The sequence below is a fragment of the Ranitomeya variabilis genome, chromosome 6, assembly GCF_051348905.1.
Source record: "Ranitomeya variabilis isolate aRanVar5 chromosome 6, aRanVar5.hap1, whole genome shotgun sequence".
In the NCBI taxonomy this organism is placed as follows: domain Eukaryota; kingdom Metazoa; phylum Chordata; class Amphibia; order Anura; family Dendrobatidae; genus Ranitomeya; species Ranitomeya variabilis.
Window position 1 is genome coordinate 52,880,374 of NC_135237.1, and position 144,179 is coordinate 53,024,552.

Sequence of the window (144,179 nt, forward strand, 5' to 3'; positions counted from 1 at the left end):
AGCAGAGATCTACGCACGCAGAACGCCCAGTAATACGATAGTTCTGGACATGGAGATCATTATTGGTATGGAGAATTATTGTCAGCATGAATTATCCGATTCCCTTCCAACTAAGAAGCATTTTGCGACTGTAGGGACTTGAGACGATGAGCACGAAAAACACAATCTACATTTTGAAGCCAACAAAAACACTGCGATTAAAAAATAAAAAAAATAATAATAATTATAATATATCTCTAATAAAATTGAATTCACACCATATTCCCAGTAACAAAATCTTCCAATTTCACTTTTATTTTACAAATTGGTTTACATTGTTAAATGTAATAGAAATACTTCAACTTCACAGGTCAATGATTTGTTCTTTAAAGTTCACACCAATTCATAAACGGGCACCTTGTCATTTTCTTACCAAACAGGCACAATGAAATATAGAAATTTCTTCCATGGTATCCGTTTTTTTTCTCTCTAAAATATACTGTACATATTAAATAACCCGTCGGCTTGAGCCTTTTAAATATTTCCAGTACCTATGCATAAAAGCTCTACCAGCAAATAAAACAGTTCCCATCTAAAAGTGCATATAGTTAGTGGTGGGAGGCAGAGGATTGATGGAGGAGGATGAGGAGGAGCGAAGCTGCCTGTATTGCATTAGAAAGGGGGGAAGAAGAAGCAGAAGGCGGCGAGACTATACAGCGGCCATTATATACAATGAGCCCCGGCCCCTATATACATCAGTGTACTGTAATAATACCCCAGAATGATCACTGGCCGCAGGATACAGCTGAAGTTGGCAGATTCCAGAGCATTTCCCACTAAAGTTATAACAATATACATCGGAGTCCACAAATTGACCTCTAAAATCCATCTGGTTCTGGGACAGCTGGGTGGATGGAAAAAAATGGAACTTGGGGAAGTCCAGGGATCGGATTCTGCCTTAGATATCTTCATAACCAGACGTATAAGCCAGTGAGGCTAGGACCCTAGGACAGCACAGAGCTGCAGAGAGGTAGGCCCAAGACTTAGAGTAACAGTGATTTGGGGTTTATTGGCACATGTGAAAAAGATCACAGGTTCAGAGATAAAAGGACACTGGTTACGCGGTTCCAATGTGACGTGTTTTCAGTCATAAAGCATATGAATTAGAAATGTGTTAGTGATGTTATTTTAGCGCTGGATTGGGGTTGAGTGAATAGCTTTGGATAAGTGCTTATCCCAATAGCTGCAGCGGGAACTCGGATCCCTGGAGCGCTCCCGATAATCAGGTGTACGGCGCAGCAGCTGCATGTATGTGTGACAATCCCAACAAACAGGCTCTGCATGCATGTGTTCTGACTGTCACACACCCACGACACATTCCGCTGCGGCGCCGGACACCTGATTATCGGGAGCTCCAGGGATCTGGGTTCCAGCTGCAGCTATTCAGTAAGCGCCATAGCTATTCGGATTTGGACTTATCTGAAGTTATTCGATCATCCCTACTCTGGATATATTTTAACAAGTGCAAATACAGCCAGAAATAATGAATCCGAGCGCTGAATGAATCTTTTTTTCTTCCATAGGACCACGTAACGAGCACAGGAGTAAATGGCGAGCTGGTTTCTACTCTCCTTTCTTAAATGAGTTGTCCACTACTCAGACAAGCCCTTCTGAATTGATTTCCCACCAGCAAAATAACGCCTATACTCCCCCCCCTCCAGTGCCGTGCCATTCCAGCAGTGATGCCACTGGCTCAACTGGTTTAGGATCATGCAATCCCCTAAACCGCTGGAACAGCGCCGGCACTGTAGGGGGGTATTGGTGTTATTTTATTGGAGGGCAAACAGATTGAGTTGTCCGATTAATGGACAACTCTTAGAAGCTGCCCATACACAAGAGCTGCCACAGAAACGTTTCCTCAGCAGACGGTTATCTCAGCTAACTCCACCGTACACGAGTGCTCGGCTGCGGAGGGTGCGCATGCGCTTTCAACATGGAGAGGGAAGATATAAGCTACTAAACACTTCTGGCTGCGACTTATCACCCCCGAAAAATAGAAAGCTCAGAGTTCCTATCCTCAGATATTTGTAGTCGTCTGCAACCACTGAAATGGAGGGGAGTGGGGGGTTTGGTCGTCTTTCCTCTTTTGTGTCTTTACAATAATAGTGCCCATACAGATAAGGGTTGGCTAGAAGCTTGTTTAGCAGACAGCCATTACTCATGACAGTCTTACATACATGGATGCTTAGCTTCAATGAGGAGGGTGACATCAGAAGCTAGTAGACACCCTTCAATGAGGAGGGGGACATCAGCAGCTTGTACACACCCTTCAATGAGGAGGGGGACATCAGCCACTAGTAGACACCCTTCAATGAGGAGGGGGACATCAGCCACTAGTAGATACCCTTCAATGAGGAGGGGGACATCAGCCACTAGTAGATACCCTTCAATGAGGAGGGGGACATCAGCCGCTAGTAGACACCACCTCTGGCCGCAGTTTATCTCCCAGAGAAACAAAAATGATCTGGCACTGTGAATAAACACCCCGATCCTTTACTCCTCCGACAATCTGTCAGTGAATAGTCGGGGGGCCCTTATACACATCAGATGGCAGTCTGTTCCTCCTGACTTTAGTCTCATGTGACTTGGGACCTAAAGACAGATATAACTAGGAAAAGTCCAAACCGAACCCAACTCGAGGACTAGATATCACAGATATAAACTTAGGGGCAAGTGCTCTTTAATACACTGTAATGTAATAGAATACCCAACTATTACACACAATCAGAAGTCAGTTCATGAGAATACGAGGATCCAGAATTCAGAGACTGGAGTAGGACACTATTAGTACTGTGCAGTTCTTCAAGGCCATAAATGTCAGTGGTAATACCAAGCTCCGATACAAAAACAGTGAGCAGGTAGCTGGAGCGGCAGCTTCTAGTGACCGGTATACGGCACGCCTGCACATAAGTCATTGTCGGCATCAAGAGACACGTACGAGATGCAATTTCACTACAAATGATTCACCACCAATCATTAGCTGCAAACACTTCAGCGCAAGCAACAGCGAAGAAAGGTTCGTCTCTACGGTGTGAGATTAGTAGTTTTATTTTCCAGTCGATCCAGTGTCTGTGTTAGACTTGCAGTTCTGTTAAGGGAAAAAAAAATGCAACTGAATGCGGGAAAAAAAAAAAATGATATAAAGAGTCACGAATGGATATGGTCAAGAGGAAGTGTCGCGAGTCCGACCGTCCAAACCTAGAGGGGTCTGGTCATCTTCGTACAAGTGCAAACATCAGCACAACACAGTTTGGTCCGCAATAAAATATCAGTAAATAATAATAATATAATATCGGAGTCCTTCAGGGCGAGATGGTCAGAGTGGTTGCTCCCATTGAGAGAAGTGACGTCAGCGGCCGAATATGGCGTTGTATTCCAGCAGGATGAGCTCCACGATCTGGTTCTGGTAGACCGTGTGAATGGCGATATTACCAGTCTCTTGTTCCGGTTTCAGTAACGTTGGACCAAAGACGATGGCTAAACTCTGGAAGGTCATTCTGTTCTTTTCTCCTGTTTCTACAACGCTGGGGGAAAAAAAGACGACATAAGAATTAGTCTTATGAGCCAACTAGGATCCCAGCCCTGCACAGATGGGGGGCAGGAAACGCAAATGGTGGGTGTGCGTCCCAGGTGCGGCCCAGATCTCAAGAGGTTTCAAGGCTCTATACTGACATTGGTTTAGAGGCTACTACCTGTAGGGGGCATATCACGTACTAGCGAAAAAAAGGAGTATAGATACTCAATATTCTAGAGAAATATCAAATTTTATTAGAAATACAACAAAATATTACATGTGGATAAAATACAATAGCATGACAGAATATATAACAAAAATTCCGACATGCGGACAGGAGAAGAAACAACCAGTACACTAAGAGATAGGGCACACTACCAAATATGACCTGGGTAAGTCTAAAATGGTATAACACAATGTGCCTGCCATAGAAAAAGAAGTCTCAGAGGGAACAACGCCCTCTACATATGCTGCATACTCATGGCTTTTTGTCACCTCCCCTTTGAAAAAGCCATCGTGCGAAACGCGCGTCAGGGGTAGTGGGAAGGCAACACACAGACCGTGACCGACTATGGGTAAGTTCTTATTGGTTACATGCTATTGGCTGTACTAAGATATGAGTATGCAGCATATGTAGAGGGCGTTGTTCCCTCTGAGACTTCTTTTTCTATGGCAGGCACATTGTGTTATACCATTTTAGACTTACCCAGGTCATATTTGGTAGTGTGCCCTATCTCTTAGTGTACTGGTTGTTTCTTCTCCTGTCCGCATGTCGGAATTTTTGTTATATATTCTGTCATGCTATTGTATTTTATCCACATGTAATATTTTGTTGTATTTCTAATAAAATTTGATATTTCTCTAGAATATTGAGTATCTATACTCCTTTTTTTCGCTAGTACGTGATATGTTTCCTTGGGAGTGATGCTCCTTTAGATTTATTTTGATATTGGGAGAGTTTTCTCTGACTATTTAACATGCTCTCGGCCACTTATAGATGCTTATTGATTATTGTGTGTACCTGTAGGGGGCACCAAAATCATTTTCTTCCTTTTAGATGAGCGCTCATTTGCATACTTTCCTCCAGGGAGCACAGCTGGATCTCCACCGGGAGAAGAGTCCGAGGACAGTGCCCGGCTGTGAAATGCACAACTGTAATCCGCGTGGGGGCGCAACTGGTCAGAGGGGAGGATGTGTCCTCCCCCCCCTTGTCCGGCTTTTCTGAACTCCGTTACTATGTTGAACACCATGGAGCCAGGATTGCAGAATTAGAGTTTTATCAGCAGGAGATTATCACTGCAGGACTGGGTGTCATGTGACTGGCAGTATGGCTAACCCGCCTCCACTACTGATCACATTACCTCCACTACTGATCACATTGTCAGCAAACTGCCAATCAGTGGTGTGGGCGGGGTTATACACAGCTCAGCATTCATAGCACTGCTACATCTACAGTGGAGAAAACGTATCAAAACTGCACTAAGTGATACATCACTGGAATCAGGGTCTCAAAACCTGAAAACGCTGCTCTGAGGCCTTTACTTTTGCAAGCAGCACGCTGTGATTGCACGCATACAACAGCACGGACCACACAGATATCCACTGTACCCAATGGAGCAGATCGCTGCCATATACCATAGAGGTGCCTGTAAGTTTACCTCCGTCACATACCCGACCTGTTCACCTCTATGTATTACATTTACACATCCACAAACATGCAGAGGACGGGCAGTGACAGCCCCTCTAAGCACCAATTATAGGCTTTTATGTGCAGCAATGCTTGGATTTCAGATTCCCGCGTAAGGAAACAACTGAGCTCAGCTAAAATGCCACTTACAAGAGAAAAAAAAAAAAAAATCAGACAATCCCAATGACAAATCTATCGTGTACTCAATGCTCCCCACTCACTGCTTGAGATGCTTGAAGAGTGCCTGCATTGTGTCTTGGTTCGGCTTTGGCAACTGTTTAATTAAATCTCTGACTGCCTGAACGCGGAGCTTGGGCTCTTGTTCTGAAAAGAGAAGGAGAGAAAAAAAAAGAAAGAAAAAAAAGTCACTTACAAATCATTATGAGCACTAACACTGCCATCCATAGAGACTGGTGGTACGTGGTACTCCACTGCCCCCTAGTGGCCCCAATTAGGAACTGCAGCAAAAAAATATATCACAATTTAATACAGGCGTGATTTTTATCTTCTTAGGTCTCATTCAGACGTCAGTTATTCTCATGTACGAGGAAAACAGATTATTTTGATAAGACTTTGGAGGGAAAAAAAATAAAGTTTCTACACCAATGTCCTATGTGACCAGGCAGTGAAAATTGGACTGCACTCACGTGGCATCTGAGTTGCCTGATTTCTTTTCACTGCAGATTTTGATCAGACACTCAGATCAAAATCAGACAGCTCAGCAAATTCCTTGGAATCGCCGGGTCCGCAAAAAAATCATGGACATGTGAATGGTCCCATAGACTATCACAGGTATGAGGGCTAACAGTGAAAACCACAGGTAGCACCCATATGAGAACGTCGGACGCGTGAAATGGTGCATTTGACCGGAGCGTAATTTGGGTGCAGGATCAATCACAAGTCATTAGAACAGGGCTGCACTTGCAGAAATGGCTGCATCACACGTCACACTGGCCAAAGTCTAATTTCACACATCCATATAAATGCTGAATAGTGCAGGCACCACTATGTATATAATATGGAGGTGGCGCACACATATTACAGCAGGATAGGAGGAGATAAATATAATCGCAGGACAAACAGGTTCACCGATTGAGGCTACAGCATTAATGATCATGAAATATACATATAATACATGGTGTATAATTGCACTAATCGACCAACAGCATCAGGTACTGCAGGAAAAAATTATATATTTATAATAAAGTGTATACCGGGCGTACAGCAAAGTTAGGGACAATAATTATTGGTAACAATAATACCCATCATATACCTGTCCAATCCCACTGGAATGGGGGTTTCAGCACAGGCCTTGGTCTTCATCACCCCCAGACGAAGGCTTATTGCGAAACTTATTATGCAGAGGTAATGATCAGATGGGAAAGTTTCTGGAATCTTTACCTTATTTAGCCCCTTTTTACTACCGTGATGTAGGAACTTCATACTGAACAGTGAAAGGGTTAAAAATGGCGAACTAATGAATGCATTCCTGACGACTGATTATCAGATTTGTACTTACTGATTGCATTCACAAAGTCGTTGAAATGGCTGTAGGTGAAGAGCGGCTCGGGCAGCTCCCTGAAGAACATCTTCAGTGCCCCGGTGATCACATGGATGTCTTCCCATTTGCTGTCGTTCAGGTCCAGTTTCTCATCTGCAATAAAGCGTGGCGTGTTATGGAGGGCACGGCGCTGCGTCTGTATTCCTGGTCAGTGCACCACTGTATGTGGTTATTCCCCTTATACTAGTGAGATGTGGCATGTTTGCCAAGCGTCTGCTCTTCATAGATACCAATAAATACCGCCGTCCCCAGCGCCCACCGTGCAGCACATGTAGTAGGGTCACAACCCAACCTTTGGTTTTCTGGACATGAGAGACTAAAAATCTAGTTTTCAGCCATAAAGAATAAACATGTCTGTGGAAGTATCCAGATCACAAAACAAAGAAACCAAAGTAGTAAGAGAAATCAAAGGGAAAACAAAGCTTTGGGACAAGGAATTCATTTTATTTTTTTTTAGAAAAAAGTGAATAATTGGCAAAAAGGTTGGCATCAGTAACCGAGCTATCGCTAACTATCGGGATGCCCAGATGCATCATAATACTAGGAAAATAGCATCAAACTTTATACAAAAGTCACAAGTTTCAATAAATCATCCAACTACACTGAGAGAAAACAAAGCCAATTCCAAGTTAGAACAAACAGCCTGGAGAAAAATAAAGGGGCTATATAGAATGGGAAAAATATGGATGATTTTTTCCCAAAAAACAGCGCCACCCCTGCGTACGGGTTGTGTGTGGTTTTTCAGCTCAGCACAACAGAGGTGAATGGGACAGTTGCAATACTGCACATAACCTGCTGACATGGGTGGCGCCATTTCTAGTCCCATGACAGGTCCTTAGCTATGAGTCCCATGGAGTCCTAATACCCACAGCCTCTGTGCGGCCAACAGCATCTATACACAGCAACTGGAGCAGGGTCCGAACCTTGTAAGGTAGCGGTGGCCATACACCTACAGAAAGGATCGTCAGGACTGTGCAGACCAGCACACTGACTAACGCTCGGCGCCGTGGGTGGACTCGGGCTGCACTCACGGCCACCATATTATGCTGACTACCACTGGTGTGAGATGATCTGCAGGAAAGATCTGAAAATCACCCGTTAGGATCTCGATCTACAGACCGCTCAGCAATAGACAAAGCAGCAAATAAAGATCTATGACAACGAATTTCCAATCAGACGAGGATGATGACTATGGGGATGTGTGTGTGGAAAACAGAACTCACCGTGTGTCACCGCAAATCTGAGCTTCTGTATCACCGCGAGGTTTCCACTGACTCTGTACAGGCCGTCAACGTCCAGTCCTAAAAGAAGAAGTAACATAATGGTGTCACTCCGTGATCACTTGCTTCACCACAATTCCGTTATTTGTGCAAATCCACATGTCCCGCAAACTCCACATGTGCACGAAAAGCAACATAAAATCGAATCACTGAAGAAACATCGGCCAGATTCTTGTTGGCGGATATGGTCAGCCCTCGTAATGCATGGAATAAGCCGTGGCAGATATAATATGTAAAGTGACAGTAATTTTATAGGGGCGTTCGCAATATCATAAATGGTTAAAATTGCAAAAGTGTTTGTAAAAATGAGCAACTTTGTAATTTAACACTTATTAAAAATACTCTCCTAGGCAAGGAACATGCGCTTACAAGCTCTTTGTTATAGAGCATGCAAGTGCTGCTGTGCAGTTGGCCTGGTCTAGGGGGATCCAGCCAGCCCTGTGCTCCTCCATTGCTGCAGAGGCAAAAATTGCCTATGATTGCAGTAACATAGACAACACAGCGTCACAAAGATGCTGCTGGTACGAACAGTCAATCATTCAGGAAAGCATAGCCCACGCCTACACTCCCCGCAGCGCCCCAACACTCCCTGCAGCGCCCCAACACTCCCCGCAGCGCCCCAACACTATCCGCAGCGCCCCAACACTATCCGCAGCGCCCCAACCCTATCCGCAGCGCCCCAACCCTATCCGCAGCGCCCCAACACTCCCCGAAGCGCCCCAACACTCCCCGAAGCGCCCTACACTGCCCCAGTGCCCCTACACTCCCGCAGCGCCCTAATGAGAATAAACCTTTAATACTTGTGATTGCTGTCAATCAATGAAACACTCTAGATTACATTTTGAGGCTGAAAACCTTCACTCGTCATGTCTGAGTGGTAAAGGTGCAGATTCATTACAATGGAGAAGCCAGACATTCTTTTGGATAGGTCTTCAATATCTGATCATGGAGGGTTTCGCCAATAAATGGGCACAGTGCTCTATCAATCGCTGCATCCTTCGAGCATTTGGGGGTGGCTGTGCCAGGCGCTGCAGCATAGCCCTACGCATTTTGTTAATGTGCACATAGTACATACCTTGCTGTTCGATATGGTCGATGCACATCTTAACAAATTTTGGCACTGTAGTGTTTTCTCTTTGACAAAGACTGGCCAGGCTGGAGCCGAATACAGGATCTGCAAACAGGAGCAGCACAGAAGGATGACCACTCGAATAATGTAACGTAATAAGTATTCAGCCGGCAGTAAACTACAGTACACCTGAGACATAAATGGTAACATACCCGTCCACATCTAATCTAGACTGTCAGTAGAAATAAAAGAATCACGAATCATAATTTTGGGTGCAGAAAGCCTCCTTTGTACTTTGTAATCCTCAAATTTTTGACAAAAAACCCCCACAAAATACTAATGCTAGTGCCTTGATATATTTATTGCCAAATTTGATAGGGCACATTAAGCTGGTAGACAAAGCCATGTCCTTCTATAGACAGTCATTGCGATCTATGGGCGAAACGCTAGATATTTGTGCTTCTGTGGAAACCTGAGCCTAGTGCGTCTTGCAATTATTTCAATCCACATTTCTTGGGAAAAGATGGCCCCTATCTGCCACGAGTTCTTATGCAGAGGAATATCATTAAAAAAAACAACAACTGTACACAACTAAATCACATTATACCTAGCTTCAGTAGGAAGATTGTCAAATACTCCTAACATGCGCCCCTGAAGAAGCCAAAAATGAGATGTGAACACAAAAACAACAGGACACTAGTGTCTCCTTGTTACCACTGCTTGCAGGATTAGATAGGCACAGTATTCACAAGCTGCACCCATAGTGTGGATTTTTTTTTTTACAACAAACTTGGAAAATTGTGGAAAAGAAACACTTCGGTTGCAATATGCGAACTCTCTCTCGATCCCTAAGGTGAATTCACTATTTTATGGCACCAACTTGCTCTGATTTCAGCAGAAATCCCGTATTTCCAAACAAATCACCTTTAATGTAGCCCTTCTCACGCACGGCTTGCATTGTTGGACGTCTTGTAAGAAACTTCTTTAATTTTGTTTTCGTCTTCTTTTGCTCCGAATTATCAACAGACGTTTGTTTTATGGCTAAAAATACAAATAATATGTGGAATATTTACATTTTTACTCATACAATAAAAAATGAATATGGTCATAGAGACCTAAATGAAGTGTATATAATTATGGAATGAAAGTGGCGGTGTGATTGGTTGGCATAGGCGAGTGCTTGGTTTTCCCTTCCCCGTGTGCGTTAATACTGGGACCACTACTAGAGTGACTTCAGCGGCTCTGATCACACCTACATCGAGTCTTTTTAGAATCGTGATCTTTCTCCTTCTCGTGCTTATCCTTCCCTTGTTTCTCTACCGGAGAGTCAGGCACGATATCCTCACTGGGCTCCTCAGACTCCATTATCTGAAAAAGAAAAGACAATCCCTTTAATAAATGTATTTTCCATGTAGATTTTGTTGACAGAATGGTCAGAATGGCATTAATTGAAAAATTAATAAGCGTTTGGCCGCCCCCAATAACTTGGTCTATTAGTGGCCCCAGAGGTGAGACATCACCGAGCGGTCACCTCATGTGTCAAGAATATCCAGAAATCAGAGATCGGTATAGGACCTTGGAAGAGCTGAGAATTAGTGGGGTGAATATTTTTCTTTTTTTAATGCCCTTCTGAACATTAAAAAAAAAAGTACAAAGTGGGCAATGCCTTTACGATGTTAAATAAAATGTGTTTTACTATACAGCCAAAAATATATGTAATCACAATACTTTACAGGCAGAGTCACCCATCACCTCCTCACCAATTTATGCTCCTTACATGTAGTGTTGGACTGGCTGGCAAAGACCCACCAGTAACATTTATTTTTTCGGCCCACAGTTCGGTTACATGCAAAAATAACCTGATCCTAGTAGACAAATGTACTTTTGCTTCTATGTAGTATTAAATTGGCTAACTTGTTTAGCGAATGATTAGATTATAGCTTTTTCTGCAAATTGCAAATCAAGTGTAGTAGCTCTGCTCATTAGGAAGCCTCCAAAAAAGGGGCCTACCGGAGGATTCTCCTGTTATCCAGTGGGCCAGTCCGAGCCGGTCTACATGCCACTTACACATAGTTCTTAAATTTTATAGATAATAATTCATGTAATTTACCATGTACTTATTCAAAGTAAAGGACCTAACAAGCATTAAAGTTGGCCACACCAGGGTGACCGGGGCCCTGCCACACCAGGGTGACCGGGGCCCTGCCACACCAGGGTGACCGGGGCCCGCCACACCAGGGTGACCGGGGCCCGCCACACCAGGGTGACCGGGGCCCGCCACACCAGGGTGACCGGGGCCCGCCACACCAGGGTGACCGGGGCCCGCCACACCAGGGTGACCGGGGCCCGCCACACCAGGGTGACCGGGGCCCGCCACACCAGGGTGACCGGGGCCCGCCACACCAGGGTGACCGGGGCCCGCCACACCAGGGTGACCGGGGCCCGCCACACCAGGGTGACCGGGGCCCGCCACACCAGGGTGACCAGGGCCCGCCACACCAGGGTGACCAGGGCCCGCCACACCAGGGTGACCGGGCCCCGCCACACCAGGTCCATGGTGGTCTCCTCATATTGGAATTCAATATCGTTTTTTTTTTCTTCTCGCAGGAAATAAGACTACTTCAGACATGCCAGGAAGCAGCTCACTCCCTTCTTTCCATTAAAACTGCATGCATGCTCAGATGAACAGAGAATACACGTGCGTGCATTCACTTCTGCTGCTTGCTGTAGGAAACAATAGAGTGAGCGATCGAGCTATTTGCAGACACGGAACATGCAAGAAATTCAGCTGTGAAGTGTGCAGAATTATAAATGCAGCTCTGGACTAACACATACTAGTGGTGAAACAGATACGGTGATGAGGACCCCAGTGACAACTTTGTAATATAAATGGTTGGGCATTTCTGAGATCTCTGCTTGCTGTCAGTGAATGGGAACATTCTTGTTTAGAGTCAGACTGAAGCCCTTTCGCGCCAATGCTTTTCACAGCTGAGATCTCGTTACACTTGTATCTATTCTAGGTGATCACAGTCCTCCATAAAATGCCCACAAATGAATCTCGCAGGAGCGTACCGGAATGCCCATGGTGTTGCAGAGTGCCGAGTACCATTCCTTGATCATATTGTCATTCTCCGTTTGTATCAGAAGGTCTGTTCCTGAGGGAGTTTTTAGCTAGAAGAAATTGGAAAAAAATAAATAAATAAATAAATAAGAAAGTAAGAGGAGACATGAGGATACGGATATGTGGTCTTGATTGGCTGTAATGATCAGTAGGAGGCCGGCCCCTCTCTGTCTGGTGGGGGGTTTACTGGCCAAACTGGACGGTGACATTACCAGATAAAACATTTATTCCATCTTTATTGTTTCACCTGCTTTAATAACTTTGCGATTTTGGTGGGTAAAATAAGTTGACCGACTATTTAAAAAGAATCTCAACGTTTAATGATACAAGTATTTTTTTTAACAACTTTTTCATAATGTTTTACATAACACCATCTACTTTATAACAAAAAAATAACAGAAATCTTACAATTCTGACACTGGTTAGGTCCCATCATGGCGGGGTACACCTTGTCGTGGTGGGATGGCTTTTATGTTTTTTTATCAATATAGTGTCGGCAGTGTACCCTATGGCATTTACACGTACTATCACTTTTTTTTTAGTTACTACAGGGCAATTGCTCATTTTGTTTTTACCCTTTATCCTTACTTTGTCTGTTAACTGGCCACAGTGTGAATGTGCACCTACACATAGCACGTACGCCAACATGTTCTCCAGGTCTTTTCTTTGGTTTTGCACTGGCCAAAAAAAGCCTAATGCTAAACTCACACTTTGTTCTGCACAGGAGACTTTTCAGCAGGCTCATTATCATCACAGACAGGATTAGAATATTAGGAAAATCCTCTATACAAAGTAGATATCACGAGATCTTGCGTGCCTGCTATACGCATCTGAACGGGATGGGAGCTCTCCTGTAATCCTGCACGTTATTAGTGGATTGCACCCCCTTGCAAACAGAGATATCAGGGAGCAGTGATCGGATTCAGGCGCAGTAAGTCCCTTGGATGGACCTATTGCGGACATATACAAATGCTGGGATACCCTGACAAGCATGCGAGCTGTGGTCATGAATAAGAGCTGGCAGCGCTGATCTTGAGCAATGCTTTTCTAGTCCATACTAACAGCTGCCAGCCATTACTGTGCCGTGCGGACTTCTAGGATAACAGAAGCGCGGCATCCAGATGCTAACAATTTACCTTATTGCAGAGGGAAGGAATGTGAATTGTTTCGCCTATTTTGGGTATACTACCTCTCCCATGAGTTGGATGAAGAACAGGACAAGCTTTTACCTCTATAACGTTCTTTTTGCTGGATTTCTCCTTCGTGGCCCATTCCACAGAGGCTCCTTTTAGATCCACCGTGAACTCTGGTTTTGATTGGTTTCCACCGAACTTCTAAACACAAGAAACGTCCTGTTAGGTCAGTAATGACGAGACCCTGGATTTGGTGGCATGTTTGGCTGGTATGCAATGCAAGGAACGAAGAGAGAATGGAGATCCGGCAGATCCCTCTCGTGTATGGGATGGGGGCGGCATGATCCATACCATGAAATGCCATCTAGCGGGACAGTAGGTGACAGACAAACGTCATGTTAGAGATCCCATTCCAACTCTGGCCACAGATCTCTTACAAAATGTCTAATGCACAAGAAATTACATTAAGGGAGAAAAGAACATCGGGAAAAAAAGAAAAGATAATGGAATTTAAAGGGGTTGTCCGGTCCAAAGATATTGCTGAACCTTCCTTATCCTTAGTGGTCATCCTAAATGTAGGGGCGTACTACTGTCCATGGCGGCCGCTATGGGGCCCATGATTCAGGGCCCCTGCCCGTCATTACAATTTCAGCCTACGGGCGTTCTTTCCTTTACAATTTTTCTAAGAGAAAGGTTTATACTTTTGTAATTCTGAATCATTATTACTCGGTCTTTATAGTGAGCGGATCTTTACTTTATAAACTTTACTTTATACATTACTGGTGAATTGTTTTCCATAGAGGGAAGCATAGTCGAATGCTCATCGTGCAAACAGCAAGCGCATGCAATGATGGAAGATACAGGACCGACATTTACATAGTTGACAAAATGCTGACGATGGAGGAAAGAGTTTTTCCAGGCAGAGAGGAGAGACAGGAGGAGCACAGAGACGGAACAACGGGTGCAGAAGGACTGGTGGAGGAAAGGGAAGAGGCAGTGTCCCGGAACAACAAGAGGAACAGGTTAGGAGAAGACATACAGAGCACCTGAACAACTACAACTTCACAGTCAGACCTCATGTAACAGTTTCCAAATAGTGGGGAGAAATAATCGGTATAATGCACAATGGTGGAGAGGTGGCGGTATACATTAACGGCATCTGTGACTATTAGATACACTATTTAAAATGTCCCTCATAGTAAAGTTTTGTGAATCTGCTGAGGCATATATAACCTCATACGTGTAAAACAGAAAAGCAAAAGAGACAAAAATAAGAACTTGATAAAAGGGACAAAATCAGACTAACCAGCAAACAATCAGAAACTAATACCCCCCCCCACACACACATAACTTTAATCAGGCTATGAAGAATGGATTTGATTAAAACGACAGCTTTATTCTCCATTCCTTGTTCACTATGGCAAAGACAAGAGAGCTGTCTAACCAGGCAAGAAATGCTAATACCACCAAGCACAAGCAGTCTAAATGGTAGAAGACCATCTCCAAGGCCATAATGTAACAGTTTCAACTGTAAAAATAATTATCAAGAGGTTTAAACTCATGATAGAAAAAGAAAAAAAATATATAATCGATGAGAGGACAGTACTTTATTCTGAAGATACTGGCTTTTTTTATTGTAATCAAGGGAACAAGTAATGCTGACCATATGTGAACATCATATGGTCTTACTGAACGTCAGCCCCCGGTCTCTAGTTTATAGGTTCAGTAGAAAAAGGAAAGCAATCTGCTGTTAGACCCCTTTCTAGCAGCATCTTATTTCCTACGGGAGACAAAGGATTGGGCATGCTGAAATTAAACATGCCCAATCAGGTGTCATGATAAAGTCTGGAGAACTCTGTACATACACTAGTTGCTCAGATGATCTCTCCAAAGTCAGTTAATCCTGTAGACAGGTGCATGGACCATGGTGTCCAATTTTTTTTTTTCATTTTTTTTTTCCTGGAGCCCTGCCTAACAAATAATCCTATTAACCTACACATGAGAACTTAATAGTGCACATAAAGAGTTTTCGGTATTCAGAACTGAAAAAAAAAAAAAAATGCGTCTGATGCGTTTTCCATGAACCCTCTTTTGTGTAACGTTATATGTAATGTTTAATATTTTATATAAGCAATAAAATTTAATTTGGAGTTATTTTTCAAGTGGTAATTAATTTTTTTTGTAGGTTTTTAAATAATCCCATTAAAACACCTAATCAGTACTACCCTAAACTCACATTTTGCAGCTGCCGTAAACTGGCTAGCAATTTTATAGCAGGTCATTGTTTCCAAGCTATCAAATGGTTAAAAAAAAAAAAATCCAATACATTAACTCTAAAGCATTCCATAAACAAAGTTCTCAAATTAAAAAAAAAAAAAAAAAAAAAAAAAAAAAAGAGGCCAATTAGTTTATAAAAAGGAAATGGAAATAAACGTATAATTTGGCGGACACAGTCCTGTTTGTGTAATTAAGAACAGGCAGCCCGGACACTGGGGGTCTCGACATGATAAAATGGTGTAGTTTCCAGCGTTTACTGCCATCGTCAGCAGACAAGGCGAGGATTTAATGCGGCCGTCCTTACCCAGCTGGCTCCGGTGCTCTGGAACAATATAGATGACCCCTGCAGAACAGCCCAAGACGACGTCCAGTTCTTTCTGAAACACCAGGAGAGATTATTTAATGTCATACCTGTGATTGTAACAGGCGCAGCATTGTACAGGACTGCTGAGCAGCGCGGCAGAGGTGCAAAATGTTCACAGGTGGGGCCGTAATTCCCCAGAAAATCGGGTGCAGAAAACCATATTTGCGCTGTCAGGAAGGGGTTAATGACGAATAGTCCGTCGGAACTCTTCCTCATGGATACAACAACGTGACGAGGTGTTAATACATCGCTGATCGTACTGACCTAACTTTTTTCCCATTTTCGGTGATTTTGGTGACATTTAGCACGCCATACTTTTCTTGATCCTGCAGGAGAAAATAAATCGATGAAAATTAGCCTCTATTCTGCAAGATGGGAAACAAAGAGAAATATTTATTTAAAAAAACTATTTGTAAGGTCCTGTTCACACTTAAATCAGGTGTGGCAAATCTGTTAAATATATATTTTTTTTTTTTATAAACTTTTACATTTATGGTTGTACATTTTTTTATTCCATTTTTTGGACATTATTTTTGGGGAGAGAGGTGGGTGATTATTTGGTTTGAGCAGCCACAGAGCGGATCTGACACCTGTCTAGAGCTGATTGTGAAGGGAGAGGGAGGAGGTGAGCTGTGACCATCGCCTGTTATAAATGATGTATCCGGTGTTATGTACTGGACCTATGTGCCGAGATGATGGCTGACAAGTCACCTCTGCAGAACAGGACTTCCATCAGGGTGTATTGGTCTATTATTATGGTCAGAGGGAAAAATTACAAGAATTTGGGAATTTATTTTTAATGCATAATGATACAGCAAAATACCAAAAAGATGACGCTGCTGTGAACAAAACCTAAGGTTTGGGTTGTATAGCGCAAATTAAAAGCATTGTGCATTTTATAGAAACTAAAAGTGGGTAATGGAGACCACTTATTATGGATATTAAAATATACTGCCGCGATTTTTTTTTTTATTAGGTTGGTGCAAAAGGAACCTTTGTAAAGTATCACACAGAATACTCATCCAATGTGTTTAACAAATAAATCAAATATCTCTGACCACCACCTAATGTGATGAGTGAAAGATTTATTTCACACCGTGTCTGAGCCTCCTGCCCATAGCGTAGCCCCCGACAGACTCAAGAAATAAGGTACAAAAAGTGTGCAAGTAGCCTTGTGTACATGCAGACTAACCAACATGGTTCTCAACCCAAAGCCTCGACTAGACCAAAATTAATGCTATACATCTATATATAATATAGATATTTATTTAAAGGAAATCTGTCAGCAGGCTTTTCCTATGTAATATGAGATATAGGGGCAGAGAGCCTGATTCCAGTGATGAGTCACTTACTAACCTGTGTTTTGCCGTTTCAATAAAATCAGTGTTTTAAAACTGCAGGACTAGGTGTCTAGTGCCGTCTAGTCCAACCACGCCTGCACTGCTGATTGCGGCAGCTTTCTGTGTACAATATATATTGATAAAACGTTGCGAGTCAGTGGTGTGGGTGAAGTTATACAGAGCTCAGCATTCAGAGCTCTGCTGTAGAGAAAACTGTGATTCTAAGAATGTAACAAGCGAACATTCTTTCCTTCTGCCACTTCTGAGAAATTCCCGTCATCCTTGAAGCTACAAGGGACAATGCCACCTGACATTACCCTGGAAATAGCGAAGAACTGACCGTAGACTGGTGCTTTGGAGAAGACGGCGATGTCTCGATATCAGGAAAATGTTGCTTTGACGGAGTGGTCGGTTCCTATAAAATGAAGGCATGTTTTACATTTTATTCTGATCACAACGCCTGTCTGGGAGTGAGAGACGGCCGGGTTTTCACTCTCAATTTAGAAAGAAAATGAAAAAAGAAGAAAACCCACAGCAAACCGTACACTACATCCAAAAAGCAAATCTGGACAAATGACACCCGACAGGCAGGCTGAAAATTACTTCATTGGCATCTAGGAATTATTAATATAATTATAAAAAATACTACATATATTTGTGGCCCAATGAAGTGCCCGTAAAGAAGCCCAAATTAAGAGTTTAAAGAATAGTTTGAAGATCATGGGTAAGATCCTGTAGACACTACAATACCAACTCACTACAGAAATGCCAGCGCCTACCCACAGGAGCCATCAGAGCGCTGCTTCTGGAAACTCGGATTGCTGCTGGCATAGGGGACATTTTTGGGGGGCAAAGTCAATTTTGATATAAGAGGCCCGTGTATGTGGAAATCTTTAGCTTAGTTTAAAAACCCTTTTTTTTGTGGTTCCAATGTGCTCATAATGGAAAAAAATCTATATTTTCTATAGCTCCTATGCAGATCTATGCATCTCCGAGGTAACAGACTACAAATCTTGCGTAGTCAGATCCTACAGTCAATACTTTTTTTTCCCATTGCCCCACCACTATTCTTGAATTGGAGACATTTTGTTAGAAAAGTAAGACAGAAGGATCACAATTGGATGATAAAGGGGCAGATTTATAAAATCTATTTAAAAGGACATAGGATCTTTTTTTGTCCACAGCAAACAGTCAGTGCAACTTTCATTTTACCCGAGCTGTTTAGGGGGGAAAAAAAGGGGGAACTCTGATTGCTACAGCAAGAAAGAGTTTGTTAACCGTGAAGACATGGGTCTATATAGCAGCTATAGAAAGAAATCATGGAAAAAGTATTTTTTGAAAATTTCCTACTTGCTTCTCTTTCCATATCAAATTTAGTTGCAAAGGAGAACAAGGACTTTAAATGGACTGTCAGCAGTTATTTTCCATGTAATGTGAGAGTAGCATGATGTAGGGTCTGAGCCCGATTCCAGCGATGTGTCACTTACTAGTCTGCATGCTGTCATTTTAATACAATCAGCTTTCTTTGCTGCAGAAATAGCAGAGCTCTGAAAGCAGAGCCCTGTGTAACACCCACACCACTGATTGCCATCTTTCTGTAAATATACAATGTACACAGAAAGCTGCCAATCAGTGGTTTGGGGGCGCAGTTGGACCAGAAGGCACGAGATAACTAGTCCTGTAGTGATAATCTGCTGGTGATAAAACATTGATTTTATTGAAACAACAGCATACAGCCTAGAAAATGACATCGCTGGAATCAGGGTCTCAGCCCCTACATCATGCTACCTTCAGATTACATAGCAAAAAACCTGCTGACAGATTCCCTGTAACCATGATCTGGAGAAAGCATTTCCACATACACGACTCATGATGCATTTCACCCTGGTGTAAAACTAAAGAAAAACTCCTAGCTTTTATGCCAAATGTATCTAGGGCTCCAGGACCCCAAGTGAAGCCAATATAATATCAATATGTGGTTGTCTGAATGGCATTTGTGAACTAATCAGAGGATCAGTGGTAATTATAATTAGTGGGGGTCAGACTGCTGAGAACCCCACTGTCCCTGTGTGAATGGGTCAGAAGTGTGCTTGTATGGACAAAGCTCCATTTACTGTTCATGGGAGCATTGATCAAAAAGTGTTACTGCAAGGAGTAAACGGAGCGATAACTACAGGACCCACATTTATAGGAACTATAATGGTACCAGTGGTCAGACCTCCACCAATCATACATTTATCGCTGATCCTATGGACTGATGATAGAGGCTGCTTGTGGGATAACCCACCCACCCCCATCTTCCTATATGGGTATTGTCGGAAAGTGCTTGTAAATGCAAGCAGTTTTGCAATTTTCGGCTTACTAAAATAGTCATCTGTCCGTGACATATGAACACTTTTTCCTTTTGCTTACAGCTGATTGAATGGAAACCGACCACCACTGCTAGACAGCAGAATATGTGCAGTGCTTACAAGCTCTTTTTTAAGGAGTTTGTAAGCACTGCTTTGAAGTTGACCAGGATCGCAGGAGGACGTTGTCATCTTCTAATCTCTCACCAGCTTCAGCGCAGTGCTTAATTTGACAAGCTAGACAGCAGCGGTGGTCGATCTCCTAGGCAACGGAATGTAAACAAAAGTGTTAATATCTCAATATTTCACTTGTGAAATTTTTTAACAAGCCGTAAATTGCAAAAGTACTTATTTTCCTGACAATATTCATCTATGAAAGTGGAAATAACCCCTTTATGTGCCCCCTTTCTCAACTGTGGATTTACAGTAAGTAAAGTATGCTAAGCATGCCTTCTTAAAGGGTCTCAAATAATGGTCGAATATTGCAGTGTATGGATCAAATGTGCCACAATCCTCAGCCGCAGTTACACGGGGTACTGCCAAGTGTGTTAGGATCAATGAAAAACAGGTTGCAGCTGAGATAGAAAATGACCGATGCGAAGGGCTCAAACACCACATTTCATTCAATTTGACCACGGTTGTGCCTTGACAAATTGAATGGCGATCTATTTATTTGGCCCAGGGGCGCAGAGGCAGGCTGGGCCGTGTGGTCAGATGGAGAGGGCTACAATATACCGTATCTGCACAGGCACGTTTACAGACATTATAATGACTGGGCAAAAAAGGTCCATATCTGACACATGGGACGGGGACACGTACACATCCAGATTGGATAAATACAATTACTGTTAGTAATGTTACCCGATATCAGCAACTAAAATAAGAAGAAAAAAAAAGCCCATCTGAGGCCATAATTACCAGAAGGAATTAATAACATGCGTATGCAGATACACAGGAATGATTCGGGCTGTTATTTCAGATTTTGGATTTGTTGTACTAGCTAATTTTATAAAAAATTGCAAAATGAAACAGAAAGAAAAGTATCGGAGCAAACACCCTGAGGACCAAGGTCAAATTTTGAGACTAACGAGAAGATTGTCAGGATCCCTTTAAATGAGGGTATGGGTATAGTAACCGGTCAAATCCGAACAAGAGGGCAGAAAATGCCGTTCCATTTAAAGGGAATGTATCATCAGAAAAAAAAAGGACACAAAATTGGAGAGGAGTCATTTGACATCAGTATCTGTTGTCACGATGACCACTAAAATCAGACACAATAGGCTGACAATTCCTGTCTGTCCCAGTTCACTTCTCAGCTTTGCTGTGTAGACTGGGGCAGAGTCAGCAGAGGATGGGGACTGAAGGGTATTTTGTATCTTGTAAATTTATAGCATATTTACTGAGTATACCATAAACGCATAGTAGATGCGGGTCCAATCAATGGTATCGGTATCTACCTAGGCCTAGGGAATAGGTGGTATACTGGTTTCACTGGAGATGTGGCCAGAGTTCTGATACAGATGAATGGTAATTCGGACATCCCTCCCACTGTCAGATACACATGTCAGAGCCCTGTTCTCCAGAGGGGTGTAGGTCCCACTGGTGGGATATACTGGTGGGATCCACATCTACTATACATAAGCATAGCTGTATTGTACCCAACACTATACGGAGGACTGTGAATTCATCCCTCATTCCTTGGATGTATGTCTACCGACTTATCTCTAACAATTAAATTGAATTCATTGAAGATGCCATAAAGAAAACACACCTTGAGGAATGGCCTATAGATTAATCAGGGGGCTGGTGATGCCTCCAATATGGCCTTATTTTGTATAAAAAAAATAAAAAAAAGCTACATAGTAAATTACCAAAAACGACTAGAACTAAGTAAACGATACATTCCCTTTAAAGGGTGGTAAAATGTTGTTCCTTCCCTGCGTCTTCTTTTCTCGTTCACTTAAACCTCCATTGGCTTTGCAGAATGACTATAGGGGGTCCACAAGGGGGATAATCTGACCACCATTACATTAAGATTGATCATGGATGCCAAAAGAAGTGTCCTGGAGAAGGATATCGGGGCCATACTCGTCCTGTTAAGATCAGAAGCACTTTTCTTTCCGCCATTACACAGCAGGCAGGCAAGCATATTCAGCATATTCACAGATCGGAAGAATTTTTGGAATGTGGACATGTGTTGGCAAGCAAGCACACACCGGAGACAGAATACTAACTTTCATAGAATAAGATGAGGTCAAAAAACCAGGGCTAGGTATGTAATACTCAGAGGAATTACGCTTTTGCTTGATATGCAACTGTAAAAAACAAAATGGACCTGTTAATGTCATTACTGGCTTCTGTCGGAGCTATAGGGTTACACATACGACTGCTGGTGATTGATGCCACCGCCATAGCCGGATATACAGAACAATGCCTGAGCGTCTGGGTCACTGCTGCGCTGACAGTATGTCACGGTGACCTGGTAAACGACGACTTCACATTACCTTGTCGTTGGCCTCCAGCAGATAGGTGCTGTGCCGCCACTTGGTTAAAACAATGGGTTCTTGAAACTTTCTATCAAGACTCCGGCTTTTAGTGATCTCTCTCTGATGAGGGGGTAATAAGGAATTATACTAAAAAAAAAAAATACAAAAAAAAAATATAACACCGTAGAACTTTGGAGATAAATGAAAAGCGATGGCAATACTGAGAAATATGGATGTAACGAGCTCCGCCACAAAGACTCCGTAGATCCCACCATAATTATAGAAGAGTCCGATTGAGGCTGGGGCTATAAAGATACGTTTCGTGCGACAGCGTGATGTAAAAATATCTGAGCTGTGATTTACTGTAAAAAATAAAAATAACGGCCAAATCGCCCAAAAGTCACGTGACTCGCAATAAAGTCTAAGGTAAGGTAGTTGTGCGCGCGACCATCGACACAAAATACAACACATTTGCATGTCTGTCGCAGTTCCAGATCGCAGTGCCCCACCGTAGGAAATCATAAGATGCTACATCACAAGGCGACATTACAATTTCAACGTAGTGTGACACGTCATCGTGTAGCCCTCGCCTAACATGGCAAGCTGAGATGGGCGGCGATGTGGTGTCCAGCTGTTTTGCCACTGATACTCATAAGACTGTAGTGAAACGCGCTGTGCAGTAGTCCTGCCTATAACGGGACTGTCATAGCCTGGCTCAATCTAGGTGTACCATTACGGGGAGACATTCGGGGCCAACTACAGGACACATTCCCATCACAATGATATCGGCAAGCACCGATTTATCAAATCACATAGCATTGAGATTATTATAACTTATTTGCCCCGCTACCATTAACTTTGCATTTTACATAGATGTTATGAGCACAATCTTATAGTCCTTGAAGGTGTTTTTTCAGCTTCTTTTGCAGTTTTTCGCCACCTTTCGGCTTCCACCTTGCCAGGGTGCGGGGCACTTCTGCTTCGATCCTGCAGAACGGTCACGCAGCTGACCACAACTAAGCTCTCTCCGATGCTGCCAATGTGGCTAGCCTTGCCTCTGCGGCACTGGAGAAACACGGAGGGGCTAAAGCTGACCGAATCCAGCTCGCTTCAGAGTAACGCTTCCAAGCTCTACAGGAAAGAGCATGTAAGCGACGTGCATGTTCGGACGCTGCTGATAGACTGCAGCGGTGCCCTAGAAAAGGCCCGGTAACCAATAAAACTGAAATCCCCATTTTTGAGAAGAGAGGACTTGGTAAACTGCAAAGTTGATGGTTTTACAAGCACTTTGCAATTGTAACTATTTCCGATGATGGGAATTATCCTTTAGATAAACAGGTAATCACTTACCTTTGGCAGCTCCCACTCCGAGCGCGATCCATCGGCGCTGTAGTAATACGGTCGGCCTTGATCGTCCACGTGCTTTATCCACTGTAATGAGATTTTAATATCAAAAATATGAAATAAATTACCGACAAGCTTACACTGGTGACAACCATTGTGCTCCTTCATGTCTCGGTCCTATAATAGTGCAAAACGAAGAGGTTACATTTTTAGATTAGGAGTAAGAAAAGTCTGGTGCCAGTTAGTGATGAGCGAATGTGCTGGGATAAGGTGTTATCTCAGCATGCTCGGGTGCCAAATGAGTATCTTTGGCGTGCTCGAAAAATATGTTTGAGACCCTGCGGCTCCAAGTCTCGCGGCTGTTCGACAGAACAAACAGGCATTCACTGAATGTGTTGCGGCTTTCGAGCAGTTGCAGGGACTCAGATATTTTTCGAGTCTGCCGAACACACACTTAGCACCAGAGCATGCTCAGATAACACCCTATCCCAGCACGTTCGCTCATCACTAGTACCAGTTGTTTCTCCCCATCTCTGGCATACAGACTAGACCACCCACCCACCAGTGCCCCCAAATCGCAAACTTTAACCATATAAAGTTACCTAAACTAGACTAGATCAGGCAAATTACAAGGAGATCATCAAAGACAGAAATGGGGAAGAAAACATGGAAATGATCACAGAAGTACCTTCTCATTGGTTTGGTCATTGACAAAGAAGGTATGGCCATGCTGATCCAGTTCTTCTGACCAACCCTTGGGAGGAGAACCATATAGACTATCTGACTGATTGTTGTCACAAGCGTTGTGAAAGTTTTCTTCGGCGGAAATTTGCTAGAAAGAGTTGGAAAAAAGTAAAGCTCAAGCACAAAGATGATCAGTGCAAGTAAGGAGAAAAAAAAAAAAAAAATCAATCAGCAAAAAAAGCGAAGATACGAATAGTGAAAAGTGTAATTTTTACTTAAAAGGGAATGAGTATCAGAAAATGACAGTAGATAAGTTAAATGTTTATTTTAAATATTTTTTTCCTGTTTTTTTTTTTTTTTATATCATGATCGGTATTTAACATAAATATAATAAAATCTTGCATGTTTCACAATGGTCACCAGACCCAATAATAGACTCCTGCTTCCTCTTCTTCACATGGACTTTTATACTGGCTCTGGACCCATTTTTGTATAGGAGTATAAACTGGGCATGCTCTAATCTGGGCAACTGAGAAGGATGAGGAGCCGAGATATCACCTTCTGTGAGCCTTGGGTTACCTACTGAGCATAGCAGCGTTACCTTTCATTGTAATCCTGTCTGTGGTGATAATGAGACTCCTGAAAAAACATCAGTACAGAACAGGAAGGGGGGAGTCTAATACAAGACTTCGTGGCCGGAGTGAAAATTGCAAGAATTGTGTCATAATACAACACATTAGATATAAATAAGGAAACATGAGAAATTTATTTAGCACACAAACCTGATTTAAAGAATAGGGGACTTTCTGATGACACATTCCCTTTAAGTAGCAATGTCATAAATTATGCATTACTTTGGTCTTGTCTTTATAAAAAAAAAAAAAAAAAATACTCTGTGTGGATATTGCTATTATAAACTTATTTTGACGCCAATAGGATTCTATTAATTTCTTCTCATTGCATCCACCGAATAAAAGCGGATCTACGAGATGGGACTGAGCTACCGGGCATGTGTGACCGCTGGTACCACACACATCAGGTGGATGTTCAGAGAAGGAAGACAAAGACCAGCAGAGGGCGCCATTACACATTTTATATTACTTTTATAGCGCCATCATTTTACAGATATAATGATTATTGTCCCCCATGGGGGATCACACTCTAGAATCCCCAGTATGTCTTTGGAGTGCGGGAGGAAACCCACATAAACACGGGGAGAACATACAAACTCCTTGCAGATGTTGTTCTTGGTGGGATTCCAATCCAGGACTCCAGCGCTGCAAGGCTATCCACTGAGCCACCGTGCTGCCCACATATAACATTTCAGCCTATATAATAGCAATATCTAGACAGGAGTATTTTAAATTATTCCAATTAAAGACTAACTTTTGCATTTTGAATGACTTAACAGAAAAATATTAAAGGGCATAGCCACTTTATTATTAACAAATGCGTTGGGTACATGATTAATGACACTTACTAATAATATATAAGTATTACAGATTCTCCTCCTTCCTCAAAGCTTCCGCAGCTCTACTGTCCACAAAGTGGCGGCTGAGAGGGGAACATGTGACCCGACCTGTCCAAAGTATCCACCAATTGAAAAACAGCTCTCGCGTGAAGTGATTTTTGATTGGAGAAAACTGGTCACATGACTGTCCATTGTGAGAACAGGAAACAGACTACCCAAACAAGTGCAGAAAAAAAAACCCCTGCAATTCCCTATACATTAGCAAGTGCCCCAAAATCAGGTCCACATTTATTACAATAAAGGTAATGCCTGAACCCCCTACATTATATCAGCAGAGAATGACGGTCTCTTAAGCCAAACGAGAAAAGCTTAAAAGAGAATCTATCAGTAGGATCAACCATCATAAGCCGTCTATGTGGGCATTTAGGTCATATGAAGATGAATTTGATGATACCTTGATATCTGATGTCTTATCCAGGGGAATCCAAGATTTTCTGATATGAGCTGTTAAGATCTATGAGCCAGGCATAGATCTCCCCGAGAATCTGCCTCCAGAGATCATTAGAAACAAAAGGGGAGAGTTACCAGTGTGAGAGACCAGTAATAACCGACAGCCTGGTCTTCTGATCTACATGTCACACACTGGTAACTCCTCCTTTCATTTACAACAAGATCCAAAGGTAGATTTCTCAGGTAGATGGTGGCTCAGTGGATAGCACTGCAGCGCTGGAGTCCTGGGTTCAAATCCCACCAAGGACAACATCAGCAATGAGTTTGTATGTTCTCTCCATGTTTGCGTGGGTTTCCTCCGGGTTCTCCGGTTTCCTCCCACATTCCGTACTGATAGGGATTCTAGATTGTGAGCCCCATAAGGGACAGTGATGATAATGTGTGCAAACTGTAAAGCGCTGCGGAATATGTTAGCGCTATATAAAAATAAAAGATTATTATGTCCCACCCATAGATCTTAACAGCTCATTTACAAATTAATAAAAATGTGAATTTCTCTGGAATAAGACATCAGATCACAAATATCAAGGTATAATAATAATCTTTATTTTTATATAGTGCTAACATATTCCGCAGCGCTTTACAGGTTGCACACATTATCATCACTGTCCCCATTGGGGCTCACAATCTAAATTCCCTATCAGTATTTGGAATGTGGGAGGAACCCAGAGGAAACCCACGCAAACACGGGGAGAACATACAAACTCCTTGCTGATGTTGTCATTTTATCTACGTTAACTTCCTATGACCTACGTGCTTATATAGACGGCTTAGGAAGGTTGATACTACTGATACAATACCATTCGAAACAGCTTTTTTAACCTTTTTTCAGAGATCAATAGAGAGCGTGAAAATAAGTAAATAAGTAACGTTGTAATATATATTTTTACAGAAATTACATTTTTTTCTCTTGAACTGATCCATAATATTCAAATTTATCCATTCACAGTTAAAAATGGTCTTCAGTAAACACAGATTTTCCCATTAGCGAGAAAGAAGATGACCATTGGTGCTCATTAAGTTCTATGGAGAACTGTAACCGTGGTTTCAGGACAACATGCAGTAGAATGTCTTGTCTCCACCTCTAGTTCCTCCCCCTCCATAGAATTTTAAAAACATCAACTGTTTTCTCCCATCTAAGTAATTGGAAAATGTGTCTTTCCCGAATACAGATTTCCTGGATTTTACATATGAATTGAGAGTAAATGATCAATCCAGGAGGTAAAAGCTGCAGATTTCTTAGATTAAGATATTACAAAATTGCTTATTTTGACAGCACTATTAATTTATGAACTGGAAAAAAGAAACAGTTACGCTTTAAAATGCATTAAAAGGAAAAAAACCAAGAAGCTTCTTTAAAGTTAGATCAGATCATAACTTCAGATGCTGTGAAGGCATAGTAATGTTTAATCTGTCACCTATAGCAGATTAAACAAGCACCAGAATGAAATGGACAGGCTACATATCCCACTACACAATCAGATAAAGCACAATACTTTACCGCAGGGGTGGGGAACCTCAGGCCCCAGGGCCATTTACGGCCCTCGATGACCTTTTATGAGGCCCCCGAGTAGATTCTCAGGGTCCGCATTCTTGGGCAGGCAGCAGTATTTTGATTACAACCAGCTCATTAATTTCTTCTTGCTCTGTTAGCACAGACACAGTGTTCACTACTGAACAGTGAAGGGCATGCAATGAAAGATTACGTCCTGACACCAGTGCCAGAGTCACGATGCACTTTGTGGGCGGTGTTTGTACCTCCCCCGAAGGATGGTGTAAATATCCAAATGGCCCTTGGCAGAAAAAAAAAAAAATATATCCCCCACCCCTGCTTTACCGCATGGCTGAAACCCAATGAGGTTTTAAATTATTCCCTGTCACTGTGAATGGGTTTGGGGATATGCAGACAATCATTTGAGAAACATCTGCCATGAATCTTTTTTAAAAATATTGAATGACAAAGTGGCATTGCTAAAGCCAAAAACAAAATGGGTAGGGGAATGGACAACAGGCAATAATAAAATGGGTAGAGGGGAGAAGGAGTGGAAAATGTAGAGGCATGCTAAAACAGCTAATAGGGGCATGGACAACAGACCATAATAAAATAGGTAGGGGCGTGGACAATAGGCAATAATAAAATGGGTAGGAGCATGGACAATAGGCAATAATAAAATGGGTAGGGGCAAGGACAACAGGCAATAATAAAATGGGAAGGGGCATGGACAACAGGCCATAATAAAATGGGTAGGGGCATGGACAACAGGCAATAATAAAATGGGAAGGAACATGGACAACAGGCAATAATAAAATGGGAAGGGGCATGGACAACAGGCAATAATAAAATGGGTAGGGGCATGGACAACAGGCAATAATAAAATGGGAAGGAGCATGGACAACAGGCAATAATAAAATGGGAAGGGGCATGGACAACAGGCAATAATAAAATGGGTAGGGGCATGGACAACAGGCCATAATAAAATGGGAAGGAGCATGGACAACAGGCAATAATAAAATGGGAAGGGGCATGGACAACAGGCAATAATAAAATGGGTAGGGGCATGGACAACAGGCAATAATAAAATGGGAAGGAGCATGGACAACAGGCAATAATAAAATGGGAAGGGGCATGGACAACAGGCAATAATAAAATGGGTAGGGGCATGGACAACAGGCCATAATAAAATGGGTAGGGGCGAGGACAACAGGCCATAATAAAATTGGGTAGGGGCATGGACAACAGGCCATAATAAAATGGGTAGGGGCATGGACAACAGGCCATAATAAAATGGGTAGGGGCGAGGACAACAGGCCATAATAAAATGGGTAGGGGCATGGACAACAGGCAATAATAAAATGGGAAGGGGCATGGACAACAGGCAATAATAAAATGGGAAAGGGCATGGACAACAGGCCATAATAAAATGGGTAGGGGCATGGACAACAGGCCATAATAAAATGGGCAGAGGGGAGAAGGAGTGGAAAATGTAGAGGCATGCTAAAACAGCTAATAGGGGCATGGACAACAGACCATAATAAAATAGGTAGGGGCGTGGACAATAGGCAATAATAAAATGGGTAGGAGCATGGACAATAGGCAATAATAAAATGGGTAGGGGCATGGACAATAGGCAATAATAAAATGGGTAGGGGCATGGACAATAGGCAATAATAAAATGGGTAGGGGCATGGACAAGAGCCAATAATAAAATGAGAGTAGGTGTGAAAGACTGGAAGACGTAGAGGTATAAACAAGTGTGTAGTATCGTAAACAGCCAAAAATAATATGGATAGGGGCATGAACAACGGTGGGGAAATAGTATGCCTCTCTTACTGATGATGCTACACTAGGCCTCGTTTGTGGCTTTGTCCATGGTCTGTGGCCGCCGAACCAAAGCTCTGCGAACCTCCTCCATCCCTGGAGCCTCTTCTGATTAGAGTGCCCAGCACGATGACTTGGCTTATGTCATGTCATAGACGTCGTGCAAGGCCTTTTAATCAGAAGAGGTGCCAGGATGCTGACAATTAGGAGGAGGTTCGCAGGGCTGTGGTCCAGCGCAGCTACTTGATCAGGGTTCTACAACACTTTTTACTCAACTGTATACAGAAGTTCTTAACATAAAAATTATTTTTAAAAAATCTGATTAATAAAGCAGGTTGGGATAGATAGATAATACTTAAAGAGGTTTTCCACTTTCAAGAGAGTGGACCCAAAATGCTGTAAAATAACAGAGCCTCCCAGGTCTAGCACTGGCTTCCCGCGTCTGCTCAGGTCTTGGATGATGCAGTGATGTCACATAGTGATTGCCTATACAATGCACATTGTCCGAGTTGAGTTCTGCGGCTAGTGCCGTCTAGCTTGGAAAGAGCCGCTGAGCTCTGAACGGCGGCGATACATGCTGTTGGAATGTCACCATTGCAGCGGCAGGATGGCAGCGCTGGAGTTGGGGAGGGCGAGTACCGGCTCAGTTTGTTATTTTGGAATGTTTGGGGTCCATTTTCCTGAAAGTAGAAGGCCCCTTTAACTGCAGCCGCATGTCACTTATGGGTATACAGAGTATTATAAGGACCACACCGAAGGAAGTGTCCTAGTCTCCCAAAGTAGGCAAGTCAGACGGAGGCCAAAAGAGAACCCCGAAAAACATCCGACTACTGAAGCCCTACAAACAAGTTCTGCAAATACATTGGGAGATCTCCCAGGTTATAAGTCTGGAGTTATAAATGACTGTTATTCTGAACACTTAAACAAGTTGTAGATGAAATTATCTCTAAATAGGCCTAAAAAGTAAAAGATGACATTTAATTTGTCTTTTAGGCAAATAAATATACGGTATAGTGTCACTTTTTACATTTTAAAAATTACAAAAAAAGAAAATGGGACGATGCAAAAGTTTGGGAACACTTGGAGATTTTTGTGCTCAGATACCTTTGACCAAGTTTTCAGCAAGGTTTCAGACCTTAAAGGTCCCCAAATTTCGCCTATAAGCTGCATCCACCGGCATCAGGGGCTTATCTGCAGCATTCTGTAATGCTGTAGATAAGCCCCCGATGTAACCTGAAAGGTAAGAATAACAGGTTACATTATACTCACCTCGGGGCGGTCCGGTCTGATGGGTGTCGCGATCCGGGTCCGGCGCCTCCCATCTTCATGCGATGACGTCCTCTTCTTTTCTTCCTGCCGCGGCTCCGGCGCAGGCGTACTTTATCTGTCTTGTTGAGGGCAGAGCAAAGTACTGCAGTGTGCAGGCGCCGGGAAAGGTCAGAGAGGCCCAGCGCCTGCACACTGCAGTACTTTATGCTGCCCTCAACAGGGCAAAGTACGCCTGCCAACGGCCCCTGCAGTTCTCCCAGTTCTCCGCGGTGCATGCGGTGGCTTCCGTTCCCAGGGATGCATTGCGCGCAGCGAATAACCTTTGTGACGTCGCGGTCGCGTGAACCGGGAGAACTCCAGGGGCCGTCGGAAGGTAAGTATATCCATATTTTTTTTTATTATTCTTTTTCTTTTACATGAATATGGATCCCAGGGCCTGAAGGAGAGTCTCCTGTCCTCCAGACCCTGGGAACCATCCGGGGCCGCTCCCTGCACACGCCGTATAAGACACACCCGATGTATAAGATTACCCCCCGAAAAGTTGGGGGTCGTCTTATACACCCAGTCGTCTTATATGCTAAAAAATACGGTAACCTGTTTTTCTTCTGTCAGGTGACATCGGGGGCTTATCTACAGCATTACAGAATGCCCCTGATGCCGGTGGCCGCAGGTTATAGGCGAATTTTGGGGTGACAGATTCCCTTTAATTAGCCCATGGGTTCTTCTAAGCAGCTGCCTAGAACTCTGAAAATGAAAATGGTGGAGGCCCACAAAGCAGGAGAAGGCTCTGAGAAGATGGCAAAGCATTTTCAAGTTGCCCTTTCCTCACTTCAAAATGTATTTAAGAAGTGGCAGTTAACAGGAACAGTGGAGGTCAAGATAAGGTCCGGAAGACCAAGCAACATTTCAGAGAGCTGCTCAAGTTTTCCAATTTTTAAAATGTAAAAGATGAAAACATACTTTTTTTTTGCCTAAAATACAAAGGGAATGTGACATCTTTAACTTTAGACCTTTTAGAGTTAATTTCATATTCAACTTGCTTAAATTGTTCACAACAGTCATTTTGACCAGGGGTGCCCAAACTTTGACATGCCACTGTATTAGTGGGCAGAAGTCTGACCCCTGACCTCCCCACAATCAGCAGCTTACAGCTCTGTATACCGCATAGTGGCGGTTTTCTGGTACTGCAGCTCAGATACTACTGATGTGCCCGACCGCTAAGGAGAAACTACCGTAAAGGTTTTCTCTCATCCTACCTAAGCATATAGGGTCTGATTTATCAAAGCGGAGACTGTCTTGCCTATATCAACCAATCTGAGCTTGGTTTTCATTTTTTATAGAGCTCTTGTACAATGAAAGTTGTGCTGTGATTGGTTATGGGAAAAAATACTATTTTTTTTTTTGTTTAGATCCTTTGGATACTTCTGCCCCATAGAGTAAGGAGGGCTTGTGTCCCACATTAAACCCAGGAACGTGGCTGGAACCAGAACCGCGTCCATTCTGCGACAAGCCTTGGTGCGTTTTCCTGTAGGTGGTCTGCTCGTGGCCATATAGCAGTATCACGCTGATTTTCGACTACCTACCTCGTGATCTGCCTGAGAAAAGGACTCTCCCCTACTGGCGTCCTTGGTGCAGCGCGGCGGCTTCCATGTTCGCTCCTGGGTCGCCTTATTATAGTAATAGAAACGTCCAGTGTTATCTTTGTGCGTTTCCCACTCCCCTGTGATTTGCACGGGGGCTGCACTGGGCTGTGGGGGGAGATTGGACTGAGAAATCTTCAGCTCTTGCAGATTTGCATACACGGGAGAATCGGGTCTTGCAGTGGCAGGAGAGACAGAGAACTGAAGAGAACAGACACCAGAGAGAAAACAGATTACTAGAGAAGAGACCACCAGCGCCACCATTACATTTCCCACACAGCTGCCATATTGCTGGGCTGCAGACAAGAGCAGAGGAAAGAGAGAGACCTTCCATAACTGAGGTCCATGCACAAAATGACTGTTCAAACCAAGCACAGGTGCACCCTCAGGGTGGCCAAAAGAAGTAGGTGGGAGGGTGCACTGGACTATCTCCATCCAATTCTGTGATTGACAGGAGGCTGGAGACCTATGTAGGTGGGAAAGTGACCTGGACTGCTTGGAGCATCTGTGCTTTGTTTGTACAGTCATGTTGTGCTGATTGACTAATTAAAAGGATAGCTCTACTCAAAGCCTGAGATCTGGCAGCACAATCTCCAACGTCCCCCTATAGGAAGCAGATATTTACAGTGCTGTATGGCGCTCCTTGCATTAAAATTCTGGATGTCCTTCTGATAGGAACACCGGGGTACCTGACTAAAAGTCATGGCTCTGCGTGCCACGTCACCGACAAAATGTAAGGGATGCAGCATCATAAGGGAGCAGCAAACAGATTGAGGGTGTTGTCTATAGATTAGAAAAAAATAATATGACAGGCTTTTTTATCCCCCAGAAACAGCACCACCCTTAGCTACAGGTTGTGTCCGGTATTGCAGTAAACAAAATGGTCAAAAGGGACAAACTGCAATAAAAGACAAAACCCATGGGCAATTGTTATGCTGGTTCTGGTGGGGGGAAAAAAGCAAATTTGTTCCAAGTCTGCACTATCCCTTTAACGGTCTGAATTTCGGGGTTTTGAGTAGAGCTAGGCTTTAATTGTCACTACAGCAAAGACTAAGCATAAAACACTTCTGCACTGCAACATTGTTGGGTCTGAACGTATCTTGGTGTTTTCTGCTGGTTCATCCTTGGCGGGATAGACGGACCTAGATGGATCACGACTTGTTAGTGATGAGCGAATGTGCTGGGATAAGGTGTTATCTGAGCATGCTCACGTGCTAAATGAGTGACTTCGGCTTGCTTGAATACTATGTTCGAGTCCCCGCGGCTGCATGTCTCATGGATGTTCGACAGCTGCAACACATGCAGAGATTGTCTATTTGTTAGGCAGTCCCTGCATGTATGGTGGCTGTCTAACAACCGCGAGACATGCAGCTGCAAGGACTCGAACATAGTATTCAAGCACGCTGAAGTCACTCATTTAGCACCTGAGCATGCACAGATAACACCTTATCCCAGCACAAACACTCATCACTACTGCTTATCTGAAATATTTGGAGCTCATCAAGTTTCATATATAGAGCTGAGAGGCGGCGCCGTAAACCGAGCAATGCAGAAGTGTTCTACCATGGGCTGTATGAAATCAGAGAGAGAAGCTGAAGAGCGCCCTGCGGTGACAGCGCAGAGCTCTACGCCCGCCCTGCGGTGACAGCGCAGAGCTCTACGCCCTCCCTGCGGTGACAGCGCAGAGCTCTACGCCCTCCCTGCGGTGACAGCGCAGAGCTCTACGCCCTCCCTGCGGTGACAGCGCAGAGCTCTACGCCCTCCCTGCGGTGACAGCGCAGAGCTCTACGCCCTCCCTGCGGTGACAGCGCAGAGCTCTACGCCCTCCCTGCGGTGACAGCGCAGAGCTCTACGCCCTCCCTGCGGTGACAGCGCAGAGCTCTACGCCCTCCCTGCGGTGACAGCGCAGAGCTCTACGCCCGCCCTGCGGTGACAGCGCAGAGCTCTACGCCCGCCCTGCGGTGGCAGCGCAGAGCTCTACGCCCGCCCTGCGGTGACAGCGCAGAGCTCTACGCCCGCCCTGCGGTGGCAGCGCAGAGCTCTACGCCCGCCCTGCGGTGACAGCGCAGAGCTCTACGCCCGCCCTGCGGTGACAGCGCAGAGCTCTACGCCCGCCCTGCGGTGACAGCGCAGAGCTCTACGCCCGCCCTGCGGTGACAGCGCAGAGCTCTACGCCCGCCCTGCGGTGACAGCGCAGAGCTCTACGCCCGCCCTGCGGTGACAGCGCAGAGCTCTACGCCCTCCCTGCGGTGACAGCGCAGAGCTCTACGCCCTCCCTGCGGTGACAGCGCAGAGCTCTACGCCCTCCCTGCGGTGACAGCGCAGAGCTCTACGCCCTCCCTGCGGTGACAGCGCAGAGCTCTACGCCCTCCCTGCGGTGACAGCGCAGAGCTCTACGCCCTCCCTGCGGTGACAGCGCAGAGCTCTACGCCCCTACACCATAAGCCATCGCACCTGCTGACTACAAGTGCCAGATTCACTTCACTTTCCCTCTTTGTTTGGTGCCACATGACCTTGTATGACGGAGCGCAGGGCGCTGTGGTACCGAATACAAAAACAGCTCATCTCTGAAGTTGTCTACGCTCAAGCAAAATGGCAGCTTCTTCTGGCTCACTCCATTGCTTCCATTTATTTCCGCACTGAAAATTAGCAAATTATTCACATTTCAAAAGGGTTTCCCACTACTGCAATATGTAGGATCTCAATATCAGATCGGTGGCAGTCCATCAGCCGTCACATCCTCCATAATGAGCGCTAAATGGCCACTACACAGTGTGACGGAGCCACTGACGCCTCTGGTGACTGAGACAGTGGGGTGTCTGCCCCCCACCGGTCCGATATGTAGATAGATTAAAGGGAACCTGTCACCCCCCCCCAGTCGTTTCAAACTAAAAGAGCCACCTTGTGTAGCAGTAATGCTGCATTCTGACAAGGTGGCTCTTTTAGTTCTGGGTGCTGTAACTTGAGAAATAATCAGTTTTATAATTTGTCCAAAATACCTGGTGCTCAGTCAAGTGGGCCGGCGTTTCCCCCCTGCTTCAGACGCCACACAGCTGTCACTCATCTTCTTGGCGCCGGGCGCCGCCGCCTCCTCACCACTGTTTTCAAAAGTAGCCGGCGCCTGCGCTCTTTTCTCCTGCCTGGTGCAGGCACAGTGAGCGCTGCCCGTCTGTCCTCATATGCAGCCCAGCTGACTGTGCCTGTGCGGCTGCCCTGCCTGTGAATCCCAGCCCCGCAGTGACTTATGATTTATTCACATTGCGGGGCTGGGAATCACAGGCAGGGCGGCCGCGCAGGCTGGGCTGCATATGAGGAAAGACGGGCAGCGCTCACTGCGCCTGCACCAGGCAGGGGATAAGAGCGCAGGCGCCGGCTACTTTTGAAAACAGCGCTGAGGAGGCGGCGCCCGGCGCCAAGAAGATGTGAGTGACGGCTGTGTGGCGTCTGAAGCAGGGGGGAAACGCCGGCCCACTTGACTGAGCACCAGGTATTTTGGACAAATTATAAAAACGGATTATTTCTCAAGTTACAGCACCCAGAACTAAAAGAGCCACCTTGTCAGAATGCAGCATTACTGCTACACAAGGTGGCTCTTTTAGTTTGAAATGACTGGGGGGGGGGGGGGTGACAGGTTCCCTTTAATACCAATATTGTAGAAGAGGAAACACACTTTAATCATTTTTGGAGAAGAAACAAATGGTAGCAATAGATGAATCCCAGAGAATCGTATAATTCATGAATCAATTATTCCCAAATTATGGAGATCATTTATGCAAAGGAAGAATTAGAGAGGTCGCCAATAGCAACTGATCATCTGCCCCCCTCATAGTACAATTATTAACACATGCACCTGTATTCAGAAAAGGTATACAGCACTGTAGGTATCAGCACAGAAAGGAGCGCACAAAAAAAAAATAAATATATATATATATATATATATATATATATATATATATATATATATATATATATATATATATATATATATATATATATTAAAATATAACAAATATCTGGAGAGATATATATACATTTTCACACACACCTATATATTTACATACATACATTTGTGTATATATATATATATATATATATATATATACATACACACATATACATACACATATATACATACACATATATACATACACATACACATATATACATACACACATATAAGCAATGAATAAGTGTACATTTTGAAACAAATGTTTTGCACAAGAAAATACAGATCCTTAGAGTAAGGTCACACAGGGCGTTTTACGTCGTAGCCCCATGCCATACTCAAAGACTGTACTCAACACAAGTAGGGGAACTAAAGATAAAACACTAAAGGAAATTAAAAAAAAAAAAAAAAAACTGTTGGCCATCAATGGCAAAACATTATATAGAAGACGCATGAGAAAATAACATGTATGCACGAAAAGACACGATGGCCATCCGAGGAAACGCTCAACTTTATTTCCACTTTTAACAGTCACACCAGCAATAAGGCTGCGTTCACACCTTCAGTATTTGGTCAGTATTTTACATCAGTATCTGTAAGCCAAAATCAGGAGTAGGTAATAAATACAGAAGTGGTGACATGTTTCTAATATACTTTTCATCCGATTGTTCCACTCCTGGTTTTGGCTTACAAATACGGATATAAAATACTGACCAAATACTGCTAGTGTGAACTTAGCCTAACAAAGCAAGAAAACGCATAAAGAAGGAGCAAGTGCAGGACAGAAGATATTTAGCAGATAATTGAGCAGTGAAGACCTCAGCATCATAGATTCATATAGATCTAAAGTCCAGCCTATATTACTGAGAGAAATGTTCCCACAATATGAAACTTGGGATCTGACGTAAACTATTGATCAAAAGTGCGAGGAATGAAGTTGAAGACTAAAACTTGGGTGGCTACCTTTATAGGTTAAAAAAAAATTGAATTAACATAAGGAAAAATTCATTTGAAAGTGTCCACAGTCCCTTAAATGGGTTTTCCAGTTTTGGAAAACCCCTGTCCCCTAACTGCAATTTTTTTTTCTACTATCCAAGTCCAGCGCCACGTCTTCCCCACTAATGCAGACATCTGTTACTATCAGCGACGCTGCAGCTGATAAATCAGCTCAAAGATCCGTGACATTGTCTGCAGCGCTGTCATGACAGTGGCGGAGGTTCAGAGCTGGACCTGGGTAGGGTGGGAAAAGTTAGAAAAAAAAAAAAAAACTAGTGATGGTAAGAGAGTTTCAGAAAACTCATTTAAAGGCTAAATCTGTGTGACCCCCCAGAGCCCTATACTGCCGGCACGGACTGACAATGTCAGACTCTGTACAGACCAGGAATGGTAACATCCATTTATTCCATTTCTACATTTCCCGGAGGAATAACTGGATTTGCAAAACGCAGATTTCAAAAGGGAAAAGTGATCCAGAATAGTTATGTAAGAATTTACTAAGATACAAAAAAATAAATCAACCTAGTGGAATGAGGAAAGACGAGCACATTCCTTTCTGCAAGTGAGCTACAATGTCACCGTGATCTGACACTAGAACATTGCGGGGGCAGAACCCGGAGTCCTTCCTGATATCCACTGATCACTATGAAGCCTGTGACTTGGGCAGCACATTCGCCCCCTGTACTTGTGCCCCCCAGACATTCAGCAGAGATGGAGAAGGGAACAGATTATAGTCAGTGGTCAGTATTTTTTGGAAAGCCGCTCTCCAGCCCAGGATGGAGAACAGATGTTGGCAGCTTCGCTTTCCAATGTTACATTCTTGTCCTGCAGATAAGAACTTTGAGGGAGGCGTCAGACAAAAACAGGAAAAATTAATAAAAGGGCAGATTAAAATATTGTACTAAGCAAACCAATGTAAAAATAACCATAGAAGGCCCAGAGGATCACACAACACTTAGAAAAAAAATAAAAAATAATAAAAGCAAAAAAAACAACAAAAAAAACACTAAAATTACAATTGGGTGGTCGCCTACAGAACAGATCCTGGCAAGGAAAGCACGGCCTGTCCTGGAGCTTCACCCTCCCTTGTACAGCTGTCTCTGCACATTCGCTGCCGGCCCCGGAAGAACGGAGTATCTGCCAAAAGCCACGAGACTCTGCTCCCCCGACGCTGCAATGATCATTAAAAAATGGGGGCTTCCCGGGAGGCCGAGTGCTGGACCCCCTAACCCCGGCTCAGAGGGCTATGCACTTCACACTTCAGCTGTCTTAGCTAAATGTTCCTTACACTGAAAGCAGATCCATCACATCTACAACCAGCGCTATGGGAGGAATGAAGTATAAGGCCCCTTTCACACATCGGTTTTTTGCCATCAGTCACAATCCGGCGAATTCTAAAAAATGGATCAGGCAAAAGTTGCCGCCGGATCCGTTATTTTTTTTAAATAGACTTGTATTAGCGATGCATGGCCTCACATTTCATCTGTTTTTAGCCGGATCCGTCAAAAATTGTTTATCCGGCGGCCGGAGAAAAAAAACGGACATAGTAACTTTTTTTTGTGTCAGTCGGATCCGTCGCCGTCCGTCGCCGTAGAATGGAAGCCTATGGCGTCGGATCCATCAAATAACAGAACCTGGCGACGAAATCCGTTTCTTTTAACGGAGCATGCTCCGATTTTTTTTAGGATCCAATTGGCTGGAACAGCTAGTCGGATCCAGCAAAAAAACGGATCCGTTGCATCAGTTTTTCACAATCTGAGACGGATCCGCTTTTTTTCAAAATTCTACGGATTGTGACCGATGGCAAAAAAACTGATGTGTGAAAGCAGCCGAAGGGGCCTGGTACACAATGCTGTCAGCTGAACTGATGGCGGGCCGGTGGCGTCCTCTCCAGACTCCTCCATACACAGAATTGCTCACTATTTTGGTGGATTATTTCACAGGAAACAAAATCGATCAGCAGACAGAAATCTGATGTGCCGGATTTTCGTGCCGACCCTCCATACACATTAAACAGTCAGCCAAGCCCACAGATGTCAGCGAGTTTGGCCGACGTTAGTCTCATTTCTATAGGGGCAGAATCCGGGCCAAAATCCATATAAAAAATACTTCTAATCTGCTTGCATCAATCATCCCATTCATTCATCACGTTATTTTCTGCACTTTTCTTTAATGCATGTTAGAAAGCGCCACATGTGAATTCATAGGTGCAGTTTTAATACATTTTTGGCATGGTTTTTGCAGAAGTAATGCCTCCAAAAAAAATATTTAAAAAATACATATTGATACATACCACATAATACTTAAACACATTAAAAGTCATGCTGAAAAAAAGAAAATCAAATTTTGTTCTTCTAAAAACCTTAAAATCTACATCTTTTAGAAGCGGTTTTTAGAATTGGAATTTTCAGCCAGATAAATCATCGAGAATACTCCATGTGACCATATCCTAACACCAAAATCAGTGGTTAAAATGGCAATGTTTTTGAAGTCAAAGCCTGGTTCAGAGGAGGGTCTTGGAGAATGGATTTCCTCAATACTGTCTATATGCCAAGGTAGGAAATATGGACAGGAACGGTCTACGATATGTTCCTCGCTTCCCATTCAAGAGTGTCAGCCTGTGCTATATTAGAATGACCTGTAAAGAGTCAATGAATGAAGAAGCCTCCATGAAAGGTTTTTCTGGTCAGTCCTGTCCCTCACTTGTCTGTCGTCACAAGCGGCGGCCATGCAGCACTAAGCATGCGCGGTGCACTTCTGTAGCTGCTGCCGTACACCTCATCTCACATCGCATGCGCCAGATGCAGCTGGACCGTGACTTGTGATGACACCTCAGGCCTGACGGATGTTAATCAAGAAAGGAACAAGGCTGGCTAGTGTTACTCTTCATAGGAAACGCTCCAAATCCCAGGTCAATAGACTATATCGAGCACCATTTTCAATGCAAACTTGTGTACCCAGTCAGCAAGCTGCCAATCAATGGTGGGAGTGGGGTTACACAGATTATCTGGACTGCCTGGCACGCGACACCTAGTCCTCTAATGATAATCTCCTGCTGATAAAACACTGACTGTATTGAAACTGCAGCAAGATACTGAGGAAGTGACATCCCTGGAATCAGGGTCTCTTCCCCTACATTATGCTGCTTTCAGATTAAACCTGCCCTTTAACCATCACTTTGCACAATGATCACTAATTACAATGCAGCTTAGACAGTTATTAGATTTTAGGAAACTTGGAGATAAAGCAGCAGCTCTGGATGAAAACTTTGCACCGAACTGCAGCACATGAGGAATGTTTTCAGAATATTAAGCAACTGGACCGTATAGCCGGGACGAACAACAAAAATCCACTTGCACATTATTACAGCCGAGGTGGCAGGAAGAAGCGACTTCTAGTTTTGTGCTGAGGAAGCAGCAGAAGGGACCTGGAATTCTGCCATTAATTATAACAAACATGTCCTCTCCCTCCCACAGGATCCAGGCAGAATTTGGGATCAGCATTTCGCAGAGCGGGGCGAGAAGCAGCAGATTGCTCGGCACGTCCTCGCTGTGATCTCTGCATACTCGGAGGTGGGGACATGTTTGCCCCAAACAGTCGGGAGGTGTCCTCCAGGGCAAGTTGTGTAGTTTGTACAGCCGGATCCAACATGATGGGACTGGACGCCTCCGTCATACGCGAATGCTTTTCTGACGGGCTCAGCACAATGTCTGGTCACTCCCAAACAAAAAGCAGCCAGACATTTTAAAATTGATTATTAAGACCAGTCATTACGCACAATTTAGTCTTAAAAGAAAAAAAGTCTACAAGTAAAGACTTTGAATGCACAAGTAGTTTTTTATTTTGCACGAGCAATTTTGAGGCCATGAACTTTGTATACAAAGTCTTTTTGCTCACTGATTCTGTATAAATAACAAAAAAGGTAAAATAATTGAATGTTGAATTATGCAGATTTATCCCTGTAAGCAGGCATTAAATGGCGGCACACAGATTGCCAACGGGTCACGAGTGGCCACACAGGGAGGACATAGTCATTGACATTGTACACATTCCTACTAAGCAATACTCCACTATCAACGCGGGTGCGCCTCCATACTCCACCCACCGCTCTCTGGGCACCAACATTTGGCGTCAAGTGACTCCGGCAGCCAAATCGGTGACCGCTGCTCGACTGCAGCCAAATCGGTGACCGCTGATCGACTGCAGCCACATCGGTGACCGCTGATCGACTGCAGCCATCACAGTCCAACGAAACCGGCTTTTTCCATATGGAACAGCAGCACACAGACCATACAGTCCTGTCCTAGGCAGCGGTAGGGCCTCCATTGGCTGCGTTATAGAACCGGTGCATGTGGTCTGTCTTACTGCCGTCGGATTTAAAGGGAATCTGTCAGCAGAATTTCACCCCCCAAACTATTTATATGCGCAGGAAGCTTTTTCAAAGAAGAGACCAGCTATACTTTTACATGGCCGGTCTGTCTTTCCATTGCTGAGAAATCAAGAGTTTGAATTGATATGCAAATGTAGAAGCATCTGTCACTCCAGCTCTATTCGTGCTTGACAGATAGCCTCTGTGCTGTGATTTCAGGACGAAAAAAAGTCAGTTAAGCAGGATGCGGCGGAGCTTGGTGGGGAATTGAGCTGGAGTGACAGAGGCTTCTGATCTACCATAGCACTTCAGCCTCATTTGCATATCAATTCAAATACTGATTTTTCAGGAATGGACTGACCATGTAAAGGTATTGCCTGACTTGTCTTTGAAAGAGCTACATGGGCATGTTAACAGCTTGAGGTGCAACGTCCTGCTGTCAGTTTCCCTACACATGAGCAGGTAAGGATCTGTTCACATTTGCATTTGAGCCTCATTTACCCCAAGATAATCGTACCACTTATAGTTAGAGGTTGTCCACTACTTTTACATTGATGGCCTTAGAATAGGTCATCAATGTCTGATCGGCCGGGGTCCGACACCCAGCACCCCTGCTGATCGGCGGCCAGACTGTGATAACTGCTGATCGGTGGGGGTACTGGGTCCCGGCCGATCAGACATTGATGACCCATCCTAAAGATATGCCATCAGTGTGAAAGTAGTGGACAACCTCTAATGGAGACCCGAATGTCACAAATCTGGCACTGCTCTTCATTCTGTTATTCTGCTCCAATGATGAACCAGAACAAGGGAATTTATCCTAGGTGTGAACACGGCTTAAATGCTAAAAACAGGATTTAGAAAAAATAAATAAAATATTTACGCAGCCACAAGTGCACAGCAAGAAAAATAAAGTTTTGAGTTTTGTAAATAGGAAGCAACTTTTTTTGATGCAAGAACAGCCGCATTAATTATTAGTTGTGTATTTTACGGCGCTCCAGTCATCCACTTCCGCCAACATCTCTCCTCACAGGTCGCACTACGCCGCCTTATCTGATGCACTAAATAAACTCCACCTGCACAAACAACAAACCTCATAAAAAGAACATTCCTTCAAGGTGATTATTAAAAGCTTAGATTTTTATAGGGGACGACCTCTAATGAGTGTAACCGGGATATTTACAGCATATTTATGGGACAGAACTGTCTGGTGACACAGCAGCTCGCAAACGCTAAAGACGTGACGGGAACAAGACTACGAATGTTCTGGGATCCACGCTCGCCTGCAATAAGCCACCACTAATCTACTGCAAATCCGCCTCTCCTTTCAAGGTGCAGGTTTAAAAGTTCAAGAAACAAAAGATGGAACGGATTTTTTTATTCTCTGAATTGTCACAAGGGGAGAAGTGTCAGCACAATGAAAACTGGAGCCAAGTAATATATTTATAGAATTTATTTTCCAGCTTTTCCAGACTCCTGAATGGCAAAATCAACCAAGCTGTCTGCATCAAAACCCTCCCTAATTCCAAATCACTATTTATAGAAGCACTCCTCCTCCTATCACAGTTTTTATCCTCTTAATATATTGCAATCATATTATACAGCACTGTGTACTTACAATTGCTCATTTTGCCTTTCTACCCAGATAATTATTCTCTTTCCTCCATGTAGAAACAGGAAGCTCTTTACCTTGCATGAATCATTTCCCTCATCACCTCCTTACCCAGCTTCTCCTCCTCCCCGCTGCCAGGGACTTTTGCAGTGACTTAGGAGTCATGCAAAAAAGGATGTTTCACTTAATAGCTGATAAATGTCTGATCACTCTCGGACCTGCACGGAGACCCCCATGATTACCGTACTAAGGGAGTGTCCAGCCCCCATTGCTCCTCACTGCCCAACAGCATGGAGGAGGCTTTGAAAGGAGTCGTCATCACACACGTCGTGCTAAGGATTCGTGGGGCCGACTGAAAACAGTCAATACAGCGTTCAGAGGGTCCCATCAGCCCTACAGCCCCTGAATAGAGGGGCAGGACGTATGTGTGACCACCGCTGCCATTCAAACTCTTGGTGACACTGTCCCGTTCTATTGATCAGTTGTGGTCCCCTTAGTGGGGCCAGGAGTAACTAAACATTTGTCACCTATAAAGTGGATAGGCCATAGGACTCCAAAACAGATTAATAAAAACAAATGTATTGGTTTGGGTTCAAAACCTTCTCTAAAACAGAAGGAATCCAGTCTAGAGGGCATGTTACATTTTGAAGATGGGAGAAAACACCATTTTTATAATAGAGAAAAAAAAAAAAAAAATACTACCTTCCCATAGTATAATCCCATAACAAAACATCTTTCCGAGAACACAGATATACTGTCCTCACAAACACGTGAGGTGCTATAAAAATGCATCTGAGAAACAAATGGACCACGCAGATCTGACGGTCCATCACGTGGCCCGACTCGTCATTTCTCTGAAACATTGTAGATCTTAAGACATGAGGTGGTTTAGTACCAAATATAGAAAGTTACACATTTTTCTTTTAACTTTGATTTTCAGGCATCTAAGGGTATGTGTCCACGTTCAGGATTTGCCCAGGATTTGACGCAGGTAAATTCTGCACCTGAGGTCACTGGCAGGTCACCTGCATTTTTGATGCGTTTTTCATGCGTTTTTTTCATGCAGATTTGTGTGTGTTTTTGTAAGCTAAATAAAGATGTACAAAAAAAAAAGAATTGTGATGTCATTTCTTGTCCAACCTCTTCATTTACATACTCCATTGAAGAATGTTTACACACACAGCTAGATAGATAGCTCTCGTATATATATATCTATCGTATCCATCTATCTATCTATCGTATCCATCCATCTATCTATCTATCGTATCCATCTATCTATCTATCGTATCCATCTATCTATCTATCTATCTATCTATCGTATCCATCTATCTATCTATCGTATCCATCTATCTATCGTATCCATCTATCTATCTATCTATCGTATCCATCTATCTATCGTATCCATCTATCTATCTATCTATCGTATCCATCTATCTATCTATCGTATCCATCTATCTATCTATCGTATCCATCTATCTATCTATCTATCTATCGTATCCATCTATCTATCTATCGTATCCATCTATCTATCGTATCCATCTATCTATCTATCTATCGTATCCATCTATCTATCGTATCCATCTATCTATCTATCTATCGTATCCATCTATCTATCTATCGTATCCATCTATCTATCTATCGTATCCATCTATCTATCTATCTATCTATCGTATCCATCTATCTATCTATCGTATCCATCTATCTATCGTATCCATCTATCTATCTATCTATCGTATCCATCTATCTATCGTATCCATCTATCTATCTATCTATCGTATCCATCTATCTATCTATCGTATCCATCTATCTATCTATCGTATCCATCTATCTATCTATCGTATCCATCTATCTATCTATCGTATCCATCTATCTATCTATCGTATCCATCTATCTATCTATCGTATCCATCTATCTATCTATCGTATCCATCTATCTATCTATCGTATCCATCTATCTATCTATCGTATCCATCTATCTATCTATCGTATCCATCTATCTATCTATCGTATCCATCTATCTATCTATCGTATCCATCTATCTATCTATCTATCGTATCCATCTATCTATCTATCTATCTATCTATCTATCGTATCCATCTATCTATCTATCGTATCCATCTATCTATCGTATCCATCTATCTATCTATCTATCGTATCCATCTATCTATCTATCGTATCCATCTATCTATCTATCGTATCCATCTATCTATCTATCGTATCCATCTATCTATCTATCGTATCCATCTATCTATCTATCGTATCCATCTATCTATCTATCGTATCCATCTATCTATCTATCGTATCCATCTATCTATCTATCTATCGTATCCATCTATCTATCTATCTATCTATCGTATCCATCTATCTATCTATCGTATCCATCTATCTATCGTATCCATCTATCTATCTATCTATCGTATCCATCTATCGTATCCATCTATCTATCTATCGTATCCATCTATCTATCTATCGTATCCATCTATCTATCTATCGTATCCATCTATCTATCTATCGTATCCATCTATCTATCTATCGTATCCATCTATCTATCTATCGTATCCATCTATCTATCTATCGTATCCATCTATCTATCTATCTATCGTATCCATCTATCTATCTATCGTATCCATTTATCTATCTATCGTATCCATCTATCTATCGTATCCATCTATCTATCGTATCCATCTATCTATCGTATCCATCTATCTATCGTATCCATCTATCTATCGTATCCATCTATCTATCTATCTATCGTATCCATCTATCTATCGTATCCATCTATCTAGCGTATCCATCTATCTAGCGTATCCATCTATCTAGCGTATCCATCTATCTAGCGTATCCATCTATCTAGCGTATCCATCTATCTAGCGTATCCATCTATCTAGCGTATCCATCTATCTATCTAGCGTATCCATCTATCTATCTAGCGTATCCATCTATCTAGCGTATCCATCTATCTAGCGTATCCATCTATCTAGCGTATCCATCTATCTAGCGTATCCATCTATCTAGCGTATCCATCTATCTAGCGTATCCATCTATCTAGCGTATCCATCTATCTAGCGTATCCATCTATCTAGCGTATCCATCTATCTAGCGTATCCATCTATCTAGCGTATCCATCTATCTAGCGTATCCATCTATCTATCGTATCCATCTATCTATCGTATCCATCTATCTAGCGTATCCATCTATCTAGCGTATCCATCTATCTATCGTATCCATCTATCTATCGTATCCATCTATCTATCGTATCCATCTATCTATCGTATCCATCTATCTATCGTATCCATCTATCTATCTAGCGTATCCATCTATCTATCTAGCGTATCCATCTATCTATCTAGCGTATCCATCTATCTATCTAGCGTATCCATCTATCTATCTAGCGTATCCATCTATCTATCTAGCGTATCCATCTATCTATCTAGCGTATCCATCTATCTATCTAGCGTATCCATCTATCTATCTAGCGTATCCATCTATCTAGCGTATCCATCTATCTAGCGTATCCATCTATCTAGCGTATCCATCTATCTAGCGTATCCATCTATCTAGCGTATCCATCTATCTAGCGTATCCATCTATCTAGCGTATCCATCTATCTAGCGTATCCATCTATCTAGCGTATCCATCTATCTATCTAGCGTATCCATCTATCTATCTAGCGTATCCATCTATCTATCTAGCGTATCCATCTATCTATCTAGCGTATCCATCTATCTATCTAGCGTATCCATCTATCTATCTAGCGTATCCATCTATCTATCTAGCGTATCCATCTATCTATCTAGCGTATCCATCTATCTATCTAGCGTATCCATCTATCTATCTAGCGTATCCATCTATCTATCTAGCGTATCCATCTATCTATCTAGCGTATCCATCTATCTAGCGTATCCATCTATCTAGCGTATCCATCTATCTAGCGTATCCATCTATCTAGCGTATCCATCTATCTAGCGTATCCATCTATCTAGCGTATCCATCTAGCGTATCCATCTATCTAGCGTATCCATCTATCTAGCGTATCCATCTATCTAGCGTATCCATCTATCTAGCGTATCCATCTATCTAGCGTATCCATCTATCTAGCGTATCCATCTATCTAGCGTATCCATCTATCTAGCGTATCCATCTATCTAGCGTATCCATCTATCTAGCGTATCCATCTATCTAGCGTATCCATCTATCTAGCGTATCCATCTATCTAGCGTATCCATCTATCTAGCGTATCCATCTATCTAGCGTATCCATCTATCTATCGTATCCATCTATCTATCGTATCCATCTATCTATCGTATCCATCTATCTAGCGTATCCATCTATCTAGCGTATCCATCTATCTATCGTATCCATCTATCTATCGTATCCATCTATCTATCGTATCCATCTATCTATCGTATCCATCTATCTATCGTATCCATCTATCTATCGTATCCATCTATCTATCGTATCCATCTATCTATCGTATCCATCTATCTATCGTATCCATCTATCTATCGTATCCATCTATCTATCGTATCCATCTATCTATCGTATCCATCTATCTATCGTATCCATCTATCTATCGTATCCATCTATCTATCGTATCCATCTATCTATCGTATCCATCTATCTATCGTATCCATCTATCTATCGTATCCATCTATCTATCGTATCCATCTATCTATCGTATCCATCTATCTATCGTATCCATCTATCTATCGTATCCATCTATCTATCGTATCCATCTATCTATCGTATCCATCTATCTATCGTATCCATCTATCTATCGTATCCATCTATCTATCGTATCCATCTATCTATCGTATCCATCTATCTATCGTATCCATCTATCTATCGTATCCATCTATCTATCGTATCCATCTATCTATCGTATCCATCTATCTATCGTATCCATCTATCTATCGTATCCATCTATCTATCGTATCCATCTATCTATCGTATCCATCACTCTCCAGCGGTCACCTACATTCTAGCACTCACGGTCAACTGACCGTGAGAACCAGCCTAGTGTGACCGGAGATAACCCCCGGTCACGTGCACGGCAGTTCTCGCGGTAAGCTAAGTTATCGCGAGAACTTATCTTACCGCGAGAACTGCAGTCGACGCGGGGCTTCCGGCGGCGGGACAGGTAGGCCGGGATGTGACATGCGTAGTAAGCTGCATTAACATAGTTACTACGCATTTCACTAATCATTAGATGCAGTTTTACCCTCCGCTATGCTGTAACATCTGGACGTTGCGTGTTTGACGCTGGCGGCTCTACGCAGCGTCAAACATGCAGCGTTTCCTGAACGTGGACACATACCCTAATTAAAAGGGAAAGGCATGCACTCTGTTGGAGTGAAGCTGGTGCAGGCTGAACCTGGAAAGTATCCAGTAAACTCATACAGTAGATTTGGACCAACAACCGCACTCAGACAATGTATTCAGATTGCATCAGAAATGTGAAGTATTTATTGAGTAACATCACAGTGGTCAATTGAGTTCTGAGGTAACGTTTCGACCCTTTGGGTCTTTATCAGACCTCACTTAATGAGTAGAGAGTGATGGAGGAGAGAGGGGGACACTTGTCCGATGGATGGAGACAAACTCCACAAAGTATCCAAGAAAGCTGGGAAGTGCGGGGGTCCGGTACGCCTTCCTCTCTCCTGCTGGACCCACAGTGCCTCTAGGGACGCTGCTCCCTGTCCGTGCCGTACCGGACCCCCGCACTTCCCAGCTTTCTTGGATACTTTGTGGAGTTTCTGTCTCCATCCATCGGACAAGTGTCCCCCTCTCTCCTCCATCACTCTCTACTCATTAAGTGAGGTCTGATAAAGACCCAAAGGGTCGAAACGTTACCTCAGAACTCAATTGACCACTGTGGTGTTACTCAATAAATACTTCACATTTCTGATGCAATCTGAATACATTGTCTGAGTGCGGTTGTTGGTCCAAATCTACGACACGTACCCTAAAGCAGCACAAGTCTTAAAGTTTTTATGCCGATGCTGCTGTGATCACAGGACTACATTACCTTGTAAGTTCCCTCTACAGATACACAGTCCGCTTATTCTCCATATGGAAAGAAAAAAATCAACTTGTTCTAGTTGTAAAGGATGACACTTTTCCATGTTTTTTTTTTGTCTGTTTGGTTAATGTAGGAGCCCCCCCCCCTCCTTGGTAGCTCAGCAGGGAGAGAGTAAAGGGCTGTACTAATTAAATCCAATATTACTCGGCAATCTATGGAAATGGATGGAATGTGCAATCATTTTAGCTTTGGTAAATGTTTTTATTCCAGAATAGATATTTGAATTCATACACAAAAGTGGATCACTAGAAATATTGTTTGATGTCTAAGCTATAGAAGACATTTATAGAAGCACAGAAGTCTAAACTGGAGAACACATCCGTGAAGATGATGGTGTAACTGTTCACAATCCCCAATGTCCACATATAGAAGGCGCCATCCCAGACAATTAGTAGGAGGCTTTACCAACAGTTATGCAATTAATGGTTATTACCATTTTCTTAAGAAACCTCTAGTTGAAGGTCTTGTATCAGAACAGCACTTTCGGTTCGTGGCGTACAGGAATCATTTGTTTTGCTGAATCGCTGTAAAATTGCGTGGAACAGGAACGTCATATATCAGTCATTTTACTGTCTGGGAAATGATTTACAAAAAAGTTATATTTAAAGTGATGAAAGAGGGGACGATGGTGCTGGCAGGTTATATGCCGCTCCGCACACGGGATATACTGTGAGCAGCTGGTAGTAAAGCATCACCGTATACTGCCCTACCAGACATTAACTACAGACTGATGACAGAAGTCAGCAGCTCCCATAGGAAAGAATTGTTGCAAGAATTAAAGGCATTTCCCAGAATTTAACATTCACAGTCTATTGGTGGGAGTCTCATAACTGGGACCAGTAAGTACCAGCAGAACAAAGAGGCCAGCGCACAGTGACCACCTTATGGATGTGATGGGACCTTCCAAGCAAACATATAATTAGTCTGCAGATAACTCCAAGTTCTACAGAACCATAATAAATGAACCCTAAACCTCAGCGGAGCCTGCTGCATCTCTGCATGCCTCCACCTTCATTCAGAGCACCACGTGGCGGTATAGAGAGTGCCTGACACTCTGGAGGATGGGGCCAGGGACCAATGTCAGGTAAGAGGCGAAACCCACAGTGGAGTCTGTACAGGTCATTCACATTAGACAGCCGTTCATCAGACCAACAACCAATCCAAATGAACCCCATATTCTCAATAAACAGTGGGGAATAAGAACCCTACACTCTTATTTTCGCTGGATCTGACTAGCGGATCTGGCTAATTGGATCCTAAAAATAAAAAAAATCGGAGTATGCGCAGTCTAAAAAATGGAATCCATCACCGAATTCCGTTGTTTGACGGATCCGCTGCCATAGGCTTCCATGTGAGCAAACGACGGATGGCAACAGATCAGTCCCTGTCCGTTTTTTAAATGTACATAAAAATGTTACTATGTCCATTGTCTCCGGCCGTTGGACAAACAGTTTTTGACGGATCCAGCGAACGACGGAAGAAATGTGAGACCATCCGTTGCAATCCATCGCTAATACAAGTCTATGAGAAAAAAATGGATCCGGCAGCATCAGTCACCAGATCCATTTTTTTTCAAAATTCGACGGATTGCGACTGATAGCAAAAAACTAACGTGTGAAAAGGGCCTAATTTTGACATCAGTTTTTTCCATACCCATCAGAGTCTATGGGGCCGCTTTGTGTGTGCACAGAAATTAAACAAAAAAAATAAATAAACTGAAGAACAGATGTCACTCTGAATGGTCGGCATTCATCTTCTGATGAGTCGGTGGGTTTTACTGGAATTCGCCCATTGATATTTGACCCGGTGAATATGTCTGAGTCACTGGACTTGCATTCGTGGGCAGAGTTCCCCAGAACCCAGCAGCTATAGGACCGGTCACACCAGGGACAGAGGCGATTCTCACTGTACAGAGCAGTCAGCAAGAATCGGACTCGCCGAGGACATAGATCTTTTTCAGTTCTAGGACTCTGGAAGGTTTAGGGATCTTTGTACAAGTGAGTGGCATTACACCGTCCGTTCTAGATAAAATGCTCAGAACTACAATATCTTGCTTTGAGCCTTGTGGAATCTGTAAACTGAACTTTCAGATCACCAGTCCCGCCGGATGCTAGGATTATAGCTTTCCATTGTGCGTACAGCAAAAAGCAGCCCTAGTGCAAAGTGCTGAGGACTATGGGGCTGCTACAAGGACCTGTACCATAGGTCTCACATACTGCGATCCCATAGTGGCTCATCTATGGAGATAAAAACCCATTACACGGAGCAGAATTCACCAACACCATGGCAGCCGCACAGATCTGTGCTGAACGCCCACCGACAATATCTGGAAAACTAACAACCTCCACACAGTGAACTCAACCAGCCTGGATTACTTGCTGCATGACGAAACCTTACTTTCTGCTGCCAAAGCTCGGCTCTGCGATTGTTCTCTCCCTCCTGGCACAGAGATTATCACGCCTTCACTAAACACGCTGCTGAGAGCTGCAAACAGTGCAACTGCCACCGTGAAAAACAGCCTGCAATCACACCACAAGCCACCGAACAAGGAGAGGTTCTGCAGCAGCATTGCAACAAGTCAGCTCCAAGCCCAAAACCTAAGTCACAGACTAACAGGCTATGAGAGGCTCTGCAATCACCAACCACAGGCAGCGAGTCTAGATCCCAAAGCTGCGAGAGGCGATTGACAGGTCTATTGTAATGTACAGGCAGGGGGGAGACCTGTCAATCACCTGTAGTGGTGCTGGGAAGAGCCGGCCAGGGGCCAGACTATTCCGGCTTCACCCCAAAAGTATATTTATTCTGAACTACCAGACTGTTCCAGATAATAATATACCTGACTGCAATTACGGTATGTAGCCAGGTTACAATTCATGATGGCCACAGTTTGGGCAAAATGAATCGCCTGACAGGTTCCATTTAAATCAGATTTTTGTGTTACATGTATTTTTCAAAACAAAAATTTGCCAATGCTATTTTTTTTTTCCATTTTCCTATATATATTTTAAAAAATAAAATTTGCAATCTTGCAATTTTCACAATGGTCACTGGGACTTTGCTGTCACCACTGACCCTGATACCCCTCCTTTCACAACAGACATTTCATTATAAAAGATGGGGTTGGCATCTGACTATTGTGGTTAATGTACACGTGTTGTTTCCAGAAACAAAAAGGTGTGTGTGTGTGTGTGTGTGTGTGTGTGTGTGTGTGTGTGTGTGTGTGTGTGTGTGTGTGTGTGTGTGTGTGTGTGTGTGTGTGTATATATATATATATATATATATATATATATAGATAGATAGATAATAGATTGATAGATAGACCCATCATCCAAGGGAGAAGCCGTGGGCACACCCCCGCCCCAACAAGTCTCCAGTGTGGCTCGCTCCGCCGCAGGGTTTCAGAGCTAAACATACATGGCTGGAATCGTTTAGCCAGCGTCTGATACATGCTGCACGTGGATTGGACAGCATATATCAGCTGTCAGGCTCTCCATAATGAACAAGACAGTTGGGTCATTATACATCATTTGTGTCCAGCCTGGGTCCACACAGGTTGATATACTTATGTTTATCCATAATTTTTTTTTGCAGGTAAGCTTATTCCTAGAGGTTTATTTGTTTGCATAGCGCCACTTTTGACTTGCTTAGACTATTGTAATCGCTATCTATCTCTCTATCTCTATCTATCTATATATCTATCAAGGGTCAATATGTTTAATAAGATCAATATCTACTTGTATGCAGTGACATATCTGTGGCTTTGCACAACCCATAATTGCCAAGATAATTCTATCTGTAGTATTGCATTGCTATCTAATTTATACATGTACCTCTACATGTCCTTCATTGTTAAGGATCCTGTGTGGCCTCTGCTTGATGCTGTTTTTTCTATCATTTTTATTAAAATCATGTAATCAATAAAGAGGTTATAAATTAATTTATATTGGCATTTTTGCTCCTGTTTATTGCTTGTAGGTTGTATAGTTTATGTAGGAGTGCCTTTCACATATTGAGTCGTTCAAAGGTATTTGCAATTAACAACTAGTCATGCATCAGTCTTGCTTCCAAAGCCAAACCTCCAACTCCACTGGTCACTACTGAGCATGTACATAAAGTGCAGCACAGATTCATCTCCACTACGACTCCACAGCACTGGCCACTACTGAGCATGTACATAAAGTGCAGCACAGATTCATCTCAACTACGACTCCACAGCACTGGTCACTACTGAGCATGTACATAAAGTGCAGCACAGATTCATCTCCACTATGACTCCACAGCACTGGTCACTACTGACTATGTACATAAAGTGCAGCACAGATTCATCTCAACTACGACTCCACAGCACTGGTCACTACTGAGCATGTACATAAAGTGCAGCACACATTCATCTCCACTATGACCCCACAGCACTGGTCACTACTGAGCATGTACATAAAGTGCAGCACAGATTCAGCTCATCTACGACTCCACAGCACTGGTCACTACTGAACATGTACATAAAGTGCAGCACAGATTCATCTCAACTATGACTCCACAGCACTGGTCACTACTGAACATGTACATAAAGTGCAGCACAGATTCATCTCCACTACAACTCCACAGCACTGGTCACTAGTGAGCATGTACATAAAGTGCAGCACAGATTCAGCTCATCTATGACTCCACAGCACTGGTCACTACTGAACATGTACATAAAGTGCAGCACAGAATCAGCTCGACTAAAAGCCGAGATCTTTAGATCAGGAACAGAACAGACATTTATAGGACATTTCATAACTTTCTCAAATTCTTACGAAAAAATTTACATCATATCCTACATTATACTACTGAACCCAATTTATTATACATTTTAGGAGTCGGAGTCACTCCATTTTATACTGACTCCACCAAAATGTATACAGACTCCTAAAATATATAATAAATTGGGTACAATACTACAATGCAGGATGTGATTTAAATTTTTTCATAATAATTTGGGAAAGTTATGAAATGTCCTATAAATGTCTGTTCTGTTCCCGATATATAGATCTGTTTTTTAGTTGATATGAGTGGGCGTTCAAGTCGTGGAGTTGGAAGTCAGGGAAATTGAAAAGTCAGAGGTTTGGCTTACCGACTCCACAGCCCTGAGGTGCACTATGCGGAACCACTATACTGCATGATGCACTATATGGGACCATTATACTGTATGGAGGGCTGTGTGGAGAGAACAGTTGGAGAACCATACTGTGATGGGGTCACCATTCTTTGTTGGGGGGGGGGGGATTGAGGAAGGTAAATGGCACAGTAGTGAATCACACTGTGCATGTGGAGGGTAAAGTGGAGGAATCCACTGTGGGGGTACCATACTGTCTTTGGGGGCACTTTTGTTTGCATCTTACTTTATTATCTGCATTATTCTAGTTTTTTTTATCCTTTGTTATTACATATTTAAAGTTAGGCCATTGGGCCATATGCTTTTTACTGCTCTTACAGAGAATACAATTTTGGAATATTATAATAAAGTTAACATCTATTCATTAAAATGTACTTTGTTCATCGGGCAACTACTTTAAAGTTTGTTTCCATATGAAAAATGTATTAATTATATTTGATAAGGAAAAACGTCCTCAATTGTAGACTTTTTTTTAATAAATATTAGTGTTGGCCCATACAGCTCCATTGATTCCACAGCGCTTTACAAACACTGTCCCCATTGAGGCTCTCAATCTAAATTCCTTATGAGTATGTGTCTGCAATGTGGGAGGAAACCAGAGACCCTGAAGGAAACCCACGCAAACACGGGGAGAACATACAAACTCCTTGCAGATGTTGACTTTGGTGAAATTTGAACCCAGGACATTAAAACATGCATTTTATGAGTCCAGATAAAGAATGATAGAGTGTCTGAGTCCAAGTGTATACAACCTGACCCAGCCTGCCAGCTGCAGCTTGTACCGAGCAGTGCGAGATATCAGCAGCAGCAGGGAGGAGGTACACTGAGGAAATGTAAATTAGGGGAACCTGTCACATCAGATCTTAGTCATGTATTTAATGTATGCAGGTTGTATTGTGAAGCCAGGTAACAGAACCGCTCATGTAACACTGACTAGACTGGATACAGTGCAAAAAAATAGTTTTCTGTATATAAAAGTGTTTTCATTTACAGACGGACAGAAGATTCTCAAAATAGGGAAGAACTGAAAACACTACAGTTTCTAAAAATAAAAAAAATAAAAATTGTGAAGAACTTCTCTCGACACCAATTTGAATCCTCATTTGCAGAAATCCTTTCCGGAAGTCCAGAAAGTGATGCAAATATTTACAACCGAGGTCAAAGAACATCTAAAAGATCGGGCGCCCGCTAGGAGACATTTGTGCGTCAGTGCCAAGAGAGGGCAAAAATTGTGTATTACACAAAAAGAGAGGCTTAACCACTCACAATTAATCAAAATAAGACAGTCATCCGCCTTATAATCCCCCGGCTACACAATTGAAGCAATAGTCAACTACTTAAGAGGATAAAAGACTAATAACAACCTTTGCAAATAGGTCAGTGCTTTGTGTGCCGGCAAATTACATAAACACATTGGGAGAGTACGGTGTGGGTATTAGTAGCGACCATGTGCAGCGCGGCCCGCTGGCAAAGGGGGTCAGGAAGACCCCGACACTAATTACACCATGTTATAAAGAGGACTAAAGAAGAGCTAAAAGGACACAGAGACTGTACACATCTGCCGTCTGTGCATGCAGGGTCCAAGCGGCAGCTGCCAGAGAAAGATAGCACAGTGCCAAGCCAATACTGACCACAAAAGGGAAGCGCAGACGCACCGTGAGTGCCGGAGAGACCCGGGCTGCTGGGAACGGATTACACGGCCGCCAATCTGCACCACTCCGCTTCTCCACCATGACAGATCTCTTCCCGGAGGTCTATCAGGCTAAGTCCTAGGCCCCACATGGAGGGGGGATTAGCTGCACCCATCTTCTGTGTCCCCAGAGCACGTCTGGCTATATAAGAGCAAGTTCACACAATTATGTAAGTGGATTTCTGTCTGAAAAATGCACAAAAAAATGCTTTTTTCCCCCCTCAGACAGAAATGCTGCTTTTCTCAAAAAAAAAAAAAAAAGATGAAAACAATACAATAAGTAAATGGACAACAGGTGTGTTTTTTCCCATTGAAATTGAGTATTTGAAGGGGTTCTTGATTTACATTTTGGAGCACAATCTGCTACAAAATCCATGTAACACAAATTCTGTGTGAACCCCAAGAAGGCTGCAGGCAGAAGGCATGCTCTGCTGCTCCCCTATAATAAAAACCATGGCCACGGAGTAAGCACTGAGGTCAGATTAGATGTCACAAGGTTTCTGCTACCCCGTGTGAGAGAACATTGCTATAGGGGCAGAGGCCCTGATTCCAGTGATGCGTCACTTAGTGGGCTGCTTACTGCAGTTATGTTTGAGTGGTTAACCATTTAAAGGGAATCTGTCAACAGGTTTTTGTCAAGTAATCTGAGTGCAGGATGATGTAGAGGCAGAACGTCTGATTCCAATGATGTGTCACTTACTGGACTGCTTGCCACAGTTTTGATCCTATTTCTGTTTTTTCTGCTGTTGATCTCTCAGTTCTCTGAATGCTGAGCAGTGTATAACTCCACCCACACCACTGACTGGCAGCTGTCTGCCTATGCACAGTGTACACAGAAAGCAGCCAATCAGTGGTGGGGCAGGTTTATACAGAGCTCAGAAATATGGAGGACTACATGGCAGCAGGTTTAATATCCCTTTGATAGAAAAAAAATAGTTGGCTTCTCTCTACCACTGACAGCACCACTTTTCTTTATAGGCCGGGGACACACGAGTGTATTTTTGCTAATGTAAGAGAATCGGATTGATTGTGTAAATGACAACCGAGAGAATCAGATCACACTAAGCGGACACATGGAGCTAGATTCGAGTGTCAGCTAAGTGTGAGTCTGCAGAAATCGGACTGCACTCAGATGACATAGGCTCTTGTATTGCACGTCAGTAGCATTTATTTGAATGGGGCAGAGCTGAAGTACCAGATAGGCCCCATAAACATAAAATTGGGGGAAATACACATTTTTTTTTCTGCCAAGTAGATGTCCCTCAGCTCCGCTATACCGGTATCTGCAAGCAGCACTGACCACAGGAGACCACATCTCTGGGGGGCTACCCCTGGAATGCTGCAAATGCCGACGTGCCATGCATCGGCAAACGTAATCATGGAGATCCCCAATGAAAACAGAGCACAATGGATGAGGCCCGTGCGCACTCACTAACCTCAAGACCATCAGGATTCTATGTAATGGGGAGCTGAGGTCTGAGGTTAGTGAGTGCGCACGGGCCTCATCCATTGTGCTCTGTTTTCATTGGGGATCTCCATGATTAAGTTTGCCGATGCATTAGATGCATGGCACATAGGCATTTGCAGCATACCAGGGGTAGCCCCCCAGAGATGTGGTCTCCTGTGGCCAGTGCTGCTTGCAGACACCGATAAAGCAGAGCTGAGGGACATCTACTTGGCAGAAACAAGTGCTTAGGAAGTAAAGTAAGGAGAGGTGACAATCTGCAGGATATGCCACATGTAAGGCGAAGTATCTCAATAACCGGGCCGTAATACTTAGGAATCAGGAGGTGAAAAATGGCACAAGAAGCGGTGTATGTAGCCTGCACAAAAGCTGTATACCACGACACAGACTGCTGCTCCTGCCATGGGCAAAGAGCATGTAAAAATGTGGATTTTCTCAAATTCCTAGACTGATTCAGGTAAGGGGGACCGCCGCCAGCGCAGAGGGGGGACCGGCGCCAGCGCACACGGGGGGACCGCAGACAGCGCACAGGGGGGGGACCGCAGACAGCGCACAGGGGGGGGACCGCAGACAGCGCACAGGGGGGGGACCGTATCCACACGCCCCTCTAGATTCACCACCACAAATAGTTATACAGCGATGGATCAAAGTTCAGCGAAAAGCAGAAACACTAAATGTACAACGCAACGTCAGCCTTATATCCGACACTATTACCGAGCCATATAATACATTAGGAGGGGGAATACATCTTTTTATTTTACCAGAATCTTATACATTCATATAAAAGTGGAGACATAAAATTGGCAGGCAGGTATCTTATGGGGAGAGTTAAAAACAAACTTATAAAAAAAAAAAGTATCCACAATATGGCCGCGCGCACAAGTCCTTACTCGGAAACCCAGCTATTGGATTTGGAGTAAGAAACATCACAAGAATAAAACTTCAATAATCACATTGTTTTCAACACATCAGACAAGTGAAAAAAAAATTTTCCAATACATCTTCGAGAAATTTCCTTCTTTCTCCACTTATGAGCCACTTGTCATCCACACATCTCCTCAACTCACTCTGGAAAAAAAAAAAACCCCGACTCAAATCCATCTGGTTTAAAACATGGATTGCAATGTGAGTGCAGTCAGACGGCAGTATAAATTATAGCGAGGTCACAGTGCATGGACTGGCCGGCAGCTCTCCTGACCAGAGTGTGACAGCTTCATGTATTTCTATACAGCAGTCACGCTCAGGTCTGGAGAGCCCTCGGCCGATCTGTGGACAGTGATCCAACCTCGCTCCGGTTTATACATCCGTATGACTGCTCCCCATCACTGAGTAATCAGACTGCAGCTGTCTATACAAGACTATGGAGGAGAGGGAAGATACTAGGAAGCAGCAGCACGGGTTTGTAAGTGTGTCATTTCATCTCGGAGATGGATTCACAGCTTTACTGCTCAGTACTGCAGCATAATGTCCTCCAGTCTGCTGTAGCTTCTTAGTAAGTTATACACAGATAGAGGAGAAGAAATCCCTTATCTGTGTGCACTGTACCGTGTAAAGGAGACATCTCAGCAGCTGGTCTGCTCCCACCAGTTAAGTGACAACTGAAAATTGAGGGGAAAGTTTGTGAAAAATGAGGATACATATAATGGCCAGAAATAATGGTGTTCCTCATGTACACAAACCTGACTGATTATAATTGCAAGAACCAGAACTGACAGAGACCCATTAATTTTGCAGACTGACACTGCAGCTCCGCAGTATCCAGATCTGTATTTTTAGGGAATCAATAGATGCAGCAGGTTTGTACAATTGTCCCATTTTTCTTTTTGTGTGCGGTTTGGTATGTGCAGCAAGTTTCTGGGGGAACTTCATGTTCTAGTGGGGGGAAAAAAAAGCCTAATGGAAAAGGCCCTTATGAAAGTGCTCATTTTGCACAGCTGATTCACTAAGAACAATGAGTATAATTGAATGATAACAAGTGTGGGGGCCGCTGCTGCGGTGGAGAAGCCCGCACTGGCCGCGCACTGCTGGGGCCGAGATCCCAGCCCTCAGATGGCAGATTATATATACGGTATATATATAATATGCCGACACCGCCATCACTTCTGCACAGAACCGCATGTGGTCGTCACGATTTCTTTTTGCAACTTCAGAATTCACATGATTTTTGGCGAAGCAAAAAAAAGGGTAAATGCCATCCTAATAGAAACACGTAAGAAGATCACCACATTAATGAACAAAAAAGTAACACCACTGTACCCTGTTGCTCGGATATCTGGAAGGCTCCATTCACACACGTCACAGGTTCTGTTCGTGCAGGGATCGGCATAAACAGCACAATGTGCAGGACTGTCCTGAGCCTACAATGCGGGGATCTGCGGAGCCTAATACAGGGATCCATTTAATGCTCTGTGTACAGTCATTTTGCAGAGTTTTTTTCTTTTTTTTAAGGCGTTTTGGAGGACGATTTGGAGAGTTTTCGCTCCAAAAACCTCAATAGGATCCGTTCTAACTGTTAAAATGAGAAGCTTTGTCCAGCCCACTGATAAGAATGGACACGGTGTAACACTTCATTTCTCCTGCGGGGGGTGCTGCAGGGTAATTATACACTTACAGCGAAGACCCCCCAAAGGTTACAGCTGGGGGTCCCTGTAAGGGGAAAACATTTATATCTGCTTAAGGTTTATTAAAATGGTTTTTCAGGCTCAAGAGATCTATTTCTGCTGTCACTATGTGACTGCAGACTGCTGGATCGTGATGTGCACGCTGTCAGGATTCCCCTCTATTTTCAGCACGAATGGGCGGTCACGTGATTGCTAGTATGGGATTTGCATACTAGCAGTTAAGTGACAACTACCTTATCATCCAGACAGTGTGCATATTGAACACTGTAGTGACTCTACAATCTATGGTCACCAAGAACGACTGCAGAAATTAATCTTCAGCCTGGAAAATCCCTTGGTAGCATATAGGCAAGATATTTTTTAATGTGCTGTGCTGAAGTTCGCCTGCAGCGGAACGCTGGTGCCTGCAGCAGCGGAGACAAGGCGAATGCAGCGGAGACAAGGCGCCCGCAGCGGAGACAAGGCGCCCGCAGCGGACAGAAGGCGCCCGCAGCGGACAGAAGGCGCCCGCAGCGGACAGAAGGCGCCCGCAGCGGACAGAAGGCGCCCGCAGCGGACAGAAGGCGCCCGCAGCGGACAGAAGGCGCCCGCAGCGGACAGAAGGCGCCCGCAGCGGACAGAAGGCGCCCGCAGCGGACAGAAGGCGCCCGCAGCGGACAGAAGGCGCCCGCAGCGGACAGAAGGCGCCCGCAGCGGACAGAAGGCGCCCGCAGCGGACAGAAGGCGCCCGCAGCGGACAGAAGGCGCCCGCAGCGGACAGAAGGCGCCCGCAGCGGACAGAAGGCGCCCGCAGCGGACAGAAGGCGCCCGCAGCGGACAGAAGGCGCCCGCAGCGGACAGAAGGCGCCCGCAGCGGACAGAAGGCGCCCGCAGCGGACAGAAGGCGCCCGCAGCGGAGAGAAGGCGCCCGCAGCGGAGAGAAGGCGCCTGCAGCGGAGAGAAGGCGCCTGCAGCGGAGAGAAGGCGCCTGCAAACCTCTTATGTTAGGAAGCCATGTCCAGAAAGCAAACATCTTTACCAGCGGATGTTTATGGCGATCTTGTAAGGAGAAGTAGCAGCTACTCACGTACTGACTCACCGCTCCGTCATGTGTGTGGCCAGTTTAGAAAGCGACGCAGTGGATCACCTTGTGACATGGTGTCAAGCATTTACAAGCTTTCCCGTGAATTTTAGGCTTTGTGTTGTCACTCCTACAGATGTGGGATGATCTGAAACCATCACACTGAAGGATCATAATGTCCCTTTAGGGAGTGCCGCCATACACCTTCAAGAGCAAACAAGGTGGTTTCTCAAGAGATCAACAAGAATAATTAAACCAGTCACTGATACAAGCGTGATCGAGGCCGGTGCTCCATCTGTAGGCAACGTTCCCTAAAACCAAGTGATCCATGAGATGGCGGGACAGTGCTGCATTAGGCCTTGTTCATATGTCCAGTAATAAGACGACAACATATATATTTTTTTTTTTAAACAGATTTTAGCTGCAAAAGTTTTTTTTTTTATTGAAGTCAATGGAAAAATGGTCAATTATACATCCGTTCTCCCATTTGAATCAGATCCGTTTTTTGTTTATTGGATCAGTTTAAGACAGATTGTTACCATATTTTTTGGACTATAAGACGCACCCAGGTTTTAGAGGTGGAAAATAGGGGAAAAAAATATTTAAAGCAAAAAACGTGGTAAAATATTAAATAACATAAATAACATACTATTATATGTGTTGTTATTATATATAATAGTATGTTATTATGTTGGAAGCTACGGTTAGAAGATGGTGCTGTGGGACCAGTGTGGTGTCTGTAAAGTAGTATGTGAATACGCTGGAGGGTGAGTATAAGAATGGGGGCACAGGACTTATATTTAAAGCACTACTCCAGCACTGAAAAATAACACTGGAGTGCTGCTTTAAGATCCCATGGGAGAGCTACAACTCCCAGCATGTCCTGCAGATCCTATGGCATGCTGGGAGTTATAGTTCATCACAGGAGTGGCAGCGTGCTTTTTTAGGTGTTGTAATCACGAACCTTTTAATTCTTACTTGTACAGGCTGTGGTCACATCAGTGCAGGTCCTGCAGCCAGCCAGCCATGCTAGAAAACAGATATTCTCTCTGTACAGCTACAGGACCTGGGTGACGTAATGAAGGGCTGGAGTATCACATGACCGCACAGAGCCCTCCCTCTTATTACCTCACCACAGGTCCTGGAAGCTAGTGCGGTGCCTGAAGGACCTGTGGTGACATAATGGAGAGGGAGGGCTCTGTGCTGTCATGTGATGCTCCAGCCCGCCCTCTTCATTATGTCACCACAGGTCCAATACGGGAGCACTCAGCATCAGCACAGCCCGCGCTGTGCTGTCAGGTATGTGACTGTGATCCCTCCTCTGGCCCCCTGCTCCTGCCACCTCCTTCTCCACTGGACACAGATCTCCCCAGCCGCCGCAGGAATCCGGCGCTGGGGAAACCATGTGCGTCCGCTGTTTGAGTGAAGGAATATTCATTTGCTGCTCCCCGTTCACTGCTCGGCGCTGACAGGTGGGCAGGGAAGCGACTAATGATTATTCCTTCACTTGAAGCATCGGGACCACGTTGTTTCTCCAGCGCCGGATTCCTGCAGCGGCGACATATTTCTTCCTCCTGTGAGGACGATCCCACTTCCTGTGCCCCCTCGCACATGTTACATTCGGACCATAAGACGCACCCCACACTTTCCTCCACTGGAGGAAATAAAGTGCGTCTTATGGTCCGAAAAATACGGTACTTGAAAGTTCACACATCCAATAGTATATGTTAAATATTTACGTTTGCACCTCAGTGAGCAAAAAACAGATAGGAGAACAACAGATGGATAATTAACGGAGCCATTTTACATTGATTTCTATGTTAAAAAAAACACACGGATCCAGCTGATTATAGCTGAATGCTGGGGTCCGGGCAGTTATCGGCTAATTTTCATGAGGGTACTCCATCAAAAAGTAATTTTTCAAAGTGGAGGAAATGTTTTTAGGTTTAATTACAACAAAATTAGTAACGTCCACAACATGCGGCAGCCAGGCTCCTGACTTGCAGAACTAAGGAGGCGATGTTATTCTCTTATTTCTGGCTGACATAATTACACCACTTTACCAAGCTGAATCCCTGACAAAAAAAAAAAAAAGAGCATAAAACATTTACACGTTATAAAATGGTTTGAACTTTCTAAAGGAGAAATAAACAGTCTAATTTCCATTTCCATCATTAATCATTTATCTGAACTTCTGCATAGTGCAGCCACGCGCTACAGCGGAAAGTGTAAGCCGGCCGTGGGCATTAGGCTTTACATGGCAGATAACACCAATTTGATGGGATCAGCCAGCAATCTAATGTGTTTGGGGAGGCCAGATGCTCCTCCTGGCACTACATGACAAAAGGAAACATGGATTTTTTTTTTCCTAATGGCCAATTCCACTTTTACCGACATTTTATTATTTCGAAAACTAGAAAATTATGCATTTTTGCAACAGGTTGCAATTAAAAATCTACTACTGCTTGTTTACAGTTCCAATACAAAGCTATGTGTCTCCATGGTAACAGACTAAAAACAGACCCTGCACTTAATAAAATAGGTTTCTAGCGGTCATTCATTTCTTGGTAATATGCTGAGCATAAGTTACCAAAAAGTAGGAAAGGAAGGAAAGTCTGGACTACTTGTCTAAGCTGTCTGTTGCTATGGAGACACATGGAACTGCATAGTCGCTGTAGTAACAAAATGACACAAAAGAACTGATGCAAATTTTCTTTATTTTTTTTTTAAATAAAACAGTTCTGTAATTCAATTATTAATGTGGCATGCAGTATGTTCCTAGAATATGTCGGCACAAAACGACTGATCAAACAAAGCACAGGCGCTCAAGACAGCACGGACATTTCCACCCACTTCTTGTCCATTTCTTCACCCTTCTCTGGTTCCTGTAAAGCCAGAGCTGTCGTCTAAGGAAGATAAGGATGGAAAACAAGCAGGTAGGGATTTCCACTGAGCTCCTTGGCCATGACGAGGGTACACCGAGCCCCTCTGCTTGGTTTGAACAGTCTTTTTGTGCCGACTAATTCCCTTTAATTAACAGGGCTCAGACTTAACCTGCACCAACAGAAATGATTACCTAACTATTGGCACAAAAAATATATGCACAAAAAAGATGTATTGCCATGCACAAATGCGTGAAAAAATTAAAAAAAAATTATATTTTTTTTATGCATTTCTGCATGGCAATACATTGTTTTGCTTGTCCTTGTGCTTATATTTTTTTATTTTTAAACGGTACCAGTGTGGTGGGCTGAAGGGCATTTTGTGTCTATTTTTCAGTGAAATAGGTACATGACCTTTTTATAAAGCAGAAATCATAAAATATGTTTTTTTGCTCTACATAATAAAGAAACAGCGTGCTAAAAAAAAATCCCTAAAGAGGCCGGTTGCTCCTAGCAACAAATGGCACAGCAATATCACAATGATGCGAGTCACAGCGGAGGATATTAATTTGCTTGTAGCTAGGGCACAAAAGCAGCACAAGCAAAATCAAATAATAAAACGACATCATAAATGTCAAATACAACAGTACAAAATGCAAAACTGCAGCAGTAATGAGATATGAATCACTTCTATAAAAACCTAGAAAAGAATGAATAACACACGGCTAAAGTACAAGGTGCAGGATTTAAAGAGGGACAATAGATAATGTCATAGCAATTCATTTACCTTCCCCACTTTGGTGATGGAGAAGCCTTTACATTGAGGACACTACAATAACACTGATGGCTATACACAAAGGAAATTCCTGTACCCGAAAAAAGAAAAGTGACAAGATATTACCCAGACATCAGTCCGTGCATCAACCAACTCAGCTATGGCCTCATATTGGGCTATATGCAGACAGAACCCTGTTCTAAAATGTTAATACTAGGGATGCTGAGGTAAGAAGAGGCTGCTCACACTGCTGTCCACCCTGTATATCTGATCTAATACTGGAGATACCAGGGTGCTGAGGTAAGAAGAGGCTACTCACACTGCTGTCCACCCTGTATATCTCATCTAATACTGGAGATACTAGGGATGCTGAGGTAAGAAGAGGCTGCTCACACTGCTGTCCACTGTATATCTGATCTAATACTGGAGATACCAGGGGTGCTGAGGTAAGAAGAGGCTGCTCACACTGCTGTCCACCCTGTATATCTGATCTAATACTGGAGATACCAGGAATACCGAGGTAAGAAGAGGCTGCTCACACTACTGTCCACCCTGTATATCTGATCTAATACTGGAGATACCAAGAATACTGAGGTAAGAAGAGGCTGCTCACACTGCTGTCCACTCTGTATATCTGATCTAATACTGGAGATACCAGGGGTGCTGGGGTAAGAAGAGGCTGCTCACACTGCTGTCCACTCTGTATATCTGATCTAATACTGGAGATACCAGGGGTACGGAGGTAAGAAGAGGCTGCTCACACTACTGTCCACCCTGTATATCTGATCTAATACTGGAGATACCAAGAATACTGAGGTAAGAAGAGGCTGCTCACACTGCTGTCCACTCTGTATATCTGATCTAATACTGAAGATACCAGGAATACTGAGGTAAGAAGAGGCTGCTCACACTGCTGTACATCCTGTGTATCTGATCTAATACTGGAGATACAAGGGATGCTGAGGTAAGAAGAGGCTGCTCACACTGCTGTCCATCCTGTGTACCTGATTTAATACTGGAGATACAAGGGATGCTGAGGTAATAAGAGGCTGCTCACACTGCTGTCCATCCTATAAATCTGATCTAATAGTAGTGATAACAGGAATACTGGTAAGAAGAGGCTGCTCACATTGCTCTCCATCCTATCTGAAGTAATACTGTAGATACCAGAGGTACCGAGGTAAGAAGAAGCTGCTCCCACTGCTGTTGTACACCCTGTTTTCTGAAAACTATTAACACAATAGACTGACCGAAGGTTAAGACAACCTTGTATCAGTCCATCAGGACAGCTGCCATTTAAATGTACTACACAGTGATTAGCTTTATATTTTTTTTTTTTATTCTTTAATTAAATATGCAAGAGTAAAAAACAGAGGAACTGGCACTAAAGTGCTGTGATAAAGTGAAAAATGTCAACACCCCGACTACTATATGCTAATTAGTGAATTCAACACAGCTAATTGGCCAAAACAAAAATCACATGGCTGCATACTATGCACCTTTATAGGATGTTTTCTTATTACAATCAATGGTAAAAATTCTCCAGGTTGTCTCATCTTAGTACATCATTATGCCTGAATTTGCAGACAGCACACAAATCGCTGTGGTTTTCATTCAACTACGACCACACTTACACGTGTTTGTGTCAACTCAGACGTATGATTTCCATCATTACCTGAACTGCTCCCCTCCCATTTATAAATAGAGCTGTACAAGATACAATGAAGTCAGCCCTTATAATACAATTATGTAATATCACAGCCAGAAATCAGGAACCCTCTGTGCCAATGGTGCAATCATAAAGTGGAAAAGTTACCTGTAGCTGCTCGGTAGAGCTGCTGCTCAGTTCATCACCAGATTCGGAATCCGCGAGAAGTTTTTCAGAGTTTTCCCCAGCAGAGTCTGAGTGATCGTTAGAGAAGCTAGTCTTTTCGATTTCCATAAGTTCCGGGCCAGGAAAGTGCATGGCTGAGGGACTCCTGCTCGTGGGCTTTGGTGAATGTAAATCTGTGCACAGCTTACCATTGTTGTGTACCAGATCTAGAGTAAGTCCTCTCGTCTGTCCAGGGCTACTACTGGGTCCAAAGTTCTGATTGGCATCCCGAATACTTGACGTTTTCCCAAAACTTGAAAGCTCTGGAGATTTATTAATGTTCTCTGTCGACCTCTGAAGCCCTTGCATGACTTTCAGAGGACTATTGGGCAGAACGCCCTGTTTAATGGGCGGCATCAATGCCTTCCTGCCCACCTCCCTCACATACTGAGCGGGAACATACAGCGGTTTAGCGTTTTCATCCTTCTTCACCTGCCACCAGTCTTCATTTGACTTTTTAATCAATATATACCGCTCGCCTTGTTTAATGATGATCTTCTTGTTCTTATATTCATATTCATAGTCGTAGTCGACCTCAATGAACACCGGACCGGGTGCGGGCCTGCCGCTTTTGTCAGCCATTTTCAATGACGTTGATCACCTCTTTAGAAGAACGGTGTGCATTATGAGAGCTTGAAATGAAAACTCTATAGGCAAAAGACAAAAAAAGGGAAATAAAATAATGCAAGTTAAGTCAACTCAATTATTTTGCAAATACGGCAAAAATCATGAAAATAACCCATTAAAGAAGTTTGCCCCAAAAGGATAACCCCTGTTCATGGCCCCTATTAAAGCAAAGGTTTTATTTACATTGCATTTTTTGCATTGTATGATCAGAACTGCAGCAAGAAATCCAGTGATAATGGGGCTCCTCCATGCCCTCCTGCCCGATTGATAGGTGTGTCAGTCTTACTATGCAGAGGGAGAAACCTCAAAATAAGTGCATGGGGGAGGGGGTGGCGCAGAAACTACAAATCATGGATAGGGATACCACATCCTAGATATCACTGAATTAAATATTCATAGTGCAATGTGTTAAGAAGAATAAAACATAAAAATCAATGTAAATTCAAATTAATAATCAAAGTGGAAAATCAAATTACAGGCTGATCCAACTTCATAGGAAATGCCTCAAGACAAGGTAATGATGCTCTGTATTGTGTGTGGCCTCCACGTGCCTGTATGACCTCCCTACAATGCCTGGGCTTGCTCCTGATAAGGCGGCGGATGTTCTCCTGAGAGATCTCCTCCCAGACGTGGATTAAAGCATCAGTCAACTTTTGGACAGTCTGTGGTCCAACATTGCATGGTGGATGGAATGAGACATGATGTCCTTGCTCTCATCCGTAAAGAGCACAGGGCGCCAATGCCAAATCTGCCAATCTTGGTGTTCTCTGGCAAATACCAAATCGCCCTGCACGGTGTTTGGCTTGTGGACGTCAGGCCCTCATACCACCCTCATGGAGTCTGTTTCTAACAGTTTAAGCAGAGACATGGATATTAGTAGTCTGCTGGAGGACATTTTGCAGGGCTCTGGCAGTGCTCCTTCTGTTCCTCCTTGCACAAGGGAGGTAGCGGTCCTGCTGCTAGGTTGTTGCCCTCCTACGGCCCCCTCCACGTCGCCTGGTATCTGCTCCATGCTCTGGACACTGTGCTGACAGACACACCTACCCTTCTTGCCACAGCTCGCATTGATGTGCCATCCTGAAAGGGATGCACTACCTGAGCAACTTCTGTGGGTTGTAGATACTGCCTCATGCCACTGTACAGTACCTCTAGGGGTGAGAGCAATGACAAAAGTGACCAAAACAGCAGCAAAAAGGATGAGAACAGAGAAATGGTCTGTGGTCACCCCCAGCAGAACCACTCCTTTATAGGGGCTGTCTTGCTAATTGCCGATCATTTCTACCTGTTGTCAGTTCCACAGCAGGAGACAATGATTCACTAGTGTTGTTGCTTCATAACTGGACAGGTTGATTTCACAGAAGTGTGATTGACTTGGAGTTATATAGCATTGTTTATGTGTTCCCTTTATTTTTTTGAGCAGTGTCTATATAAAGCTTTGCCGAAGCAATGAATGTGCACAGGTGGCTCCGAATTGCGCAGATTTTCTTTTTTTTACAGAAATGTTCTTCCTTTGCATTAACAAGTCAGTGCATTTTTCAGTACACTATGCATTTTTGTATATTTAGAGAGAACCTATGAGTGTAGCAAAGGAAAAAAATAACATCCCAACAGTAAATCAATGACCTTAAGAGCGTACAATCTACTGAGGGCTAAAAACTGATATTCTAGCTTACATACTGGTATATGTTCTCTGGAAATACAGTTTTAACAGTGAAATTGCGCCCACACAGCAGTACTGCCACAGTTTCTGCCCACACAGCAACTAGGAAGGTACAGAATTGTCATTACAAAGCAGAAAATCGCTACATAGCAGCACCCAGAATATATCCCTACAGACTGCAACCAGATAACACAGCCCCTGCCACTACAGTGCCCAGAGGTGCCCGCTCCACGGTACCCACATACAAGGCTCACACAAGAACCGACCAAATAACAGCCCCTGCCAGTACAGTGCCCAGAGGTGCCCGCTCCACAGTACCCATACAGAAGGCTCACACAAGAACCGACCAAATAACCGCCCCTGCCAGTACAGTGTCCAGAGGTGCCCGCTCCACAGTGCCCATACAGAAGGCTCACAATAACCAACAAGATAACAGCCCCTGCCACTAGTGCCCAGAGTTGCCCGCTCCACAGTGCCCATACAGAAGGCTCACACAAGAACCGACCAAATAACAGCCCCTGCCAGTACAGTGTCCAGAGGTGCCCGCTCCACAGTGCCCATACAGAAGGCTCACAATAACCAACAAGATAACAGCCCCTGCCACTACAGTGCCCATACAGAAGGCTCACACAAGAACAGAACAAATAACACACAGCCCCTGCCAGTACAGTGTCCAGAGGTGCCCGCTCTGCAGTGCCCATACAGAAGGCTCACACAAGAACAGACCAAATAACACACAGCCCCTGCCAGTACAGTGTCCAGAGCTGCCCGCCCCACAGTACCCATACAGAAGGCTCACACAAGAGCCAAACAGATAAGATAAAGCCCCTGCCAGCACATTGCTCAGAGGTGCCCACTCCGCAGTGCCCAAACAGAAGGCTCACACAAGAACCGACCATTCACCAATGCAATTTATATACACAAGTGCCCTGCTGGTAACACATGGTGACATCATACAAAATAGAGCCAGCACAAAGAAAATACACAAAAAAATATTTCTAAAGTAATTCCAACAATTAAAGGGGTATAATATCCAAGAGACAGCATATCGCTAATAATCAATGGAGGACCAATCACTGGGATCTCCATCAATCCTGAGAAAAGGGGGCCGCACCCTTTCAGCACTGTGACCCCTCCAGGCCTCATTCAGGCATTCGTTTAAGTTTCTTAGCGTACGAGAAAAGGGAGCAATTTTGTTTTGTTTTTCTTTTTATCCAATTTTCTTCCATTTTTGGTCCGTTTGTCTGATTTCACTATCAGTGCTTTTGCATGCAAAAACATAAAATACAATTCCAAGTTCCAAGTGTCTCCTACCCAATAAAATGTAAAACGTGGACATCACTGGGAAGACACTAAGATGGCATAATAAGTTTTTTTTTCCCCATGGCCCCATTGACTTGAATGGGCAATTTTGATGAGCGAGACAGACGGGGGAGCGAGACAGACGGGGGAGCGAGGCAATTTTTCTTTGTAGCAGTTTGGGTATTCATAATTTTCAATGGGGATTGAGTACTGTTCTGGTACCTGAACTTTTTAAAAAGTTTGTGTCAGGTACCATAACTTCCACCGGTGTCCCCATCCCTACTCTCAGGATGTCACCCATGTCCTCCCTCCTCACCATCACAGTTTTAAGGACTGGCTGTCAGCCGGTTACAGAAAAACTTCTCACTACACAAAGCCCTGCTCTAAAACTGTACCCCTTCAGCAATCTGCCACACTTTATGGAAAAATCTCAATTCCACATTCCCTACAACATTTTTTGTTTTAGGTGCACGCAAAAAAAAAAAATATGCCACAGACTGACAAACATCTGGGGCAAGTTATCTCAGATTTACTTTAATCATAATTTCTAGGTTTGATGTATTCCTTTAAATAGGGCAATGTAGACAGCTCGGGGCTCTGGGGAAACCCACCAGGGACCGACTGACACAGATTCATAATAATCAGCTCACTGCAGAACGGTCTTGTAAGAAGAAAGTAGTGAGTAGTCGCTGATATGAGAACATGATAGGAGTGAGGATTACTTAATAATAAAAAAAACAAAAAACAGCATGATTTATTGTTTCATGCAAACCAATATGAAATGTATACCTGCAGCTGACCATCGGTGATTTAAAAAAAAAAAAAAAAAAAAAAGAAAAAAAAGAAAAAAGGAGGATAAGTGACTAATTCACCTACATGGTAAAAAAAAACAAAACACAAAACTAAGCATAAAAATAAACTCTGCACAATAACAGGAACAAAATATGGGGCAGGGAGCAAAGAAAGTTAAATAAAATAAAAAAAATCATTGGCTGCCATTCACAGTCACTTTGAAGTCCACTATCTAACTCCTTTAAGGAGTTGTCTAACTATGGCCTATTACGGCTTATGGATTTTATAGGTAGGGCTAGTGCATAGAGGCGTTTTGTGAGGCCTGGCCTATCCACGCATTACAGGGGCAGACATTCGTTTAAGTTACCTCTATGCAAGCAGTTTAACAGATACTTGGAGCAGTATCAATCTACTTCCCCCTCTGGCAGCCATCCCTATTGTCTGATCTGCAGTGAGCAGTCTGTGGGTACAGTGACTGAGCACGTGTGACCTCCAGCACTAAGCCCAGTCCATGGACTTGCACACTGCCAAGTGACTCCATACTCTTCACAGGACCCCGATTCCACTGTATAAAAGGGATAGTAATGGCCATATGAGAAAACGCCGCCTGCACCGCAGTAATCCTCTGCTTCAGCGGCTTTTTTAAAAGTCTTAAGTGCAATGTGGTTGACACCTGAGATTTTGCAGACTTGAGAGTGTGAACAGATATCAGATTGCGGACTCCGCTGAGAAGATAGCCGAATCTGACCACGTCGGTTATGAGAAATGATACGGTGGCAACACATTGGTTTCTGCTGGCAGAAGTGTGGAAAGGCCGACAGACTCCAACATTACCATGAAAAAAATAAAATAAAAAACACAATAGAATGGATATAATCTGTGCTGTTAGTATTTTATTTGCCAGACGCGAAGATTTTTTTTTTTCCTCAAAAGTGAATAACGGATACAACGTAGATTGTAAGAGTTGACATGGACCAAAAATAAGTCCTGAAGAAGGTAAAAAAATAAAATAAAAAAGGAGCGTTTTCACATATGAGAAAAGGAAATAGAAAGATGTGGGAAGTCGACCGAACTGCAGATGTCACTGGACCGCTATACACACAGGGCTGTGGAGTCGGAGCCCATTTTGGTGGATTCGGAGCCCAGACCAAGCTGACAGGGACCACGTCTTCCATATCAGACACTATGTGAATGGAGACACCAATAGGGTTATCTCATGAGGACGGTCATTAGGGCACATGGGCACCATAACAGGCGAGTCCTCACCCCCTAGTCAAGACCCCCTCATAGAGTAGCGCTCTTTTTTGGCACCTAAGTGCTTAGCCGTTTATCTGAATGACCACAATGTCATACTGCACTTGAGCATCAAAATGTTACACATTCCCCTGTAAGATCGGCCAATAAAAAACAAGTTGTATCACGTATTTACCATAAATTAAAAAACAAAAATGAATGACCACAGTTCAGTTGACATCACATTCGTGGCACATGGGTAAAAGGTTGACATATGCACTAGGAAAAAAGGGGAAAAATGCTTTGACTTTAAAAAGTTGCTTTTAGGTCTGCTTTTCAGGTGTGCAGCGTTCCTCTGCCTCTGTTTCCTTCTTGCTGGGGGTCGTTGCGCTCCTGATGAGTGACAATTTGGACGAGGTTCCTGCCCGAGCTGTGCTCTGTTCTATGGGGCCAGCGGAGAGAGTTTTCCCACTGTAGAAATAAGCGCCAGATCCAGCACCTACAGGTCCTTCTCAAAAAATTAGCATATAGTGTTAAATTTCATTATTTACCATAATGTAATGATTACAATTAAACTTTCATATATTATAGATTCATTATCCACAAACTGAAATTTGTCAGGTCTTTTATTGTTTTAATACTGATGATTTTGGCATACAACTCCTGATAACCCCAAAAACCTGTCTCAATAAATTAGCATATTTCAACCGTCCAATCAAATAAAAGTGTTTTTTAATAACAAACAAAAAAACCATCAAATAATAATGTTCAGTTATGCACTCAATACTTGGTCGGGAATCCTTTGGCAGAAATGACTGCTTCAATGCGGCGTGGCATGGAGGCAATCAGCCTGTGACACTGCTGAGATGTTATGGAGGCCCAGGATGCTTCAATAGCGGCCTTAAGCTCATCCAGAGTGTTGGGTCTTGCGTCTCTCAACTTTCTCTTCACAATATCCCACAGATTCTCTATGGGGTTCAGGTCAGGAGAGTTGGCAGGCCAATTGAGCACAGTAATACCATGGTCAGTAAACCATTTACCAGTGGTTTTGGCACTGTGAGCAGGTGCCAGGTCGTGCTGAAAAATGAAATCTTCATCTCCATAAAGCATTTCAGCCGATGGAAGCATGAAGTGCTCCAAAATCTCCTGATAGCTAGCTGCATTGACCCTGCCCTTGATGAAACACAGTGGACCAACACCAGCAGCTGACATGGCACCCCACACCATCATTGACTGGGTACTTGACACTGGACTTCAGGCATTTTGGCATTTCCTTCTCCCCAGTCTTCCTCCAGACTCTGGCACCTTGATTTCCGAATGACATGCAAAATTTGATTTCATCAGAAAAAAGTACTTGGGACCACTTAGCAACAGTCCAGTGCTGCTTCTCTGTAGCCCAGGTCAGGCGCTTCTGCCGCTGTTTATGGTTCAAAAGTGGCTTTACCTGGGGAATGCGGCACCTGTAGCCCATTTCCTGCACACGCCTGTGCACGGTGGCTCTGGATGTTTCCACACCAGACTCAGTCCACTGCTTCCTCAGGTTCCCCAAGGTCTGGAATCGGTCCTTCTCCACAATCTTCCTCAGGGTCCGGTCACCTCTTCTCCTTGTACAGCGTTTTCTGCCACATTGTTTCCTTCCAACAGACTTACCATTGAGGTGCCTTGATACAGCACTCTGGGAACAGCCTATTTGTTGAGAAATTTCTTTCTGGGTCTTACCCTCTTGCTTGAGGGTGTCAATGATGGCCTTCTTGACATCTGTCAGGTCGCTAGTCTTACCCATGATGGGGGTTTTGAGTAATGAACCAGGCAGGGAGTTTTTAATTAAAAGCCTCAGGTATCTTTTGCATGTGTTTAGAGTTAATTAGTTGATTCAGAAGATTAGGGTAATAGGTCGTTTAGAGAACCTTTTCTTGATATGCTAATTTATTGAGACAGGTTTTTTGGGTTATCAGGAGTTGTAGGCCAAAATCATCAGTATTAAAACAATAAAAGACCTGACAAATTTCAGTTGGTGGATAATGAATCTATAATATATGAAAGTTTAATTGTAATCATTACATTATGGTAAATAATGAAATTTAACACTATATGCTAATTTTTTGAGAAGGACCTGTATACACTTCATAGCAAACTGCTTGCAAGCACGTGCTCCTGGCTTAATGAAACGGTCAGTACAAAATGACTGTTCAAACCCAGCACAGGTGCACTCTTATCATGGTCAAACATTCTAGTGCACCTTTCCACCCACTTTTTTCCCCCATTGAGCCCTTCTATGGCTTTATAACACCAGAGCTGTCAATTAAAGAAGAAGATCGATATATAGGAGAAAAAAAAAAGAAGGAAGGGAAGGTGCACTTAAATGGTTGGCCCCGCCATCATGCACCGAGCGCCTGTACTTGGTTTGTACAGTCATTCTGTGCTGAAAGACTCCTTTTAAGAAACGGGCCACCTCTGACTGTAGTGCTGACCGCTTACCAGGGCAAGGACCTGCTCAAAATAAAATTAAAATAAAAATCAATCCGTTCTTTGGAGTAAAATTGTAAAGTTTTATATAATAAAATCACATTAAAAAAAAAAAAAAAAAACACACGGAAAAATATAAAATGTCTTCCACAACATGGACAACCGGACAATATTTAACTAATAACAGAAAAGAAATGAGAATCATTAACCAATAGTTACTGGGGCTTAGCAGTGAGCAGATCACCAAACTCCGGGCGTCTCTGACGACAACGTGCATGCGCTATAGAAGAGACAAAAAGATAAAATAACGTTATCTTTTTACCTCTCCCCAAGTGTGCAGACGGTCACCGCGCAAAACTACCAGACCTCTGTCATATCAACCATAAGGGTTTGTGTGCACAGGACGCATCATAAGACAAACTCCCCTTTTAGTGCCGCCGGGGATCCAGCGCAGGTTACTCCGGAAGCAGCGTCAGCTCCATCTGATTGGCTGCAGCGGTCCTGTGACAACAGGACAGACAGATTCTGGTGCAGGCACAGACCTCTGGAATGGTCTGCGGTGGATCCACATGAAGGTGAATAGGAGTTAGTTTATTGTTCTGAAACTATAGATGCCTAAAACAAAATTTATTTCACCGCCAGGGGTAAACTGAACCTAAACTGAGGCCACCGGCACACCAAAAGGTTTTGTGTTTAAAGGAAAACGGTCTCTGGAAACACTTGAGAGCATTAACACATCTGCAGTATTTCTGGCCTCTATAAAGAGCGACTGCACCTTATAAGCACAGACATCAATGGGAGAATAAGACTCGAAATAGAAGCACTACAGAAATGTGGTCGCAGAAGCAAATCATTACCAAAACCTGTAGTATTGCTTTCATAGCGATGTGCCGCTTCCTTCACTGCTGAGCGCTGCTCCGCACAACAAACAGCAGCAGGTAGCAGGAAAAGGAAGTAATACTGCGGTTACAAACCCTCGAAGGATGCCCCGATTCTGAGCCGACGGCTACATCTTGCGTCCTAAACACAAAGCGTGCAGATCAAAAAAGACCAAAGCGTCAGACACACCCCGGCTAGACATCTGAGATGGCTGATAACAGGGAACAATAGTCAAATGCACAGCCAAAGCTGCTAAACTACAAGTTTGCTGTTTTGCACATTATATATAACACAACTTCAGTAATTCTGTAATGGGCTCGCTGTAGGATATTGAGCAGGGCCCATTTACCGCATAAATGGAGGGGGTGGGCAGGCAGTGATGCCATCAGTGGAATACAGGCTCCCAAAAACTGCGCCACAGGCCCAAAAGTTTACATGGCGCCTAAGCAGATTTGGCAGCCATTGTTTAGACATGTCGGCTAACCTAAATTCCCCTACAGCACCACCATAAGAGAAATGAATAACAACGCCGTTCTCATTGAAATCAACCGACCTCCAGAGCCAGAGACGATCTCATGGGCAGCGACTTACGGTATCTCTGCGCCAAACAAATGGGTAGGAAATAGGATTCCACCAGGCCAGATTCATCTCTCCCCTGACATTTCTTAGGAGACTGCAGGTTTCCTTGCACATGAGATGGCCGGATGATCCCATCGAAAAGATTGGCCAATGTATGTGAGGATGTCATAAATGGAGTATAGTTATACAGATCAAAGGCGGGGGTCTTACATCTCTGGCCGCACCCCACCCACTCTGTACAGGAAACTGAAGCAGGTTATCTGATGGAGAGCAGACATGGAGTGTGTACACAGAGTAACTAACAAGTAGCCGACAGTCCTTGGAAGGGCAAACTAGAACTGTGTACATCCTAATTACTAAAAATCAATGCAAGGTGCAGAATATTGCCCGAAAGCAGGGGGTCTCTAACATGGCAATGGAAGTACAATATTTTCCATGCCACATCTATAAAATACTAGTTTGACACAATCCAAGAATATATCCATGATCAGGGAACATACTCACACCAGTGGGTAAAATCGCAGACGTTTTGCCACCTGGAAACACATAGTAAAGCAATATCTCCCTGAATTATGGATATCATATTCACATGTATAGGATACGTGGTGTGTTCGGTACGATGACGGCCATGTTGCTTTTCTAGGAGGTTCCTAGGGGGAAATATGACCAACAATAGAAATTAGGGACAAAACTGAGGTTTAATCCCATCCAATGAGCTGTCCTCCTCTGACCTCAGGGAGGAGTGAGGGGTCTAGCGAGACCCTTTATATAACATCTCATCTACTGAGCAGAAATCTGAGACCCCAGGAAAGGAAAGGGTATTGCAGACCTGTGCATATTTCCTGCAGGGCTCTCCTCTGCCAGAAGTGCTCACGGATCCAATTCATAAGACTTCTCTGCATTTTATCCCTTTTATTTCATACTGATTTTTGTATTTCATCTTCTGTACCCCTTTTCGGAACTGTACTGTGTATATTAAATCTAAAATTTAATATTCTCTAATCATACCTCCAAACTCTGAAGAGGGCAAGAATAGCCTGATTGCGTTACCCTGTGTACGCGACAGTGAAAGAGTACCTATCAGGTGCTCGGGAAAGCTGGGTGGTGTGTGTGCCCCAGTGCAGGCACCTCACTGGCCTATCAAAACGGCACGTGGTGGCAGCAAAAGTGTGGTGTGGATGAGAAAACTGGGTGTGGGGTGCGCTTAACTCGTTGTCAGCCTATAGGGGAGTGGACAAGTGAGTGGGAAGTGGGGACCCCTTTATAGTAGAATGCGGGGCACGTGTTGCGACTGGCGTTCCTGACAAATCAGTGGCAGTGGGGTTGATTCTGACAATGATGGGTCCTTAAAAGACGAATGTCTGAACCAAAGACCCTCTTTTTTAACTTGACAATTTGAAGGTAGGTTTTATTATCACCACATGCCATTGGCTATTACAACAAGTGTGCCCAACCACCAGGGCCTACCCCCCAAGTGTGCCCAACCACCAGGGACTACCCCCCCCCCCCCAAGTGTGCCCAACCACCAGGGCCTACCCCCCCCTCCCAAGTGTGCCCAACCACCAGGGCCTACCCTCCCCCAAGTGTGCCCAACCACCAGGGCCTACCCTCCCAAGTGTGCCCAACCACCAGGGCCTACCCTCACAAGTGTGCCCAACCACCAGGGCCTACCCTCCCAAGTGTGCCCAACCACCAGGGCCTACCCTCCCAAGTGTGCCCAACCACCAGGGCCTACCCCCCCCCCCCAAGTGTGCCCAACCACCAGGGCCTACCCCCCCAGTGTGCCCAGCCACCAGGGTCTACCCCCCAAGTGTGCCCAACCACAAGGTCCCCCCACAATATCACATTCCAATTTGCACGGCCATTGAAAAGCTTCAAACATCTCCAATCGTTCCATGCAAATTAAAATTCCTGCCGGCAGGATGGAGGTTAATCGGTTTGACAATAAAAAGAAATGCACTCCCAAGCAACTGAAGCAAACAGTAATGCCTGCGCCTCCCTCTCACCACATGTTGCTGCGTACAGCTCCATGTGCCTGTGTATCTAGTGCCGTTCGCATAACATTCCACATTACAAATGCACCTCGGGTCAGGAATTCACTTGATCCATTTTTTTTTTTTTGCAAACGTCGCCCCGCTGCACGGGGGACACTGGGACGATGACAGACGATGGCGTGCAGCGGCACTGGCGGAGTTAACAGCATTAATGCCTTGTAAGCCCCTTTGACAAAATCAACCTTGGACTGGACTCGCAGAGCGGCAAACATCCCTTTAGTGAGAAACGTACAAAATCCCTTCATCCTGTAATGCCGCTGGTCCAATACGGCCACTTAGACGCTTACAGTCACAATTCTGCGCGGAGGCGAGATTGTATAGCAGCGCAGGCAGCAATCGGCTCCTATAGATTTCACATTATTAATATATAGACACGATCCGGCGCCTTTCAGACCCACATCAATGATGCTACGACCCCGCACACCTGTGATGATAGCTGCACGATACCTGCGTCTCGACAGGAGTGTTGAGTCGTAACGCTCTCAGCGCCGCACACTTGCTATAGGGTTACATGGCTACGTGGTCGCACAACATCGCATCTAATGACTGTCAGCAGGGTTGCAGTACAACTTACAACACTGTTGATTTTTGGTCACGAGGTGTTTGCCCGTTCCTAAATCTTTACTGTGTGAATATGGCTACTGGGTATGTTCACACGATGTCTGGCTCAGGCAGAAAAAGCATCAAAACAGGCACATCTTTGAAAAAAAAAAAAAAAACATCTTGTGCCTATATTCAGGATTTTTAGCTTTTTTTCTTTCCTAAAAACTCCAAGCGGTTAAAAGAAGTGTCCCAATCATTCTTCAGGAGTTTTCCCACTCACAAGAAGTTTTGTACTTTAAAATACAAGTACGGTATATGGATAAGCTAGGAAGATGCTCGGACGTCTATTGGAGCGTTTAGCCATCGCTTTTGCTTAAAAAAAAAAAAAAAAACAGAATATGACAGCATAATTCACAAAAACCATGGGAGAAAGATACAAATAAATAAAATAAATAAAAATAAACAAAAAAACACCAGTGGCTAAAAGATAGTGAAATGCTCAGTAAACAAAAAAAATAAATAAACGCTTTAGGGAGGGGAAAAAAAAGGCAGCGTTTCCTATTCATCTGAATATAAACAAACATTGTGTGCACAGAGCCTTAGAGAGGGGATCCTCACTACTTAACTGAATAATGATGCATTTAGAAGTGCTTATTTCGCTCACTGATACATTAACAAGCCCCAAATGACTATCGATTACCAGGGAAGCACCACACAGGAATAAATTATAAAATGCCTTTATTAGATATTGATGGCAAAGTAAAAACAGCAAATATCTGTGCACATAGCAGGACTAGGAAACAACACAGATAATTGTTTCACAACTTAGCTCACCCCTTGACGAAGGATAACTTCCGAAACGCGCGTCGGGGTTCGCAAATACAGCACGTGGCGACTCCCTAAGGTAGATATTGAGTACGGTACTTCTTATCCCTCCTCTTGCACATAGCACTTTTTTTATTGATACACTTGCTGTGTGACCAGGTTTTCATATGTAAATTGCTGCTTTGCACATTGCACTTTGGATAATATAGTATATTATGTCTGGACCTGATTTATTATACCTATGAATTATTTGAGTATACTGCTATATATTCACACCAGCTTTGGATTGCTGCTTTGCACATTACACTTTTTTGATAATTCTATCTCTGTATTCTTCATGTTATATTATCGCACATTATTTTCCACTCTAGAGGGAGAAATATATATATATATATATACACACACACACACACATACATATATACATTTATATATATATATATATATATATATATATATATATATATATATATATATATATATATATATTGGGTCAGCTAGTATTACCTAAGTTGTGAAACAATTATACAGAGATACAGAAAGAGTTGTTTTCTAGTCCTGCTATGCGCAGATATTTGCTGTTTTTACTTTGCCATCAATATGTAATAAAGGCATTTTATAATTTATTCCTGTGTGGTGCTTCCCTGGTAATCCATAGTTGGTTGTTTGAGCTGTTTCTCCTGGTTTTGTGGTTTCCACTTCTTTCACAAAGCATCGGATTATTGAATCTGCATTTTTTACACATTTTATATTGTTCTTATATATTGATTGGAGCAATTTTCGGTGCGTCTGTGGTTTTAACCAAATGACTTTATGTCAAGTCTTCACCCAGGGCACAGTACCGTGGCACAAGCACGCAGCACCCTGGCACAAGCACGCAGCACCCTGGCACAAGCACGCAGCACCCTGGCACAAGCACGCAGCACCATGGCACAAGCACGCAGCACCATGGCACAAGCACGCAGCACCATGGCACAAGCACGCAGCACCATGGCACAAGCACGCAGCACCATGGCACAAGCACGCAGCACCATGGCACAAGCACGCAGCACCATGGCACAAGCACGCAGCACCATGGCACAAGCAGCACATTCCCTGTTAATCATTTTTGACACTTGACATTAATCTTTATAGAAATCCTACACAATTCCAACCATCCAGGTGACCAGCTCGCACTGACAACCAAACGCGCCCACGTTGGAGACCGCCGCTTTAGAGACACACAATTGTGCCAAAGTAGCAATAGTGAAGACCCTCTTAAAGATGGGAACCAACGCAAGCGAGCTGCTGATCAACCAAGAACTCACTGCCAACTTTATCATATGTCAGATCTCTGGGAGGCTCCAAAGTTCCCTGTGTGAACGGAGACATATTGCGCGCACGACGATTGCTCTATACACAGAGATGCCTCTGGTATCTGCAGATGGGGTTACATAGTCAGATCCCGGTGATCAGCGCTTTATCACCTCTCCCGTGGATAAACAGATTTAGTTGGAGAACTCCTTTAATGTGACTCCAATAGACATTTTTCTGCCAGGAGAGGCCGTTGTATCAGTGATCCACAAAACTTAAGGAATGCAGTGAAGCATGAGTAATATACAAAAGCAAACAGAGAGGCCCGGAAGCCGCAGAAACGTAAAGTCACAGCACGCAGCGGATGACAGAGCACTGCGGCAGTCGTATTACTCCATCGCTGAGACGATGCCACAAGAATGTGAAGGAGAAAACTGAGCCAGTGCAATCCGCAGTCATAATTACAGGACACACGCAGATGAAGCAGAGCTGACCTCGTGACTTTTACATAAGGCTGTAGATCAACCTGCTGCATTATTGCTCCGCTATCAAGAGGTTCTTTATTAGGGAAGATGGGGAGCAGCCTGGAAGGGCAGCTGGCGTCTCTGCAATATGTGAACGGACCATTGACTTCACCATTTCATGTTTTACTATCATTGCAAAGTTACTGCAGAGAGAATTCACCCCCATCACGGAGCGTCTGCCGGGTGGTAATGTGCTGTGCAGCCAAATACAGGGCAGAATTTGGGAGGGTTTTGCAATGTGTCTAAAAGAAGATTATGATTTATGCTGCAAATCCATCAGCTGATTTTGTCGTGCAATTTACAGACCAGCAGCACAATTTTCCCAAATCCCAGGTTAGACTGAGCAAACAAAGCTCCCATTAGAAAGCCATTCCCACCTCAGAGTGGTGGCATATCACTGGCGGGGGTACAGACTTCTGGGATGCTGCACAGTCCTGCGCTGGCACCCTGGGCAGGGAAGCTGCAGCAAAGCCGGGCGACTGCGGCATCCGGTGCTGAATTACTGCCGCTGTCCCTTCACCCTCCTGAGGAGTAGGAGTCCCAGAGATCTGCCCCCCACGGATCACAGAGTGATGGCACTGCCTTATAAAATGCGAATCGAGCATTATAACCCATGAGAGCAGTGCAGGGGTCTAACCTCTGGGTCTCCTCACTCATACTGAGGACGAGGGGGTCCAGCTTTTCAGGCTAAAATGGACATTAAGGAAATTTTACAGTCCCTCTATCAAGTAGGTGAGTGCGCGCCCACTCTGCGATCACCACTGGCGTGAATGGGACCATCAGAAACTAACCAATCAGAAAACAGATGCACATATCACGGTTTTCTGACCACTAGGTGGCATCGTGAGCTACAGGCGACGGGCACGGCACATCTAGGGCCTCTACGGGCACGGCACATCTAGGGCCTCTACGGGCACGGCACATCTAGGGCCTCTACGGGCACGGCACATCTAGGGCCTCTACGGGCACGGCACATCTAGGGCCTCTACGGGCACGGCACATCTAGGGCCTCTACGGGCACGGCACATCTAGGGCCTCTACGGGCACGGCACATCTAGGGCCTCTACGGGCACGGCACATCTAGGGCCTCTACGGGCACGGCACATCTAGGGCCTCTACGGGCACGGCACATCTAGGGCCTCTACGGGCACGGCACATCTAGGGCCTCTACGGGCACGGCACATCTAGGGCCTCTACGGGCACGGCACATCTAGGGCCTCTACGGGCACGGCACATCTAGGGCCTCTACGGGCACGGCACATCTAGGGCCTCTACGGGCACGGCACATCTAGGGCCTCTACGGGCACGGCACATCTAGGGCCTCTACGGGCACGGCACATCTAGGGCCTCTACGGGCACGGCACATCTAGGGCCTCTACGGGCACGGCACATCTAGGGCCTCTACGGGCACGGCACATCTAGGGCCTCTACGGGCACGGCACATTAGGGCCTCTACGGGCACGGCACATCAAGGGCCTCTACGGGCACGGCACATCTAGGGCCTCTACGGGCACGGCACATCTAGGGCCTCTACGGGCACGGCACATCTAGGGCCTCTACGGGCACGGCACATCTAGGGCCTCTACGGGCACGGCACATCTAGGGCCTCTACGGGCACGGCACATCTAGGGCCTCTACGGGCACGGCACATCTAGGGCCTCTACGGGCACGGCACATCTAGGGCCTCTACGGGCACGGCACATCTAGGGCCTCTACGGGCACGGCACATCTAGGGCCTCTACGGGCACGGCACATCTAGGGCCTCTACGGGCACGGCACATCTAGGGCCTCTACGGGCACGGCACATCTAGGGCCTCTACGGGCACGGCACATCTAGGGCCTCTACGGGCACGGCACATCTAGGGCCTCTACGGGCACGGCACATCTAGGGCCTCTACGGGCACGGCACATCTAGGGCCTCTACGGGCACGGCACATCTAGGGCCTCTACGGGCACGGCACATCTAGGGCCTCTACGGGCACGGCACATCTAGGGCCTCTACGGGCACGGCACATCTAGGGCCTCTACGGGCACGGCACATCTAGGGCCTCTACGGGCACGGCACATCTAGGGCCTCTACGGGCACGGCACATCTAGGGCCTCTACGGGAACGGCACATCTAGGGCCTCTACGGGAACGGCACATATAGGGCCTCTACGGGCACGGCACATATAGGGCCTCTTTGGGAACGACACATCGGCCACTGTTGTCAGTGATGCAGCAAAGAGGTTTTTAGTGTCAGAGTGACACAAGGAGAAGACATCACGCCCCCTCGTCCCAGGTGCACACTGGTTGGCCATTGGCGACAGCGCCACCCACAGTCACACCGGTGTATAGCTACATGCATACGGCCCAGGTACAACAAAACATCACATGTGGAGTCACTCCAGAGCGATGGCAGCGCCCCGGGGGGCAGCAGCCATTCTACATACCACTAGGACACACTGACATAGCACTGGGCTGTAGTGGTGCAGCAGTCTCACCCTATTGAAGTGAATGGGACTGGATGGCGGACACATGAGATGTGTGGGGACGTCCTATCGCCTATGGTCACATTACATGGCGCCTACAGGTGACACAGGGACATGGCTGGGTGGAGGGAGCTGCTCATTCCTTCAGGTGAGAGGAGGAGGAGGAAGTGTCCGCTCAGCACAGGACACAGGAAGACAATGACAGCCACAGACACACAAGTTTTGTTTCCAGATGCGACTTTCCCCTCTTTCTGACCCCCGTCCCCTCCCGTAACTTCTAGCAGCCCCTGTTCTAACAAAGGTTTAAGAGCCGCTTTCCCTCTCTGTCACCCCGACCTTTCACCGTCCGCAGCCACTGGGGTTCCCGGACTTACCGCCTTCTCAGCGACCACCGCGGTGCGTCCCTCGCTTCACAGGCGACCTTCCGCGGTCGGAGCAGCAGCCGCCACAGCGACCACTTTGAGGAAGTCAACACGCAGCAGTCGCCCGTGTGTTCTGCCGCGGCCCCGCCCCCCGAGTGCTGCGGCAGTGCTCCGCCTCCACACGTGACGTCACGCTGAGAGCCCGCCTCTGACGGCAAAGCTCCGCCCACTCGTCCCCGGAACTTCTCGGTGTGTGGAGAGGATGCCAGACAGTGTTGCGCACTGGCGGGAGCGGGGACTGGGAGAGCCGGGACCGTTCTCTGGAGAGTGAGCCTGCGTGTCACCGGCGGCGGGTGCGCTGTGCAGTGTGGCAACAAGGATGGAGAGATAATTATCTCATGGTTTTGGGTGGAGACATATTTTATTTTTACTTTAATGCCTGTAATTATGGCTGAAAATACTTTTTGCAATTGTGTTTCATTACAAGTTCTGCCCCATTTGCCTTCTCTATCCTCGCTGTGGTACTGGCTGCAGAATGAGCCGACAGAGAGTGTGTCAGTGAGCTGGCCCTGGCTACAGGTTAACCCCTTTATGGCTGTACCTGAGCGCCAGGCTGCTGACTGCTGACCACAGACCATGTTCCCCTGAAGTCGACAGCCCCTTAAATAACATGGCAAACTTACTTTTTTGCATTTCCTTTTTTTCCCCTCCTTTTTCCAAGAGTCGTAACAATTGTTATTTCATGGATAGAGCCGCGAGAGTTCAATTTTTATGATTTGGGTTTTTCAAAAACATATTTTAATACTTTATTTTTTAGACTTGAGCCTGCAGTTGTTTGATTGCTTGGGCGATGTACCGTGATGCCTCCTATTCAGTGTATAGTAAATATGATGATCTGTGAAGCCGAGCTGTACAGGAGAACCACCAGTGTGGCCCCAACAGGCTCCCGGCTGCCATTGCAACCCATCAGCTCCCTGCGATCACGTCACAAAGGGCCCAATGGGCTCCCAACCGATGCACCAGCGACACTGTATGACTTAGGCCCGACGCATACTGTGAAAAAAATGCCCGACGTGGGCAGCGGAAGCAGTCTTACGACGCTTCCGCTGCCCCATTGCAAGGTCCGGGGAGGAGGGGGCGGAGTTCCGGCCGTGCATGCGCGGTCAAAAATGGCGGACTAGACACACAAAAGAACGTTACATGTAACTTTTTTTGTGCCGGCGGTGGTCATGCGACGTGTGGCACTGCATCGCTAATAAAAGTCTATAGAGAAAAAACACATCCTGCGGGCAACTTTGCAGGATGCATTTTTTTCTCCACAACGCCGCATTGCGATGTGCAGTGCCTGACGCTAGTGTGAAAGTAGCCTTACATGCCTGTGTTACTAGTTGGCGGTGGCATTTAAGTAGTTAAACAGCGGCGATTGGAGCTAACTCTGGTTGCTGCTGTACAAACAGCTCAATGCCTGAGCCCCTCCATACACTTCCCCCCCCCCCCCACTCCATGAAGTGATGGAACATCATGAGGAAGGGGTTAAGATGCCAGCTTTACACTGTTTGTCCTCAGGATGTGTTCATCCTCAGATACAGGTGACGGCCACCAGCTCCCCCACTTACTCTGGCAGTGCACAGCTTAAGGCTCGGCGTACTGAAGATTCTTATTCTGGAGGATGGCGGGCGACACAAGGATACTACCTCACTGTGCTGCCTGCTCCGGACCACGTACTGTAGGGTGCCACCGCTCCTCATCAGGGTGGGGTGAGCTGGGTTGTGTTGTTTTCTTTGGAGATAGAAGAACTGTGTGGGGTAGAAATGGGGGCTGATTATTGTGTGGGGGAATGTTTATAATTTGGAGCCACAAAGTGGCCAGTATTACCATATGGAGGCACACTATTACAGTGTGGCATACTATACAGCGGCACAGGTGGGCATTATTACTATGGGGGGGGCGCTATTACATTGTGGCATAATATTACTATATGGAGGCACAGAGGTGGGCATTATTACTACAATGTAGGGTACTACTAGTATGTAGAGGCACACATCAGTGGCTCCGGTACGGGAGGTGACAGTTTCCTCACGTACCGGAGACACTGACTCACGTAGACACATTAAAATCAATGTGTCTCTGCACATGTCAGCGTGTTTTCCCGGACCGTGTGTCCGTTTGCAAAACACGGAGACATGTCAGTGTTCGTGGGAGCGCAAGGATCACACGGACCCATTAAAGTCAATGGGTCCGTGTAAACACGTACCGCACACGGATGCTGTCCGTGTGTTTTTTTCCTGTCAGGGTTAAAATTGTAAAAGTTGTTGCAATACACGGACACGCACACACGGACCTTAAAAACGTACTCACGGACATCACACAGAAACCACACACGGATAACTCCGGTACCATTTTTTTTTTAGTGTGGGTGTTATTACTATGTGGAGGCATAGAGCGGCACTATTATATTGTTGGGTAGTATTCCTATATGGAGGCACAGAGGTGGCACTACAACAATGTGGAGGCACCGAGCAGCACTATTATATTGTGATGGCACAATTATATTGTGGCGTACTATTACTATGTGGAGGCACAGATCGGCACTATTAGGCCGGCGGCACACTCAGCGTAGGGAAATGCGGTCTGTTCTTTTACAGGCGTAATACGGAGAAATGATCCCAAAACAGTGATCCGTATGTCATCTGTAGGCAGGGTGTGGCTGCGTATTTTGCGCATGGAAACCTCCGCATGGCATTCGTACTGCAAGATTTTCTCGCAAGCTTGCAAAATGGACATACAATGGATCCATGGACTCAAATATTCTTGAAAACATATATACAGTATATATATATATATATATATATATATATATATATATATATATATGTGTCTCTCTCTATTATTATAAGAGAGCATTAGTGTGGTTCCCAATGATTATCCGTTTCTGTAAATTTTGCTCTTTAATTGTCCTCTCATATGTTTATATTAGATTGCGCAGACATAAATTATAACATTATAAATCTTTGGAAGAGATGTCATAAGGAAGTGCAGCAATCTTTACAGGATTTTGGATTTTTTCACATTTCCCGTTCTGTAATTGCTTTAGGGACGGGTATAAGCCTTTACCAATATGGCGGCGCCTTCAGTGTAGCTAGGCACAGACGCGGACCACAATACTTTGTGTCCTTGGACGTCACAGTCATGCGCATTTGCTTTAGGAAGACGCCGGAGATATGGCACATGTTGAACTGTAATCGTAAGGGTCCCTTTCCACTTGCGAGATAAAAAACGGTCCGTAATCTGGACCGAAAAAACGGATGGAACGTATGCGATTTTCATGCGAGTGTCATGCGAGTACAATGCGATTTTTAATCGCATCATCCGTTTTTTATAATCGCATCATCCGTATGACATCCGTATTACTGTCCGATTTGTACGCACCGGTGTCCTTTGAAAAGCCGGCAATTCAGCGCAGTGTACAGTAAAATCACACTGACAGGTTAGAATAGACTAGATATATACACATAGAATAGGTATATATACATATATATATATGTCAGTGAGACACCTATATATGTATATTTATATTTAATGCAGCGCAAGATAGCATAAAAGCCGCTAATTCAATTGCCGGCTTTTAATTTCTCCTTCCCAAACCCGACAGGATATGAGACATGGTTTACATACAGTAAACCATCTCATATCCCCCTTTTTTTTGCATATTCCACACTACTAATGTTAGTAGTGTGTATGTGCAAAATTTCAGCGCTGTAGCTATTAAATTTAAGGGTTAACTCGCGGAAAAAATTGGCGTGGGCTCCCGCGCAATTTTCTCCGCCAGAGCGGTAAAGCCAGTGACTGAGGGCAGATATTAATAGCCAGGAGAGGGTCCATGGTTATTGGCCCCCCCCCTGGCTACAAACATCTGCCCCCAGCCACCCCAGAAAAGGCACATCTGGAAGATGCGCCAATTCTGGCACTTGGCCACTCTCTTCCCACTCCCTGTAGCGGTGGGATATGGGGTAATGAAGGGTTAATGCCACCTTGCTATTGTAAGGTGACATTAAGCCAGATTAATAATGGAGAGGCGTCAATTATGACACCTATCCATTATTAATCCAATTGTAGGAAAGGGTTAAAAAACACACACACACATGATTACAAAGTAGTTTAATGAAATAAACACAGCGGTTGTTGTAATAATTTATTGCTCTCTCAATCCATCAGGAACACCCTCGCTTGGCAACATAATAAACGCACAAGATACATACCCTCAGATGTCAGATCACGTCCCACGATGTAATCTATCTGAAGGGGTTAACTAATATTACAGGCAGGAGCCCTGCTAATGCAGCTGTGTGCTCCGTGCCTGTAATTCCCCGGCGAATGAATGAAATGTAGGTCATTGACCTACATTTCCTTCAGTCGCGGTGATGCGCCCCCTGGTGGATGTCCTCATATGACCTGGAGCGTGGGAAAAAGTTCCCAGGCTGCAGTTCATGAGAACATCCAGCAGGGGCGCATCACCGCGACTCAATGTAAGTATAGATCACTCTGCTTTCCTTTCAGCACCCGGGGATTACAGGTACGAGCGAGTGGTTTATTGCAGCTCGTGCCTGTAATATTAGTTAACCCCTTCAGATGGATTACCTCGTTGGACGTGATCTGACATCAGAAGGTATGTATCTTGTGCGGTTATTATTTTGCCAAGCGAGGGTGTTGCTGATGGATTGAGAGAGCAATAAATTATTAAAACAACCGCTGTGTTTATTTCATTAAAATACTTTTAAATCGTGTGTGTGTTTTTTAACCCTTTCAAACAATTGGATTAATAATGGATAGGTGTCATAATTGACGCCTCTCCATTATTAATCTGGCTTAATGTCACCTTACAATAGCAAGGTGACATTAACCCTTCATTACCCCATAGCCCACCGCTACAGGGAGTGGGAAGAGAGTGGCCAAGTGCCAGAATAGGCGCATCTTCCAGATGTGCCTTTTCTGGGGTGGCTGGGGGCAGATGTTTTTAGCCACGGGGGGGGCCAATAACCATGGACCCTCTCCAGGCTATTAATATCTGCCCTCAGTCACTGGCTTTACCGCTCTGGCGGAGAAAATTGCACGGGAGCCCACGCCAATTTTTTCCGCCATTTAACCCTTTATTTCAGCAGCTACAGCGCTGAAATTTTGCACATACACACTACTAACATTAGTAGTGTGGAATATGCAAAAAAAAAAGGGATATGAGATGGTTTACTGTATGTAAACCATGTCTCATATCCTGTCGGGTTTGGGAAGGAGAAATGAAAAGCCGGCAATTGAATTAGCGGCTTTAATGCTATCTAGCGCTGCATTAAATATAAATATACATATATAGGTGTCTCACTGACATATATATATGTATATAGACACATTCTATGTGTATATATCTAGTCTATTCTAACTTGTCAGTGTGATTTTACTGTACACCGCGCTGAATTACCGGCTTTTCAAAGGACACCGGTGCGTAAAAATCGGACAGAACTCGCATGGTGCGAGTGCTGTGCGATTTTTTTCTCGCACCCATTGACTTGCATTGGCGAGTCTCGTCCGAGAATCGCAGCAATACGCAGCATTCTGCGAATTTTTTTCTCAGCCGATCCAGATTTTTCTCAGTCCGATTTCGGCTGAGAAAAAAATCGCAAATCAAAAGACACCTATTAACTAACATTGGTCCGAGTGCAATCCGATTTTTTATCGGATTGCACGCGTCCGTTTTCCTCGCAAGTGGAAAGGGACCCTTAGTGTGCTACTACCTTGTTTCATAAGATTGGGACACCTGAGTTGATCTAATTGATCATTGAGCAAATTTTAACTATAATCACATTGTACTTTATGCTATTTATGTATGAATAATGAATTTGGATGAAATTGCTATAACAGCACTTATGCACTTTTTTTGATCACTGATCACATGCACTATTGATGGAAAACGCTGAATATTGTTAATAATTCGATATGATTGAACATGTGTGTGTTTTATATAAACTCAGTTCACTTGTATGTTCATTGCTTGAAAAAGGATACCATATCCGAAACGTTGCCACGCCGTTCAGGCATTAAAGCCCACTTTTTCTTATTATTTTTTGTGCTGTTTTTCTTTTTTATTCTTATTATTGGAAGCCATTTGGATCATTGGTTTGGGAAGCGTTGCACAACAACTACAGTAGTATTAGATGCTGTTCCAATTTTGATCTATATATATATATATATATATATATATATATATATATATATATATATATATATATATATATATATATATATATATTTGTCAGTGAAACCCGACAGGATATGAGACATGGTTTACATACAGTAAACCATTTCATATCCCTTATTTATTTATTTTTTTTACATATTCCTTACTAATGATGTTAGTAGACTGTGTGTGCAAAATTTGGGGGCTCTAGCTGTTAAAATAAAGGGTTAAGTCACGGAAAAAACTGGCATGGGCTCCCACGCAATTTTCTCCGCCAGAGTGGTAAAGCCAGTGACTGAAGGCAGATATTTATAGCCTAGAGAGGGTCCATGGTTATTGGCCCCCCCTGGCTAAAAACATCTGCCCCCAGCCACCCCAGAAAAGGCACATCTGGAAGATGCGCCTATTCTGGCACTTGGCCACTCTCTTCCCACTCCTGTGTAGCGGTGGGATATGGGGTAATGAAGGGTTAATGTCACATTGCTATTGTAAGGTGACATTAAGCCTGGTTAATAATGGAGAGTTGTCAACAAGACACCTATCCATTATTAACCCCTTCCCGACCTTTGACGCCACGTAGGCATCATGAAAGTCGGTGCCAATCCGACCTGTGACGCCTATGTGGCGTCATGGAGGGATCGCGTCCCTGCAGATCAGGTGAAAGGGTTAACTCCAATTTCACCCGTTCTGCAGGGACAGGGGGAGTGGTGCTTCAGCCCAGGGGGGGTGGCTTCACCCCCTCGTGGCTACGATCGCTCTGATTGGCTGTTGAAAGTGCAACAGCCAATCAGAGCAATTCATAATATTTCACCTATGAAAAGTGAAATATTACAATCCAGCCATGGCCGATGCTGCAATATCATCGGCCATGGCTGGAAACCCTGATGTGCCCCCCCAGCCACCGATCGCCTCCCTAGTCCTCGGTTCTGTCCCGTACTCCCCTCCATCTGCCTGTCCGCTCCCCCGTTCTCCTGCCCCGCTCCCCTCGTGCTGCGATCCACCCCCCCATGCTCCGATCCCCCCTCATACTTACCGAGCCTCCCGGAGTCCGTCCGTCTTCTCCATGGGCGCCGCCATCTTCCAAAATGACGGGCGCATGCGCAGTGCGCCCGCCGAATCTGCCGGCCCGCAGATTCGTTCCAGGTACATTTTGATCACTGTGATAAAACTTACCACAGTGATCAAAATAAAAAAAATAGTAAATGAACCCCCCCCTTTATCACCCCCATAGGTAGGGACAATAATAAAATAAAGAAAATATTTTTTTTTTCTGCACTAGGGTTAGGGCTAGGGTTAGCATTAGGGCTAGGGTTAGAATTAGGCTATGTGCACACGGTGCGGATTTGGCTGCGGATCGGCCGCTGCGGATTTGTAGCAGTTTTCCATTAGGTTTACAGTACCATGTAAACCTATGGAAAACCAAATCCGCTGTGCCCATGGTGCGGAAAATACCGCGCGGAAAAGCTGTGTTGTATTTTCCACAGCATGTCAATTCTTTGTGCGGATTCTGCAGCGTTATACACCTGTTCTTCAATAGGAATCCACAGCTGAAATCCGCACAAAAAACACTGGAAATCCGCGGTAAATCCGCAGGTAAAACGCAGTGCCTTTTACCTGCGGATTTCTCAAAAATGGTGCAGAAAAATCTCACACGAATCCGCAACGTGGGCACATAGCCTTAGGGTTAGGGTTGGAATTAGAGTTAGGGTTGGAATTAGGGCTAGGATTGGAAATAGGGTTAAGATTAGGCCTATGGTTAGGGTTGTGGTTAGGGGTGGGTTGGGGTTAGGATTACGGTTAGGGTTGGGATTAGGGTTATGGGTGTGTCGGGGTTTGGGTTGTGGTTAGGGGTGTGTTGGGGTTAGGGTTGTGATTAGGGTTATGGCTAGAGTTTGGATTAGGGTTAGGGGTGTGTTGGGGTGAGTGTTGGAGTTAGAATTTAGAGGCTTCCACTTTTTAGGCACATCAGGGGTCTCCAAACGCAACATGGCGCCACCATTGATTCCAGCCAATCTTGCATTCAAAAAGTCAAATGGTGCTCCCTCCCTTCCGAGCCCCGACGTGCACCCAAACAGTGGTTTACCCCCACATATGGGGTATCAGCGTACTCAGGACAAACTGGGCAACAATTATTGGGGTCCAATTTCTCCTGTTACCCTTGCGAAAATAAAAAATTGCTTGCTAAAACATAATTTTAGAGGAATGAAAAATTATTTTTTTTATTTTCAAGGCTCTGCGTTATAAACTTCTGTGAAGCACTTGGGGGTTCAAAGTGCTCACCACATATCTAGATAAGTTCCGTGGAGGGTCTAGTTTCCAAAATGGGGTCACTTGTGGGGAGTTTCTACTGTTTAGGCACATCAGGGGCTCTGCAAACGCAATGTGACCGCCCGCAGACCATTCCATCAAAGTCTGCATTTCAAAAGTCACTACTTCCCTTCCGAGCCCCAATGTGCGCTCAAACAGTGGTTCCTCCCCACATATGGGGTATCAGCGTACTCAGGACAAACTGGGCAACAACTTTTGGGGTCCAATTTCTCCTGCTACCCTTGTGAAACTAAAAAATTGCTTGCTAAAACATCATTTTTGAGGAAAGAAAAATGATTTTTTTATTTTCACGGCTCTGCGTTGTAAACTTTTGTGAAGCACTTTGGGGGTCAAAGTGCTCACCACATATCTAGATAAGTTCCTTGAGGGGTCTAGTTTCCAAAATGGGGTCACTTGTGGGGGGTTTCTACTGTTTAGGCACATCAGGGGCTCTGCAAACGCAACGTGACGCCCGTGGACCATTCCATCAAAGTCTGCATTTCAAAAGTCACTACTTCCCTTCCGAGCCTCGACGTGTGCCCAAGCAGTGGTTTACCCCCACATATGGGGTATCAGCATACAGTCATGGACAAAAATTTTGAGAGTGAGACAAATATTAATTTTTCCAAAGTCTACTGCTTCATTTTTTCTAATGGCAATTTGCATATACTCCTGAATGTCAGAGTGATTAGCTTAACAGCAATTACTGTACTTGCAAAGTCAATATTTGCCCAGAAAATTAACTTTAACCCCCAAAACACATTTCAACATCATTGCAGTCCTGCCTTAAAAGGAGCAGCTAACATCGTTTTAGTGATTGATCCATTAACACAGGTGTGGGTGTTGATGAGGACAGGGCTGGCGATCAGTCAGTCATGATTAAGTAAGAATGACATCACTGGACACTTTAAAAGGAGGCTGGTGCTTGGTATCATTGTTTCTCTTCACTTAACCATGGTTATCTCTAAAGAAACACGTGCAGCCATCATTGCACTGCACAAAAATGGCCTAACAGGGAAGAGTATCGCAGCTACAAAGATTGCACCTCAGTCAACAATCTATCGCATCATCAAGAACTTCAAGGAGAGAGAGAGTTCCTTGTTGTCAAAAAGGCTCCAGGGCGCCCAAGAAAGACGCAAGCGCCAGGACCGTATCTTAAAACTGTTTCAGCTGCGGGATCGGACTACCAGCAGTGCCGAGCTTGCTCAGGAATGGCAGCAGGCTGGTGTGAGTGCTTCTGCACGCACTCTGAGGCAGAGACTCTGAGCAAGGCCTGGTTTCAAGGAGGGCAGCAAAGAAGCCACTTCTCTCCAGAAAAATCATCAGGGACCGACTGATATTCTGCAAAAGGTACAGGGAGTGGACTGCTGAGGACTGGGGCAAAGTCATTTTCTCTGATGAATCCCCTTTTCGATTGTTTGGGACATCTGGAAAACAGCTTATTCGGAGAAGAAGAGGTGAGCGCTACCACCAGTCTTGTCACATGCCAACTGTAAAGCATCCTGAAACCATTCATGTGTGGGGTTGCTTCTCAGCCTAAGGAATCGGCTCACTCACAGTCTTGCCTAAAAACACAGCTATGAATAAAGAATGGTACCAGAATGTCCTCCAAGAGCAACTTCTCCCAACCGTCCAAGAGCAGTTTGGCGCCCAAGAATGCCTTTTCCAGCATGATGGAGCACCTTGCCATAAAGCAAAGGTGATAACTAAACGGCTCATGGAACAAAACAAGGAGATTTTGGATCCATGGCCTGGAAACTCCCCAGATCTTAATCCCATTGAGAACTTGTGGTCAATCATCAAGAGACGGGTGGACAAACAAAAACCAACAAATTCTGGCAAAATGCAAGCATTGATTATGCAAGAATGGACGGCTATCAGTCAGGATTTGGTCCAGAAGTTGATTGAGAGCATGCCAGGGAGAATTGCAGAGGTCTTGAAGAAGAAGGGTCAACACTGCAAATATTGACTTGCTGCATTAACTCATTTTAACTGTCAATATAACCTATTGGTACTCATAATATGATTGCAATTATATTTCTGTATGTGATATAAACATCAGACAAACTCTAATAAAAACCAGAGGGCAGCAGATCATGTGAAAATATAATTTTGGTGTCATTCTCAAAACTTTTGGCCATGACTGTACTCAGGACAAACTGGACAACAACTTTTGGGGTCCAATTTCTCCTGTTACTCTTGTGAAAATAAAAAATTGCGGGCTAAAAAATAATTTTTGAGGAAAGAAAAATGATTTTCTATTTTCACAGCTCTGCGTTATAAACTTCTGTGAAGCACTTGGGGGTTTAAAGTGGTCACCGCACATCTAGATTAGTTCCATGGGAGGTCTAGTTTCCAAAATGGGGTCACTTGTGGGGGAGCTCTCCAAACGCGACATGGTGTCCGCTAACGATTGGAGCTAATTTTTCATTCAAAAAGTCAAGTGGCGTGCCTTCCCTTCCGAGCCCTGCCGTGTGCCCAAACAGTGGTTTACCCCCACATGTGAGGTATCAGTGTACTCAGGAGAAATTGCCCAACAAATTTTAGGATCCATTTTATCCTGTTGCCCATGTGGAAATGAACAAATTGAGGCTAAAAGAAATTTTTTGTGAAAAAAAAAAAGAATTTAACCCGAGGGGAAAAAGGAAGCTAATACTTCACAACATATGTAGAACAGGAAAAATTGTAAATAACATGTACTCCAGCCTAATATCAGGAGAAGATATATCATGGATCCTATCTTGTCCAAAGTGGCATCATAGACCTGAGACAGGGACAAGGGGGCATCCTCTACGTCTGGAGGAAAGAAGGTTTAAGCATAATAACAGACGCGGATTCTTTACTGTAAGAGCAGTGAGACTATGGAACTCTCTGCCGTATGATGTTGTAATGAGTGATTCATTACTTAAATTTAAGAGGGGACTGGATACCTTTCTGGAAAAGTATAATATTACAGGGTATATACACTAGATTCCTTGATAAGGCGTTGATCCAGGGAACTAGTCTGATTGCCGTATGTGGAGTCGGGAAGGAATTTTTTTCCCCATGGTGGAGTTACTCCTTGCCACATGGGTTTTTTTTGCCTTCCTCTGGATCAACATGTTAGGGCATGTTAGGTTAGGCTATGGGTTGAACTAGATGGACTTAAAGTCTTCCTTCAACCTCAATAACTATGTAACTATGTGTGCAAACAGATGGTAAATAAGTAGGAGCAGACACCTGTAGAAAAATAATCAGGGAAATACTTGGGTTCAGGGCTTTCTTTTTCCCGAGGGACAGGACTGGGTAACTTACCTCCATAACTGCTATGGAACTACACCTATGTATTTCTTGCATAGACTGACACTTATCCATGCCTCAGGACATTGGATCTTGATTTCTTGTATTTCCATATGGCGTGTGTGTGCATATGTTTATTTAAACAACTAATACATTGTAGTATTGCAGTATATTTATTTCCCTGATTATTTTTCTACAGGTGTCTGCTCCTACTTATTTACCATCTGTTTGCACACATGCCACTTTGGACAAGATAGGATCCATGATATATCTTCTCCTGATATTAGGCTGGAGTACATGTTATTTGTCATAGTACTCAGGGGGTCAGTTGGCAGCAAACAATAGGATTTATGTAGTCTTATATTTAGCACTTTCTGGCAATTTTTCCTGTTCTACATATGTTGTGAAGTATTAGCTTCCTTTTTCCCCTCGGGTTAAATTCTTTATGGTCTATTTTGCCATATCTTTGTTTTAAATGTTTTTAAATGTATGTCTTGCCTGGCTCTGTTTGTGGTTAATGACTTTTGTATAATAAAATTGACTATTTAAGGTTGATCCCATTGGTTTGCATATCTTCTCTCTCTGTTCAGTAATTATTTATATGCAATGGTTGATCCCTAATCTTTGTATTGGAGTGGTGCCCGCTTCTCTTTCTTTCTATACAAACAATGGTTTGTTACCACATATGAGGTATCGGTGTACTCAGGAGAAATTGCCCAACACATTTTAGGATCCATTTTATCCTGTTGCCCATGTGAAAATGAAAAAATTGAGGATAAAATAATTTTTTTGTGAAAAAAAAGTACTTTTTCATTTTTACGGATTAATTTGTGAAGCACCTGGGGGTTCAAAGTGCTCACTATGAATCTAGATAAGCTCCTTGGGGGGTCTAGTTTCCAAAATGGGGTCACTTGTGGGGGAGCTCCAATGCTTAGGCACACGGGGGCTCTCCAAACGCGACATGGTATCCGCTAAAGATTGGAGCCAATTTTTCATTGAAAAAGTCAAATGGCGCTCCTTCCCTTCCGAGCCCTGCCGTGCGCCCAAACAGTGGTTCCCCCCAACATATGGGGTATCGGCGTACTCAGGACAAATTGTACAATAACTTATGGGGTCCAGTTCCTCTTTTTACCCTTGGGAAAATAAAAAAATTGTTGCTAAAAGTTCATTTTTGTGACTAAAAAGTTAAATGTTCAGTTTTTCCTTCCATGTTGCTTCTGCTGCTGTGAAGCACCTGAAGGGTTAATAAACTTCTTGAATGTGGTTTTGAGCACCTTGAGGGGTGCAGTTTTTAGAATGGTTTTACTTTTGGGTATTTTCAGCCATATAGACCCCTCAAACTGACTTCAAATGTGAGGTGGTCCCTAAAAAAATGGTTTTGTAAATTTCATTGTAAAAATGAGAAATTGCTGGTAAAATTTTAACCCTTATAACTTCCTAGCAAAAAAAAATTTTGTTTCCAAAATTGTGCTGATGTAAAGTAGACATGTGGGAAATGTTATTTATTAACTATTTTGTGTCACATAACTCTCTGGTTTAACAGAATAAAAATTGAAAATTGCGAAATTTTCAAAATTTTAGCCAAATTTGCATTTTTTTCACAAATAAACGCAAAAATTATCGACCTAAATATACCACTAACATGAAGCCCAATATGTCACAAAAAAACAATCTCAGAACCACTAGGATCCGTTGAAGCGTTCCTGAGTTTTTACCTCATAAAGGGACACTGGTCAGAATTGCAAAAAACGGCCAGGTCATTAAGATCAAAATAGGCTGGGTCATTAAGGGGTTAATCCAATAGTAGTAAAAGGGTTAATAATACACACAAACATGAAGAATAAAGTATTTTTAATTAAATAAATACACAAATGGGGTTGTAAAATCTTTATTGTACGCCTTATCCACCTGAAGACCCTCGTTCTGTAAAAGAAAAAAGCTACAATATCCCATACCTCTCCGGTGCTCAGTCATGTCCCATGCTGTAAATCCATCTGAAGGGGTTAAATAATTTTACAAGCAGGAAACTGCTAATGCAGCAATGCAGCTGTTGCTCCTGCTTGTAAAAACTGGGAAATGAATGGAAAGCAGGGGAATGTAGCATCATAGACTTGCGGTGCTGCTCCCCCTGCTGGCATAAACTCATATGAACTCGAAAGTGAGAAAATATTCAGAAAAATTCCCACGCTAGAGTGCAACTCCTGCCGCGGGTATATCGCATGCGGAATTGGCATGCATATTACCGCAGAAAACTAGCGTTTTGCAAGCATAATTAGCATGCAGAATGCTAGCATTTTCCAAGCGATCTGTAGCATCGCTTGGAAAACTGATTAACAGGTTGGTCACACTTGTCAAACAGTGTTTGACAAGTGTGACCAACTTTTTACTATTGATGCAGCCTATGCCGCATCAATAGTAAAAGATAGAATGTTAAAAATAATTTAAAAAAATGGTTATACTCACCTTCTGCAGACAGCCGATCTCCTCAGCGGCTTCCGTTCCTATAGATGGTGTGTGTGCAGGACCTTCGATGACGTCGCGGTCACGTGACCGCGACGTCATCGCAGGTCCTTCATACACACCATCTATAGGAACGGAAGCGGCCGTGTGCACCGCTGAGAGGCGGGAAGCGTCCGGGGCCATCAGAGGGTGAGTATATCACGATTTTTTATTTTAATTCTTTTTTTTTTTTTTTTTTACAATTATATGGTGCCCAGTCCGTGGAGGAAAGTCTCCTCTCCTCCACCCTGGGTACCAACCGCACATGATCTGCTTACTTCCCACATGGTGGGCATAGCCCCATGTGGAAAGTAAGCAGATCAATGCATTCCTAGGTGTGCAGAATCCCCGCGATTCCGCAAATTTAATGAACATGCTGCATATTTTACCGCAAATCGTTTCCGCTGCGGAAAAATACTCAGTATGTGCACAACATTTGCGGATTGCATTCTAATTAATAGGATGCTTAATGTGAGCGTTTTTTTGCGGTTTTATAGTGAAAAAACTATAGCCTTATAGTGTGGGGTAGTATTCCTATGTGGAGGCACAGAGTGGCATTATTATATTGTGGGGTACTGATACCATGTGGAGGCACAGAGGTGGCATTATTACAGTGTGGAGGCACAGAGGCACTATTATATTGTGGGTACTATTACTATGTGGAGGCACAGAGCTGCACTATTATAATGTGGGGTACTGTTACCACGTGGAGGCACAGAGGTGGCATTACAGTGTGGAGGCACTATTATATTCTGGGTACTATTACTATGTGGAGGCACAGAGGTGGCACTATTATAATGTGGGGTATTGTTACCATGTGGAGGCACAGATGGGCGCTACTTTATGGAAGCAGTTTTAAGATATTGGAAAATATGGGTTTATCGCTTTCCTTATAGATCATGAGTTGAGTGAATATGTTCGGAATTGGTCACTGAATCTGAATGTGCCATATTCATACAATATTGTTAATCTATTTATGTTTGAGGATCGGTTCCGAACATGTTCGGTAATTTCTACTCCCAATATTCGGTGCCAATCGTAATCGGAATCAAAATTTGAAAAATTCGCTCAACTCTATTCGTGAGATCTTATGGGCTCGGCCTTTTGCCCTTCTGTGTCTGCCTCCTTGTTAGATGGATGAACATATAATCCCTTTTCCGTTCCCTCACTATACAGCTGGCCTTACGCCTTCAGTTGGCTTCTTGTTTGGCTGACAGCTGTTCCCTCCTCTGCCCCCGTACACATGCACGCTCTGCTTGGTTAATCATACATGTGTTTCCAAAAAGGGAGAATTGTAGAAGCCGCTACCTGACATTTGCGGTGGTGACTTTTCTTCCCCCAATCCTAAAAGGAGCGAGCGTCGTTGGAGAGAGTGGTGCGGTCCCACCAACATTGATGAGTCCATCCGCACCTGACGAGACTGTTGTCTGCAGACTGCTGAGGATAGTTGTGCTCTCACTACATCACCCTCCCATGTAACATGGCTGACAGAATATTTTGTCTCTTGCCTTCCAGTTGGGTGAAGTAGGGACTTCATTGTGGGCCGATGTAGGGCCTGATGCGGACGTGGGTATGTGCCTTCTGGCACCAGAGCGCCGCACCATAATTCTGATCGAGAGCGACTGATAATGGAGGGTGAAGACGTGGACCGGCTGTTGGCCTGTGTAGGAAGCCAGACCAGCTGGCCCATTGAAAGGTGGCAGGCCTGTGAAGGTGCAGCACAAAGGGTCACTTAGGCTACTTTCACACATCCGTTTTTTGCTATCAGGAAGGATCCGTTGAATTTTTAAAAAAACGGATCCGTTGCAAAATGTGAAAAACTGATGCAACGGATCAGTTTTTTTCTGGATCCATTATTTGTGGGGGGGGTTTAACCAGGGATAAAGTTTGGATTTCCTGTTGCGGGGAGGAGAGAGAGAAAACGTTAGGTCATCAGGCACAATCCGGCGCTAATACAACTCTATGAGAAAAAAAACGGATACATTTTTTGAAAATTTCGCCAGATTTTGCCTCACCGCAAAAACCTGATGTGTGAAAGTAGCCTAAGGGGTTCATGTTGTTATATTTTGTATTTATTTTTGTGTTTTCTGTATGCAAATTTTCATGAAGAATAATCTTTTGTGTCACAGGGTAACTTCATCGGCAAAATGGACTTGGCTAAACCAGCAATTTCCACAATCTGTCACCATAAAGATAATGCAACACTAAACTAGTACGATCACAGTTCTCAAACACCTCGATTAAATCAGTGTAAACCTGTAATAATGCAAAAATCCAGAAGGAAGTCTAAGCGTATAATGGAGGGTTTTGAAGTAATGGTACATAATCTTTCATAATCTTCGCGCAGGTAATTATGCATACATGTAGGATGCATCCCCAGACCTGACAGCTCCAGGAAAATGTTCTTGTCATAGTGTTATTCTTATGCTAAGATTACTGCAAGATCAAAAGAGGCAACAAACGGTGAAAGGGGTTAATCCCACAAATAGGATAAGGAAATAGGTATATCTCAGGAGTCATCCAAATCCTTAATTTAACTATGTCAAAGAAAAATGAACACCAGTTTACGGGAATTTTGTACTTCTTTCAGTCTCTTTACTCAGTCCTCTGTAATTGTGGTCTCTTCCTGTGGGCAAGAAGCCTGTGGCTTACACAGGATTTATGGGCTCCCGTGGCTGACACAGGATTTATAGGCTCCCGTGGCTTACACAGGATTTATGGACTCCTGTGGTTGGCACTGGATTTATGGGCTCCTGTGGTTGGCACTGGATTTATGGGCTCCTGTGACTGGTGTTGGATGTATGGGCTTCTGTGGGTGGCGCTGGATGTATGGGCTCCTGTGGTTGGCACTGGATTTATGGGCTCCTGTGGTTGGCACTGGATTTATGGGCTCCTGTGGCTGACACAGGATTTATGGACTCCCGTGGTTGGCACTGGATTTATGAGCTCCCGTGGTTGGCACTGGATATATGGGCTCCTGTTGCTGACACTGGATGTATGGGCTCCTGTGGCTGACAATGGATTTATGGGCTCCTGTGGTTGGCACTGAATATATGGGCTCCTGTGGCTGACACTGGATTTATGGGCTCCTGTGGTTGGCACTGGATATATGGGCTCCCGTGGCTGACGCTGGATGTATGGGCTCCTGTGGCTGGTGATAGATGTATGGGCTCCTGTGGCTGACAATGGATTTATGGGCTCCTGTGGTTGGCACTGAATATATGGGCTCCTGTGGCTGACACTGGATTTATGGGCTCCTGTGGCTGACACTGGATTTATGGGCTCCTGTGGTTGGCACTGAATATATGGGCTCCCGTGGCTGGCGCTGGATGTATGGGCTCCCGTGGCTGGCGCTGCATGTATGGGCTCCCGTGGCTGGCGCTGCATGTATGGGCTCCCGTGGCTGGCGCTGCATGTATGGGCTCCCGTGGCTGGCGCTGCATGTATGGGCTCCCGTGGCTGGCGCTGCATGTATGGGCTCCCGTGGCTGGCGCTGCATGTATGGGCTCCCGTGGCTGGCGCTGCATGTATGGGCTCCCGTGGCTGGCGCTGCATGTATGGGCTCCCGTGGCTGGCGCTGCATGTATGGGCTCCCGTGGCTGGCGCTGCATGTATGGGCTCCCGTGGCTGGCGCTGCATGTATGGGCTCCCGTGGCTGGCGCTGCATGTATGGGCTCCCGTTGCTGGCGCTGCATGTATGGGCTCCCGTGGCTGGCGCTGCATGTATGGGCTCCCGTGGCTGGCGCTGCATGTATGGGCTCCCGTGGCTGGCGCTGCATGTATGGGCTCCCGTGGCTGGCGCTGGATGAATGGGCTCCCGTGGCTGGCGCTGCATGTATGGGCTCCCGTGGCTGGCGCTGCATGTATGGGCTCCCGTGGCTGGCGCTGGATGAATGGGCTCCTGTGGTTATTTGCATTCTTTCACATGCAGAGGATCCTTTGGTTGTCAGTGTGTCACGATGCTCCTTCGGCAGGCATTTCAATTAATTTTTTTTTTTTTTTTTTTTTTTTAGTTCATGTCAACAGAAGATCACAGTGAAGCAATGTAATATATTTTGGGATTTTCTTGCAATTAAACAGAAATTTACTTGCACTTTACAGTACATAACGCCAGCTTATTGGTAATTTATCACTTGGGGAGATTTCCATCAGTAATCAGTGGGAGCTTCAGCACAATCCAACAAACAAGAAGTGTATAAACTACATAAAAGCAATTTATTAGGAATAAAAAAAAAATATTCTCCAAAAAAGTTATGAGGCCGGCATGTCTGTGATCTAGCTTAAAATATTCTAATAGCTTGGGATTTGCATAAAAAGAAAAGGGAGAGCAGGGGCATGCTCAAAAAAATTGGAAATGATAAAAAAAAAAGCAGTTTCCTGTTTCTAACCTTGTCTTATTCAATCCGGCATTACTTTTTTCTATAAATGTATGTGTGACGTTCCTCCTCACAATTATTGTGCCCTGGGCTCCTTATACAATACACACATAGTCATGCGGCTTCATCACCTAAGCGATGTGCTGCAGCAGGCGTGCCGTGGCCTGTTACACTCTCATCCCTACTCTGCAATCTTCATGGGTCAACCTCACTCTAAATATGTGGATGATTGCCAAATACTGCAGCGCTCAGAAACCGCGGGCCGGCGGCCGCGGCACACACAGGGTCAGGCCAAGCGGCACACACAGGGTCAGGCCAAGCGGCACACACAGGATTTGGCCACCCTGTGCAATCTCAGGTTTTCATTTTTGTAGCTATTCGTTTTTCACCTCAGCTGCATTCTATTGTGTTCATTACTAATATATAATATTATAAATACATGACCATAGTGCATTGTCTAAAGCAGGACATCTATATTAAAGACTAATTAATACCCTGTAGATCGTTTTTTCTTTTGAGACCCTATAATTCCCTGTAGATCGATGAGTGTCTGTGATCCATGTGACCCAGAAGACGGCGATGCCCAGTGCTGAATTGCCCCTGATGTTCCGACCATATATACTAAATAACTAAAACCAAATTACAAGCTAAACCATATACCTTAAAAAAGACATAAAGATGCCGAACGGATGGTGGAGCCCCTGGCGGTTCTCTGGCTCCCTTGACTTGGGCCTGGCATTAGTCATACAGATAATGTGTTGGAACACGCAGATCCACTTACATAACTTTCACTAGGTACATAGCAGAATGCAATGTCAGGTTTCCTAGGAAACAAACCAGTGAATCACTTGGTGCAGTACAATAATCTTTTCAATTTCCAAGGCTGTTTGTGGCTCCACAGTCACACGTGCTGTAATACCACCTTGTGAATTGTCAAATCCATCAATATGTGTTAGAAACCGTCTAGTGGGGGCAAAGCCTGAGCGCAGGCCTGCACAACATAGGAGCCGCATACAGCCCACCGAAGACAGAAGACTCCGTATATTGAACTGTATTTGCGTCTTTCAGATTCAAATACAGTTAAACACTTCGGCACCGGTACTGGATCAGAGCAGCGCCCCCCGACGTGCAGCAGTGTGATGAGGTCATCACACCAGGCCGTGACCTAATCATCCTGCTGGTGCCAGAAATAGCGCTCTAGTAGGAGCCAAAACATCCAGTTGTAGGAGGAGAGATGCTGTTAATATCAGGCCATATTATGGGGGAGAGGATTGTGAAGGAGGCACAGTATGCAGAGGAGCTGTGTGTGGGGGAAATATTATGAAAAGGAGATGTGTGGGGGGGGAAATTACGGAGAGGAGCTGTGTGTGGGGGGAAATTACGGAGAGGAGCTGTGTGTGGGGAAATTATGGAGAGGAGCTGTGTGTGGGGGGAAATTACGGAGAGGAGCTGTGTGGGGGGAAATTACGGAGAGGAGCTGTGTGTGGGGGGAAATTACGGAGAGGAGCTGTGTGTGGGGGGAAATTACGGAGAGGAGCTGTGTGTGGGGGAAATTACGGAGAGGAGCTGTGTGGGGGGAAATTACGGAGAGGAGCTGTGTGTGGGGGGAAATTACGGAGAGGAGCTGTGTGGGGGGGAAATTACGGAGAGGAGCTGTGTATGGGGGGAAATTACGGAGAGGAACTGTGTGGGGGGAATCTTCTAGAGAGGAACTCTGAGACTGAATATTACAGAGAGGGGTGGAGACAGGCAATGCAAGGAGACATTACTGAGAGGGGCAGTGTGGGGAGGATATTATGGAGAGGGGCTGTGTGGGATGGATATTTTGTGCAAGAAGCACAATGGCAATCATTCAGTAGTCCAGCATGGGTGATATCATTATGGGGCAGTATAATGATACTTTTATTTCTAAGGGCACCATGTCGAGATGTGCTGCTGAAGATGGAGCAGAGGGAAGTTTGCAGGGACGAGCTCTGGGTATAAAATCTCATCATGGCATCAATACTATGTGGAGACAAAAGAGATGGGAGTGATCAGAGAAGATGTCACATGGATGTAAATGTTTATTTGTGATCCTTCCTGCGTCTCATCAGTGCTATGGTTTCTGTATGGTCCAGAGTCTGATGATGGCTGATAACAACTCCCAGCATCTCCTAACCATTGTTAATGATATACTGGGAGTTGTAGGTTTAAGTGATACAAATGTACAAGTGCTTCTCACAAAATTAGAATATCATCAAAAAGTTAATTTATTTCAGTTTTTCAATGCAAAAAGTGAAACTCATATATTATATAGTCATTACAAAGATAGTGATCTATTTCAAGTGCTTCTGTTAATGTGGATCATTATTGCTTACAGCCTATAAAAACCCAAAAGTGATTATCTCAGTAAATTAGAATAATTAACAAAAACACCTGCAAATCCACTTGACATGCGAGTAGAATGGCTGTAGAGAGCAGGGACGTTGCATCTTTTTCTATCGTTGTAACATGGAGCTCCTGGGCCGTAATGCAAACTCTGTAACAAGGTCCCCAACTACTATGTGCCATCTTCTTATGTGGCACAGGGCCTTTGGGCTCGCTCAAGCACCAGGTGTTTGGAGCAACGTCTACGCCACATTGATTTTGCAGCCCAGCCCTGAGAACATGGGTTAGATCACTCGTCTCTGGAGTGACGCTCGGCCCCGATCATCATGTCTTCACGCCATGTTATTCTGTCCTGTCCAATCCTTTCTCTGAGCTGCGTCACAAGTTACGAGTTTAGTGTACACGTGTGAAAACGTTCTCTTAAAATCACCCCATGATCGGCTTCTGAAGAACAAATAAACTCCGGAGCTTGCGGATGTCTGGGGAACAAAGGCCTGGCATCACTTGTGTTCCCGTGATATTAAAAAAGTGTTTGTAATGCAAATGGTCCCTGTGAGTGTGTTCCAAGATGTTTCCCCAGGAAACAGACAAACTTTACAGCTGTCATCAGGACAAAGCTGTGCACAAAAAAAACTCGTCAAGTGTGCAACAAATGTAAGTAAATGCAGGAACGTTCATAGATAATAAAAACTTTGTATCAAAGGGAACCTGTCATGTGCAGAAACCCTAATTACCAGCAAATATAGGGATTTTTTGCAGGTAATGTTAAAATCCCGCCTGCCCCCGTTACTAGAGCAGCAGCTACAGGGAGAAAATGAAGCTTTTATCCCCTTTGCAGCCACTGACAGTCATAAGGGCGGTGCAGGGAGCGGTTACAGTCACTGTCCATTATAAAGTGAGCAAGTTGTAGTCGCTGCCCGGCACATTGATTGACAGCTTCCTCTGCACAGTCAGGCTGAAGAACAGGCTGTCAATCAGTGTGCTGGAAAGTGATTACATCGTGCTCGCTGTATACTGAGCAGCGACTTTTACACCCCCCTAAGCTGTAAATGTGGGACAACCCCTTTAAAGGAAACCTGTCATGTAAAGTAACGCTATTACCCTGCAAATATGGGGTTAACCTGCAGGTTAATAACTTTCACTGTGCGACGTCCACACTGAGAGCCCCACTGCCTGAAGAAAATCTACTTCAAGCCTCCTGGAAGCCTCGCTTCCTCAGTCATTGGGGTGGCGCCGGTACGGTGCATGGACAGCGGCGCCTGTAACCGTGCTCCTGGCACTGACTAACCCGGCTCACTACAAATTAGGGCTGGCTGTCCAATGAAGAAAAAAATGGTTTCCCAAATTCTTAAAACATTCTGTGAAAATCAAACAGCGCATGGACTGGATTATATCCAAGTTCTGTCCGATTTGTTTCACGGACTAAAAATAGGAAACGTTTATGTGATGTTATGGAGACCACTCGGCTTACTGCCTTGTTTTCTCTATGACTCCATCAGTGCACTGATGTGATGTCATTATACCGCTGCCACCGATCAGGAGGATAGATGGAAAAAACACCATGCAGGATCCTTGGTTGGGGCACGAGTGTGTTATTTTCTTTTATTTAGGAGGCAAATAATATTTTTAGGTGACACAGTAGTCGCTAATGTTATATTCAGGAGCAACATAATGGCTAATATATTCAGGGGGGTACCGTGGTGGTTAATATGTTCATGGGGCACAATAGTGACTAATATACTCAGGGGGCACAGTGCTGGCTAATATATTGAAGGGGCAGAGTTTTGGATAACAATCTACTCTAGGGGCACTCGGGTGACTAATTCAGGGTCACAGTTGTGGATATATTTATATTCAGGGGGACATATTGGCTAGTTATATATTCATAGAATACGCGGTGACATATTGTTTATATAGGGGACAGATAGTTAAAATGTGACATTGTTATTTTCAGGGCTATAATATGTGTATATGCTGAAAAGTGAAAAACCAAAGTGATCTGGGTGATAACCTGTGCAGAGACAAGTCATAGCTGGGAGAAGCCGCCGTGATTGTCAGGATCTGGTGGAGAAGAAAAACAACAAGAACGACTCCAGAGTAGATGTCACCTATAAAGAACTGATAAATTGAAAATTATTATTCTGCCTCATCAGTCCTGTTGCCACTGTACACTCAGATGTTTATCTTCCCCCTCCCTGCATATAGCATTACTCTTTATCACATTGTTTCCTCACTTATTATGTATAGTGCTATCCTTTGTTAAATAGTGTCCTCCCATATTATCTATAGCCTTTTACTTTATTACATACAATCCCCTCCCATATTTTATATACATACAAAAGTGACCTCGAATTATGTAAAGCACCGTTCTTTTATTACATAGGGTCTCCGAGTACTGTGCATAGCATTATCCTTTATTACAGAGCCATTTCTTATTATATTTCACAGTGACTGTGTGTATACATGTCAGGCATCTGATGTGTGTCCTATATTAATTTTGGGGTGTTATGGATGGTGTCACATATACTGTTTGTGAGTGAAACGCCTTAGGGTGAGCGATCCTTAAATGGATGATGCTGAAGAGAAAAATGTGTGCGGCATTCACAGATGTCCTGCTCCAAAGTTGCCAATGATGGTTATATGCGATGAAAGCATGGCGTCATATATAGTGGTTTAGTATGGAAATAAAAGCAACGTGCACCCCTGAAATGCACGGCCCCTTGCTATAGCCAAGTACACAGCTCAGACATCTCCAGCAGTCCCATAATGAATGACTGGAGAGGTGGTTTGCATGCGCAACCACTGCTCCATTCTGGTGGGGTTTTTCAATGTCTTGTTCTCAGGATTGTGCCGGTCTCCTTCTGATCAGCAAATTATCATCAATAGTTTGGGTAGGTGAAAATTTTAATGGAGAAAGTAGAAAAATCCAGCTCACAGATGAAATCCAAAAAAGTGCATTTTATTATCCAAGGTACATGACGCAAAGATTAAAATTGTGTGTTCACAAAAAAGAGAATACAGGCATCTTTTCATGTGTTTCTAGCGACATGCGCTCTTTGTCAAGACTTGATTTCAGGAAAATGGCCGCGCATGCGCAGATTGTCAGACGAGTTTGCTGGCCAATCAAGTACAGTGATACTGTTGTTTGTAAACCAGGTATTGGTACTTTTGGCCGTGTGGAGAGGTGCCAAGACCTGCTGGAGAATGAAATTTCCAACTCCAAAAAGCTTGTTGGCAGAGGGAAGCATGAAGTGCTCTAAAATTTCCTGGTAGACGGCTGCGCTGACTTTGGTCTTGATAAAACACAGTGGACCTACACCAGCAGATGACATGGCTCCCCAAACCATCACTGAGTGTGGAAACTTCACACTAGACCTCAAGCAGCTTGGATTGTGGCCTCTCCACTCTTCCTCCAGACTCTGGGACCTTGATTTCCAAATGAAATGCAAAATTTACTTTCATCTGAAAACAACACCTTGGACCACTGAGTAACAGTCCAGTTCTTTTCCTCCTTGGCCCAGGTAAGACGCTTCTGGCATTGTCTATCGGTCATGAGTGGCTTCACACAAGGAATGCGACACTTGTAGCCCATGTCCTGGATACCTCTGTGTGTGGTGGCTCTTGAAGCAATGACACCAGCAGCAGTCCACTCCTTGTGAATCTCCTCCAAATATTTGAATGGCCTTTGTTTAACAATCCTTTCAAGGCTGCAGTTATCCCAGTTGCTTGTGCACCTTTTTCTACCACACTTTTTCCTTCCACTCAACTTTCCATTAATATGCACTCTGTGAACAGCTGGCTACTTTAGCAATGACCTTTTGTGGCTTACCCTCCTTGTGGAGTGTGTCTGTGAATGCCTTCTGGACATCTGTCAAATCAGCAATCTTCCCCATGATTGTGGAGCCTACTGAAACAGATTAATTGACCTTTTTCTAATGCCTAAGAATCCTTTTCAGGTTTTTTTTTAATAATTATTCTAATTTACTGAGATAATGACTTTTGGGTTTTCATTGGCTGTAAGCCATAATCATCAACAGTAACAGAAATAAACACATGAAATAGATCACTCTGTGTGTAATTACTCTATATAATATATGAGTTTCACTATTTGTATTGAAGAGCTGAAATAAATTAACTTTTTCATGATATTCTAATTTTGTGAGTTTCTAGAAGTCTTACGGATTCACTAATACACATTACATGTAATAATCCCACAATTGCTTTAGAAGTATCGTAGGCTAAAATAAATGACAAACTATCAGCCCATGAGCCGGATTGTACATCGTTACCTATATTCAGCTTGTTACCAGCCGGCTGCCATATGTCGAAAACTAAATTATACCATTCATAAATTGTGCATGAAAGGTCTTTTCTTGGCAGGTTCCTGCTGTTATACTTCATGATCAATCATTTGTTTCACCTGACGTTTCAGTGGAAACCATTTGTCAGAGGAAAAAAATATATATATAATGGCAAACGGAAAAAAGATTAACTTGTCCTCTGCCGATTTACTAATTAAAGTGGTGCTGAAATGTGGTCTGCGGGGTTCAATACCAGAGGCATAAATACGGCCGAGGTAACTAAAGACTGACAAGGCGGCTGTTATAACACTAACCCTACTGTAATAAAGGACGTGTAAAAGAATTGTGACAATATTTATGCATAATTTATATCCTATATATACACTGAGCACCTTTGGGATTTATTGTATGATGGCACATTGCAGTGACTCCTGGCAGGAATGGAAACTATAACACTTGTGAACAGAGACTAAAGCTGCGCATGGATATATGAATGTTTGAGAAGTGCGATGTCACTCCATTATAGTCCAGCTTGGCTGTATTGCTATTTCCATTGGATATAATGGTCAGCAGTGAACCGTCCCTGCTATAGGTGATGACACCCCGCTTTCCCACTCTTAGGATCAGTGAGGTATCTCAATGGTAAGCCATGTGACAGATAGAATCATCCAGCAACTATAGGGGTTAAAAAGGTAGTAGCAGACAGGGAGTGGTTAGCTCAGCCCCAGGGGATACTGGGAAAGTTGTTATTGTGTTCTGAACATCCAAGAGTAAGGTGCTTGCTAGAGAGTCTCCTGCCAGATTGAAATCAGACAAGCTGTATAGACCAGTTCTTCCTGGGAAGTGATTACTGTAATCATAGAAGCAGTCAGGACAGCCAGGGAGCATCTTTACTACCTCAAGATAGAAGTGAGAGAGCTACAGCACTGGACTCATCCCCCTCCCCCCACCTCAATGCATGAGCAAGGTACAGTTCTGCTTAGGTTAAAACACTGTGTAAAGAGAAGTTATCTACAAAGAGACTTTCATATATGTTGATGAAGCATTGCATGAAGAGAAGTGATTCTGTGTGATGAAAAGAAGCTTGAATAAAACGCCTGTGATCAACTCCAGCTCACAACTGTGTCATAGCTTTATGCCTGTAAACCGTTACCTCCCCTCTACTGTGAAGAATTATAACTAATGGTCGCCCTGAGTAATATTTCGCCAGGATTCCAAAAAGGTCATATCTACTACTGCACCATTTTCCATATAGATGTCCTCCAGAAAAATGTGTCCAGAGCTGCATTCTCAATTCTGCTTTTTGCCACTGGAAATAACGAGCTTATTGCCAAAAACTTAGTTCACATGATACAATATAACAGTACCAGGGTTGGCTTTCGTTAGTTCTGAAAGGCCTGTGCCTATATGGCTAGCACCGTGGGAGAGAGCAGCAAGTTCTCAACCAGAGATTACAGTTTATGAAATGACTGTTGATTCTGTTTTTTTTTTGTTCTCTATGTTGGAAGACTATATAATGGTCAAAGGAAAGTGTGTCATTAGAATTGCAAATCTTTTAAATTCATTTTTTATGTGACTTTTTAGTGTATTTTTCACAAGAGCACATTTAATAAGCTGATATTTCCCGTTATCTCACATGTCAGCTTTGCTGGATAGACTGGGACAGAATCATCAGAGCATGAGGAATTTTTTAATAGCTATATAATAGCACACACAATTTATATAAAGTGCATCTATATCTTAACTGTAAAATGAGTTTGTGAACCCAAAGGTTAATCGAATCTATTGTAAACAAAAATTGATTTGAGAAGGAATACGTCTTAAAATACCGTATATAACAACTTTATACTTGTACAATTTGGAATGGATATATGTTCCTTACTGAGCTGTCATACATTTATCCTATAGGTCCTCGTCACTGATCTGTAGTACTCTGTATATAGGACGGTTAATATGTGCTTTAGCTTGACTTACAGCATGTTCTTGTCACAGCTCTCGCCAATTTCACCCACGGTGTGAATATAGAAAATCAGTCTTTTGAATGAGACTTTAGACATTAATTACAAGAGAGGCTGACAGCTTGAGAACTATAAAGTGTTACCGTTCCTTCCCTCTGCCACCTACTCGTAACTTTGCTTTAATACCTTCAGTATCGCAAATACTATTCAAAAGTTACAAAGGAAGGTAATTAATATTTGGATGGGATTTGGCAGCTTTCTTTATTGCATTTTATAGCTCACGGAGAAAAGCTGAGCCTTTATTATGAGGTTTAATTATTCAATCGTTATTATTGCTTACTCGGTAATCATTTGTACTGTACCTTATGTAACCTTTGTTGTCAACGTGTGCCTGCAGAAAGGACTGATAGGAAGTTTCATCTGTAGTATTTATGTATGATAATAGGGAGCTGACCCACCTGAATGGCTGCCATGTCGGAACACATGGCCCTGGCAGGAGCTGGATCCAAACTGCATAAAAGGGGTTGTGTTATACAGGCAATCTAACTTTAAGGCCACGTTCAGTATTTGGTCAGTATCTTTCATCAGTATTTGTAAGCCGAAATCAGGAGTGGGTGAAAAATGCAGAAGTGGTGATGACGTGTTTTTATACTTTTTCACTCCCGATTTTGACTTACAAATACTGATGTAAAATACTGAATGTGTGAATGTGGCCTAAGCAGCAAAATCGGAAAATCCCATTCCCTTGGTGGTTTGTTTAAAAAAAAAAAAAAAAACCTGTGCTTTTCTCCGTGACAAAGCCTCTAAGGCAAATGTGAACTATGGTAAGTGTTAATCAATAATCGGGAGATACTTTTTGCATTAGATAAATATTAAATGATTGAACTTTTTGCAGTTAATTGACACTTTGTGACCGCGGGACATTTAACAAAGACCAATGGCACAACCGGAGCACAGCACTGGACAGCAGGATTTACAAAGAGAGCATAATTTGTTCTGGGTTTTTTTTGTGTGTGTTTTTTTTGTGTGGTCAAATTTGTTGCTTTCTGGAAGTTTTTTCTTTAAATTCTGGACAAACACTTTAAGGGCTCCTTTCCACTTGCGAGATAAACGTCCGTGTCTCGCATGTGAAAACCAAGCTCTGGCACTGGCACTTTGGAGCGGAGCGTGCAGCTCCATGTGTTCCTATGCAGCCGCACTCTCCGCTCCGAAGTGCCGGCGCCAGAGCTTGGTTTTCACATGCGAGACACGGACGTTTATCTCGCAAGTGGAAAGGAACCCTAAGCTTTATTTACATAAAACTGGAAAACCTCCTTGAATGAGACTGAAATCTATGTCTATCTGTATGAAGAGCGTTTATCATTTCTTTCTGTTTGATATATAAAAGTATAGAGAGTTGGAAGAGAGGGAGAATGTGTGAACCATCCTTTTCTGTGTTCTGCAAATGTAACAAAGCAACATTTTCGGCAGTCCTTGTCAAACGTGATGTCCTTGTAATTCAAGACTGTTGCAAAGAGTAAGGAAATGTACTGCATCTAGCGAACAATCTTCCGATACTGGAGGTGACTCGCTATTTCTGTGTACACACAGTTATGTGCAGATGGATACACTGGAATGTTTTACTATGGGGCGTTAACACATCGCTCAAAGATCACTCATAAGATCTATAATCAGGAGCACAGGTAGTAAGGCTCTGTTCACATGTCCGCTCAAAGATTGTCCCCTACTGTTCATTAGTTTAAAAAAAATAGGTCCATGGTGGTATAAAAAAGAAAAAAAAAACATATCACCTACCGGACCGTCATTTCTCAGTACTGCTGCCTATGTTCACCACCAGTGTTCTTACTCCGTCTTTCGTCAGGTGATATCACTTGACTGCTGCAGCCAATCAGCAGCTACCGATGTGCTGCAGCCAATCGGCAGCTACCGATGTGCTGCAGCAGTTACCAATGTACTGCCGCAGTTACGTGCTGGATAAAAACTCTCCTAGCTCTCTTTTCCATCTCAGACAGCATAAGGCCACTTTAGCCAATCAATGGCCACTGATAACTTTTGAAGATGGGAAAAAGGGACAAAGTTTGCGGCGCGCAACGCGCATCGCAGCAAATTTTAGGCCACGCCTCTGACCACACCCATTCATAATTAGTCACACCCATATCCACATCCCAACCACACCCATTTAGCACTGCTGATCACACTTTCATATACAATAATTATAAACAAAAAAATATGGCCACACAGTGCTCCATACTGTATAAAGGCCACACATGATGCTCCATACTGTATAATGACCACACATGATGCTCCATACTGTATAATGGCCACACATGATGCTCCATACTGTATATTGGCTGCACATGATGCTCCATACTGTATAATGGCCACACAGTGCTCCATACTGTATAATGACCGCACATGATGCTCCATACTGTATAATGACCCCACATGATGCTCCATACTGTATAATGACCCCACATGATGCTCAATACTGTATAATGACCACACATGATGCTCCATACTGTATAATGGCCACACATGATGCTCCATTCTCTATAATGACCACACATGATGCTCCATACTGTACAATGACCGCACATGAGGCTCCATACTGTATATTGGCCGCACATGATACTTCGTACCATATAATGGCCACACATAGCTACTCCTACACATGCGGCTGTGCTCCGTACACTTTGCACACGCGGCTCCGCTCCGTACACACGTGCTCCACTCCATACACCTCGTACACACACGGCTCTGCTCCGTACACTTCGTACACATTCAGCTCCACTCCGTACACCTCGTACACATTCAGCTCCGCTCCATACACCTCGTACACATTCAGCTCCGCTCCATACACCTCGTACACACACGTCTCTGCTCCGTACACCTCGTACACATTCAGCTCTGCTTCATACACCTCGTACACATTCAGCTCTGCTCTATACACCTCATACACACACAGCTCTGCTCTGTACACCTTGTACACATTCAGCTCCGCTCCATACACCTCGTACACATTTAGCTCCATACACCTCATACACACACGGCTCCACTCCATACACCTCGTACACACATGGCTCCGCTCCATGCACCTCATACACACATGGCTCTGCTTCATACACCTCATACACACACGGCTCCGCTCCATACACCTCATACACGGCTCCGCTCCATACACCTCATACACACATGGCTCCGCTCCATACATCTCATACACACACGGCTCCGCTCCATACACCTCATACACACACAGCTCCGCTCCATACACCTCATACACACACGGCTCCGCTCCATACACCTCATACACGGCTCCGCTCCATACACATCATACACACACGGCTCCGCTCCATACACCTTATACACACACGGCTCCGCTCCATACACCTCGCACACACGGCTCCGCTCTATACACCTCGTACACACACGGCTCCGCTCCATACACCTCGTACACACACTGCTCTGCTCCATACACCTCATACACACATGGCTGCGCTCCATACACCTCGTACACACATGGCTGCGCTCCATACACCTCGTACACACATGGCTCTGCTACATCCACACTGTACACCTCCTGACCCCACACAAAGCATTACTTACCTCATCCTGCAGCACCAAGTGGCAAGTTGGCAACCAGCACAGCCGAGTCCTCAGTCCTGCAATCCACAGAGGTCCCGATCATGTGAACCCCTAACTCCTCCCCTCCTGTGACCTCATCACAGGTCCTGTGCACAGAAAGCAGGCAGCCATACGGAAGGGTAAGGGCCCGGGGCATGGCTTAACACAAGGGGGCGTGTCGGTCCTGCTGTCTGCAGGAAGCAGAGCGTCCCGTGCTGGACAGCGGGGCAAAGGCTCAAAACCGGGACAGTCCCACACAATGAGGGACGGTTGGGAGCTATGGTCACATGTAATATCTGTTGCGCACCTGTCCCAGATCCCGCAGTGCTCTCAACCCGGTCTGCTGAACTGTGCAGTGCCCCATGTCGGGCTTTGCAGGTGGCCTGGGGTTATCCCATGTGATTGTAATGCAGGTGTCTGGATGCAACGAACAGAGATCAAGGCGGGAACAGTCAGGGGTTGATATAATGCTACCGTACCGGAGGTCCGCTGCCTCGGAGTAACCCTTGACTCTGCCCTGTCCTTTAAACCACACATCCAAGCTCTTTCCACCTCCTGTCACCTCCAGCTCAAAAATGTTTCTAGAATCCGTCCTTTCCTCAACCCTCAATCTACTAAAATGCTTGTATATGCCCTAATCATCTCCCGCCTTGACTACTGCAACATCCTTTTCTGTGGCCTCCCTGCTAACACCCTTGCACCTATCCAGTCCATTCTTAACTCTGCTACCCGACTAATTCATCTTTCTCCTCGCTACTCCTTAGCTTCCCCCCTTTGCAAATCTCTTTACTGGCTCCCATTCCACAGCGTATCCAGTTCAAACTAACACTGACCTACAAAGCCATCCATAACCTGTCTCCTCCATATATCTCTGAGCTAATCTCCCGATATCTTCCCTCACATAATCTCCGGTCCTCCCAAGACCTCCTTCTCTCCTCCACACTTAATTCGCTCCTCACCTAATAGCCTCCAAGACTTCTCCCGAATATCCCCCATCCTCTGGAATTCTTTGCCCCAACAGGTCCAACTATCAACCACATTCTGATCCTTCAGACGGAACCTGAAATCCCACCTCTTCAGGAAAGTCTACAGCCTGCACTGACCCCGCTGCCTCCTCACCACTACCGGAGATACCGCCTCACCAACACCGGAGCTCCTGCAACCCTCAACCTATTGTCTCCTTCCCCACCGTTCTGTAGAATGTAAGCCCGCAAGGGCAGGCGCCTCGCCCCTCTGTATCAGTCTGCAATTGTTAGTCTGTTTATTGTAAGTGATATCTGTAATTTGTATGGAACCCCTTCTCATGTACAGCACCATGGAATCAATGGTGCTATATAAATAAATATAATAATAGTTTATATACAACAGTAACTTTAATCAACTAGTGTTAGTAACTATGCAAATCAACAGTAGGACGAATAACAATAAGTTTAGAATAACCAAGAAAGTCTTTCACTATTTAATGTTAATGTTCTTTTCACAAAGGTGGTGCGCCAGTCATGGGAGTCACCACGTAAGTTCTCTCTGAAGCTCTTGCCCTAGCAGTGGTTACCGCCGGGTTTTCCCACTAGGCCACAAGTCTCTTCCTTACGCACTCTTTCAAATCCCGTTGAGCCTCCTATGCACCAACCGGCCCCCTCCCAACCTGTAATCCCAGTCTCAGCCGACCCCGCTATCGTAGGTGGTAGTTGGTAGGTGGTAGCTTGCACTGTTCCTTCGCATTTGCAGGCGTGCCTCTCCTGTCGCAGTCTCCACACAGCTCTTCTCGTCTTGACCGTTGGCAGAAGTCTCTTAGACTTGGAGCGGAGAGGACGGGGCCTCATCCCTAGACATAGTTGGGCCTCAGAGGCTTGACCAGAGCCGGGCGCAGATCTTGGCTCTGACCAGCATAGGCGGTACTTGGGGATATCCTCCGGGGAATCCAAACCTTGGCAGAAGGTGACCGGCATAATGGGTAGGGCTCCATCACACGATACCTCCCCTTGAGAAAGCTACACACAAAACGCGCATCGGGGCAGTGCTGGTGGGCTCGACTAATCCTCTCACGATGGGAAAGCAATGCCATATTTAATTAATTTCCTTTGTCTCACCCTGTGTCTGAGACTACTTGTCCCTCTTTATAACATAAGTTTCCTTTAGACTGGTTGTTTAAGTGTTTTGCACACTGTGTGCTGCTTTATGTTTTGGATTTCTTTCGCAGCTCCTGATCCTTTTTCCTCCTTATTTGGCTCATCTTGTACCTAATGGTAATAATTTTTAAGTGAATTGTTTTAATAATTGATTTTTCCTAACCTTTTTGGTGGTTTATGATTACTCTATTTTGTTCTTTTGCCCTGCTGATCATGTCTTAGAGCAGACCTGGGCAAGATGCGGCCCGCAGGATGATTTTTAACGGCCCGCCAGCTAGCTGTCATTTCTGACAGCCGCCTGCGGCACCGCATGGCCAGCCGCCAGATGCTTATGAGGGCTGGCGGCTGGAGTGAAGGCCCCACACGCTGCGCATTGCAGCGCATACAATTCCTCCAGGCTGGAGTCCTCCAGGGTCAGGATGTGATTGACACAGCATCAGGAGCCATTGGCTCCCGGCTGTGTCAATCATTCTTGTGACCGGAGGCAGCATTATGTCACCGGTCACAAGAGGCAGAGCTCCGCATTGACCCTGTACGTCACGTGCGTACGTCACGTGCGAACGTCACGTGCGTACGTCACTCCAGCGCCGCGTGGGATGTGCTGCACCGCGGTGAAGAAAGTTGCTGGCTGGTGGTGTCCGTCCTTCCGGGTGAGTATCAGCGGTGGCGTATCCAGGGGGCCCCGGGCGCAGCCACTATATGGAGGCCATAACATTTGTGCAGCACAATATGTGGGCCATAATGTTTGTGCAGGACTATATGGGCCCCATATACTGCAGCACAAACATTATGGCCCCATATACTGCAGCACAAACATTATGGCCCCATATACTGCAGCACAAACATTATGGCCCCATATACTGCAGCACAAACATTATGGCCCCATATACTGCAGCACAAACATTATGGCCCCATATACTGCAGCACAAACAGTATGGCCCCATATACTGCAGCACAAAAATTATGGCCCCATATACTGCAGCACAAACATTATGGCCCCATATACTGCAGCACAAACAGTATGGCCCCATATACTGCAGCACAAACATTATGGCCCCATATACTGCAGCACAAACATTATGGCCCCATATACTGCAGCACAAACATTATGGCCCCATATACTGCAGCACAAACAGTATGGCCCCATATACTGCAGCACAAACATTATGGCCCCATATACTGCAGCACAAACATTATGGCCCCATATACTGCAGCACAAACATTATGGCCCCATATACTGCAGCACAAACAGTATGGCCCCATATACTGCAGCACAAACAGTATGGCCCCATATACTGCAGCACAAACATTATGACCCCATATAGTGGGGCCATACTGTTTGTGCTGCAGTATATGGGACCATACTGTTTGTGCTGCAGTATATGGGGGCCATACTGTTTGTGCTGCAGTATATGGGGCCATACTGTTTATGCAGCCGTATATGGGGGCCATACTGTTTGTGCAGCCATATATGGGGGCCATAATGTTTGTGCAGCCATATATGGGGCCATACTGTTTGTGCTGCAGTATATGGGGCCATAATGTGGCGTATATGGCGCAAGTGTCTGTATGGGGCATTGCCCATCATATGTATCATGGAACCCGCCAGCTGTAATGCCCCATGCAGATGGCCTTATTATATATAGGGGTACAGCACAGTCCATATGTCATTGTGTTGTAGGTAGCAAGGAGAGATGAGCTAGTGCAGCGCCCCAGAGTCCTGGTCGTTGCAGTAATGTCGCTCTGCCACTAAGGGGAGTGATGTTACGTCTGATTGCACCAAAGGAGTTCACCTGACCAGGTAACACTCACACCACACTTCACACTCCGGCCACCAGGGGGGGGGTTCTATCTAATAGGCCACTCCTCACACTCTGGTAAAACTGGGGGTTGGACAGGAAGACAGGGAGAAGTAACTGGGAAGGGCTAGTGAGAGGACCTGTCAGGGATGGGATCCTGGCAGACTCCTAAGAATAGCACAGACCAGTGAGCAACAGGGATACAGCAAAGAGGTGATAGAACCAGAAGGAGTCGCGCTGTAAGATCGAGGCAACATCCTTCTGAGGAGCAAACAGTCGGTGGCCGGAACGCCGAGCAAGTAAGAGACTACAAGCATTACTTCAAACCACGGCCGGACAGCCAATTATAGGTTGGCTGTCTCACTAAAACACCTAAGCAGACAACGGAGGCAGCTGTGGGAGAGGGGCAACTCTAGGGTCCCGGAAGAACTCCAGGCCTACCCCGTCATACGGGTGCGTCCTAGCCATATTATCTGGGGGACGAAGAGAACGAACATCAGAGACAGACACAGCAGTTGTGAGGACTATCCCGGGGTGCTCAGCAGGGAAGGACTACAACACACAGGCACTGGAAGGTAGACACTGATCCCCACCTGGAAAGGGAATTCCTGATGTGCTTTCGGACCGGCCGGTCTCAGACAGCCCGGCTAACAGTGCCCTGGATTGGACCCCTTGAAACCTTCAGTAAAGAGGTAAAGAGACTGCAACCTGGTGTCCTCATTATTTACTGCGACCAGCACTTCATCGCACCATACCACCACATTTCATTGTATGCCCCCTCAGCAGGGTCACGGACCAGGTCTAGCCACCGTGACAACCCCAGAACAGAGACTCAGAGGCCCGGTACCGGGTACCCCTCGGCCCTGCAGAAGTGGGGGCGCTACAACTTGGCGTCACGAACAGGATCTACTTAAGCCTGAAGAATCAGGTCATGTGTGCCTTGGAACTGTGATTTACTGTGCTTGGACTGTACTTTATTGCAAGGACTGTGTATTGCCATTTACCGCCAAAATTCGCCATTGCCGCGCACGGAGGGAGGAGCCTTAGCGTCGTGGGCGGAACTGGCCAAAAGAAGCGCGGAACGGAAAGCGCGGTCAGGCGCCAATCCCGGAAGAGGAACTCCGACCTCCAGCAGGTTAGTGGGAGGAAGGGACAGCCTTGTCCGAGTCGGGAGGAGAGGAGGTGGCGGCCGCAGCCGTGGACGCAGGGGCAGCTCCGATTCCCGCAGCGGGCGAAACCGCGGCCCTAATACCACCACTGGCAGCCCCGGAGCCCGCTGCCCTCATCAGCCAGTCGGACACCACCGCTACCACAAAGGCCATAATGCCCTTCTCTATGCCATACCTGCTCGGAGCGGCCTGGCTCCCGCGATACTCCGGGGAGTCACATACCTTCACTGACTTTAAAGAAGGGCTCTGCAGCCTGCTCGAGTTCTATCCCCTGACCGAGCCTCAGAAGGTTCATATAATAACAAACCAACTCTTTGTAGCGGCTCTGAGAGAAGTGAAGTCCTGGCCCGCCGCGGATAAGGGAACAGCACAGCAGGTTTTTGCAAAGCTTAAAGCTACCTTCGATACCCGTACAGCTACAGAAATTAAATTGACGTTCTATGGATGCAAACAGAGACCGCAGGATAGCTTACGGGACTATGCCCTTAATCTCCAGGAGGCGATGCGGGCCATTAAGCATAGTGACCCCGACAGCATGCAGGATGAGGATAAACTCCTGAAAGAGCGGTTCATTGAGGGGCTCCTGTGCAGTCACCAAAGGGGCCAATTGTACTTCCTGGCCATGCACAATCCAGACTTGACTTTTGCGCAATTCAAGGATAAAGCTATCCAGGCATTGCAGGAGCGACAGCCTAGCCGTGCAGCACCTCCCAGGCGTCCCGCTCTCACATACCACCAGGAGGTGGCGTCGGATGTCCCAGTCGCCGCCGAGGCCGATGCCCAGAGCCTAGAAGACGACTCCCCTGCAGGACTCCGCCTCCAGATGCAGGAGCTGACCAAGAGCGTTGCTGCCCTGGCCCGGACGGTGCAGTCCCTACAGGAGGCCCCCAAGGAGAAGATCCAGCTGGCCTCCAGACCGGAGGATGTTCCTTGGATGCGACAGAGGAGGACTCCGCCGACCAGAGGCCGGGCCGACGATCGCTTCCATCAGGATGGACGACCCATCTGCCGCCGCTGTCATCAGGTGGGCCACCTTGCAAGGTACTGTCCTTTAAACGAGCAACCCCTGGGGCAAAGGGCCAACCCCCAGGAGTAGGACGGTCAGGCCCACAGCATTGGAGAGCCAAATACATTGGAGGGCGACCAGTTCTTCCTGTAGTGGTTGACGGCATCCCCCTGAATGCTTTGCTGGACACCGGTTCTCAGGTGACGACCATGCCTTATGTACTCTATAAACGGTATTGGGAGGACACCGATATTACTCGTGGCCCCGATGACGATTTCACCATAATAGCCAGTAATGGTCAGCCATTGCCACAAGTGGGGTATAAAGAGGCCACTATCAAAGTGGGGCGGGTGGAATTGAAAGCCCAAGGAATTGTAATTGTTGATATTGACCGCCGAAAATGTAATCCCATGATGACTATCGGTACCAATGTTATAGAAAATTGTCTTGCAGAAGTTATTGTTTTGTTGCAACAGGTAGCAGAAACCGCTGGCCACAGTGAACAACGTGCCCTGCAAAAAGAAATCAGAGCTCTGATGCAGAGACAGCAGGTAGAGCTGACTGGTGGTGAAATTGGTCGTGTCACTGTGAGTGATTCAAACCCTATTGCGATACCCCCCAGGAGTGAGATGTTAATATGGTGTCGGGCAGCCATAGGCCTCAGGGGTAAAGACTACCAGGCCTTGGTAGAACCCGTGTATTCAGACAATAGGCCTACTATCCTGACAGCTCGGGGGGTGGTCGACGTCTGCCAGGGGAGGGTGCCCGTACGTGTCCTCAACTGTGGGGAGGAAGAGGTTCACCTCACCAAGTATGCCACGCTCGCCAAACTGTTCACTGTCAATAAGAATGTGATACAGACACCTGAACCCTTGGTCCCGTCAAACGTGGCGGAGGACAACGGTTCTGCAGGGCACTCGAAGGACTGGTGTCAGGAATTGCATGTGGGCACTGACTCTACCCCATCCCATCAGAAGTAAGGGGCCTACAGGGTGGTTCACGAGTGCGAGCGGGTATTCAGCAAACACCCCTTAGATTTTGGACAGGTGAAAGGGATCCAACATCACATCCCCACGGGAGATCACCGACCCATAAAAGAAAGATACCGCCCTGTACCCCCAGCTCATTACCAGTGTGCCAAGGACATGTTGCGAGAAATGAAGGAGGCTGGGGTGGTGAGAGACAGTTGTAGCCCCTGGGCAGCTCCATTAGTCCTTGTTAAAAAGAAGGATGGTACAATGAGGATGTGTGTTGATTACAGGCAGTTGAATCGCATTACACATAAGGACGCATACCCACTGCCCAGGATAGAGGAGTCTCTGGCTGCCTTAAAATCTGCTAACTACTTCTCTACCTTAGATCTCACCAGTGGGTACTGGCAGGTTCCCGTGGCGGAGGCGGACAAAGAGAAGACGGCCTTCACGACACCGATGGGTCTCTGCGAATTCAACTACATGCCCTTCGGATTGTGCAATGCCCCGGGGACGTTCCAGAGGATGATGGAGTGCTGTCTGGGTCACAAGAACTTTGAAACCGTACTGCTGTATTTGGATGATGTCATTGTCTTCTCTAAGACCTACGAAGACCATCTGAAACACCTGGCTGAAGTGTTTGAAGCCCTGTCCAACTTTGGCTTAAAAGTGAAACCGTCCAAATGTCATCTGCTGAAACCTAAAGTGCAGTACCTGGGCCATGTGGTGAGCGCTGAAGGAGTGGCCCCAGACCCCGACAAGGTCACGGTGATTCAGGACTGGCCGAAGCCCAGCAACCTCCACGAAGTCCGGCAATTCCTCGGGCTGGTAGGCTATTACCGGAGGTTCATTAAGGACTTCACCAAGAAGGCCGCGCCCTTGCAAGACCTGTTGGTGGGCCAATTAAAGAAGACCAAGGGGAAGAACACCCCATTTGATTGGAACGAGGGGCTGGAAGGATCCTTCACTTGCTTGAAGTCGGCACTGATGGGAGAAGAGGTACTGGCCTACCCCGAATATGACCAACCGTTTGTGCTGTACACGGATGCCAGCAATGTAGGATTGGGAGCCGTGCTGTCCCAGGTCCAGAAAGGCAAGGAGAGGGTAATCGCTTACGCCAGCAGGAAACTTCGTCCCACGGAAAGGAACCCTGACAACTACAGTTCCTTTAAGCTGGAATTCCTTGCCATCGTCTGGGCCGTGACAGAGGTTCAAACATTACCTGGCCTCAGCGAAATTCACTGTCTTCACGGATAACAATCCGTTAACACATCTGGACACCGCCAAGCTCGGGGCCTTGGAACAGCGGTGGATGGCCCGGCTGTCCAACTACAACTTCACCATCAAGTACCGGGCAGGACACAAGAATGCAAATGCTGATGCCTTGTCTCGAATGCCCAATTTGCCAGAAGCAGAGGAAGACCCGGAGGCACTTGAAGAGGTGGAGCTACCTGCATTCCATCGCCCTAAAGCCACTCAGAACGCCCATCATGTGAGGAACAGGCACAAAAACCAACCGGATGCCACGCTGAACCCCCTGCCCCACCACGGGTGGGCGGAAACCCAGGATGGTGACCCCGCGGTCCGTCGGGTGAAAGAGCTCTTGACGCAGGCAGGGTTGCATCCCGGCCCAGATGATCCACAGGAGACCCAACAGCTGTGGCGGGGAGAAGCAAACTGTTTATCCATGATGGCAAGCTGTGCCGGAGGAGCATCGACCCACGTACTCATGAATTGGTGTGGCAGATAGTGGTACCGAGGCGGGATGCGCCCATGGTTCTGGGAGCCTACCACGATGGAGCCGGACACTTCGGATGGAGGAAGCTAGAGAGGCTGCTCCGAGGGAGGTTCTATTGGATTGGCATGAAGAGAGCCATTGAGAAGTGGTGTCGGGAGTGCGGTCCGTGTAGCCTACGCAGGAAGGACCGTGACAGCCAACGGGCTCCCCTGCGGCCTATCATCACCAAACGGCCGCTCGAACTGGTCGCGCTGGATCATGTGAAGCTGACACCTAGCCTACCCAGGCTATATCTACACTCTTACCATCGTAGATCACTACTCCAGATTTTTGGTGGTTGTACCTGTCAAGGATCTAACGGCCAGGACTGCCGCCAAGGCCTTCCAGCAGTACTTTTGTAGGCCTCATGGCTACCCGGAGAAGGTACTGACCGATCAGGGACCAGCCTTCGAAGCAGAAGTGTTCCAAGAGTTCTGCCAACTGTACGGGTGTAAGAAGATCAGAACCACACCGTACCACCCTCAAACCAATGGGATGTGTGAAAAGATGAACCAAGTGGTGATCGACTTATTGAAGACCTTGCCCGTAGAGGAACGGAACCTGTGGCCGACAAAGTTGCCTGACTTGGTGGATATATACAATCACATTCCAGTAAATTCTACCAACTGCACTCCAGCTTACCTGATGCGAGGAAGGTCTAGCCAGTTACCCGTTGATCTGGACATGGGGGTCCTAGTCCCTGAAGATACCTCGCCGGATGCAGATTGGGACGTAGAAAGGCAGCAAAGGTACCGCAAAGTACAGGAGTGCGTAGAAAGAAGTCTCGCCCAGGCTAGGCAAAAACAAGAGAGGGACTACAACCAGCACGCTCCTGCGATACCCCTGTCACCTGGTGAGCAAGTACTCAAACAAAAGAGGAGACTACACAAGCTCGATGACCAATGGGAAGCAGAACCGTATACCATCCTGCCATCTGATTTCGACAACACGAAGGTCTGTCTCATCAGCAAGGACGGAGGGGAGACCTTGACAGCGATATCCAGGGATCACCTTAAGATCTGCCCTGATAAATTGAGAGAGATGGAAACGGCTCCAGGAATCTCCCCGCCTGTGGAAGAAGAGAAGATGATCCATACTGTCCTTGGTGACTTTCCCCAGTCCTGGACTCAGATAAATCACGCCATCGTGGTACCTGTTCTAACGTTCCAACAGCCGGACCCACCAGAAACAATGGTAGTACCAGACCATCCGGCCCCACAACCTCAACAAGCCCTACCTGAAGATGCTGTGCCGACCGCTGAACTGGCAAATCCTCCCTCTGCTATCGGTGAGCCTGCCATGCCCACTGTTGCTAGCAGCAGCCCTGAGAGCTCTAGCCTGCCAGTGCTACCCAGACTCACTAGAAGTGTAGCCAGAAGGCAGTGCACTACACCAGCGGTAGCAAGCATAGCGGGCCCTGTTAGGTCAATAGCGACCCCTGCGCTGCGAAGGTCCACACGCAGCACTCAGAATCAAACTCCCCTCCGCTACAAAACTTGGAGGTATTAATGAGGGCTGCTATTTAGTTGAAAATGTTTGTGTGCATATCTTCTGTTACAGGTTTTAAAAAAATGGACAGCGGAGTAATGGACAGTGAATTGCTCCAAAAACTTCTAAAAGGGGACCCCTTTGTTTACCCGGGGTCCCCGCTGTTTTAACTACTGAACTGAGAGTCATAAACTGTGCATGACCTAACTTTCGCAACGTTCAAGAAGTCCTCACCTCCCATAAAGGGAAGCACTGTTATGTTTAATTGTTTATGATACTTCAAATTGTTGTGTGTTTCCTGTTAACATGTATTGTTGTTCTTGTTTTCCCAGTCCGGGAGTACTGGATTTAACCGGGGGGGAGTGCAGCGCCCCAGAGTCCTGGTCGTTGCAGTAATGTCGCTCTGCCACTAAGGGGAGTGATGTTACGTCTGACTGCACCAAAGGAGTTCACCTGACCAGGTAACACTCACACCACACTTCACACTCCGGCCACCAGGGGGGGGTGGTTCTATCTAATAGGCCACTCCTCACACTCTGGTAAAACTGGGGGTTGGACAGGAAGACAGGGAGAAGTAACTGGGAAGGGCTAGTGAGAGGACCTGTCAGGGATGGGATCCTGGCAGACTCCTAAGAATAGCACAGACCAGTGAGCAACGGGGATACAGCAAAGAGGTGATAGAACCAGAAGGAGTCGCGCTGTAAGATCGAGGCAACATCCTTCTGAGGAGCAAACAGTCGGTGGCCGGAACGACGAGCAAGTAAGAGACTACAAGCATTACTTCAAACCACGGCCGGACAGCCAATTATAGGTTGGCTGTCTCACTAAAACACCTAAGCAGACAACGGAGGCAGCTGTGGGAGAGGGGCAACTCTAGGGTCCCGGAAGAACTCCAGGCCTACCCCGTCATACGGGTGCGTCCTAGCCATATTATCTGGGGGACGGAGAGAACGAACATCAGAGACAGACACAGCAGTTGTGAGGACTATCCTGGGGTGCTCAGCAGGGAAGTACTACAACACACAGGCACTGGAAGGTAGACACTGATCCCCACCTGGAAAGGGAATTCCTGATATGCTTTCGGAGTGGCCGGTCTCGGACAGCCCGGTTAACAGTGCCCTGGATTGGACCCCTTGAAACCTTCAGTAAAGAGGTAAAGAGACTGCAACCTGGTGTCCTCATTATTTACTGCGACCAGCACTTCATCGCACCATACCACCACATTTCATTGTATGCCCCCTCAGCAGGGTCACGGACCGGGTCTAGCCACCGTGACAACCCCAGAACAGAGACTCAGAGGCCCGGTACCGGGTACCCCTCGGCCCTGCAGAAGTGGGGGCGCTACACTAGTGCTGCTCAGTAAGGGCACAGAACAAGATGAATGTGATTATTATCTGGTATTGTCGCAATGTGTTTAGTTGTTTAAACTCACTTATACATCTGTGGGTAATAATAATAATAATAATCTTTATTAATATTTTTAGTGCTGAGCATCCCCTTCTGAAAAAAAGAAACCTTGTAATAATTATTGTATAAATCTGCATTTTCTCCTTCTGTAGAGAATCGTGTCTCCCATCAAAATAATTAGCCAAGCTGTTAGCCCTTAAATATGTCTGCTAAAAAAAGAAAGCTTGATGGAGAATGCAGAGTTTTTAACAAGGAGTGGACTTCTAAATATTTATTTACTGAAACCAAAGGCAAAGCTGTGTGCTTAGTTTGTGGAGAGCAAATAGCTGTGTTTAAAGATTATAATTTAAATCGCCATTACGAAACAAAACATGCACAGAAATACAAGAACTTGACAGAGGCAGAGCGGGCACGGGCATCTGAAGATTTGCTATCAAAACTGCAAACGCAGAAAGGATTTTTTACAAAGCTCCACGCATCCAGGGATGCAGCCATCAGGACAAGCTTTGTAATATCCCACAAAATAGCAAGAAACAGTAAGCCATTCTCTGATGGGGAGTTTGTGAAAGAATGTTTGGTGGACTCTGTAGCAATAATTTGTCCTGAGAAAAAAGAAGCGTTTTCAAATGTGCCCCTCTCCAGGCGAACCGTAACAAGACGGGTAGAAGACATTGCGGGGAATTTGGAGTTTCAGCTTAAAAACAAAGTTGATAATTTTATTTTTTTTTCCCTGGCTCTGGACGAGAGCTGTGATGTCCGTGATACCGCAGTTACTTATCTTTGTACGCGGAATAACAAATAACTTTGAGATGACTGAAGAGCTGGTAGCTTTGCGATCATTGAAAGGTACCACGAAAGGGAGTGATTTGTTCACCGAAGTAAATGCATCCGTGGACAAACTGGGCCTAAAATGGAACAAATTATTAAGTGTTATAACCATACCTCCCAACCGTCCCGGATCCCGCGGGACTGTCCTGATTTTGACAGTCAGCCCCGGTATCCCGGGAGGGACATTAGTTGTCCCGCACTGGTTGGGAGGTGTACATATCACCCAGTCCCTGAGCCCTTGCACCCGTCCGCAGAGAACTGCAGCATATTGGCAGCTCTGTGTGCGCATAGGCTCAGGACCTGTGATGAAGTCATAGGATGGGAGGAGTCAGGGGGTCACATGATCGGGAGGACCTCCGTGTACAGGACTCTGCTAGTTGTCATGACGCTGGAAGGTAAGCATGTGTGTGTTCAGGAGGTGTTTACAGTGTGGATGTAGCAGAGCCGTGTGTGTACAAGGTGTGTGGATCGGAGCAGCGTGTGCAATGTGTATGGAGCGGAGCCGTGTGTGTGTACGAGGTGTATGGAGCGGAGCCGCATGTACAAGGTGTATGGAGCGCAGTCTTGTGTGTATGAGGTGTACGGAGCGGAGCTGTGTGTGTACGAGGTGTACGGAGCAGAGCCACATGTGCAAGGTGTATGGAGCAGAGCCGTGTGTGTACGAGGTGTACGGAGCGGAGCCGTGTGTGTACGAGGTGTACGGAGCGGAGCCATGTGTGTGCAAGGTATGTGGAGCAGAGCAGCGTGTGCAATGTGTACGGAGCGGAGCCGTGTGTGTACGAGGTGTACGGAGCGGAGCCGCATGTACAAGGTGTATGGAGCGCAGTCGTGTGTGTATGAGGTGTACGGAGCGGAGCTGTGTGTGTACGAGGTGTACGGAGCGGAGCCACATGTGCAAGGTGTATGGAACGCAGTCATGTGTGTACGACGTGTATGGAGCGGAGCCGTGTGTGTACGAGGTGTACGGAGTGGAGCCGTGTGTGAACGAGGTGTACGGAGTGGAGCCGTGTGTGAACAAGGTGTACGGAGTGGAGCCGTGTGTACGAGGTGTACGGAGTGGAGCCGTGTGTGAACGAGGTGTACGGAGTGGAGCCGTGTGTGTACAAGGTGTATGGGGAGGAGCCGTGTGTGTAAGAGGTGTACGGAGCGGAGCCGTGTGTGTACGGAGCGGAGCCGCATGTGCAAGGTGTATGGAGTAGAGTCGTGTATGTACAAGGTGTATGGAGCGGAGTCGCATGTGTACGAGGTGTACGGAGCGGACTCTGGCTGTCAGATCGGAGCAGATATTGCTCCTCGCTCTGACACTGACTGGCACAGGAGACACGGAGGTCTTTATCAGTGGCGTATCACAGCTGCAGCGACATGAGCAGTCAGCGGCACAGCTGGATGACACCATTCAGCGCCGTGGGAGTGGAAGCTGCCGGCTGCTGCGAGGGAGCGCGGTGTAAGGTGTCTGTGTGTAGTGATGGAGAAGGCAATGATGGGGGTGGGGTAACCATGTGTGGCCATTATACTGCACCCAGCATTGTGTGGGGCCATTATACTGCATCCAGCATTATGTGTGGCCATTATACTATACCCAGCATCGTGTGGGGCCATTATACTGTACAGAGCATCATGTGGAGCCATTATACTGTATGGACCATTACGTGGGGCAAGTATACTGTACGCAGCATCATGTGGGGCCATTGTACAGTATGGAGCGTCGTGTGTGGCCATTGTACAGTATGGAGCGTCGTGTGTGGCCATTGTACAGTATGGAGCGTCGTGTGTGGCCATTGTACAGTATGGAGCGTCGTGTGTGGCCATTGTACAGTATGGGGCGTCGTGTGTGGCCATTGTACAGTATGGAGCGTCGTGTGTGGCCATTGTACAGTATGGAGCGTCGTGTGTGGCCATTGTACAGTATGGGGCGTCGTGCGTGGCCATTGTACAGTATGGAGCGTCGTGCGTGGCCATTGTACAGTATGGGGCGTCGTGCGTGGCCATTGTACAGTATGGGGCGTCGTGTGTGGCCATTGTACAGTATGGAGCGTCGTGTGTGGCCATTGTACAGTATGGAGCGTCGTGTGTGGCCATTGTAGAGTATGGAGCGTCGTGTGTGGCCATTGTACAGTATGGAGCGTCGTGTGTGGCCATTGTACAGTATGGAGCGTCGTGTGTGGCCATTGTAGAGTATGGAGCGTCGTGTGTGGCCATTGTACAGTATGGAGCGTCGTGTGTGGCCATTGTACAGTATGGAGCGTCGTGTGTGGCCATTGTAGAGTATGGAGCGTCGTGTGTGGCCATTGTACAGTATGGAGCGTCGTGCGTGGCCATTGTACAGTATGGAGCGTCGTGTGTGGCCATTGTAGAGTATGGAGCGTCGTGTGTGGCCATATTTTTTTTGTTCATAATTATTGTTAACGAAACATTGTGATCAGAAGTGCTAAATGGGTGTGGTTGGGGCGTGGCTAGTTGTGAAATGGGTGTGGCCTAAAATTTGCCGCGGCGCGCTAAGCGCGCCGCTGGCTTTGTCCCTCTTTCCCTTCCTTGAAAGTTGGGAGGTATGTTATAACCGATGGATGTCCAAATATGACAGGGAAAAATGTTGGACTTTTGAAGCGGATGCAAGATAAAGTGAATGAAATAAACCCAGAACAGAAATTGATATTTTTGCATTGCATTATTCATCAAGAAGTGCTGTGCAAGTCGGTGCTAAAAATCAGCCATGTTGTTGATGTTGTAACTAAGATACCGTATATACTCGAGTATAAGCCAAGATTTTCAGCCCAAATTTTTGGGCTGAAAGTGCCCCTCTCGGCTTATACTCGAGTCATGATCGGTGGTGGGGTCGGCGGGTGAGCACTGTCATATACTTACCTGCTTCCGGCGATCCTGACGCTCCCCCTGCCTGTCCCACGGTCTCCGGGTGCCGCAGCCTCTTCCCCTGAGAGGTCACGTGGGACCGCTCATTAGAGAAATTAATAGGCTGCTCCACCTCCCATAGGGGCGGAGCCGCCTATTCATTTCTCTAATGAAGCGGTGCCGGTGACCGCTGACAGAGGAAGAGGCTGCGGCACCGAAGACAGGCAGGGGGAAGGAGCGGGACGCCGGGAGCAGGTAAGTATGACATATTCACCTGTCCTCGTTCCAAACGCCGGGCGCCGCGCCATCTTCCCCGCGTCTCTCTGCACTGACTGTGCAGGTCAGAGGGCGCGATGACGCATATAGTGTGCGCGCCGCCCTCTGCCTGATCAGTCAGTGCAGAGAGACGCCGGGAAGATGGCACCGAGGAGCTGCAAGCAAGAGAGGTGAGTATGTTTTTTTTTTTTTTTTTTTTATAGCAGCAGCAATGGCACAGATTTATGTGGAGCATCTATGGGGCAACGGTGCAGAGCACTATATGGCACAGCTATGGGGCAACGGTGCAGAGCACTATATGGCACAGCTATGGGGCAACGGTGCAGAGCACTATATGGCACAGCTATGGGGCAACGGTGCAGAGCACTATATGGCACAGCTATGGGGCAACGGTGCAGAGCACTATATGGCACAGCTATGGGGCAACGGTGCAGAGCACTATATGGCACAGCTATGAGGCAACGGTGCAGAGCACTATATGGCACAGCTATGGGGCAACGGTGCAGAGCATTGTATATATGGCACAGCTATCTATGGGGCAACGGTGCAGAGCATTGTATATATGGCACAGCTTTATGTGGAGTATCTATGGGGCCATAATGAACGGTGCAGAGCATTATATATGGCACAGCTTTATGTGGAGCATCTATGGGGCCATAATGAACGGTATGGAGTATCTATTTTTATTTTTGAAATTCACCGGTACCTGCTGCATTTTCCACCCTAGGCTTATACTCGAGTCAATAAGTTTTCCCAGTTTTTTGTGGCAAAATTAGGGGGGTCGGCTTATACTCGGGTCGGCTTATACTCGAGTATATACGGTAGTTAATTTCATCAGGGCAAGAGCACTGAATCACAGACAATTTGTTTCACTGTTGGAGGAGCTGTGAGATGGCTCAGCCTTGGGAAGGTGCTTAAAAGAGTATGGGACCTGAGAGCTGAGATTCAGACATTTTGTCAAATGACAGGCAAAGAAATCCCAGAGTTCTCAGATAAGCACTGGATAGCAGATCTGGCCTTTGCCATTGATGTGACTACACTAATGAATGAGCTGAATACCAAGCTGCAAGGCACAGGCCTCTTTGCACATGAAATGTTCTCCTTGGTGACAGCTTTCATGAGAAAATTGAAGTTTCTTTCTAGCCAATTGAAGATCAATATTCTCACTCACATGCCAACACTGAAAGAAGTCACACCATCAGCTGATCACCTCGACAAGTATTCATCCATGTTTGCGGCTTTTCATGATGAATTTTCCAGCAGATTTGAAGACTTTAAAGCAGTTGAGAGTGAAATGCACATGATTTCTTCTCCTTTTACATGCTGTGTGGATAATGCCCCCAGTGATATCCAGTTAGAACTCATTGATCTGCAGTCTGACAATCTACTGGCAGAGCTTTTTAGATCAGTATCACTGCTGGAGTTTTATTCTTCTCTCAAAGAGGAAAACTTTCCACACATAAGGAGGCATGCTCAGAGGAAGTTAGTTCTCTTTGGATCTACCTACGTATGTGAACAAACATTCTCACTGATGAAGTTCAACAAATCCAGATACAGATCCTCTCTCAGTGATGATCACTTGTGTGCTGTTCTTCGCATATCCACCTCAGATATTGGACCTAACTTCACTGAACTTGTTCGGGCCCAAAACAGGCTAGATTACTCTCACTGAAGTTTCTCATGTTATAGAAATGTTTCATTTACTGTTCTTTACCAAGTTAAAGGGATGCCGTTCTTTAAAAAAACTAACATATCTTGATCTACTAAATATAAGAAAACTGACTGAACAACAATATACCGTATATACTCAAGTATAAGCCGAGATTTTCAGCCCAAATTTTTGGGCTGAAAGTGCCCCTCTCGGCTTATACTCGAGTCACGGTCTGTGGCAGGGTTGGCGGGTGAGGGGGAGAGTGCTGAGGCATACTTACCTAGTCCCGGCGATCCTGACGCTCCCCCTGCCCGTCACACTGTCTTCGGGTGCCGCAGCTCTTCCCCTGTACAGCGGTCACGTGGTACCGCTCATTAGAGAAATGAATATTCATTTCTCTAATCAGCGGTGCCGGTGACCGCTGACAGAGGAAGAGGCTGCGGCACCCGGAGACCAGCTGTCCGGGGGAAGGAGCGGGACGCCAGGAGCAGGTAAGTATCGCATATTTACCTGTCCTCGTTCCACACGCCGGGCGCCGCTCTGTCTTCCCGGCGTCTCTCCGCTCTGACTGTGCAGGTCAGAGGGCGCGATGACGCATATAGTGTGCGCGGCGCCCTCTGCCTGATCAGTCAGTGCAGAGAGACGCCGGGACCGGACGCGGAGGAGCTGCAAGCAAGAGAGGTGAGTATGTGTTTTTTTTTTTTTATTGCAGCAGCAGCGTTATATATGGCACAGATTTATGTGGAGCATCAATGGGGCCAAACTGAACGCTGCAGAGCATTCCATATGGGGCAGCTTTATAATGAGCATCTATGGGGCCAAACTGAACGGTGCAGAGCATATAGGGCACAGCTTTATAATGAGCATCTATAGGGCCATAATGAACGGTGCAGAGCATTCCATATGGGGCAGCTTTATAATGAGCATCTATGGGGCCAAATTGAACGGTGCAGAGCATTCCATATGGCACAGCTTTATAATGAGCATCTATGGGGCCAAACTGAACGGTGCAGAGCATATATGGCACAGCTTTATAATGAGCATCTATAGGGCCATAATGAACGGTGCAGAGCATATAGGGCACAGCTATATAAGGAGCATCTATGGGGCCAAACTGAACGGTGCAGAGCATATATGGCACAGCTTTATAAGGAGCATCTATGGGGCCAAACTGAACGGTGCAGAGCATATAGGGCACAGCTATATAAGGAGCATCTATGGGGCCAAACTGAACGGTGCAGAGCATATAGGGCACAGCTATATAAGGAGCATCTATGGGGCCAAACTGAACGGTGCAGAGCATATATGGCACAGCTTTATAAGGAGCATCTATGGGGCCAAACTGAACGGTGCAGAGCATATATGGCGCAGCTTTATATGGAGCATCTATAGGGCCATAATGAACGGTGCAGAGCATATATGGCACAGCTTTATGTGGAGCATCTATAGGGCCATAATGAACGGTGCAGAGCATATATGGCACAGCTTTATAATGAGCATCTATGGGGCCAAACCGAACGGTGCAGAGCATATATGGCACAGCTTTATATGGAGCATCTATAGGGCCATAATGAACGGTGCAGAGCATTGTATATGGGGCACAGCTTTATATGGAGCATCTATGGGGCCATAATGAACGGTGCAGAGCATTCTATATGGCACAGCTATATATGGATAATATATGGGGCAATAATCAAAGGTATGGAGCATTATATATGGCACAGCTTTATATGGAGCATCTATGGGGCAATAATGAATGGTATGGAGCATCTATTTTTATTTTTGAAATTCACCGGTAGCTGCTGCATTTTCCACCCTAGGCTTATACTCGAGTCAATAAGTTTTCCCAGTTTTTTGTGGCAAAATTAGGGGGGTCGGCTTATACTCGGGTCGGCTTATACTCGAGTATATACGGTAATCTGAACTGGTGCATAACCAAAAAAAGTCATATAGCAAATAGATCAATGGCTGCACTAAAAATTTACTGTGCTAAGACAAGGAAATGTGCAATATATGAAATGTGAATAGCATAATGGCTAGGGAAATTTATGAAAAACACATGAGATTCTTAGCACAATATTTGGCCAAACGTTGTGAGCCCATCCACCAAACGTCAAGGTAATCTCAGATCGGATGGGTAACTGAGCTGACTGCCTAGTGTGAACACTTACCTATGGCTAATAACATGGTAAAGCCTGCTTATATAGGAAGCTCAGAACCAACGCCCTTCACCATGCTGTGATTTTAATTACATCCATACACAGTTGGTTCTGAGCTTCCTATATAAGCAGGCTTTACCATGTTATTAGCCATAGGTAAGTGTTCACACTAGGCAGTCAGCTCAGTTACCCATCCGATCTGAGATTACCTTGACGTTTGGTGGATGGGCTCACAACGTTTGGCCAAATATTGTGCTAAGAATCTCATGTGTTTTTTCATAAATTTCCCTAGCCATTATGCTATTCACATTTCATACATTGCACATTTCCTTGTCTTAGCACAGTAAATTTTGAGTGCAGCCATTGATCTATTTGCTATATCTTGATCTACAACACTGTTGTAACAACAGCAAGTTTTCTACAGTTTTCTACAGTTAACAAGCTCGTTGCAGTTCATCATCTCATCATTAAATAATGATGTAAGTATGTCTTCCATATTTTCTTTGTATTGTAAATCTTTGCATTGTTTAACATACTGTTTGCTTATGAAAAGATAGCATATGTATGCTACAGTATTGGGTAAAAATCAGTTAATTATATGAGTCCGGCCCTCTAAAACCATCCCAATTTCTCATGCGGCCCCATGGCAAAATTAATTGCCCACCCCTGTCTTAGAGTACTCCACTGTCCAATTTTTCGCCACTGATGTACTGAGGGGGATGCTAAACTTTAGTCCCATACCCTAACAATGACTCTATGCTATATGAATATTGTTCTATTGCACTTCCTGATCTCCCAAGACCTCTGTCATGTGTTTGCGGCTTCCAGAACATTTCCACTTTGCTAGCGGCTTCCAGGACCTCTGCTTCCTCATGCCTGCGGTTTCCAGGACCTCTACTTCCAGCCTATGGTTTACTGGACCTCTGCTTCCTGCCTGCGCTTTCTAGGACCTCTGCTTCCAGCCTGCGGTTTCCAGGACCTCTGCTTCCAGCCTGCAGTTTCCAGGACTTCTTCCTGTCTGCAGTTTTCAGGACCTCTGCTTTCTGATTCCCACGTACCTCAACTGCCAGCTGAACCGTGGCCCGTGTGCCTACCTGGATCTTGGGCTTTGAGGAAGCACCTCACCCAGTGAGCCTGACAATATCCCTCTGGAAGTGGAATTGGACAGACACTGACATCAGTTGCATGGAACAACTCTGGACTTACGAATAAGTACATGTTTTGGACCCATTTTTGAAATAATAAAAAGTAGTAGACAACCCCTTTAAGTTGCCTCCTAGCTTTAATTCTAAACAAGTCATTATGTTGATTAAATCTTCTCTTACCTGCAAAATATATTTCATTACTAAATTCCCCAATGTTAGAACATCCCTCCTGTGTACTCAGTTTGCCGTAATATTTCCTGAATACATTCATTATTCATCTGTACATTCACACTTCAAAGTTGCACTTGACTTGATGTTCATACATTGAGTATATGATTTGATTTATATTCATAAGGGGTAAAGCTTAGCAGGATATTATCTGATGACCCTACACAATCAGTATCTAGTGATCTGCAGTAACGTCAGGGGCAGTAACACTTGTATCACGGGTGGAGGCCATCTGTATTCACCAATTATTGAAACAGTCCAGAACGCGGCTTTTGTCTATTCATCTGTGTCCTTTATTTGTCACAATTCATTGTTGTCTTTTGTATTTGTTCTAGAAAGCCACAGGCGGAAACTTTATGTGCAGAATCCATGTGAACGTCACTCTTCAACCCGTATAGTGTTGTTTGGTGAACAACCCTAGGTGAAAGAGAAAAGACATGGATCTAGAAGATAAAGATAATAATATTCGCAGCCTGGTAACACAAATAGGATAAGGCTCATGATGTATTCTCTCGCCATGTTGCTGCTGATGAGTCATTTTCCAGGGACGTCTTGTGTTGCTTCATTGAAAGACTTCAATTTCTCTGGCAGTGTGGGAGGCTCAGGACAAAGAACGCAGCCGGCTGATGGCACCGACGCGGCTGCAATGCAACTGAAGACCCCGCCATTGACTGTGTATTAGAAACTGAATTTTAATTGATTGCTTATTGTTAATGGGAAACCTGCAAAACCATGCAACCAATACCAATAGGCAGCCAATTTCTGATCAATTTTAATTGTTCTGTTATAAAACTGGTGGCTAGACTAGCTGGGTGATTTTTGATTCCTTCGTGGCTACATGTGTTCCTACCTTTAAAGGAAATGTGTCATCAGAAAATTACCTGTTCTTTAAATATGAGTTTTGTTTTTTTTGTTAAATTACTTTACGGTTACATTTGTCTTTACATCACAATCTTTGTAAAGAAAAATAACTTGGTAATCTCGCAATTTTCACATTGGCCATCGGAGTTATTTTAGGCTCAAACTCGCTGTCTTTTCAGAGAGAGTTTACAGCAGTTTCTTTATCATCAAAGGCAGGATTAGGATGACTGATAGCATCTTATTGTTTGACTCACCAGGTGAGGTGAATCCTCCAATCCCATTGTCTGGGAGGCCACACGGGCGTTGGTGCAGCAGATAGCTGGGGCACGTGGGTCACGAACAGCTGAGAGGCAGGAGAACACAGGCAGGTAGGTGGGATGTAGGAAACCACAGGCAAGCAGAAGACGTACAGGAAACCACAGGCAGGCGGGTGGGATGATGAAAACCGCAGGCAGGCGGGAGACATCCAGGAGACCACAGGCAGGCGTGATGATGGAAACTGCACGCAGGTGGGAGATGTCCAGGAGACCATAAGCAAGCAGGTGAGATGCCGGAAACCGCTGGTAGGTGGGAAATGCCCAAGACAAGACCACAGGCAAGCAGGCAGGAGATGTCCAGGACACACCAGGCAGGAGATGTCCAAGAGACAACAGGTAGGCAAATGGTAGACATCCAAGAGACTGCAGTCAAGGAGGCAGGAGACGTCCAGGAGACTTCAGACAGCAGCTGAGTAGGTCAAGGTGTGTAGAGCAAACCAGAGTCTAGCAACACTAGTCTTAATACCAAAATGCAGGTGTGTCTCTTGGTGAGCCTTATAGAGGCCCAAGCTGATGATCACATGGGATCATGTGAAGCCAAATGCAAAGCCCAACGTGGAGCACAACAGAGTCTAGCGGACCGGGGTGAGGGAAGCAAGGCGCGGATCCAGGACAGGTGCATAACATCTATTCACAGCTGATAACAGGATCCACCAATCACAATAGGTGATGTCACAGGTGACACTGCTCCCCTTTCCTACACAACGACCATTGCACACGCTCATTAGATGCTTCAATTTAAAAGATAGGAAACTGGTCTGACCATTGTGGCTAATGTACATGTGTGTTTTCCTGAAACAGTAGGAAGTTAAAGCCTAAAAATCCGCAGTGGCCAATGTGAAAATTGCGAGATTTCAAATGTTTATCTTTTAATAAAGATTCTGATATAAAAAAAAGCATTGGCCAAAATCTCCCCCCAAATACATTTAACACAAATATCTGATTTAAACCGTGAGTAATTTTTTCTGATGAAAGTTTCATCTTTAAGGTCATTGCAAAGAAAAAAAACTTTAAAATGGCATAAGGTCTAAGGGGTGACGTTTCTCATTGTGGAGAGTAACATACCTGCTCGGGCATGTCAATGTAAGAAGGTTTATTCGCCGTGCAATGCTCCTCTGGGAAATTTAATATGCAAATTGCCTCTTCAGAGAGGAAAAGGACTTGAATTCTATAGCGCCACCTGTTGGAAGCAGCGATTCTACAAGTCACAATTGACCCCTTAACAAGTCTTGCAATATGACTTGGGACAGCAGCAATTCCTGATCGTGGGCACGTACCCAGAAAGGGTAGATTGTGACATGTAGGATTGTTGCTTCCAACAGGTGGCGCTATAGAGTTCTAGTCCTCTTCCTCTCTGAAGAGGCAATTTGCATATAAAATGGCATCTGAATTCTTTGCATATATTATTTTAAAAAAATACTACTTTTTTTGGTACATTGGGTATCCTTACTTTTATCACGTGACTTTATATGTAAATCACAATCTTCATGCAGATTACCCATAGGTGTCATCCAAGTACAGAGCTATTGTCAGACTAATGCCTCATGTTTATTAAATATGGATTTAGTTAGAGCAGCAAGGTCATTTACTTTTGGCATCAGATTCTGCAGATAACGTGCCAGATTTGATTCAGTGTGAGATATTTTCCAGTGAACACTTGGCGCCCATTGACAGCTATTACTGCGCCAATTATGTGCAAAAACAGATGTGAAGAATATGAATTCCATTTCATCTGGGAAATTTTGGACACTTTTAGAAAACAACAACTTGAAAAATGTTTGGAATTCATATGTAATCTTCATCCTAGACACAGTTCTTCATTTCGTTAGAACAGAAATCAGGTGCTTTGCATCCTATTAGGACGTGTAGATATTGCAGTGGGGCCGGGGGTCCACAGAACATCATTTCCCTCTATAAGCCTGAGCACAGAGCAGCTACCAAGCAATGATTCCATTTACCTGCCTGGCCCTGGCCGAGTCCACCGACAGCAGGTGGATACAGATCTGCAGTGGAGAGGGGGGAAAGTATCTTAGGAAGGGCAGAGAAAACAGGCTATAGACAATGAGGACAAAAATGGAGAGGAATTAAGTACAGTATTGGAGCAGTACTAGTATATGAGCTCATGAAGGCAGCAGCACCCTGGATACACATAGAGCTCACATCCAGACTGTATTACTAAGAGAGAGACACAATAGAAAAATGTAAGACTTGCATAAAGCTGAAAATTGCACACCAAGACATCTAAAAATGAATTAAGGACTAGAGATTGCAGACTCCGATTTTATTAACTAAAGATAACACTAACATACGTGAAAAAAAAATTCATATCAAAGGTGTCCAGAGCCTTTAATAAGAATTCTACAGTATTGCATATTTTCAGGTTACAATAGTGGTTACTAATTTCAGATTAAAATAGTGGTTACTAATTCCAGATTAAAATAGTGGTTACTAATTTGGCCCATTCAAAGGTCCCAAATTTGCAAGTGGGCAGATGAAATTACCTTCCCTTCTACCACCCTCACTGCTACAGAGGGCTAATCCGTTACATTCCTTTTCGACTGTATATTATTCTATTCCAGAGCTGGACAAAGTATGGCCCACGGGTCATATCCGGCCCTCTGGCAATTTCAATCTGGCCCACGGACCAAGACAGTCGAAGGGCTGAAAATAGTGACTCACGGGCCGCACCATGTCTTTGCCCGCTACTTTGTTTGCATGTATATAGGGAGTTATGTGGGGGCTCGTATTATATATAGGGGGCTACGTGGGGACTCATACTGTATATAAGAGGCTATGTGGGGGCTCATACTGTATTTAAGAGGCTATGTGGGGGCAAATACTGTATTTAAGAGGATAAGTAGGGGCTCATACTGTATTTAGGAGGCTATGTGAGGGCTCATACTGTATGTATGAGGCTATATGCAGGCTCATGCTGTATTTAGGAGGCTTGTTGGGGGCTTATACTGTTGTTAGGAGGCTATGTGAGGGCTCATACAGTATTTGGAAGGCTATATGGGGCTCATACTGCATATAAGAGACTGCTGGGGCTCACGCTTTATAAAGAGGCTATGTAAGGTCTCATACTGCATATAGGGGGCTAATACTGCATAAATAGGGTTATGTGGGGCTTATTTTGTATATAGAGAGCTATTTTAGGGCTCAAATTGTATATAGAGAGGCTATGTAGAAGCTCACAGAGTATATACAGAGACTATATGTATATAGGGGGCTCATACTTTATATTGAGGGGCAATGTGAGGTTCATACTGTATGAAGGGTGCTGTGGGGGACTCATACTGTATATAAGGACACTGTGTGCGGGCTCATACGATATATAAGGATGTCAGCATACTTAATTCTGTTCAATATTAAGTGGTAATATTAAATAAAATAATAGTTAGAATTGTAATTAATATGATAACATTAATATTGAGCAGAATTAATTTCAGCCTATAGGTTCAGCTCCACACAACAGTCACGGTCTCTCTCGTGGCCCCTTAATTGCCCATCCCTGCTCTACCCTAAGGTCCACCAACTTACAAGTTTCTGTCCTAATAATATTTAGGTTAACTGTTGGGAAATCTTCAGTTGTATGACATATTATACCCATAATGGTTTTCAGCTACTGGATATAAGCAGAAACAAGAGACCTTAGGCATGATAACTGAAAGATGAAGTTTCTTAGAAAGTTTTAGAACTTTGTACACATTGGACAACCCATGTCTAAAACAACACCGCTGCTAATAGGTGTCATTGTTTTGGGTTGGGTACCTGAAACGTTCGGTGACCATTTTTTTCCTTTAGGGAAAGTTGTACATTTCTCCTGCATTATTGACTTCTGTTGAAGAAATGTCATATTATCCGGTGCTAGTAACAAACTCGACCGTGCCGATTCCTCTGTATGGGGAACTACTCTTTACAAGGTCTCTGCACTGAAGCTTATAGAATGGCGTCTTGCACAAGTGGAACTCCACTATGACAACCAAATCCCCTTATAGGGTGTACGGACACGGCTTCTCGTTCACAAACTAGTAGCATTTTTATAAAAATACATCATATACAATAAAATAATTCTATTACTCCACATATGCCGCATTACAGAGAACCAGATGTGTCCGGTATGTAGAGTTCCAGTTTTCTCTTCTTGGCTTATTTTTTCACATTTGAGCATCAGATTTTTCTTCCAGATTTGGACATGTTAGACTGTATTGTCTTTAGAGAACAAGCAGTGTGTTTTTTTCTTGCTTTAAGAAGGGTGATGTTTCTTCTTGGCAATGCATCGCCTCAGCTATTCCATCTGTGCTCCGCATTATCCTTTTTTAGTTATTTAACCAAAAATAAAATTCTTGATTCGCATACGTCCAATAACGTTCCTACATTCATGCATGAATCCCAGCTGCTGGGTGTTCTATTTCTTACATTTATTTGTTATCATCTGCTAAGATAGTGATAGGTTTATTGCCGGATACTCCAGATAAATATTGCAGTCGGCTCCATCATGCTGAAAAGTTGATGATTAGTTAATAGAGGATTCATGCAGAAAGTCCCAGTGGACGACTTGCAGGGTTGCGGGACTGGACGAATCCCATGATCCATGCAGCCAGAAAATATGCCGCTGGCACTTAAGTTTTTCGATTTATTTTCTACTGACTTTTATGGAAGTTCTTATAATAGACACTGAAGTCTACACTCGTTAGTCCACTCCTGGGCTGATCACTGAGGTCAGAATCTGCAAACAGTGTTTCCACTATAAAACCATTGCAATGGATGACCCTTGATGTTTCAGCCTACCAAACCCTTATTTAGATTGATTCTGGCTCAGAAATCTGCTGATTGCTGCAAGACAAGAAAACCAGGAACCCCAGTCATTATCTCAGGGGAAAGCTACTAATGTGGTATTGTATGGTGGCAATTCACATTACTGGGTGACTTTGGATGGACTAAGGAATAGGGCATGAGAAGTAATTTGTCTTTATGACACAATCCCTTTAAAAATAATTACAATATTCTCCATTATTTTTGGCATCGTAGAGATCGTTAGGGGTCAGTCAGGTACAGATCATTAGTACCCAAGTGCCCACTAAAAGCAAGCATGGTGTCTGTTACGGAACCCCCCAGCACTCAGAATATGTTGTGCAGTTATATGTATGTATAATAGGTTCCAAGTGAGATGCATCAGCCCACAGGCTGCGCCCTGGGCAGAGGGGACAAGATATCCCCCTTCTGACCTCCACCACCTTTGTAATTCCCACAGTAAATATCGGCAGGTTCCGGTCACCTGCGGCTATTGTAATGTATGTCTGGCCTGCCGCTTTTCAATTGGCCTGCCCTCTGTATCTGTGTGATATATATTCTGTGTCCTGTGAGTAAAGCGTTGTCACACTGGAAATACGTGGAGAAGCAGTGATCTTTAAAAAAAAAAAAACATCAGGTTCCTCGCATCATGTTCTCATACACTTCATGCAGTTAATAGCCTCTGTATCTGTGCTGCTACATACTTAGGCAGTGAACTGGTTCATGCAGCTTTACATGAACACCTGAGCCTTACACTATGGCTGGTCCAAATAACTAAAGCAATTGTTACCATCCACCTCTCGTGTCTCCCCTTTTCCTCATAGATTGTAAGCTTGCGAGCAGGGCCCTCATTCCTCCTGGTATCTATTTTGAACTGTGATTTCTGTTATGCTGTAATGTCTATTGTCTGTACAAGTCCCCTCTATAACTTGTAAAGCGCTGCGGAATATGTTGGCGCTATATAAATAAAATTATTATTATTATTATTATTATTATCTTTTATATGCGCCCATGTAACCAAGCAATTCCAGCCAGCGTCCTTCATTCAGACTCCAGCCAAAGCAAAGTGGACCTCCTGAAACATGGGGTGGTACTGAAAGAGGTACCCCAGCTCGGTAGACCCCGTTACACTGGTGGCAGACAGCGGGATGTGATACCCCGTCTACAGGAGGAAAGGAATGGAAAACAACTACCAGAAGTTAAAGAGGACTACATTAAAAGATCTGGTGGAAGCCCGAGGGTTAATCGCCAGCAACAAAACAAAAGCGGATTTGATAGCAGCCATCATGGAACACGACAGTGCAGCGCCCCCCAATGTGAACGTGGAGGAGACTGAATTCCAGAGGGAGGTAAAGAACAGACTGACGTTCTATGGCCCAAACCCTGCAGTAGAGATCATACGAGAGGTGATAGCTGATGTGCGTACTGATCTGAAGGAAAAGATGGCCGAGCGGACCAGGATCGAGCTAGCCAAGATGGAGATGGCAGAGCGGACCAAAATGGAGTTGGCCAAGATGGAGATGGCAGAGCGGAGAGAGGAGAGTCAGCGAGCAGGGGGAGCTCTGGCCTCCACCCAGGTACCTTCAACAGTAAGCCACAAAAAGATCCAGTATAATGCCTTCTGATAGTTGGGGGAGGCAGAGGAAGACATTGATGGCTTTCTGCAGGACTTTGAGCGGCAGTGTGCCCTTCATCAAGTGAAGCCGGAGGAACGGGTTCAGATTCTGGCCAGCAAGCTGACAGGCCGGCCAGCAAGCTGACAGGCCGGGCAGCGGACGCCTATCACACGGTACCTGATGAGG

At 45.0% G+C, this 144,179-nt stretch overlaps 1 protein-coding gene across 7 annotated transcripts; it reads right to left on the reverse strand.

The window, feature by feature from the left end:
- Nucleotides 1–261: 261 nt before the first annotated feature.
- ARHGAP12 (Rho GTPase activating protein 12) lies at nt 262–84,756 on the reverse strand. 7 transcript variants are annotated; one of them, XM_077268486.1, is made up of 19 exons: nt 84,604–84,753; nt 66,925–67,628; nt 32,400–32,657; nt 24,252–24,395; nt 23,570–23,650; nt 22,238–22,366; nt 21,968–22,048; nt 17,726–17,800; nt 16,310–16,371; nt 15,986–16,058; nt 13,501–13,605; nt 12,223–12,321; nt 10,407–10,518; nt 10,075–10,191; nt 9,157–9,255; nt 8,025–8,102; nt 6,760–6,894; nt 5,462–5,564; nt 262–3,563 (listed from the first exon to the last, which is right to left on the reverse strand). In XM_077268486.1, the coding sequence occupies exons 2-19, from the start codon at nt 67,561–67,563 to the stop codon at nt 3,389–3,391; spliced, it is 2,565 nt and encodes an 854-aa protein (XP_077124601.1). In that variant the 5' UTR covers nt 67,564–67,628; nt 84,604–84,753; the 3' UTR covers nt 262–3,388. The 7 variants fall into 7 exon arrangements, with proteins under 7 accessions (XP_077124601.1, XP_077124602.1, XP_077124604.1 ...); XM_077268487.1 differs by lacking the exon at nt 21,968–22,048 and having other exon boundaries at nt 84,604–84,756; XM_077268489.1 differs by lacking the exon at nt 32,400–32,657 and having other exon boundaries at nt 84,604–84,740.
- Between the last annotated feature and the right edge of the window lie 59,423 nt (nt 84,757–144,179).

Coding starts and splice junctions, on each gene's coding strand:
- ARHGAP12 (XM_077268486.1), bottom strand. CDS start 67,563: ATGGCTGACAAAAGCGGCAGGCCCGCACCCGGTCCGGTGTTCATTGAG. Junction 24,396..32,399: donor TTTCTCAGGCAGATCACGAG/GTAGGTAGTCGA, acceptor AACTCTTTCTAG/CAAATTTCCGCCGAAGAAAA. Junction 6,895..8,024: donor CAGATTTGCGGTGACACACG/GTGAGTTCTGTT, acceptor GCTTTATTGCAG/ATGAGAAACTGGACCTGAAC.